This window comes from Sturnira hondurensis, unplaced genomic scaffold, assembly GCF_014824575.4.
Source record: "Sturnira hondurensis isolate 20B ecotype Veracruz unplaced genomic scaffold, ASM1482457v3 Scaffold0007578, whole genome shotgun sequence".
In the NCBI taxonomy this organism is placed as follows: domain Eukaryota; kingdom Metazoa; phylum Chordata; class Mammalia; order Chiroptera; family Phyllostomidae; genus Sturnira; species Sturnira hondurensis.
In genome coordinates this window covers 2,123,343-2,227,499 of record NW_028080209.1, presented here as the reverse complement: position 1 = coordinate 2,227,499, position 104,157 = coordinate 2,123,343, and the positions used below count along the sequence as shown (strand labels likewise).

At 54.3% G+C, this 104,157-nt stretch overlaps 2 protein-coding genes across 6 annotated transcripts; one reads left to right on the top strand and one right to left on the bottom strand.

Moving 5' to 3' along the window:
• The first annotated feature begins 27,516 nt into the window (after positions 1–27,516).
• Positions 27,517–44,679, top strand: SPDEF (SAM pointed domain containing ETS transcription factor). 4 transcript variants are annotated; one of them, XM_037052798.1, is made up of 7 exons: positions 27,552–27,642; positions 27,755–27,892; positions 37,670–38,134; positions 40,005–40,202; positions 41,517–41,564; positions 41,678–41,824; positions 44,017–44,679. In XM_037052798.1, exons 3-7 carry the CDS (start codon positions 37,699–37,701, stop codon positions 44,193–44,195), a joined length of 1,008 nt encoding a protein of 335 aa, XP_036908693.1. In that variant the 5' UTR covers positions 27,552–27,642; positions 27,755–27,892; positions 37,670–37,698; the 3' UTR covers positions 44,196–44,679. The 4 variants fall into 4 exon arrangements, with proteins under 4 accessions (XP_036908691.1, XP_036908692.1, XP_036908693.1 ...); XM_037052796.1 differs by having other exon boundaries at positions 27,517–27,892; XM_037052799.1 differs by lacking the exon at positions 27,755–27,892 and having other exon boundaries at positions 27,554–27,642.
• Positions 44,680–46,747: 2,068 nt separating this feature from the next.
• On the bottom strand, positions 46,748–102,741 carry PACSIN1 (protein kinase C and casein kinase substrate in neurons 1). 2 transcript variants are annotated; one of them, XM_037052800.1, is made up of 10 exons: positions 102,582–102,741; positions 54,765–54,890; positions 53,717–53,873; positions 52,328–52,563; positions 51,758–51,913; positions 51,485–51,660; positions 50,964–51,084; positions 50,739–50,866; positions 49,941–50,128; positions 46,748–49,426 (listed from the first exon to the last, which is right to left on the bottom strand). In XM_037052800.1, exons 2-10 carry the CDS (start codon positions 54,825–54,827, stop codon positions 49,317–49,319), a joined length of 1,335 nt encoding a protein of 444 aa, XP_036908695.1. In that variant the 5' UTR covers positions 54,828–54,890; positions 102,582–102,741; the 3' UTR covers positions 46,748–49,316. The 2 variants fall into 2 exon arrangements, with proteins under 2 accessions (XP_036908695.1, XP_036908696.1); XM_037052801.1 differs by lacking the exon at positions 102,582–102,741 and adding an exon at positions 63,047–63,230.
• Between the last annotated feature and the right edge of the window lie 1,416 nt (positions 102,742–104,157).

Sequence of the window (104,157 nt, the reverse complement as noted above, 5' to 3'; positions counted from 1 at the left end):
AAAAAATGTGTGTTATTTGTTCCTCCTCGTCCTCTTCTGAGACTGTTTTTTAAAAGCTCGATTGTGGGCAATAAGCTTGTATGAAATAAACCCTTGGCCTTCCCTCCTCTCCCCAAAATAAAAAGGGGGATATATTTTGGTCCACTGGAGAAGCCCTGGGGGAGAGTGGAGCCAGCCTGCTGAGCAGGGCAGTACAGCTAGGTCTGGGGCTGGACCAGGGCTCATACTGGGGTGCCCACACTTTATGCATATAAAGAGTACCCCATTTCTGAGCAGAGCAGAGGGGTGTCCCTGTCAGGTGCCCAAGCCAGGGGCTCATGATAGCTTTTTGGCTGAGGGCCCTGTTAGGCCCAGACTGCCACTTCTGTTGGTGCCAACCTCCTGGGACACTGCCACCCTGGAGCCCACCCATGCCCAGCATTCTCCTCGTTTGATAGTCCTCAGAATGGCATGTCTCCAGCTGCCCCTGGCAGGATCATGGGGGCTTTCTATAACCTGGTTTCCTGGCTTCCTTATCTGCCCCGTGCAAGGTACCCCCTCACCATTTCCCAGGAGGAGCTGCCTGCCACTGTTCAGCAGAGACAATGCTGCTGCTCTTTCTTGTAAGCACCCTGACCTGGCAAGGTGACTGTCCTAGTCATGCTGGCTTCCCTCCCGAGAACAAAATAATTTCTGTACACATCTTTGCAGAGGGCCAGAGCTAGCACAAGCTATGGCATAGGGGCGGGAGTCCATGGCTCTCCTGGACCAGGGGTTAGCTGTACCGTTCATTGCGCCTCCACTCACTGGTGTGAACCCTCCTCACTGCTAGTGGGGTTGGATAGGCTACCTTCTCAGCCCCAGTAGCCTCTGCTCTTCTTCACCGAACAACAGCTGTCTGTAGGCAGGACCACCAGTGTCAGACCCACAAGTGAGGTAGGCGCCATCCTTAGGGGCCTAAATCCAGTGTGGGAGGTGGAGGGGCTCCAGCTCGGGAACAGCCCATCTGTGTGCATGGGGTGAGGTGTGTGGATGTGTGTGCACACGTGCATGCCCTCCTTTTTTTTGTCATGAGGACAGTTGAATTCAGGGCATTTTTCTGCAAGAAACAGATTTCTCTCCCTCTATAAGGACTGGCTGTAACCCGAAACCCATCTAAGGCACTTCCAACCTAGAAAGAACCTAAGCAAGACAGCTGGTGTGGCCAGAGGGTGACCAGGGTGGGGAATGGGCATGAGAATAAACAGCTCTCCAAGTTCAATCTGAGCCCCCGCAGGAGAGGATGGTAGGGTTGCTGGGGCACAGAAAAGCACTCGATCCCTGCCCCCCCCCTCCACACACACACACACCCTGCCTTGTCTTTCCTTTGCGTCCTTGGGTGAATGCTGGAGCAGCAGTGGCTGCCCTCCCCGCAATGAGTGTGTAGTAAGCAAGCTGGGTGGGTGTTTCGTGGTAGGGCCTTGTGGTGCCTGGGAGGAGATGAAGATGAGGAGGTTTTTCCTTACTGTATAAATGAATATTTGTATGATTAAATTAACACACACCAAAAACAACTTTCATGCGTGTCAGTGAGTTTTATTGTTCCCTGAAGCCCCATGTACCTGTTTAGCCCTATAGCGCCTCTGCAGTGTACACTGTGTGCTCCCTGGGTTTCTCCCTTCTGCTTGCGGGAAAAGTGAGACCCCGAGGTTCATTATATGTTTGGGAAATAAGTCCTGGGTTACAGTGAGATCTGCCCTTCCTAGGTCTCCAGGGTCGCATGTGTCTGTTGAGTCCTCCTCTGTCCTGCCTTCGCATGGGCGAGGTGCGCGGCTCAGGGAGAGCACAGAGCATGGTGGACGTCTTTCGGACCGAGAGGCAGACAAGGCCGGGTTTGGAGGGAGTCCTCAGTCCCACCGGGGCTCCAGCATCCTAGAGGGAATAATACATCTTTGCTTTGTGTTTTTGGTGGTGCCCCAGGCTCTCCTTGCGGTATATGATGGATTAGGAAAGTTGTTGCAGACTGCCTGGGGTCCTAAGAGTCAGGTAGGGACCAGGCTCCAGGCAATTAGCAAGCAAACATGGAAGCTACTCCACATTCTTATGTGAGACAGTCCTGACCTTGGCCAAGAGTGAAAGAGGTGGATTACGCATTGTCAGCATAGCATGAAAAGCTTAATTGGCAAATATGATGCAAATGGTGGGTTCACTGGATCCATTCCTTCTGGTCTGTAGCACTCTTAAGGGCTCAGAGTTCAAGTTTTTCCTTAACATCACCCCTCTGCACTGACAAGAAAGTGAGATCAGAGGGGAGGAGGGAGTTGCTTGGGTCCTACATGCTTGAACCCATGCCCTCGGTTCCCAGGTGCTGGCATGGTTTTCACTGAAACTGCAGACCCCTAAATTGGGTCTTCACCTCGGCTGGCAAAGCTGTGTGTAGTGTTCTGAACTACAGTGGACTTGGATGTGAGCAGTATCTCTCGGGGGTGTGGGTCAAGGGTCAGGGACTCCCTGGCCAGTTGCCTGTAGGCAGCTCAGTGAAAGAACCTGTGGCCAGAGACCACATGAGGAAAATGGAGGCACCACAAATGAGCTGGTCCCTGCCCCAAGGGCCCGAATGCAAGACTCCTGTTTCTCTGGGTAACCTGAAGCGCAGCTGTGGTGAGGGAGTGGGAAGACTGGCTGGAGACCCCGGGGGAGCGCCCTCGTCCGAGCTCCTAGTACTGTGTCAGTGTACCCACATCCTGCTTCCTTCCAGGTGCCCACAGCTGTTTGTTCTCTGCAGGAGAGGGGCCCCCACCCTGTCTTCTGGCAACTCAAACCCACTCGCAGGCCTTCCCCAGCACCCTTGCCGCTGGACAGTTATTTGCTTGGTAGAATGTTTGTCTTTGGGGCTGTAACCTGTCGAGAAGTCACCAGGCCCTGGGAGAAGGGAGCAGGTTTGATGGTAGCTCCTCGCCTGAGCCATTCCCACGGGGGCTAGATGACAGGGAGGGGGCTCTCAGTTGAGCTTTCACCTGGGGGGTGGGGAGGCGGGGGAGGCAGTGGTCTGGGCCCAGCCCTCCTGGCAAAGCAAACAGGTCTTCTCAAGCCACCTCCCCGCCCCAGCTCAGGTTGTACCTGGCTGCCTCCCACCCTGTTCTCCAGAAGGCCCCTCCCTCAACTGCATGCTGTGATCCAGCCACTTTCCCAGACATGACGCCACCCCATGTCCGGTCCTGTCTGGCAACCAGGGGCACTCATGGCAGCCCTTTATTTCAAAATGGGAGTGAAGAGGAAGCACTCGAGGTTGCTTTGAGACTGGGAGAACGGGAGTTGGGGATCGGGGTCCAGAGAACAGACCATGACAGGCTAGCATGACCCATGGGTTTCAGGTGACTGAAATGGAGGTGTGGTAGCTTAGAAACCATGGATTTCCTTAGTGTCATTTTATTCTTAAAAAGAGATTTTTAATTTTAGAAGGGAAGAGAGGGAAAAAGAGAGGGTGAGAAACATCAGTGTGAGAGAGTAACATCGATTGACTCCCCCAGTCGGGGACCAAACCCACAAGCCAGGCTTCTGCCCTGATTGGGAATCGAACTGGCAATAGGACAATGCTCAACCAACAGAGTGACACTAGTCAGTCTTAATATCATTTTTAGCTTAGTTCTGATCTGGGGAAGTGCTTCTTAAACTTGGATGTCATCCACCATTAGATGAAATTTGAAGTCTCAGGATCAGATGAAATCATCAAAGGAATGTCTGTGAGTTTGGCCTCATCTGTCACACTTTCCTATAAAGCCTACTCATCCCAGCTTCCAAAAGACCCCTCCTCAGACTCGGAGCTCTGATGGCTGCAGTTGACCTCTCTCATCCTGTCTCTAGACCCTGCTGGACATTCCTGTAGATGGGTATGAAGACGGCAGGGCCTAGATGCTGTCCAAGCCAGCAGTGGCCCCGACCCAGGAGCCAGATACAAGGGCACAGAGTAAAGCCAGGACCCTGGCACGTTGCTGCCTGATTCCTGTGGTCCTATCCTCCTACTGAGCCATGGGGGTGGGGGGGGGGGAGGCAGAGAGGGCAGGGGGAGTGAGGCCATGCTTGCTTGCACCAAGCTCCCAACAACCAAGTTGCTGAGCCCTGGTCAGCAACCAAGACACCCAAGATGCCTGAAAGGCTGGGCTGCCGCTGCTCCAAGCCTCTCAGAAGCCCCCCCTCCCTGCCCAACACACACTGGACAGCAAGAGCCAGGAAGGGAGTGCAGCTGAGCTGTGAGGAATGCCGCCTTAGGGTACAGGCTGCCCTGAGGCATACCAGGTGGGAGCCGGAATGTGGACGGCCTGTGCCTGGAGTGTGGCAGCTGGTGCACCCTGGGCCCAGGGCCAGCAGAGGGCACCACATGGCGGGGCCTCTGGAAGGATGGACCCCAGCCTGGCCAGCCTCCCCGTGCAAGTATACTTCCCAACCCCATCCTCCAGGCTGTGCTGCCTCTGCTCTCCACTCCGCAGAGGCAAGCATGGGTTTGAATCTAGGCTCTGCTGCTTGCGCACTGCATGTATATTTAAACACTCAGTGTCCTATAATCTGTAAACGAGGACAGTTTTTTTCTATGATGTTATGAAACATCATAAAAATTTAGCATTATATACCTGGCACATGGTAAGTGTCCAATATATGGAGGCCATTGTCATGCTTTTGTGACCTGCTGGATATGAGGGGTCTGGGCTCTGGAGGGGACAAGACTGGGACATTGGGCATTTGGGAGGCGGAGTCCAAAAAATCTATACCCTGCACAGGAGTCTCGCCTGGACCACAGCCCTTATCTCCAGCAAATTCTTGCCATGTGGATGTCTCTCGGTGTGGGGCAGGAGCTGAGGTGACGGGAAAGGACCATGCTGGAAGAGTCTAGGAAATTTCCTCTAAGAGGTTCTGTGGGAGGGGGCTGTGCTCAGCAGTTGCATACTGGAAGGTCTTGATGTCTGTTTGTCAGATGAAGAAAGAACAAATGTGTGGGAGAGACTGGGAGAGAGACTGGAGGACACCGATTTCTGGAGGACACTGCCCAGCCCAGCTCAGGCCCCAGACAGTGGCAGGGCTCCTGGAGAGGCCGTGGGCGTCGGGGGAGTCACGGGTGTGCCGAGGTTGAGGACGACAGCCCAGTAACCTGTGCCTGGGAACTGGCTCGGCCACTCTGGTTTACCACTTCCGAGGGCAGAGCACTGGGGCTGACACGTTCGTTTCCGCAAGGACGCGTGACAGCAGCAGTGCCAGCCGTGAAGGCCGGGCCACAGGTAGGCACCCTCCTCACGGCATTTGGCTGGTGTCAGAGGGCACTCGGGTCCCCTGAGCATCTTCAGGTCTTCATGCAGTTTCCTTCGCTTACCTCTCCCACACATCCCAGCTTCCTGACCATGCTTTAACCAGGAGCCATGAGGTGAAGGCTTGGGGTTGGGGGTTCCCACAGAGAGCTGGTGGATTTGGAGCGTTGTTACCAAGATGAGTCAGGAGGGCATTTTGTGTGTATGTTGATGTGGGTCATCCAGGGCTGCGGATGTGGGTCATCCAGGGCTGGTGAAGACACGTGTCCCTGTTGGGAAGGTCGAACCTTGGAAGTGAAAAGTGAGCGCCAGTGGGGAATTGGGTTAGGCTTAGGGTCCCATGAGTGGGGCCCGCAGTGAACATACCAGGTAGGAGGGTCTGGGAGAACCAGGCCTCTCTCTAGGGTGAGGGACAGTAACTAGAGCATTCCCAAACATGAGACCGGGAAGGTCCTTAGAGCTCCACCAGGGAGGGCACAGCCTGCCAAGTCCCACAGCCAGTGTGGGCCGCTCCCAACCAGGCGCTCTCCAAGACAGGTGAGCCAGCCAGAAGAGCCAAGACCCCTGAGGGAAGTGAGAGAATCAGTCGTTGGGAAACAAGAACAGACTCCCAACTGGTTCCAGTGCCCAAGCCGGCTGCCAGGCTGGGGGGTCCAGGTGGTTGGGCCCAAGGGGAGGCAGCCTTGGCTCTTGGGTCTCGTTTGCATGGAGCAAAGAGGAATTTGCATCTTCAAGAAGTTACAGGTGTGGGAAGGGACTGGGCACTGAGAACGATTAGCCAGGTCTTCAATCTCCTGCCTGGCCCCAGGTGTCGGGGTGCGGGAGCGCAGGCCCTATGCCCACCAGCCTCCCTTACCTGGTGCAAAGAGGATAGTCGAGTCCCGGTACCATTTGCTCAGCGTTCAGGCTCTGTGCTGTGTAGAGCACACAGAGGAGCCAAGCCCACTACACACCTGCATGTGCACACACATTCACAGGCATGTGCATAACATACATGTGCTGTTCCGTGAACCACACACAGGTCCATATGTTCACACAACACATGCATCCATGTACTGACAGGTTCCCACTCATCACATTAGTTTATCCACAGACACAGCATCACACCTGAGGGTCATGCAGTCTCATACCAGCCCATGCCCAGACACGCACATGTGCATACTTAGTGAGTCAGGGTAGTGAGAAGCTAGGAATATTCCTTGGCAAGTGGAACAGGGAAACTGAGACAGCTGAGCACAATGGCCATGCGATTTACAGCCAGATACAGGTCACCTCCCTGGAGACAACATCTAGGCCTCAAGTGTTTCAGCTCGTCCCAGAAAAGCAGCAAAACCAGCTGGGTGACACCAGAACCAACTGCGACGACTAAAGACCCCGTGCCCTGGCACTGACCAGTCAGTGGAGACCATGGACTGAAGGGACACACCTGGAGAACCAATGAGCATTCTGCTGAAACCCTCCCGTGAGCCCTCCCTGAAGATTCCCACCTGCAGGCGAGAGAGAAAACCCTCAAGACAAAGGACCCAGTCCACACAGTTTCCTCCCCCCCCACCCCCCGACTTCTTTCTTCACAGGCACGTGTCACCTAAACTCTAAGGCAGTGGGCAGTGGCACCTTGTCCCAGGCTCATCCCCTGAACCTGTCCCCAAAGTCTCCCTTTGCTCTGACTTCCCAGTGAGCTAAGGCAGCCCAGCCCAGCCCAGCTCTCCTGTTGCTGCTTCTATGTTAAGCCCTTTCTTGTCCACTGTCCCCAGCTTTAAGAAATGGATCCTCATAGTCATCTGGACTCGTGCTGTGAAACCTTTCCTGCGCGAAGTCGAACACCCACCCCCAACACTGTCGCGGGCCCAGGCCCCTGTCCAATAATAATATTAGTTGGTGGTGTTGCCATCTTTCCCTCCAAGTCAGGAATATTTGAAATTCTTTCTATTCCTTCCTCACAACCACCTTCGGAAGTAAGTTACATTGTTTCTTTCTTATTAGTACACAAAACTTAGGGGTTCAACTTGATGCACACCCTTTGTAACCTTCACCTGGGGTCAAGACCCAGAACTGATTTCCAGCCGATTTTTTTTTTTAATTCTGTGTGCCACAGAATTTTTTTAAAATGCAATGCTTGACTATTTAGTCCAGGGCACTGACTTCTTTCTCCTCAGATTGTCAAGTTAAAAAAAAAGCCAACACAACAGTAGCCACCCAGTGTTAATGAATCAAAATTATACCTATTTTTTGTCAGGTCAGCCCAAAATACATTTTTTGGTGTGCTGCGGAATTTCGGTAATTTATGTATGCCATGACCAGGAACATGCCCAGCGCCCCAGCAGGCTCCCAGGTGAGCCTTCCTAATCCACAGCCCACACGAGAGGGCCCATTATCTGTTATTTCCATTGAAGAGGTGAGGAGACTGAGGATCAGATTAATTAATAGTCACACATGAACAAGTGGCCAGACTGGGAGCTCTGACTCCAGACCACCACAGTGGGTAAACAAACACCCATCGCGTGCACTGTGTGCCCTCACGTTAGCAGAGGGCCACGCTCACAAGGCGGGTGGAAGGGCCTATTTTATTTTGTGCAAGCAGAAAGCAGCAGAGACAATTTAAGCTTTGTTTTCAATCTGCTTGCTTTTTTAAAAATGTTGCAGCAGGTTTTTATTTATTTATTTTATTATTTTAAAAAAGATTTTAAATATATTTTATTGATTATGCCATTACTTGTCCCATTTCCCCCCTTCATTCCCCTTCACCCTGCACACGCCCCCACCTGCATCCCCCCCCTTAGTTCATATCCATATGTCACAAGTTCTTTATCTTCTACATTTCCCATAGTATTCTTGCCCTCTCCCCTATTTTCTACCTACCATCTATGTTACTTATTCTCTGTACCTTCTCCCCCCTTCTCCTCCTCCCACTCCCCTGTTGCTAACCTTCCATATGATCTCCATTTCTATGGTTCCGCTCCTGTTTTAGCTGTCTGCTTATTTGGCTTTTGTTTTAGGTGTAGTTGTTAATAACTGTGAGTTTGCTGTCCTTTCACTGTTCATATTTTTTATCTTCTTTTTCTTAGATGAATCCCTTTAATATTTCATTTAATAAGGGCTTGGTGATGATGAACTCCTTGAACTTGTCCTTATCTGCACTTTATCTGCCCTTCCATTCTAAATAAAAGCGTTGCTGAATAGAGCAATCTTGGATGTAGGTCTTTGGATTTCATGACTTGGAATACTTCTTTCCAGCCCCTTCTTGCCTCAAAGTTTCTTTTGAGAAATCAGCTGATAGCCTTATGGGAACTCCTTTGTAGGTAACTGTCTCCTTTTCTTTTGCTGCTTTTAGGATTCTCTCTTTATCTTTAATCTTGGGTAACTTAATGATGATGTGCCTTGGTGTGCTCCTCCATGGGTCCAGTTTCTTTGGGACTCTCTGAGCTTCCTGGATTTCCTGAAACTCTATTTCCTTTGCCAGACTGGGGAAGTTCTCCTTTATTATTTGTTCAAATATGTTTTCCACTTGTTACTCTTCCTCTTCCCCTTCTGGTACCCCTATAATTCAGATGTTGGAATGTTTAAAGATGTCCTGGAGGTTCCCAAGCCTCTCCTCATTTTTTTGAATTCTTGTTTCTTTGTTCTTTTCTGTTTGGTTGTTTCTTTCTTCCTTCTGGTCCACTCCCTTGATTTGAGTCCCAGTTTTCTTTCCATCACTATTGGTTCCCTGTGCATTTTGCTTCATTTCACTTAGTATAGCCTTCATTTGTTCCTCTAATTTGCGACCAAAATTAACCAGTTCTGTGAGCATCCTGATCACCAGTATTTTGAACTGTGCATCTGATAGGTTGGCTCTTTGTCACTTAGAAGTATTGGCTCTGGGACTTTGAGTTGTTCTTCTTGAGCCATAATGTTTTGGTCTGTTTGTGCCTGTTACTTATGAGGTGCGGAGCCTTAGGTGTTCACCAGGGCGGGGCGACCCAGTGGCTGCATTGTGATGCTGTATGTGGGGGTGGGGTCAGAGAGGGGCAATGGCGTTTGTTCCACTCTCTCTTGGATTTCAGTCTCCTCTGCCACTTCCCATAAGCCAGCACCTTTTCAACCAGTGCTTTTAGGCTTTATTTCCCGTTGCTGGGGCCCTGGGTTGCACGGTCAGTCGTGCTGCCCGTTTTCGCCTAGTTTATTTGCATGCAAATATGTAACCACGATCAGTCCCGCACCGCCTGCGCTCCCGGGTCTGGCAGCCAATGTCTTTTTCTGCCACAATCCCTCTCCACCCCTATTACAGGTCTGGTTGACTGGTTGTTGGACTTCTGTACAGTTCAGTTTCTGTCTGTTCTGGTTGTGTTTTTATTTCTAAATCTTTGTTGCCCTTAATTTTGGTTGTGCGAGGAGGCACAGTGTTTCCACCTACACCTCCATCTTGGCCGGAAGTCTCAATCTGCTTTTAACTGGATGTCTGTGCTCTAGGGCTGCAGCTCTGGGACATGATGTGTGTTGGGGAGGTGGGGACACTTGCTTTTGAGGACACTTCTGCACTAGAAAAAGCCATTCAAGCCTTTTCATCATGCCTTGCACCTGCAGAAGGCCTTTCGGCAGAGCTTGACATTCATTCATCCATTCAGTCATTCATTTTCTGTTCATAAATATGTATTTGAGCACTCACCTACTTTGCTCCCAGCCCTGTCTTAGGTGCTGAGGACGCAACAGTGAAACAGACAAAAACACCCTTGTGTCACGGAGCTGACATGCAGTGAGGTATGTGGTACACTAGGTGATCGACGGGTGTGGAGAAACAGGAGGGGGTAGGGAAGGCAGGGTGAAGTGGGACTTTAAATAGGAGGTCAGGGAGGTCCCACTGGGAAGATGACATTTGAGGCAGGCTGTGGGGCAGCTGAGGGAGTGATCATTGCGGGTATGTGGGAGAAGAGCATTCCGGGTGAGGAGAACCACCTAAACAAAGCAAAGAATAAAAGTAAAACATTAAACAGGTGCCCTTTGTATTTAGACGCTTATTGTGGATTTTTTAAAATGCAGATTTTGGCAGCTGCCCTGCCCCTAGTGCTGTGTGACTTTGATGGAGCCCTCCACTCCCCCTCTCTGAGCTCTGTCTTCCCACGTGCAGTAAGCTTAGATACTGGCTGGAAGTGCCTGGCCCACCTGAGCACTCTGTTTTTCCTTGAGTGCCTGCCCTTTCCAGTGGAGAAGCTTCTATGGTCACCTGCAGGTCTAGTGCCAGGGCCTGGCAGAGTCCCTCCCAATGCCTCGGGCCTGGCCACCCTCACTCCTGGGCTGGCCACAGCCTCAATTCAGGACCCCGATGCCTTAGGTGCAGTGGCTGGGGTTGGCACTAAGGGAGACCCTGGTACAGTTCCTAGATGTTAGAACATTGTCAAGTATTGGGAAAGTGGGGTAGCATTACTAAGAACTTGTATGTGCCTTGGGTGTCTGTGTATCTGCAAATGCATTGTGTTGAGGGAACAGTGGAGGAGAGCTGAGTCTAGGGTCCCTTTAGGCTTCATCCTCCCTGGCTGCTCCTGGGCAGGGTGTCTGTAGAGGACCTCATGGCCCCTGACCTCTCCCCAGGCTTGCCTCCACTACTAGGCCCTGTTCCTCTTCCCTTCATCCCTTTGCTTCTCAAAGGCCTCCTTAAAGGAATGGTTACCCAAGACTACCTAGACAAAGAAGGAGCTGGCAAAGGAGATACTGACAGACCCTCTTGAGTCGCTTAGACATCACATTCAGCTGCAAGTAACATAGTCCTGAAAGACAGTGGCTTAAACAAGACAAGGATTTATTTTTCTGACATTAAATGTAAAGTCTGAAGATAATTACAGTTCTGGCTTCCATCCTCAAGGCATCCTCACGATCACAATATAGTCACCACAGCCCCAGCTATCACATCCCAGTTCCAGGTAGATAGGAGGAAAGATTGAATTAGTTCCTCTTTTAAGGAACCCTCCTGGAATCCCTACCCAACAATTTTATGTATATCTCCAGTGGCCAGAACTTGGTTAACTGTTCCTTCTGTCTACAAGGAATGCTGGCATTATTTCATTCAAGAAGATTGGGATTCCATTAGCAAGAAATAAGGAGAGAATGGATATTTGGGGAGGCAACTAGCACTTTCTTTTCTGTACATGCTTTGCAGTCTTTCATCTGTTTCTTAAAAAACTTGTGTGGTTCCTTCCATCTGTGAAGCCCCTCTACCCCCATGCCCACCCATCTATTTGCTGGTAAGGAGCCCGCAGCACATTTTCTGAACCTGTTGGGGTTGCCAGTAACAGAAACCCTCAGGGTTGCTCAAGCGAGAGCGGGAGAGTGGAGTTAGCTGTCAGAAAAGAGGATACCAGCCTCTGGTGTGCAACAGAGGGTGGGGCAGGGACCAGGGCTGAATACACAGCCAGAACCTGCTTCCAAAGATGGATGCTCTGATGTGGAGAGACTGTCATCACACAGACGGAAACCTAACGCAGACCGTGTCAGGTCCTCTGAGTGCAGAGAAGGTAAGTCAGAGAAAGGCAGTTGATGGGGAATAACAGGGTGGTCAGGGAGCACGGTCAGCCTGAATAAATGTGTGGTGAATGTAGCCCTCAGGAAAGTGGCCTCAGGTCCAAAGGCAACAGACCCTTCAGGGGCAGGTGATGGGATACAGCCCCAGATGAGGCAGAGATCAGGTGCTGGGGTCTTCAACCCAGCAGTTGGCCCAAGAGGAGAGCCAGCCTAGAGAAGGGACAAAACAATCGCAGGGGGTGCGGATGGGGACCTGCAGATGGACCCCCCACCACTCAGAGGGCTTCTCAGAGGTACCACCTGGTCCAGATACCCAGCAAATGCTGAGGGTCCAAGACTGCAATCCCAGCTGATCCCCTGAATGGTCCTCCCTTGAGGGTTGGGTCCCAGGGGCGCAGGTGAAGGGTGGACTCCAGGAGTCTTGATGAAGGAGAGAGACCCCCACACTCCTAGGCAGACCCTCTTGGCAGTTCAGCGGGTTGGGAGGGGGGCCAGTCCTACCTCCAAGCTTATTGTGTGAGAAAAGGAATTTTCACCCCAAGGAGCAGAGTTGCTAAGCCCCGAGCTCCCTTCTCTGTGGAAAAAGCTGCCTCAGGGTGGTGGGGAAGGAAGGAGACCAGGCTGGCTCCCCAAGTTGTCCCTTTGTGCAAGCCCCGCTGCCCCAGACTTGGTTGCCCCATAACATCTCTGAGGCCCTTGGGAAGCTCACTGGGGAGCTAAGGACTCTCACTGCTTAAGGTGCCGGTGCCGTTGCTACGTAATAACGCCTTTCCTGTGCTCGGGTGCATTTCCTCACTCGGGGCTCCCTGGAGCCTCCCACAGATCCTCTTTAGAGAGTGTTATCTGCCTGCCACCTGGGCACACGAGAAGCCTGAGGGACAGAAAGGAGATAAACTGGCACAAACTCCCCCAGAGGGAGAGGGGCAGTGGTGGGGGCGGGGCAGAGGTGCTGTCTGCAGTGAGGGTCCTGGACGCCAGGCTGGCACTTCGTCCAGTGGCAGCAGCGAGTGCTGTGGGGCCCTCAGCTGAAAACCCACGGGATGAAAATGCACACCTCCCTGGGGCGGCTGGCTGTCCTCTTAGACCTCGGGCAGTGCTCACGATCTCAGCAATGCTCTGGTCGCTCCAGCTGGAAGCTAGCTACACGGGGGGTGGGGCACAGGGACCGAGCCCTGTGGAGGGGCAACCGCTACCCACGGTTTCAGGGTGTCTGGGCCAGGCCCTCCGGCTCTAGGTGTGCCCTTGGTGCCCAAGCACCCATGTGGCAGTGTTGGGAGGCAGTACAGCAGGATCACTCATACCTGGCCAGGTGTGACCTTGGGCAGTTTACTGAGCCAGGAGGCCTCAGTGTACCCATCCATGAAATGGAACTAGTTCCTGATCCCCAGGGTCTTTGTCAGGCTGCGGTGGCTCAGGCCCACCTGAGTCCCCCCCTCCTCTTCTCTTGGTCAGACAACAGCTGGGGGGCAGCTCCTCACTGTGCCCTGGCGCCCCCGTTCCTGCCCTGGCCCTGTGCCAGCCAGGTCCGCCTAAGCCACATCTTCCAGATGGCTCTATAAAGCCATCCTGAACCTGGGCCTCCTGGGAACAAACAGCCCCTCCCAGGAGGCCACACCCCACCGGAGCCCTCACGCGTGTTGCATGTTGCCCTCGCAGACCGCCTCCTGCCTGGGGCCAGGTGTGAGGGGCAGCGGTTCCGGACCGGGTGTGAGCTGTCCTTTCTGGGGAGGGGCTGGAGAAGCCGACCAGGAGATTGAGGCCAGGGCAGAGAGCTGTGAGAAGGGGCTCAGGGCAGCGACAATGTCCCCTCCCCTTTCCTTGCCTCACCCTCCTTCTCCTCTCCTCTCCTGTCTGTTCTCAGCTCTTCCTCCTCCTCTCAAGAGACGAAAATGAGCCCACTGCCAATCAGCTACATGACCTAGGGCAAGTCATGGAAACTCCGAGCTCTGGTTTCTCCCTGCAAGATGGCCTCCTTCCTAGGCTGGCTGTGTGAGCTGCTGAAGGGTGCTTTGAGAGGTCCCAGGGGCAGGGCAGCCCACTGGCCTCTCATCTGCCTTCTCTCCCCTGTGGTGGAAAGGGACAGAGAGGGAGGAGGTGGGGCGATCCTTCCCCAGGTGGGCATGGCAGAAAGCCCGGAGACCTGAGGCCCGAGGCCACACAAGCAGGAACAAGTCACCTCCTCTTGGCCCCCCAAGAACCCATCCCTTTGGCCTACCTCCCACCCTTCTTCTCTGAGGGCCCTGCTGGACAGAGCTCCGGCCTCAGTTTTCCCATCTGTGCAGTGAGAGAGGCAGGGTTGCGATGGGGCTGGGTAAAGCGCCCATGGGACACGCACCGGTATCTGAATGGGTCAAACACCGCTTCCTCTGGGAGACCTGTGCCTCAACTCTGACCCACTGCCTGCTTTCCACGCCTCGGCACCAGGCTTTGTTCTCTGAAACTGCGGTCTCCCTGCCACTCAGCTTCCCAGGGCACAGTCTGTCCTGCATAGTTGCATTCTCAGGTACAGATTGCCTGCCTGCTATTGTTTTCCTTTGCTTCATGTGCTTTGGGAGGGAGCAGAGGGCAGTGGTCCTTGGGCCAAGCTGCCAGGTTCAAGTTCTTGAGCTGTGCTTGCCCGCTGTGCTACCTGGGCGGCAGGTTTCTCCTCTGCCACAGTTTCCTCATCTCTAAAATGGGGTGGATCACAGTGGTGCCCACCTCGTGGGACAGACATGTCGCACACACAGTCAACGTGTAAGGCATTGAGAACTGTGAGGGTCTGTGCCTGGTCGCATTGCTACTCCTGTGCCTTCGAGGGAAGGGACTCCCAGAGGCCTGGCTCAGGCTCCGGGAGGTGCCCGGGGAAGCTGGCTGACAGCAGCACCGGGAGCCGAGGCTCACGCTGCCAGCCCCCGCGTGGGAAAAGACCCAACCAGGGAAGGGCAGTGCCCAGGACCCCAGCCCCAGGTGGTGTGCAGCCACCAGCCTTTCGAGTGGAGGCATTTGGTCCTGAAACAGGGTCTGTGGGGCTGGCGGACAAGCCAGTCCTGGTCTCCACTGGGCCAGGTGCCCGCCTACCCTGAGAGGAACCACAGGGGCATGGAGACTCTGGACCGCTCATGCTGCCCACTCGGCTTCTGCCTGCGGGGCCTTGGTTGCCCACTGACCCCTGCGCCCCGGCCTGTTTCCTCATCTGTAAACTGGAAATGAGAGTTTCCTCCCAGCCGTGTGAGGAGATGAAATGAGATAGCAAATGTAAACATCCCACCCAGCCACTGTGATAATATTGTTGGGGACAGCATTAGAGGGGCAGAGGGGATCCCTCCCCATAATAAGAGGACTTGTGGGCATGTCCTGGGCGGATCCAAAGGGGCCTAGTGACAGACTGTGTCATTCAACCTCTCAGCTTTCAGAAGAGCAGGCTGAGGCCTAGAGAGGGAAAGGAACTTGTGGAGGTTGCACAGCAAGTCGGAGGCAGAGCAGAGAATATAGGAGGATCTTGGGACCCCTAGTGCAGGCCCTGGCCCGCCCACCTTGAGGCTCTTAGCTCCTGGGGGCCACCTTGGGGAATATGAAAAGAGGGAGTCCAGCCTCCGCTCCCCTCCGAGCCCCAGACTTCCCACCCCTCCCTCCCTCAAAGCACTCTGCGGGGCCTGGCTAGGGAGGCCTCACCCTGACAATCTTTGCTGCTGCCCAGCTGTGTGCAGGTCGCCTCAGCCCTGCCCTGCCTCAGTTCATCTTTGACGTCAGAGATAAGAATAGAAGCCTACGCAGGGTTGTTGTGAGGACCCAGTGGGTAAGCGAAGGCCCCCTAGCAACACGGTCCGTTCTCTGCTTCACTCGGGTTAGGCCTGGAGGTCTGCACTGAGGCCCAGGGATTCCAGGAGACTCTCAAGGTCTGCCCACCCCGCCCCACTCCTGCACATGCTCCACATTTGAGATGCAAGCGTGGCACATCTCAGAGACCACAGCCCCTGTGTGTTCCCTCCCCGCCCTGCCGCCTGTCCATACTTCACCCCCTCAAGTGCTGGCTTCAGTTGCCTCTGCCTTGATGCTGCCCCAGCCTCTCAGACCCCCGAGACCACCCCCTCCTGCTCCTGGAGTTCTTCCAGCCAGACCCTAAGCTCCAAACGGGCAGGGTGCTCAGCTGGGCACACACTGGGGCAGCTGAACAAGTGGTGGCCGTGGGAGGGAGGCACTGCATGAGCCTGGACCACAGGGGAGCGGCTCGTGAAGGACGCCGGAGAGGCTGGGCAGGTCCTGTTCCCTGCAGCTGCCGCCAACTGCCCAACTGTGCCCAAGACTGGGCTTGGGGATCCTGGCTTTCCCGTGACATGATGCAGGAATGGTGTCAAATGGCAGATGGGACAAGGGTCATCAGCAGGGGTATGGCAGCTCCTGGGGGCCACCAGGCTGCTGGGCCCAGCAAAAGGCACACACAGCAAGAGTTCTGCCAAGGTGGGGGAGGGGCTGGACAGAACGGCCTTCCTGGGGCCACCTGACCCTGCGAACGCCCATCCAGCCTGGCCCATGTACGGGCAGCACAGTCAGGATCAGAGCTTGGGCTTGGCTGGCTTTGCATCCTGGCTGGCTTCTTTTTATACTTGCTGTCTGTCCCTGGACAAGTTAATAAACCTGTCTGGGCCTCAGTTTCCTCATCTGTAAATGGAAGTTATAATACCTACCCCATAGGGTTATTATGAGAATTGCGCTGTATTATACAGAAAAGACTTTACTTCATAGTGCCTATGTCATAGCAAGGGTTCAGTAACTGTAAACAGTAGTAGTAGTGGTGTAGTTATTAGTATGAGGGCACAGGGACCATGAGGGAAGCCAACATGAATTGAAGCCAACAGCAGGGAGAAGCCAAGGGAGGCCCCGACTCCTACTGGGTAACCATAGCAAGAGGCCACACAGCCTACTGTTCTGCATGAGACAGGAGCCGGGCTGCTGCCTGGGCTCACAGATCAGCTTGGCCACGGACAAGCTCTGTGACCTCAGTCAACTTCCTTCACTCCTCTGTGCCTCGGTCTCTCCACAGAGATTATAATAGTGCACCTACTTCGTGAGGTTGCTGGAAGGACTCGGGACTTAACCTGTGTAAAGCACAAGGAAAGTGCCTTGTACCACGGAAAACACTCCGTAAGCTCAGCAGTTACAGGAAACCTCGAGCCAGTCCCCTCCCTCTCTGGGCCCCACCGCATCCCTATAAATGAACCATTGGACAGTTTGCCCACTCACACCTGCCAGCTCTGAGCTCCCCAGCTCTGAGGAGTGGAGGTGAACTGGGCTGTCCAGCCCCCTGGCCCCGCCCCCGTCACAGGCCTTCACTCCCGAGGAGAGGGCCCCTGCCCAGCTGATATCCTCTCCTGGTCCTTCCCCCTCCTCCAGGACGGCATCCAGAGGATGGCACCAGGCCTTGGTGCTGAAGGGGGTGGACAGGCAGAAGCAGGGTGCAGATGATGGGGCAGGAGAGGGGCAGATCTCTCTGCCAGGCCAGGCTGCGGTTCGCCTCCGACAGGGGTGGGACCCTCCAAGGCAGGCCTGGCTTGTCCCCTCCTTGGGGAGGGAGGACCTTCGGAAAGTTGCCTCCCTGGCACAGAAGAGCCAGGCAGTCCCTGCCTGAGAATGAAGATAGCAGGGCCGGGGGTCCGGCCTGGGTGGCTGTGCGAGCTCAGGCAGCCCCCTGTTCTCTCTGAGGTGGTCCTGGGGTCTCAGCACAGAGCAGGCAACGTGGCAGCCCCTCCTGGAGCTGGTGACACAGAGGGCACACACCAGGAAGGTAGGAGCCTGATGTCCCCCACCCCAGGGACGGGAGACAGGTGGTCCTCAGTGCCTGCCTGTCCTGCAGCTCTTCCCACTTGGCAGGCCTCTAGTCACTTCAGGGGAAGGGGTGCCCCAGGGTGGGGTGGGAATGGCTGGAAACCCCAGACCAGGAAGCAAGTCCGATCCTCCGTCACCCCTCCCCTGGCCGTCCTTTTTCCCACACGCCTGTGACCTGGAGCTGGAGCTGGAGGCGAATCCTCCAGTTCTGCCCACATATTACCCACAATCCAAGACAGGGACTCTTTAAAAAAATATATTCATTTATTTATTTTTAGACAGAGGGGAAGCCCCAGTGCCAGGGGAAGGGAGGGAGAAACAGTGGGAGAGAAACATCAATGTGTGGTTGCCTCTTGCGCGTCCCCTACTGGGGACCTGGTCTGTAACCCAGGCACATGCCCAGGGCCAGGAACCAAACCAGTCACAGGCTGGTGTTCAATCCATTGAACCACACCAGCCAGGGCTAAGACAGGGACTCTTAATCTGAGGTTTGTGGGGCTGGGGAGTTTCAGGGGTGTGTGAGCCCTGCAACTGTGCGTGTGTGTGTTCTGAGGTGGGTGCTCCACGGCTTTCAGCAGATTGTGAAGAGTGACCAGCCCCCCATACAGCTCAAGACCCACATGCGTGGGAAATAAAGTTGCTTAGCCTGACATTGCATCTGGGTGCTGCTGAGAAAATTCAGGCACCAGGACCTCCCAATCTTAGCCTAACCCTGGCCTGCCCGGGACCCCAAACCCTCCCTACTCTGCGTCAGGAGCTGGCGTTCCTGACTGCAGGGGAGGCCACCAAGCACTTCCTGGCTGGTGCTGCTGCTGCCCGGCAGGGGTGCCCTGCCCACAGTCCCGTCCCTGCAGCAGCTTTATCTGTACCAGTCAGGATGGCTCTGGGAACGCTGTGGCTGCCACCGTGTCTGGGAAGTCCCTGTGGGGGAGGGGAAGGACTCAGGGTCCAGCAGGGGCAGTGGGGTCTGAGGCTCTGAGCCACACAACCAGAGGGGCCTGGGGCCCCCAAGTGCAGCAGCTGACAGAGGGACCTCTTAAATGCTGAGTCTCACCTTGCCCACCCCCAACCCTCCACCCTCAGCCCCCCAGAGCCACTTCCCTCTTCTAGCATCATCATCCGTTCATTGTGCAATTGCGACTTTCTTTTGTTTATTCTTGGGCACCGCCTGGAAGGAGGATGGACAGAGGGTGGTTCGGAGCACCTGGCTCTGGTGTGAAAGCTGGGCTGGGAGGAGGGGCCTGGCGGTCACTCCCAGTGCCCCCAGGTGTCACAGCTGTGGGGATGGGGCCCTGCAGGGGGAGGAGGGCGGAGCCTGTGGCTGTAATCCCCTCAGCAGAGCGACAGACACGTCTGAGCTCCGTGGCAGTCGGGCGAGGACATCGTGGCCCAGGGCTCTGGCGCCCACAGGGCCTCAACGGGGAGAATGTGCCCAGTGCATCTCTGCATCCTTCAGGGGAGAGGACGCCCTGAACTTACAACTGTACCTCGACTTCTTCATCTGTAAAACGGGGAGTATTTAGAGCTACAAGAGTGATGTGAGAAATAAGTGAGTTGACAGGTATAGTAATGCTGATAATAACCTTGATCCTGAGTGGCAGTGTTTGTGATACTATCAAAAATTAAGAGAGGGCCATGCCTGCACCCATGGCGAGTGAGTGCCATGAACCCAGGATCTGGTTAACCTAATAAACAGGGGCCCTAAAAATAAAAGCCTCTAGCCCTGGCTGGTGTGGCTCAGCGCACTGAATGCCAGCCTGAAAACCAAAGGGTCGCCAGTTCGATTCCCAGTCAGGGCACATGCCTGGCTTTCGAGCTGGGTTCCCATTGGGGGGCGCATGAGAGGCAGCCACACACTGATGTTCTCTAACTCTCTTTCTCCCTCTCTTACCCTCTCTCTGAAAATAAATGAATAATCTTTAAACAAAACAAAACAAAACAAAAAACCCCAAAGCCTCTGAAGTGCTTGGCACGTGCTCCGTGCCTGGTAAATTCAGCCACAGTCTAGATGAGGAGATCGGCACCCTGCTGTGGACCAGGCAGCCGTGCTGTCTCCCACCTGCTCCTCCTCTGGGAGGAGTTCTTGCTCCTCTCTCAATGAGAAGAGAAACTGAGGCTGAAAGCCCACAAGGGCCCGGGGTGAGAATGCCACAGAACTGGGATTCGACTGGGTCTCCAGACTCAGTGCTCTTCCACTGCCTCCACATTCTCTAGTGCAATACCTGGGGGCCTCTGGACAACAGACCCACAACCCAGGGCCCAGAGGGGCTGCCCAGCAGCAGCCTGCTAGCAGGATTCCCCTTAAAGCACCCCTTTCTCACCTGTCTCCTCAGAGCTCATCCAACCCGAGTCAAGCCCCAGAATCTGCCCATCCTCTTCTGCCCTCCACACTCCCAAAGCGGCCCCTCCTTTGCAGGCCACTCACCCGAGACTGTCCCCAAATGGCCAGACTGTCCTGCTCAGGGCCCTGGCAGTGCCCCAGGCTGGGGGCAGCAGGAATGGGGCGAAGAGTCCTGGCTGGGCTCTAATTCCTGCTCCGCTCTGCTGCCATTGTGCTGTGTGATCCTGGGCACGTCACTGACCTCTCCAAGCCTCAGTAAGAAGGGAGCTTGTGGACTGGCAGATCCCTAGCCTCCTCCTGGCTCTCCCCTTCTGTGTTTCAGATTCTAACTTCACAGAGGGAGAACTGTAGAACCCTTCAGGTGTTGATTCAAGCCCCTTTTCAGGTAGGCTTTCTTTGACCCTCACACACAGACTTAAAATTGCCCCAGCACTTTCTATCCTGCACCCCACTTCATTTTTGTTCCCTAGCTGCAGTAATCACTGTCTGACACACTCGATTCCCTGCTTATTTGAGTTTGTTTATTGTCCTGCCGAAGCTCCACAGGGGCCGTAGTTGGTCTGTCCTGCTCACTGCTGTGCCCCAGTGCCTGGCGTGTAGTAGCTGCTCAATAAACATTTGCTGAAGGTGTGACTGGGAGGTCAGGCATGGAGCAGGCCTGGGCTTCTGAGGAAAGTTGGTCGGGAACATGAGGAGGGGCTGGAGGCTGGCACTGAGTAGGAAATGGGCTGAGGGAAGTGCGTGTGAAAGGGTGAGAGAGCTGGGGTGCCGCGGGCTCAGTGAAGGGTGAGTGTGGCGTGCGGGTGTGGGGGGCACTTAGGTGGAGCATTCTCTCTGCCCTGGTCTGTGTGTGAGAGGAGGGGCCTCTTCGGTGTCACAGGGCCACACGTGTCTCCCCCATACCCTCTCCTCCAGGCAGAGGCCAGGCCAGGCGGAAGGCCTTCTTCCACAGCTGGACACAAAGGCACAACGGCCTCCCTCAGCGCTGGCCCCCTGATAAGGCAGGCACATTTCAAAGGGGCTAATGGGGTAGGGGGTGGGCAGGGCTGCTGATAGGGCCAGAGAGCTGCCAGCGACTTCCCCCCACTTCCCAGTGCCCCAGGTCCAGCCCCCCAGCAGGCCTGCAAGCAAAACAGGTTCCAATTGTGCTCTTATCTGGGACTGCGGTTTTGGAAGGCCCCGCTGGCTCCGCTAATGGGGGGAAGGCAGCGCCTGCTCTCCACTCTCCCTTGGGTGCGGGCAGTGACGCAGTCCCTCCACCTCCGCCCCCCACGACGACTGGCCCCGGGCTGAGGTGGTGGGGGGGCGTGCACCTGGCGCTCAGGATCGGGCAGGAGGGACAGCTGACTGACGCACTGGAGCAAGAGGAGGCCCTGCCAAGACTAAAGAGTGCCACTCTGCTTCAGATCCTGGCTCCACGGCTCACCATGCCTTCTCCATGCCTCAGTTTCCCCACTGAGTTAAACTAAAACCCTAACGATTGAGGTGCTGCTGCAAAGGGCTGTTAGGTCAGTCAGATGAGTTCACTTCGGTAAAGCAATGGGCATGGCACCTGGTTCCCAGCGAGCACCAGCTGAGTGAGGTGCCGGGCAGGGAGGACTCTGGAAATGAGGGGCACAGGCTTGGAAGCCCTGCAGTCTGGCTCCACATTGCCCCCCAGTCGTATCTCCCCTCACTCCCTTCTCTGCTCCAGCCATACCCGACTCCTCAAAGTTTCTCAACTACACTATGAGCCCACCTCAGGGCCTTTGCTCAAGCTTTCCCTCTACCTGGAGCGGACACAGCTAAATGCAGGACTCATGCCTTCCTCTCCCTCATGTCTTTGCTCCAGAGCAACTGGGCAGGGCCCACAGGTGCCCAGGGGCATGCTCCGGTTTATGGAAACGCCTAGCTGTACGGCCCCTGAGGACACGGCCACCACCCCAGCGGCTCCTTCCCATCCACCCTCTCAAGGAGATCTGCCCCGAGCCCTGCATTTGATGCAGCTCGCCGCGCCCACCCAGCACTCCTGACACCCCATTTTTATGGCACTCATCACCCTCTAGTGTACTCTGCAGTTGACTCATTTGTCACTTGGGCTGTTGACCGTTGGTGTTCCTCCTCTAAAAGGTAAACCCGGCGAGGTTCACTGGCATGTCCCGGTGACCCGTGCCTGGGTGGCCGTAGGCCACAGCGAGTATTTGTGGGGTGAGAGGGTTCGTGAGACAGAGACCAGGTCAGCTTGCTCCACCACTGCCGGGGCCTGGGGGAGGGGGGGCGGCGGAGGAGGTTCTGCGGGCGGGTCAGGGATTCTTTCTGCCCTCTAGACCAGCCGCAGGGTGCCTAGGCTTGGAGCCCACCTCCGGCAGGAGCCCTGCCTGGCTCAGCACACAGGGAAACTCTGGGGACCCTGACACCTGTGCTGGGCCCAGGGTGGGTAGATGAGGCTACAGATGAGGCCTGAACCCTACAGGCAAGGGTACAGGCCTCAGCCGCAGGGCAGACTGGCCCGGAGGCTCAGCCACCCTCTCAGGGTGTCTAGGGAGAGCAGGCGCTGACATCGGTGAGGAAGCCCAGAGCTGGGGGGCCAGGTCTCCCCTTGCTGTCAGTTCTTCCTCTTACTTGGACAACAGGTGTCTTTGAGACCAGTGAGCTCGTCAGTGCCCTGCCTCTGGAGGGGCTCTGGGAGTGGTCTGTGCCCTCTGAGGGCCACCAGGCCCTGAACTGGTCTGACAGAGTGTGCCTGGTTTCCTGCCCCCAGCGTTGGCAGAGGGCCTGGCACAGATTAGGTGCTCAGTCGGTGAGTGCTGGCCTGAGGGGAGCAACTGGGCAGGGCCCACAGCTGCCCAAGGGCATGCTCCAGTTTATGGAAATGCCTAGTCGTACAGCCTCTGAGGACATGGCCAGCACCCCAGCGGCTACTTCCGGTCCCCGTTCCCACGCTGTCCAGCTGCAGTGTCGTGTCCTGAAAAAGGGCTCCAACAGACCCAGCCTGGATCCTGCCTCTGTCACCATTTAGCCTTGACTTTGGGGAAGTTAAAGGAGCCTGTTTCTCACCTGTGCGTGAGAAGGCCGACAGACCCCTCAGGGGCTGGATTGATTAGGGCTAAGTGAACACAGGAGCCCGGGATGGGGTCTGGATTTGGACCGCAGCCCTGTTGTGTGGCCTTGGTCCTGCTCCCTAGCCTCTGTGGTCTCAGGGTCTCCCCCACAAGGGCCGGCGGGCTCTGGGCCTGGCAAACCAGGAGAGGACCATCCTGCCACACAGGCCCACCTGGGGACCAGCCCCAGGCTCATCACACCTCAGCAGGGGGCCCTCCCCCAGCTGTTCCCACCTCCTCCAAGCTGGAGCCTGGGACAGGGCAGTCCCATTCCTCTGGGCCTCAGATGTGTGTGGGTCCCAGCCTTGTCCCTGTGTCTGTCCCAGACTGCAGCTTCTAATGGGCAGGAGTTGAGGGCAGAAAAAAAGGTTAGGACCCGTGGAAAAGATAGTCTGCCCTTTCCAAAGTGTGTCTACTTCCTTTGTCAGTTAATGTTCACTCATCACAAGCCCCGCAAGGTCAGCAGAACAGTATTTCTGTTTCACAGGAGGTGAGGGAGGCCCAGGAGGGGCCTGAGACTGGCTGGTGGTGACGCCGCTAATAACTGGTGGCACCCAAGCCTGCGCCCCACACCCCGCCTCTCTGAGGGGCTGGTGGCTAGAGGACCCGGGTGGGGAGGGACGCTCAGGCCAGCTGTTCCAGAGTCAAAATCTGTGTGTTGAGTCTGGTGCTGCTAGCTGCTCCAGGATCTCTGCCCTCAAGGAGATAGAATCTTGGGAAGAAAAGAAAGGCTGGGAAAAATCAGAGCACAAAGTGAGGACATGGGTGGTCTGCAAGGGCTGGGGGCCGTGGGGAAGCTTTCCGCAGGAGAGGGCTCTAGAGATGGGCTGAAGGCTGCGAATTCTTTGCGCAGCAAGTAAAAGAGTCTCAGTTTAAAGCCATCTGGCCTGGATTGAGCGCGGGCCTGCGAACCACACAATCGCGGTTCGATTCCCAGTCAGGGCACATGCCTGGGTTGCAGGCCAGTTCCCAGCAGGGGACTCACGAGAGGCAACCATACATTGATATTTCTCTCCCTCTCTCCTTCCCTTCCCCTCTACAAGATAAATAAATGAAATCTTAAAAAAATAAATCCATCTGAACAGCAGTAAAAGGAAGAGACTGGTTCATCCAGGTGTGCACACAGTGGGTCAGGAAGGCCCTTCTCTGGCCTTTCGAAGCAAACTCTCCTTGGGGGTGGCAGCTACCAATTCACGTTTTTAAGGCTCAGAAACCCCAGTGGCAGAAGAGAATATGTTAGTAGGCGGAAGAGGGTTCCAGGATGGAGTCAGCTTGGACCAGCATGGGTGGTATGCCAGACCTCAGGCCTGGAGAGTGGAGATGGGGGCAGCCATTGCCCACAGCAGATGGGCGGGGTCTGACTGGGGACACATTTCACCCTGTGGACATTGGCCAGAAGAGGGTGGAGAGGAGATCAGCCTTTGGGAGCTGTGGGCAGAAGACAGGAGGTCTGGTGGACCCAGTGATCATGCCAGGGACCTGGGACCTGACCCTGAGGGGTAATATTAAGGTAACGTGATCAAGGAAACTGCAGACTTGAATTTGACTCTGCTTCCCCACTCTCACCCTTTAAACATTCAGGCCTCAGTGTCTTTACCTGCAAAATGGGCATAATAACACCTACCTGGAGGGGTTGCTGGGGGGTTAAGATGACACATGTCTGACACAGGGCAGTGCGTGGTGGTCAATAAGGCTCTTGTCCACGCCGGTGGGTGCACAGAGCACTTTCATTGACATCCTCCCACCCCTCCCAGCAGCCCTGAGAGTTCTTTGGGGGTGAGCAGAGGAGAGTTCAGCACGTTTCATGTACTTGACCCAAGTCGTGAAGCTGGAAGGTGACAGAACCAAGACACATATCTGGCTCAAATTCTGAGCTGGCACCACAGCACCATACTAGACGGATCAAGGTGTTGAGAGGGTGCACGTCACCAGGGTCCCCTCGTGGATTAAGATGCACCCTGCTTGGTTGTCCCTTCCACTGGAGTTCTCCAGAGTTGCCCCAGACAGACAGCAAACCGGCCTCGAGCCCACCCTGGACATCGACCCCGAGCAGCCTCTTAGCGCCTTAGTCCAAGTGAATCTCAGCTGAGCAAATGGTAAGTCCTCTCCTTGCTCTCTCTTATACATTTCTAGGTTCCAGAAACACACCCTCACTCTCTCTCTCTCTCTCTTTTTAAGATTCTATTTATTTTTATTTAGACAGAGGGGAAGGGAGGGAGAAAGAGAAGGGGAGAAACATCATTGTGTGGTTGCCTCTTGCATGCCCCCTACTGGGGACCTTGCCCACAACCCAGGCATGTGCCCTGACTGGAAATCGAACCAGTGAAACTTTGGTTTGCAGGACAGCACTGGATTCACTGAACCACACCAGCTAGGGCCAGAAACACTCTTTTTTTCCCCCCAGTTCCAGACTTGGTCAGGAAGAATCACTGTCCACATTCAGCACACCTTAGCCCTGTCAGGCCCGTCCTTCCCTGGAAACACCCATAATATATCCCCTTGGGCCCGGGATAGAGCTGTACCCAGCATCCAAAAGGAAGATTTCCCAAGGTCCAAGTTTACCATGGTATGAACAGGCCCCTTCTCATTACCACCCAGAAGTGAGATATTCTCTCTGGCTGCAGGAGTGTTCTAGCTTCATCTATCTGTTCATCTTCCAGGCTATCTCAGCTAGCATCAGGCTTGGCTTTGAATAAAAGATTCCACTTAACAAAATCAAAAGGTGTGTCATTCTCAAAAGTCCTGAGCAGGCAGTCCAGGGCTGGTTTGAAGGTTTTATGCAGTCATCAGAGACCTAGGCTCCTTCAAACTCATTGCTCCACTAACTTGTCCTCATGGTCCAACATGGCAGCCAGAGTTCCAACCATCACAGTTGCATTCCAGGTAGTAAGATGGAGGAAGAGTAAAGAAAAGGGGTCAAATGATACATACCAACTTACTTTTAATAAAGATTCCTAGAAATTGGCACATGACACTTTTGCTTGATTATATCTAGCTGCAAGAAAGACTGGGATAGTATTAATTCCAGGTAGCCAAGTTCCCAGATAAAAATTAGGGGCTTGTGATAGAAGAAAGGGGATGATGGACATTGGGGGTAACTATCTCTGACACCCGATCTATGCAATAAATACTTATTGGGTATTCCAGTCCTTGCCCATGTTATCTTATTTACAATATGATTAATATCACAGCACCTCATGAGCACAAAAGGCACCCGGCACACAGTAGGTGTGTGCTGAGCGGTGGCCATCCCTTTTACTGACTGTGTCAGCGCACTGATATAAGCACAAGCTTCTGCGGGAATGGAGCGGAGGACTGCATGCCCCCCCCCCCTCCCAGGGCACAGAGCAGGGAGAAACACCCTGGAAGAAGTCCTGCCTTTTCATTGACCCTGGAGAGCTAGGGTGGCCGACTGTAGCCATTTTAGGTCTTTGTATTACCTCCTCCATCCCATCCTACCCAGCCTTCTTGGGAACTCTGATACCTCATCCTCACCAAGGTGCTGGTGGTAAGAACAGCCAAGCATAGGCTTCCCCAGGGCGAAAAGTGCAACCATGTGTCGGAGAATTATGGCATCAGTTAAGTGCGGGTGGGGGTGGGGGTGGGCTAATTCTGAAGGCCTTGGAATCTTCCTGAAGCCCTAGAATACTCACACTCTTGGCAGTCACACAATTTCTTTTGAAATTAGAAAATAACAATGAACAGTATGTAAAATGGTCTCGGGTGACAGAGTGGAGGTAGTCGGTGGCCTTCCAAAGTGCTCCAGAGACAGGAGCCTAGACCCGCTCTCCAAGGACGTCCCTCAACCCACTGGGCGGGATGAGGAGGCAGGTGAGAGCTTGACTGTGTGGCCCTCCTTGGACTCGTGGAGGTGGAGGGCCTAGGCATGGGTGTCTGGACGTGGGTGTGCACGTAATGTCCCCTCCCGTCCTCCACCCTTCAGGGACTGTGGGAGAGCAAGCTGTTGCTGGTTGACCCCAAGCTGGGCCTGGGAAAACGAGCTACCAGTCAGTCCTTCCTGAGCACCCTGGGTGCCGGGCATGTGTCCGTGGGGCACAAGGACCACAGTTCCCGCACAGGGTAGGTGGGCCCATGAGCCTCAGGTCTCTTTACTCAGGGTTCTCTGAAATTCCCTCCAACCCTGGACTGGGGAGCCAGGTAGCACTTCCTCCAGGAAGCCCTCTCTGATTTCTCTTGTCTCAGGGCTCCCACAGCCCTCCTCCACTGGGTCTCTGAATTCCACTGCTGCTTGCTTATCTTTCCCCCACCCTCGACTGATCCCTTTTAGTGCCCAACCCAGTTCCTTCTTGATATATATCTTGTGCCTCGCACATAACACAAGCTCAGTAGCTATGCATCAAATAATGAAAGGAAGTGAGAGAGTGAATGAATGAATGAGTGACTGAGTTCCCCGGGCCGCCAGGGTATAGATTCCCCAGTGAGAAGGGAAAGGCCCTCAAGGGTTAACCAAGAGCCCGCCTGTGGTCTGAGGTAAGCAGGGAGCGTATTTGTTCAGGTAAATAAGGAAGGATTACTTATAATGGGAAATCAGGCCCAGCCAACTCTTCATCCCTGCCTGACTTCCTCCCAGCACATTCCTGTACTCCACCTGCGTCCACACTGCCCTGAAGACCCAGACCTGGTGCCCAGAGCCCACCGTGGCCCCACTGTAAGCCCCTGGGGCTGGGTGTTGTCACCCCCTGGTCTGGGGGCTGGGGGCTCCCTACAGGGCAGGAGGCCTGAGACCTCAGAGACCACCCGAGTGTCGCCTCTGTCCCCAGCCTTGCTGGTCCGTGGTCCCACTGGCTCCCCAGATGCCTGGCTGAGACACAGCAGTGGCCCAAGCTGTCTCTGCCACCTCCTGGCCCTCGAGGTTGCCACTGCAGCAGGCAACAACTTGGGCACCAGGCAGCTAACAGGTAAGCCCAGTGGGAGGTACTGAGGACCCTGACAGCTGTGGGGAGGTAGGCGACTGGGAGGACTTGGAGGTGCACTTTGTAAGCTCAGAACAGATCTTCCAGGCACTAGTGACCTTACAATCTTGGTCTTGCACCCTCAGAAGCCCCTGCGTCTCCGCATGCTACCCAGGCTCCCTCCCTGTGTTGACCCCAAAGCCTGGGTGAGTCCCTTGGCCTGGCGAGGCCCAGGCACCTCGCATCTGTGATGTTCCCATCTGGGCTTGCCCTTGAGCCCACCTGCCCACCTGAGGGTGACAGCTCTGTACAGGCAGAGACTCGGCCCAAGAGCTGGCCTTTCTGCTCGGCTAGCAAAACACAGCAGCCTTTCTGCTGCCGCTGGCTGGGGCTGCTCGGCCAAGAGCAGGATCTCCCCGGGGCCAGGCCACAAGTGGGCAGGGGCTTGCTGAGGCTGGAGGGAGGCTCAGGGACAGGGTCCAGGCTGGAGCTGTAGGGAGAGGTCCAGAGCCCAGGGGCCCGGCAGGGCAGTGGTGGGCACAGGGACCAGGTGGCTGGGGAGCTGTGGGCAAACAGCTGGCTGCGCGGGTTCTCAGGGGAGCAGAGGGCCTGTGGGCCCAGTCCGGGCACATCAGGAAGGAAGGAAGAGTCCTTGAAGGTGCTCATTTCTAAGATTTGCCGGCTGTCTTCCAGGGAAAGGAAAGTAGGTGGTGGGGATGACAGGGTGGAAAGCTGAGGGGTCTGGATGGCGGGGGCCCCACTGAGGCCTGATGAGGTGCGTGCATGTGTGTATGTATGTGTGCGACTGTGTGTGCATGTATGTGTGTATGTGTGTCTGTGCACACATGTGTGTGTTCATGTGTCCGCCTGTGCCTGTTAGGGAGCAGGCAGGCCCACCAAACTAGCTCCAGATTCCCTCACCTCACATGCCAGCTGGGCCCACCCAGCAGTCCATACCCAGGCCATAAGCCTCAAGGGCCTGTCCCCTCTATGGAGGTCATGGCCTTTCTTTTCCTCCTTGTTCAGGGCTGGGACTTGGCCTCATTTCCTGCCCCCACCCCCCCCCAGTAAACAGCTTCACAGCACCCCCAATAAAGCAGCATCTCCCCAACACCAGCTGCTCAGCTGAGTAACAAAGCAAACAGGCACCCGGCTCTGAGGTGGCAGGCAGGGACAGGCAGGAGATGCCCCACAAGACAGGCAGACCCAGACGATGGCCAAGCCCAGCAGGGACAGTCTTCCCTGTCCCCTGACCACCTGGGGGCAGGACCAGAGCCAGGGACTCCCCATGTGGAGTCTCCCCACACTAAATACACAGAAATTTGGGGAGTGGGTACATCCTCAGGGCTCCCGGGGAGGCTGGGATGTGGAGGAGGTGGTGTCTCACTGGACAGGGGACCGTCCTCCCTTTTGAGAGCTTGAAAGTAATTGAACAAGTGATTCCTCTGCTCCAGGCAGATGGGGACCCAGAGCTGACATGCTTACTGTGTTCCCAGTTAGAACACACTTCAGCAGTTATGATGCCACTGGTTTTCACAAGGACCCTCTGAAGCAGATAGAGCTGCTCTGTCGACCAAGCCTGAGGGAATAGGCAGCACGCAGTAGGTACTCAATCAATGCTTGGAAATTGCGACCCAGGCAGCAAAGAGAAGAACCTAGGAGAACCCACTTTTTACCACTGAGGTCATTGCAGATATAAAATTAATAGCTCTGAAGCAACTAGCGCAGTTTCATGCTGAACGACTTGGCGCAGCTTGACCTGGGAGGCCAGTTCAGGCTGACCTGAGGACACAGACCCTCTGGGCGGAGGGCAAGAAGGGGTTAGGCCCATGGCATGTGACTCTGAGCAAGCCCTGAACTTGCCTTTTGGTGAGCAAGTTAGGCAGGTGGCTTCGTCTGTTACAGGAGGCTTCGTGGAGGCAACAACTGGGAGCTGGGTTTTGAAGGCTGTGTAGGAGTTGGTGGAGGCTGGCTGGATCTGCCATCTTTGCAAGACTTGTGTGCCTTCCCAAGCTTGTCTCCCAGGCTGAGGTCAGGGGAGGCTGGAGTCTCTGGCTCTGGCTCCTCCCAGAGGTCAGGGATGGGTGGCTGAAGCCAACAGCTGCCCCGGGCTGGGCCGGAGAGCAAGATGACCTCAGGGCAAGGCTCAGGCTTCCCTCGCTGCCATCCATCCTCAACTCCCTCGCAGACTCCACCCTTAAGCCCTGCCCCCCCACCCATGTTACCATCTGGTTTTCCCGTTCTCCTCATTCTGCACCCCATCCCCTTTCCTTCTTCTCCAGCCCCATCCCCTCACCGCCCCCCCCCAGGTGCCATCTCCACGCACGCATCAAACTCACAAGGGATTTTCACACTGCTTCTCCCTCAGCCTTCCGCAACCCTTTAAGCCACCGTCTTGATGCGCATTTGACAGGACAACTGAGTCTCCAAGAAAGCTGAGCCACTTTCCCGAGTCCCAGAGCTAAGGAGTCGGGGCTCGAACCTGGTCCGGGACCTCCTCCCACCCCGTCCCATCCCATGCCCCCAGCCAGGCAAGTGGTCTGTCAGGTGGAGCAACTCTTCCCAAAGCAAACTTTGCACAAGTTGAGTTGCCCTGGGCTCTTCCTGACATTTAATGCCTGGCTCCTTCCCCTGCCTGGTTTGCATGCTCCCAGCCCAGGAGGTGCCCCTGCCAGATTCTCCTCTCCCCTCCCAGTGGTGGAGTGGGGCCTCCAGACGAGGGGAGAATGAATGTCCTCTTCCCTCCAATCACTCCTCCCATCTGGAGCCTAGTGTGACCCTGCTGGTGGACAGAGGACCAGTGACCACCCAGGACCATAGAAAGGGCACCCCTAGAATGGAGGAGCCCTTCCTTCTCCCTCCAGCCCCCAGACGGAGGCTAGAGGTCTGGGGGTAGCTGCCCAGGGTCCCAATAAACCATTGGTAATTCACCGCCACCCCCCCCCACCCCCACCATGTAAACCTTTTCTGGAACCAATTTCTGGTCTTAGTCTCTCAAGACTGTCCTTCTGGACTTTTTATCATTTTCTCAATGTTGGAGCACCGGTCATGTTGTCCTAAACCCCCTTTCTAAGCCCCAGGCTGTGCTCCCAGGCCCTCAGACTGGGGTTCAGGGTGCATTCCCCCAGCCCCACCAGCGTGGCATGCATTCACCGGGGGTTCACAGAGCGCCCTCCCCATCCAGCAGGGCGCTGGGCCTGGAGGAGGCTGCGGAGACATGAGAGCAGAGACGAGGGGAGTCTCCTGGGAGGCTGACATGCCTGCTCACATCACTGTTCTGCCTTGCCTTGCCAACCCCAGAGGCACACTGTCTTCACGAGTCTCTATTTTACCGCCTGGGGCCCAGAGGATCGATTAAGGGCCCACAGACAGAAGCAGGTAAAACCCTGTGTCCTCACATGGCAGGGCCCAGCTGCCCATGGGGCAGGAGCGTGGGGAAGTAGATGCCCATGAAACTTCAAAGCCCTGTTGGGCACCAGGTGTCAGGGGTACAGATGAGGTGCTGGAGGGGCAGGGTAGAGAAGGGGCCGCAGAAGAGTGTTTGTGGAGACTACGCTGGAGAGAGCAGGGCCGCCCCGTCAGCCACTGCGCAATGGTCAAGGGTGGGACAGGCAGATGGCTGGGGGCCATGGACCAGGTGAGGCAAAGGAACTTGACCGAGCACTGAAACATGAAATACACTCACACACAGTACGTGCTCAGCCAGAGCTGAAAGAAGAAGTAATTTGCAGTTTCTGGAAACTGGAAGTCTGGCAGGATTTGTATCTGACATGACAGGATGTTGGGGTTCTGGTCGGACCTGAGCCTCACTTGGTCCTGGACCGGGCTTGTCTGGGCTGGGAGCTGGACCTGACGGGCCACACGTGAGGGAGGCACAGCTGTCTGGGCCACCCTCCTTGCTCAGGGTGGGCCAAGTCTTCCACAGGCTCTGGATGCCAAGTCCAGAGGATGGGTGCAGGGAGGAGGCACAGCCACCCAAACAGGGTGGAGCTCAGCTGTGAGTTCCAATCCCTGCTCAGTCCCCATGGCCAGGCAACCCACAGCAGCCACGGCACCCTTGTCTGTCCGGCGGGAATAACACTGGGGAGAGCTGGCAGAGCCGAGTGAAAGTTTATCAAGCTGGCCCTCACCTGGACCCAGAGGGGTTAGAAGTGACGTCAGTGAGGCAGCTGGAGTGAACGGGACACAGAGCTGGTCTGACTGTGCCTGCAGGCTCCTGGCCGCCTACGGGAACTGTGGGAACAGCGGTTGAGACCAGATACCATTGATATTTCCCTGATCCTTTTGTTTCCTGTGTCCCGTCCTCCTGCTACATAGCCCTGCCCCCCAACTCCCTACCCACCCTCTGGTTCCTCCATGGCCTCACCCCAGCCCCTGAGGCTCCCACACACCCCAGCTTTGGGCCCCCTGGCTGGCTCCTCAAGTTGAGCCTTCCAGAGAACAGGGCTCCTGAGTAAGTTAAGCCAGTGGCCTGGCTGATTCTGGAATCTGAGGAGGCAGGGATAGCCACTGGGCCAAGAAGAAACCTACCTCCTTGAGTCTCAAGCTGAGCCCAAGGCAGGCAAGCCCTCCCAGGACCCCACCTCCCTTCTCTTGCCCACGGGGACCCCAGTGGCAGCAGGTGTTTCGGGACAACCACAGCTGGGGCTTCAGAGAGGCCAGAGCTGCCTGAGGGGGTGGGGCAGGGGGGGGCAGCAGGGACCCCTTCCTAGGTAAGAGGGTGAAGTCCTCTGGAGAAAAGCCAGCACTCTGGGTCGCGAAGGGTGGTCAGTAAGGAGAAGGCTGGGCAATTCTCTCGAGTCAAGCTAGTTTGAAGAGCAGTTTCAAAGGGCGAGGAAGCTGGAGTTCCATGGAAGGGCCAGTGCCGTCCACGGGGAACTGAAGGGCAGGGAAGAGTAGCAGGGCGAGCAGGGAATGTCTGCAGGAGGGGAGTCTGGGCCCAGGTGGGGGTGTTCCGTTGGTCATCAGCACTGGCCCCAGACTTCTGTGACCTGGTCAGGCTTCTCTCCAAGGTGCTGACCAGCAGGCTGGGGGGTGGGCCCATCGGCCCCTGCTCACTCTGCGTGGCTCCCTGCCAGGCCCTAGTCACACCTAGGCAGCCCCTGGACTCTGACCCACTAGAGGGGGCACTCTGGGTGGAGAGAGGGAGGGGCTCCAGTGGGAAAGCCTAGGAGGTCTGCTCCAGTTGACGGGAGGTGGATGCAGGGCTGAGTGGTGGCTCTGTGACCCCCACCCCGCCCCACCCACAGTCCCTCAGGGCTCTTCTCACGGGGGTCTGCAACCAGGGTCCTGGGCTCTGGGCAGACTGAGGTTGGGTCTCAGGGCTGAAGTGGGGACTTGGGCACGTTAACTCCACCTACAACCCCCCGGGGTAAAGATCTGGGAGCCTGGGCAGCGCAGAATGTGGGAGACAGGCTCCAACCCCATGACTGCCCAGGGTTCTGGGGCTACAGTTTCCGGAGCTATCAGGGGGTCTTTTTCAGATGCCAGGTGGGGATGGGAGTGAGAACTCTGGAGGCAGGGGAGTTGCAGGGGCACATTCCTGTCCCCAAGGGTGAGAGAGGCCCAGGCAGTGGCAGGGAACAGCTGCTACAAATCTGTGACTTTGGGTCCCTCTGCCTTCCCTCCTTGATCTGTCTTCCTGGGGGGTAGGAGGTGCTGAGAGAAGGGGCTGGAAGTGGCTAATCCCTCTGGCCACTGCCCCAGGGTCTGGCCTTGTCTTTGAGCCTTGACTTCTACCAGCTGTTACCAAAGTTCCTTTGTCTGGAGTCAGAGCCAAAGCTACTGGGGCAGAAGGAGCCAGACACCCTGAGCCTTAATCCAGACAAGATCAGCTCAAGGTTGGGAGCTGGAGGCATCGCTCAGGAGACCAGCAGCCCCTCAGGCCCAGCAGAGGCTGTTGGGAGGGTGGGGTCTGCCGATAGAGGAACCTGGACCTGGCAAACACCGGGCTTGTCCCAGGAACCTAGGCCTACGGAGCAGCAGCTTGAGAGTCAGCAGGACTCTATTCTGGGCCTAGCCCTGCTGTGTGCCTATGGGCCGGGCCCTGCCGCTCTGAGCATCACTTTTCTCGGTACACATGCATCCTCAGGGGTGAACAGTCACTTGCGAATGTAATTAGGGTTGAATTGGGTAGCATAGATAGGGAGAGCTGGGAAATCAGACAAGGGAGCTGTTGGGGAGGGCTTCCTGGGGGAGGAGGGCTTTGGGCTGAACTGTGATGAGAAGGAAGTGGCATCTCAGGCAGAGGGACAGCAACACAAGAGAAAATAGCCACATCTTGCCGACAGCACAGGGGATAGGGCGAAATGTTCTCGTAAGAAGCTGGCTATGACTGTTGACCCCTGGTTCTAATCCAGACCCTGCCACTAACCAGCAAATGAGTCCCTCCCCACTCTAGGCTTTGCTGTTCCCTTCTATAATACAGTCGCATAATGCGTGGGTCCTTCTAGCTCTGATTATCTGGGCCGGGTCAGAGGTGGGCTCGGAGGTGAGCTCAGAGGCGCGTGCCAGCCGTTGGGATCAGGTGGGGAGGCAGTGGGGAGCCACGGAGGTTTTTGAGTACAGTGGTCCTGGTGAAAGGGTGACGGAGAGACCTGAGCTTGCTGGTGGGGTGGAATGAGAACTCAGGAGGTGGGAAGGGGCTGCGGAGGATCAAGTTGCCTGGTGAGGAGGTGGGCAGGAGCCTGGGAAGATGGAACTGACCGGAGCAGAGGCCTCAGAGGGAAGGCGGTGCAATTAGCAGAACCCGCACATGGTCAGCTGGGGGCCTTGGGCCCGCTGCCGACAACACTGTGGGCATCGGAGGCACTCACTGCAGTTCTCTCTCACCAGTGAGTCTGGCCCCAGAGCCTGGAGGACAGGCCAGAACTGTGGGCTGCGCACACCAGCTCCCGCCCCCCTGACCAGTAAACCAAGGTGCCCCCAGACCTGGGTGCTGGGGTCAGACATTCCCCACCACCCCTCACCTGAGAATGACCAGGTCTTCTTCCGGCCACAGTTAATCACGAAAAGACACACCTGTGCTTTGTGTGTCTCCTGCTTTCAAAGTTTCTTAATAGTGAGCACGTTTCTCCAGGAAGGGGCCGAGCTGGGACAAAGCCTTGATTGAAAGCAGGCTCCTGGGTATTTAGGAGTAAGGTGATGGGGAGCTGGAGTGTAGGGTGTGCAGGGGAAGGTGGGAACTCTCTGCTGGTGAAGGATCCCTGGGCTAGGGGCCCAAAGACCTGGATCCACGGCCTTCGCTGCACTTTTCCTGCCCCACCCAGGAAAGGGGGCCAAGAAGAAGGCCCGTGCTGCCTCGGGGGGTGGGGGGGGTGAGGATGTGAGAGCTATGCAGCTCATTGCCCAACATGTCAGGGATGTGTCATCGCGTCCCCGCCTAGCAAACACTGCTACCTGCCCTGCCCATTCATCCTCACTGACCCCTCACGCCACTGGGCCCCGAAACACAGCAGCTCCCTTCCATCCCCCCTGCAGCCAAGGCCAAGCGAACAGGAGGCCATGAGGGAGGCCAGTGCTCCTGCTTCTTGGACAAGCTTCCGTCTCCCTGGCATACGGCCTGGGGTGTTGGCAGTAACTGTCCTAACGTGGCAGACATGAGAGTTCTGGGGATGAGGATGGGGCGGGCAGCAGGCCAGGGGTGATGTGGGAGGGGTGGGGGCGGAGAGGGGCTCTACGGGGGTGGGGTCACTGAGGGGCAGGGTGCGGGTGTAGGCCGGGTGGGGACCCGGGGGCAGAGCCGGCTGTTGGCGCTGCCTGGGTAAATAATGAGGGCCCACAGCACACACATGTGTTTGCACAGAAGGGCTTGAAAAGGTTCCAGGCCTGCCCTCTGTCCCCCGCCCCCCGCCCCCTTGTCCCTGCCCACCCCATCCCACCCCACCCTGACCTTTCCTTCCTTGTCACCTAAAGGAGCTCTTGAAAGAGAGAGTCGAAGTCAAAGGGAACACCCTTCTCTCTTGCTGGCGCTCTCTCCGCCGGGTGAACTGCAGGGCTGCCAAGTGCAGTTGGGAAGGTGGGCAGCATGCAAGGCGGGCCAGAGGGGGCTCTCTCCCGGGGCGCCATGCACCAGGCTCTGCTCTCCAGAGAGAAAGGGCATCGTTTCCTGAGTTGAACAAAGTTGTGGAACGGGCTAGCTGCAGCCCGGGAGAAGCCAGAGGTATTTTCCAAGTTGGGTTCTTTTGCTGTCACATAGGCAGGGCGAGGCAGTCCCCTGGGGAAACTGGAGCTGGCCCTGGCAGCTCCCTCACTGTCCCAGGGGGCACGACGAACTCCACCGCCAGGGAATCCGCAGTCCTGTGACCACAGCCCCCCCCTCTTACTGACCAGACACGCCTTTAGCACAGTGAGTCTGAGTCTCCACCGGGAACACGGGCCAGGACCACCCCCAGTGCCTGCGCCCCGGCACTGCTGGGCCTCCCCCAGCCCCACTGGGTCCAGGGCCCTGGGGCTGGCCTGAGAATTCACATTGCTAACCAGTTTCCAGCCAAGCTGACGCTGCCGGTCCAGCACCACATTCTGAGAACCTCTGCTTTCGGTGTAAATGACCCCGAGGGAGGGCACATCAGCTTGCCCTGGACAGGTTTCCACGCTCCTCGCCTCCCTTCTGAACGGCTCCCTGTGCTACTGGGGACGCGTATTTGTCCGTAATCTTCTGCCTCTGCTCTGATTCACTCTTGAGATCGGGCCTGCACAACATCATGGAAATATCCCAGATACCCTGCTGCTTGGTGTACGCCCCTCTCTCCGGTGCCCCCGTCACCCAAACAACATACTCCGAGGGCTCAGAGAAAAGGCCCTGGGCACAGCACAGCCTGGGTGACCGATGGGGAGGGAAGCCTCTAGTTGCCACCCCTGGGGGGCCCTGGGGCCTCAGAGAGGAGTGGGTGTTCAGGTGGCTGAGGGCCTCAGTTGTTCCGGCCCCTGGGCCTCCTCACCAGCCCCTGCTGCCCTGGAAAAGGGGGCCTGCGGGTCAGCACTTGAGCACTGCCTCCAGGGCCTGGGCGTGGGGAGGGCCCCAGGGCAGCGCCTCTCAGGAGAAGCCGAGGTAGGATGGGTTCCTCCGTGAGTGGGAGCAAAGCCAAGCTACTTGTGCTTTGTTGCTTATTGACTACTTCATTAGTCTTATGCTGGGAATTATTCACACAGCCCCCAAATGGCCCTGTGGGAGAGAGTGGGGGCCCCTGCCCAACTTGTGGGGTGCTTAACCCCCCACCATACCCCTCACTTACTTCTCTCCTTCCTTCACCTGGTTGATCGAGGTGATGGTGACTCTGTCCCTCCCCCACTTCCTTTAGGGGCAGAATAAATAAAACTTCGCTACAGGAGGAAAGATTTAGGATAGCTCTCAGCAGGAACTTCCTCTGCAGGACAGTGGACTGGGATCTGGGTATAGGCCAGCTAAGGAACAGAGGACTAGACACAAAAGGCGCCTTTTCTAGGCCTCAGTTTGCTCATCTGTCAAATGGGACTAATCATGCCTTCCACTGTGAGGACCGATGGAGGTCAAGAACTGCAGGAAGTTGTTTTAAGCACACTACCCATGCAAAAATTTGCTGCTGCCAGCCAACTGGCTTCCCTGAGAATGAGAAGATGTTCCTTCACAATCCTACCCCACCTCCCACCCCCACGTCTTTCCCAGCTGCCCAGTGACCTGGACCCCCAGCTCTCTCCCAGGCCCAGCCACTGCCCACTGGGCCCTCATCCCTGTAACCAGCTTAGCGGACACCATGGGGATGGGGAAGCAGCCGGACCTGACTCCTTCCTCTCTTGTTTCTGCAGACGCGGCCGCTGGACTAAGCAGCAGCGGCATGGGCAGTGCCAGCCCCAGCCTGAGCAGCCTGCCCCCCAGCCGCCTCCCGCTATCCCCCAACACTGTGTTTCGGACAGGCCCAGAGAAGGTGGCAGCCAGTGTGGTCAGGCCTGAGAGACAGGACTGGAGCCCCAGCCCGCCTGCTACACCCGAACAGGGTCTGTCTGCCTTCTACCTCTCCTACTTGGACATGCTGTACCCCGAGGACAGCAACTGGGTTGCCAAGGGTCCCGGGGTCACCACTCAGGATAAGCCACCTGAGGAGCCCGAGCAGTGCCCAGTCATCGACAGCCAAGCCGCGGGGGGCAGCCTGGACTTGGTTCCCGGCGGGCTGGTCCTGGAGGAGCACTCACTGGAGCAGGTGCAGTCCATGGTGGTGGGCGAGGTGCTCAAGGATATTGAGACAGCCTGCAAGTTGCTCAACATCACTGCAGGTGAGTCCCTCCACACGTGCACCTCTGTAAGGTGGGGACAGGCCGGGCTGAGGTCGCTGTGGGGCACGAGGACATGGCCTGCTGGGCTCTGGCCAGCCCTGCCCAGCCTGCCCAGGCAGCCCCGGGAATGCTGGTGCTTCTCCACACATGGGCACACAGCTGGGAGCCGAGGCTGGGAAGTTCTGACCCTCTGTGCGCCCCGCCTGCACCGTCCAAGTCCCTGCTGGACGAAATGAATTCGAGCTTGACACCATGGGGCCACCACCTCCTCTCAGACTCCTCTCCCTTCCCCCGCAGCTGCACCTGCCTCCTTGCTGCATATTTTACTTATTTATCTTGTTCATTTTCTGTCTCCCCCCACTAAAATACTACATGCAGAGGACACCATTTTCATTTGTTTTGTTCACAGTTATATTCCCAGCTCCTAGGATGGCACCTTGTACTCAACAAACAGTAACTTAATATGCCTGGGCCTGTTCTGGCACTGGGGAGTTGGGCGGTGAACACAATGCAAAAGCTTCTTCATTTATGAAGGCGACATTAGAGTGAGGGAAACAGATCATACGTAAAGTGAAGGGACATCAGGAGGCTGGGCGTGAAGGTGTGTGCCAGGGCCTGTGGTTATGGAGCCGATGCTGTGAGCCGAGGGGCTGCTGGGTCTTCAGCCCTGTCCCTCCACTGTCTCTGCAGCTCTGAGCAGGCCTGACCCGTCTCCTGCATCCCTGAGCCCTGGCATGCGAGCATTTCACTCTGCTGCTCTCACACAGGTCTTCAGGCATCCCTCAGGCCCAGCCCCTTCTCCTAGCAGACACCTTGGCCACGCCCCCGACCCCCACTGGTGCTGCCTTAAGGTAGCTCCCGCCAATGCCCCAGCTCTCCAGTTGCCCAATGCTCAGGCCAGCCCCGCCCCCCCGCCCCCCCCCCCCCCCGCCCCTCAACCCAGGGTTAGGTCTCCCATGGTACCTTCACTCCCACACTGGGTTGGGGAGGGAGGGGCCTGTCCTGTGGACAATGGGGACAGAAACAAATCGATTTGACCCTAGAGAAGAAAATGGGTTTATTAAGTGGGGCAGCCCAGTCTTCAGGTCACAGTGCTGTGGAACCAGTTTAGACCAGTGTTCACTTGGAACCCCATTGTGACTGCACCCCCCATCCTTGTCTCCACCCATGAGCTCTGCCAGGCCCCAAAGCAGCTCCCCAGGGAGACATCTAAGACGTGGCCAGTGATTCCCCTCCCGCTTTGAGGCCTGTGGTCGCCCCTGACCACCCTGAGACAGGCGATTCGTTTATCTATTCATTCAACGCATGCGTAGTGAGCAGCTGCTATTCACCCAGCCCTCGGTTAGGTGCTGGACAAGAAAGAGGTGGAACTCTCATTGCCTCAGTTTCCTCATCTGTAAAATATGGTAGGGGGAGAGGGGGCTTGGGTTATAGGGTTAATTCTTGGCTGGATTTTTCTGTGTTTCCTTGAAGGGCTTTGGGAAGGCAAGAGGCAGCTGGAAGAGAAGTTCACGAGTTTCTGGTCTAATGTCACTTTCCCCTCCAGGGCTATAGCTCCCCAAAGGGTCCTTTGGAGGCGCTAGAAGTGTCAACTCAAGGTCTGGATGAGGTGGGGGAGATGGAGGACCCAGGCTATCCTGCCCTGAGCCAAGTGTGTTTACAGGGCCCTGGTTCCTCCCTCTCACCCCAGTCTCTTCTTGCGGAACCCCTCCACAGGGCCCTCAAGAGGGCCTGGCCCAGCCCGACCTGGGAGTTCACGGTCCTGGGCCACAAGTCCCCAGGCCCCACAGTGTGCCGCTGGAGCGCAGTGGCCGCATTCTGGGCAAGGCCCTCACGCAACCCCGGAGCTGAGGGAGTGTCTCTTGCCCAGACCCCATGGACTGGAGTCCTGGCAACGTGCAGAAGTGGCTCTTGTGGACGGAGCACCAGTACCGGCTGCCCCCCGTGGGCAAGGCCTTCCAGGAACTGGGGGGCAGGGAGCTGTGCGCCATGTCAGAGGAGCAGTTTCGCCAGCGCTCACCCCTGGGCGGGGACGTGCTGCACGCCCACCTGGACATCTGGAAATCAGGTTGGACACGGCGTGGGCGGGAGCAGCCCCTTCCCAGCTCCAAGCCAGGGACACGAGGGGAGCTGAGGCCAAGGTGTCTGCCCGGGGTTACTCTCCACTGTGGACCCAGGGAGGCAGCCGCCAGCCCCCGCCAAGCCCAGAGGACGCAGGACAGAGCACGTGGGAAGTTAGGAGGTAGAAGTTAGACACTGAGTACATGGGAGGTCACAGCTGACGGGACCGTGGATGCTACGAAGTCCTTCTTTGTCCCTTTAAAATGTCATTTGTTTTTTTCAGCTGTTTTTCATTGGGGAAGTAATGGGGTAATAAATGTGTACATTTTTTTTAACTTAGTGAAATTAGTATATTGTAAAAAGTAATTCTTCCCCTCACTCCAGATCCCCAGCTTTCCAATCCCCCTCCCTTGGGTCAACCGCTGTTATCTGTTTCTTGGGAAGGTTTATGCATATACAAGAAACTATACATATGTGGGGTTTTCTCCCTTTTTTGAAAAACACGGACAGTATCAGAGTATACTGTGTTCCGAACGTAGCGGTGACCCTGATCTCATTCCCCACCAGGATGCAGACAGCGGCCTCGTTCTTTTGAAAGGCCGCATGCTCACCCCATCTCCATCCCACTGGTGCCCTGCACCAAGCAGTGTGCTTTGGAGGAAGTGCTTGCTCAGTGGGTCAAGGCCCCTGACCTTAGGGGCCCTGGCGAACAAGGGGCAGGACCTACTCATATGACCCAGTCAGAGACCGGTGCCCTGCCCCACCAGGCTCCTTAGCAGTGACTGCGGTGGGCAGTGGTTAGTACCAGCCTGAGTGCTGGGTGTCGACGAGGCTGGAAACTGGTGCCTTCACCCCCACCCCGCCACCACCCCCACCACTGCTTGGTCTGGGACAGGGGGGACAGGGGAGACAGGGAGGGGGCTGGGCAGAGAGCAGTGGGGTTGGAAGTGCTGGGCAAACTCGGCAGCTGGAGGGCAGTGGGTGTTTATTATGCGGGACACTGAACAAGGTGCTGTGCAGACTTCCTAGGACCCTTGCAAGTTCTGTGAGGACATGTCCTGGCCCCATTTCGTAGGTGAGCAAGGCTCACTTCAGCTCTTCCCTCTGAGCAACAAGGGGCTGCTTCCAGGCCTGTTAAGGCCCCTCCCAGCTCTGAAATCCCAAATTTCCTTCAAGGAAGCCACTGCAGACTGGCAGGGGGGGGAGCCACTGGGAAATCTGTGCCATAGGGCAGCCTCTACGGCCCCACAGTCCCACCAAAATGTCCTCCACCCCCTTGGGGTCTCTCCTGGGTCCCCAACCTCCTTTCCTTGTCCTGCAGCAGCCTGGATGAAAGAGAGGACTTCCCCTGGGACGGTCCACTTCTGCGGTGAGCAGGGCAGGACACTGAGGGGGCCGGGCTCTGAGGTAGAGGGGTGGCGGCCAGGGAAGCAGGGGGTGGCTGCGGTTCCCCACTCACCGCCACCCTCCCTGGCTGCCCAGCCTCGGCCAGCGAGGAGAGCTGGACGGACAGCGAAGTGGACTCATCCTGCTCTGGGCAGCCCATCCACCTGTGGCAGTTCCTCAGGGAGCTGCTGCTCAAGCCCCACAGCTACGGCCGCTTCATCCGGTGGCTCAACAAGGACAAGGGTGAGTTGGGCGCCTGGCGGTTGCGCCGTGGGGCGTGGGGCCAGGACCGGGGACGAGAGGGTGCTGAGGACGGTGGGGGCCGCCTGGGCTCCTGCCAGGCACTAGGCCCTGCGAGGGCTTGGGGCTGGCCCTCCCCTTTGCCCTGAATAACAGACGTGCTGCAGTCACCGGACCCACTCAGGGTGTGTGCAGTTCGTGCCCATGTCTGTCCGTCTGTCAGTCTGCTGGCCAGGCTCTGTCTTGTTCGGGATCCCCAGGGCCACACAGTGCCTGGGACATCGTAGGTGCTTGACATTCCGCTGAGAATGCGGCACAGTCTTTGCCCTCAGAATATCATAGCTTCACCTTGGCGGGTGTGGCTCAGTGGGCTGAGTGCCGGCCTGTGAATGGAAGGGTCACCAGTTCGATTCCTGGGTTGCGGGCCAGGTGCCCAGTAGGGGGTGTTTCTCTTGCACATCATGATGTTTCTCTCCCTGTCTCCCCTCCCATCCCCTCTCTAAAAAATAAAGTCTTTAAAAAGAAAAAAAAATAGCTTCACGGGGAGAATGATGCCACCCAGTGAGAAGTGCAGCGCGAGCCACATGCATGGCATCAGGTTTTCAAGCACCACATTAAAAACATTTTAAACAGGTGACATCAACTTTATTAATAATTGTACTTAACTCTCTATCATCATGTATTATAATTTCAACATGCAACAAATATACAATTTCTAAGTGAGATATTTTACTAAGTATTTGAGATTTGATGTGCACTTTACACTTACGACACAATTCCTTGCGGACTTGCTACATTTCAAGTGCTTGAGAGCTCCCTGTGGCCAGTGGCTGCTTCACTGGGCAGCACAGGGCTGTGTGTGTGTGTGTGTGTGTGTGTGTGTCTGTGTGTGTGTGTGTCTGTGTGTGTGTGTGTGTGTGTGTGTGTTCGCAAAGGCTCAGAGCCAAGAAATCTGGGTTCTAAGCCCCCTTTCGTCATTAGTAGCTGTGGGTGCCTGGACCTCAGCCTTCAGATCCATTCCCCTGACAGCTGAGCACCTCCTTGCACACCACACTGGCTCGGGGGACATTTACAAAGAATTACAGTGCCCTGGGGGTTCAGGGACAATTCGGCTGTACCCAGTCCTCAAGGGACCCACTGTCTTGTATGGGAACTAGCAGTAAAATGGGCTGGTATACAGAGCATGTCGGGGCTGCGAAAGCACCGTGGGGGCAGCTGTGCCAGGTCAAGGAGGACTTCATGGAGGAGGTGATTCTGAGGCTGAAGGTGGAGGATGAGGGTGGCTAGAAGGGGTGGGAGAGAAGCTGCTGCACAAGGTGTGATGACTGTGTGTGGAGGTAAGACTGAGAGTGAAGTAGCTGCCCCTCTGGCCCTCCGGTGCCCTGGGGAGAAGGCCCCCTGGTAGAGTTCCGGGGAAGGGAGGACAGGGAGAGCGAGGTGGCCTGGGAACGCTGCCTGAAGAGGCTGCACTGACCTGGGCCTTGCCAGGAGGGGTTAATACTGGGGGCATTAACAATGCAGCAGTCCTTCCCAAGGGGCACTTCCTTCAGACTCCACGCTAAGCACTTCCTGTAACCACTCAGCCCCCACTTATCCACAGGAAAAAGGGGCCTCAGATGGCTCCTAGAGGTAGAAAACAGCAGGGCCAGGATGCAAACCCAGGTTGGCCCAGCTCCAAACCCACTCTTTCCACCACCTCCCCCGAATTAAGTCTGCCGGCAAGGGCTGTGTGAGCGGAAGTATCTGAGAATGGCAAAGAGGTCTTTCAGGCTTGGGAACTGCGGGGTGGTGAGGTGGGGGTGACCGTGCCAAGTGAGCTGAGGGCACAGCCGGAGCCCCGCTAGGCTTCTGTGTGAGATGTGCAAACCCCACAGCAGGAGCAGGGCTGGTAAGGGCCAGGCCCTCAGGGCCCCAAGTAACCCACTGAGGTACTCAGGCTCACTCAGCACCCCGGAGGTTCAAGCCTCTGTACTGTTATTTACCACTTACCAGGCCCTGTGGCACACTCCTTGCATGTATTTCTTTGGCCCTCACACTGAACTTGGGAGTAGGCATTACGGCCCCCACGGCCTGCCCCTGCCCCCAGGACACTGGCTGACTTGGCTTTCAGAGAAACTGACTTAGTCTCGGTCTTTCTTCCTCTGGCTGCTCCCTACCTGCACGCTGGTTATCTCTGGGACCTCGTGCTCCCCCAGGCATCTTCAAAATCGAGGACTCCGCCCAGGTGGCCCGGCTGTGGGGCATCCGAAAGAATCGCCCCGCCATGAACTACGACAAGCTGAGCCGCTCCATCCGCCAGTATTACAAGAAGGGCATCATCCGGAAGCCGGACATCTCCCAGCGCCTCGTCTACCAATTCGTGCACCCCATCTGAGGGCTGCGGGCCAGGCCCGGGGCTGAAACTCACCCTTCCCCGACCTCCCTCCTGCCTGCCCCTGTCTGGGCCAGACCCTGAGCTGAGGGAGAGACAGTGTGCCAGCATTCAGTGTCCAAGGTCAGGGGGCATGGCCCAGTGCTCCCAGGAGTGTAGTGAGCTCTCTGGGGCCCAGGGACCCTGGGTGGGGGTGCTTCCTCCTCAGGCCAGACTGTTCCCGCCCACCCACTGCGGGAGGAAGGGAGACAGGGCTGTCCTCAGTGTTCACAGCTCCCCAGGAAGGGCACTCCCTCCACGCCAGCCTCTGATCTCAAGCATTTCTAGAGCAGAATGGCAGTGACTCGTCCAGGGCCACTCGCAGTCCAGCGCGCTCCTCCACTCAGTCTGCACCATGCCTGGCACGGTGCTAGGAGGTGTCTGCATTCCCGAGTTGGGGAGACAGGGGCATCCCTGGGAACGGGTAATAAAGATACTAGAGAACTGACATGGCCCCAGTGTTTGTGCAGTGAGTGAGTGGCACAGCACAGAGCCAGCAGTGCTCACAGGGGTTCCAGTCACAGGGGCATGGGGGTGGTCAAGGGAGGCTTCCTGGGGGAGGTGGCATTGAATTGAGCCTAAAGGGAAAGGAACAATTGATTGGTAGCTGTTCTGGGAAAGTGACAGTGAGTCTTCAAGTCCAAAAAGGGGCTGGAACGGCCCTTGTCTCCCCCAACTCTGGTGTAGGCTGGAAGGAGGGAGGGGCTGGGCCTGATAAGAGTCTATATTTACGAGTGCAGAGAAGGCAGGTTCTTGGTCATCCTCTTGTTCTGCCTAGAGTGGGCAGGGTCTGGCCAAGAGCCCTTGACTCTGGCCAACCTCGGGGGCTCTGTGCTGGGGCAGCAGGGGTGTGGTCGAAGGCGGGTGCTTCAGTGCTCCTTGCGGGACACTGGCCCTGCTTGTTCGAAGAGGGAGGTCACAGACCTCAGTAGTGCCCTCTTTGAAACTGTGAGCCCTGTGAATGGGGTGTGAGGGTGTGATGGGGAAGGGGTGTGGTCAGAGTGTGTGTGTGTGTGTGTATGTTGGAGGAGATGGGGCCCACTGCCCACTCTCCTGGGTAAACCAGCCCGCTCAGCTTCCTCCTGCTTCCCTCGTACCTGTTCACCGAGCTCTGGAGCCCTGAGGACTGACTGTGTGCTTCCACTCCAAAATTAGGGGTTACCCCCCCATTTTTCAGATGATGAAATGGAGTCTCAGGGCAGTCAACTTGCTCGCACACAGCCAGGCAGTAGCAGAACCAAGAACCAAACCCACCAGGACAGGGCTCTCTCCACTTCCGGACTGGTCAGCGCCCTGAGCCTCCGTAACCCTCACCTTCTGAGGACAGGCTTCCAGGAAATGAGATGGGAGCCAGCCAGTGCTGCCCAGACCACTGAGGGTTAAATGCTGCTCAGTACTGCTGCCTTCTGCCCTCCTCAATTTTATTGTCTTCGGAAGAAAGTTTAGTCCTGGCAGTGAGCAAACAGCACCTTGGCACCTGTCAGCTGGAATTGGGCCCGGAGGAGGAGGGGGCCCTGACCTAAGCCTGTGCCTACCTGGGCCCTGCTGTCTGCCCACCCCCTGAGAGGGGACAGGTGGGGACCCTGGCCAGAACCCAGCTTGGCGCTGCTGAACTGGTTTTGTTTCCCCACTGGCCATCCTGCCCCATCCTGCCCCCAACTTGGTCACTGGAGCCACCTGCTTCCACATCCCCAGGTGAGCCTGGGTCTGGAGAGGCCTCGGATCTCAGGTGGGGGCTGGGAGTGGGGAGGGGAATGAATGCCTAGAAGTGGGGAACTCCAGAAAGGGGAGCTGGGGGAACAGGGTGGGGCATTTTCCTGCTCTGAGGATCTGCCCCAAGGCACACATCCCCTCTGGGGCATACACCCATCCAGTGACACCTGTGCTCGGGCAGCAAACTCTGGGTTCCTCTTCTCCCCACATCCGGATGAACCCGCCCGGCCTAGGTGTTCCTTGACCCTCCTCGTGGACCCGCAGCCGAGTCCCCCCATCACGGCATGGAACATCAAGGCAACACTTTGGGCTCATTTGAAGAGTCCTCCATTTGGCTAAAATCAGGCTCTTGTCATTGGAGCCCTGGATTTGAAGGAGAAAGGCTATGTGGTGGAGAACAGATTCAACCTCTACTTGACTTTTTCTCCCTGCTCTGCCTGGGACTACGGACAACCAGGAACCCCTGGCCTTAGCAACTCCTAGAATTTTGCTTTAAAAACTGAAGCCTGTTCAGGAGTCGAATTCACCCTGCACCGTGAGTGTGGGACCCCAAATGCCCCAGCTTTCCTGGTCAGTGCTCATCGCCAGGTACCCGGGACCTTGACGGCCACTCGGGAACCTCCGAGAGCACCCAGAGTGACCCTCCATGCACGGACAGGACCCGGGCCCTGGGAGGGAAGGGCCAGCCCTTAGTGCCCAGCCCACTGGTGACCATCCAGGACAGGTGTCTGGGCATCCTTCCCCACCCGACATCCCGCCCACAGGTAACTCTCAGGGGCCTCAGAAGACACACAACTCAAGACGACAACGCCCAGCCGGGTTGACAGTTCCGGGTTTTATCCACAGTCATACAGTCACAACCTATATATATATATATTTGTATTTATATACCTTTAAATTACACAATCATGTACAAAACAGGTGCATTGCTGAGACCACAGCACTTCTCGGAGTTTCACAAGTGTTGGACTAATGGAGTCAGGAAGCCGAGGGCGGCAGAGGGCGGCCGCAGAATGGTGGTTAACTTAGGAAGAAACACATCACTCACTGAGCCCTGCAGAGCAGCCCGTGCAGCATCGAGGGTGTGGGCAGGGGGCTCGGCGAGGGGCGCGGGGCCCCGCACTTGATGCTGAATGCCCTGACACCAGCACTGACAGGTGGGCCTGGGCCCCGGGAGCTCAGGGGGTCTTCCAGGTGAGACCCTCCACTCTGGGGCCCGAGGAGCCCAGGGACCCACTGCTCAGAAGGAATTGGGTTTGAAGTCCCTGCCCCAGAGTGGGCAGCTAGAGTGCTGGGTGGGGGTGGGGGGGACAGCCAGTCACTGCCCCTCCCCAGGTGCTGGGAAACTGGAGGCACAGACAGAGGGAGCCCAGGCTCCAAAGTGCAGACGGGACAGCTGTCTGACTTCCAGCAGTAGGTGGTAAAGGGCCCTCAACTCCACCTCCCGCTTGGAGGAGAGGCAGAAGGGGCTTTTGTTCTGGCATGGGAAGGGCTGAAGTTCTCCAAAATCTTGCTCCAGGCCCCGAGGGGTCCACAGAGTAGTGATAAGGGGGAGTGTGCTGTGGAGGAGAGTCTGCCCGTCCCTAGAGGTGCCCTTGTCCCCACCCCCCAACTTTCCTGGCCTTGAGTGAGGCCTGTCCCAGCTCCAGTCCCTGCCCAAGTATGCCAGGGTTCTCTGTGCCACACGAACAGGGTCAGGGCTTTGAGGCTGGGGCCTGTGACCTAACAGGAGACTGTGGGAAGAAAAAGCAAGGAGCAAGAGGCTGATGGGTGACAGAGGGTCTGGGGTAGACACTGTCTTCACCTAGAGGCCCAGGGCCAGGTGACAGGGGAGGGAGCAGGGCGTCTGAAGCCATGAAGCAGCACCACTGTCAAGCTCACCTGGTGCCAGGCTCACCTGGTGCCACAGGAAGTCTCAGGGTGTCACCGCAGAGGTTCCAGGAGATTCCTCTTCTAGCCAGTCCCTCACTTGTTGGGACCCAGCCACCCTGCCCCCACTGCCATGGGAGAAGCTGGTCCTTGGAGTAATCCAGCGCTACTTTCTTCCACCGGCCAAACACCGCTGCTCTGGGCAGGCCACCCTAGTCTCCTCCCACCCCAAAGTCCTTTAACTGAGACAGGGGGTTCTGCAGAGATGGGTGAGGGGAGGTGCTGCCAGTAGGGGGAATGTTGCTGCAGGGCCAGGGCCCTGGTGATGGAAGGGAGAAGGCAGACAGGCGTGGTGACTGCCCTGCTCCTGAGGGCCAGGGCTCCTCCCTCCTGCCATTCCCACGCCTCTCCTATTGGCTGCAGGCTTTCCCTGGTGCTCCCAGACTGGAAGCTCCCAAGGGTGTAGCCCCAGGCAGGCCAGAGAATGGGAGAGATGAATGGGAGACCCCAAAGCTCGATCTCCTGAGGGCGATTCTCTAGTGTCAGATGGAAGTGGAGGGAAGGAGGATGGGGGAGTGGGGAGGGAAGACGGGTTGAGTGAGTGAGCAAGATGCCCCCCTCCTCAGGAAACAGGAGGAGGGCGCTACTGTTGCTGGCTTTGCCCTGTGCTCTGGGGCCCCTTCCCCTGCCCGAAGACTTGTTAGGGGTGGGTGGGTGGTGACTCTATAAGTACTGAAGGGTATGTCTCTGAGAAAGAGCCCAGGCCTGAAGAAGGGCCCCAGCAGGGTCCTGGTCCCTCAGCTGAGCCTGGCCTTGGGAGGTCTGAGGGCCAGCTCTCCCTTCACGCCCCCTCCGACACCACCACGACTCTGTCAGCCACTCCAGCTCAACCCTGTTCATGTCTAAGGGAGTCGAGGGCACCTGGAAACCGCTACGGGAGAAGAGGGCGCCTATTCCTCTCCCAGAGGGTGAGGCCAGGGAAGAAGGACACTCCCCCGGCACAGTGGAAGACTTAGCACTGGGAGGCCCCTTGTCCGGGGTTGGAGGGGAGGCCTCTGAGAGTAAGTGGAGGTGAACAGGGGAGAAGGGGGGGGCAGGAAGAGGTCAGAAATTGGGGTGGGGCAAGGGGGTGGGGCAGGTGCTGACAGCCAGGGGTGGAGAGGAAAGGGGTGGGATGGGGGCACAGAGGCAGAATAAAAGGGTCAGGGAGGTGTCTCTCGGGGCTCAGGAGACTTCTCTGTGGGATCTAAAAAGCGGACGTCATGATGTCTTCGTTGGGCTAAGTCCTAAGACCCTCGCCTACCCAGGGACCATTGCCGCAAGTGCCGCTAGCCTGGCCTCCGGGGGCCCTGCAAGTGCTCCGTCTCTTTGTATTTTTTTGTTCTGTTTTGACTTTTAAAAAAATAAAAGCTTGATCGGAAAATATGTCTGGAACTCTATGGCCAGGGAAGGTGACGAGAGTGGGAAGGGAGGGCAAGGAGTGAGGGGTGCTGTGGAGGGCAGCTAGATGGCCTCCACGTAATTGGCGGGATAGAGGCCAAACTGCCCGCTGTCTAGCCGCCCGCGGCACCAACCCTGCTCGTCCTCCTCTCCCAGCTTGGTGAGCTCATCTCCTGGGAAGGGGACACAGAGAAGATCCTTGACAGGGGCTCAGAGAGGTCTCTCCCTCTACTCCCACACTGCTAGGTAAGCCCTCCAATACCATTGTGTTAGGCTGACTCCTAAACCCTCCCCCTTTACTGCCCCAATGCCTGCCCCGGAGACCAGCCCCAGCCACATACCCAAGTGTTGCCCCCAGTCACCCACCTAATGGGGGTCTCGTCCTGCCTCCAGCTTCATTTCCCAGGTCAGGTCTCCCTGTTCTAGCACCCTGGGGCCTTAGGACCGCCCCCAATCCTTCCAGGTCCAGAACTCCCAACCCTATTCTCAGGTCCTGACTGGGCCCCTGGCTCCCAGTTACCCACTCTCAGGCCCTGCACTTGCCCTCCAAGTCAAGTCTTGGCCAGGTGGCCCAGGTTTTACTTGTTTCAGCTGAGCCCTGTACCTGGGCCCTCCCAGGGCTGCACTCCCTGCCCACCCCGCATCCCCTGCCCTCAGGCCCCGCCCCACGAGCTCCACCCACCGTACCAGCCTTGAAGCTGAGCTCATCCTGCTCCTGGCCGTCGTAGTCATAGAGTGCTCGCACACGTACTCCCTTGGCGTCATCCTCAAAGGGGTTAGAGCCCCCGTTGGCCTCATTGCCCCCAAAGGGGTTCCCGCTCTCATCGTCTGACCACTCAGTGGCATATGGCTGGCCCCTGTCATAGCTGCTAACGCTGAGAGGCAGAGAGAGGACCCAGCATCAATGGCCTCTCGCCTCAACGCTAGGGCTGCCCCTATCCCCGGTCAGAGCCCTGGCCCCATATTTCATCAAGGCTGGAGCAGGGCCTCCTAAGAGGGGTCCTGAGTCAGACAGCTCTTTAAACAGATGTGAAGCAAGACTATTAGCATAATTACTCAGGCTTGGAGGAGGGGGGTGCTGAACAGGACCCTGAGAGATCCTGACCCTTCACCTGAGAGGACCAGTATGATCTAGTGGTTACAAGTGGTAATTCTGGAGCCAGACTCTTGGGCATCACATCCTGGCTCGGAGGCTTACTAACTAGCCGTGTGACCTTCTGCAATCACTTGACCTCTCTGGGTATCAGCCTCTCCATCTGTAAAATGGGAACTTTCACACTTCTCACAATGTTTAAGCTTCAATGAGTTAAAATATGGAAAATACTTAGAACAGAGTCTGGCACAAGTGGAAGCTCTCAAAAAACTAGCTAGCTAGCACTATCTTTGAAAGGAGCATGAGGTTGCTGGGGTTTAGACCATTTCTTGTCCTTGAGGTGAAACTCAAGAGACTTCTGGCCTCCAGGAAGCTCCAGAGGAGGCACTCACCTGCCACGGTCTCCTGCCTGCGACGTGGACTCCACCACCCCAGTGGCATTGGTCAGCGCTACCCCCTCTGCCTTCTTGGGCTGCTTCTCCTTCTTGGCGGCTGTGTGAGGGAGGTCCGGGTTCCACTCCTGGTGGGCACCAGGGGGGCAGTCAGGCTGGAGACTGCTCCCCGAGGCCCCTTCCAGGCTTTTCATGCTCTGCTTCCCCAACCCCACACAGCCTTACCTCAAACTGGGGCCAATTCATGGGCATGCCAGGACCGCTGGTGCTGCGGAACCATCTGAGGTCGTCCTGTGCGTCAGCCCCCCTGATGGCCTGCTCCAGCTCCCGGTACACGTGGACATAGCTGTGCACAGCGGAGATGGGAAGGTGGAGGGGCAAGATGCCTCACGGCCCCTTCTTATCCTTGGTGAGGGTAGGAGCCCTTTCAGGGGCCAGGGTGCTGGCATGGTCCCAGCTAGGAACCAGGCAGGCTTCCCAAGGAACAGTCTTCACGTGGGCATGCCCAGTGGGCACCCTTTGCTGTCCCCACCTTAGCTACTCGCCCACCCATCCGTGCATGTTTCTCGAGTACCCAGTGTGCACTGGCTGGCACCCGGGCAGTCGCTGTGTTTGGAGCCTCTTCGTTCTTAGGCCCTACAGCTCAGCCCTCCCCTTCCTATCACTATAATGAGGGGCCTGGGATGCCTTGCACACTAGTCCTACCCTCTGCTGCCTGTGCCCGCCATACTGCCATGCCCAGCTACCTGCTATTCTCAGCTAGGTTGAGGTGACGTTTGATGTCCAGCAGCACCTCCTTGAGGAAGACCAGTCGCTTTTCCTCAAATTGCTGGCACTGTTCAAACACCTGCTCCATGCCCTCCATGTACTGGGGAGTGGTCTTGCCCACCTCTTCCAGCACTTTCTCATACTTCTCCTGCGTCTGTAGGCACCAGGGTGAAGGGAGGGTGAGACCCAGGCCCACGGCTGCCAGCCGCCACCCACTCCCAGGGGCCCTGAGTGCCCAGCCTGGCCGGCACCTTCTGCACGTCTTGTTTGCACTTGTCCACTTTGTCCTGCAGCTTCTTCTGCTGCTCAGGTGTGACTGACTGCTCCGTCTTGCTATTCATCTCTCGTGTCACAGCCAGCTTCTCCTCTTTGCAGGCCAGATGGTAGGCCTTCTTGGCTGCCTCTAGCTGTGGGGAGGGGGAACAGGGGGCAGGCCTCCTACGTGTGAACAGGAGCCAGTGTGGTCACTGATCAAGCCCTCCCACCTGCCCACCCTGCCAGGAACTGTGACTACAGTCTTAAGAGGCAGAAGGGATGCAGGCCCTGGCTCCAGGTATTTGGAGCAGTGTCCGCCCACCTGCGGATGTTTCCCTGCACGGCACTGGCTGCTGCACCTACGACACGCTCCTGGTGAGCACTGCAGTGCCTGCCCACATGTGGTTATGTCTCCCTGGAAGGCAGTCCTGCCCCTCAGGGACGCAATCCCAGAGGGCAGTCAGTGCACTGCCACCCGCCTGTAGACACCCTCCCTCTGATGAGACTGGCCCTCTGAGCTCGCCCGCCCACCCTTGCCCCGTTTGCGGCAGCCACCCTCTGGGCACCTCCTTCATCTTCTTGGCCCAGGGTTTCTGGGCCTTGCGGAAGCCATCCTCAGCCTCCTTGGTCTCCTTGAAGCCGCCCATGATCTGCTTGTGATAGGCGTCCTTCTGCCAGTTCTTGACCTTCTCCAGGTCCTCGTTCAGCAGGTTGTTCTTCACCTCCTGGTGCAGTTCGCTCACCTTGTCTGCCTCCGTCATCATGGCGCCCCAGGCCCGCTCCAGGCTGCCATACTGCGGGCCTGAGGACACGGCCGTGGGTCACAAGGCCTTCGTGACCCCCTGCCCAGAGCCCTTCCCACACCCCCTCCTTTCTCTGAGGCTTTCCCCATACTTTGAAGGGCAGCAGAAATGCCCTCCTCTGCTCTCCTTATAGTTTTCTTCACCTTCCAGGGCCCAAGTACAGCCACCTTCTCCAGGAAGCCTTCTCTGACTGCTCTACCACGCACCTCAGCCTGCAGCCCTCACGGAATTCTTCTGCATCTGTCTCTGTGTCTACTCCCTATCTTCCTCATCAGCCTGTGAGCCCATGGTGAGGGGTGGCAGCCTTGACCCTGTGGGTTCTCAGAAGCCCAGCACAATGCCAGGCACAGTGGGGACTCCAGAATGTTGGCTGAATGCGAAACTGAAGAACCACCTGGTGACAGATACCAGGAGGCCCTTGGGATTAGACATTTGTTTCTCTGTACACAGGCATCGAGTCTGTGCCAGGCATATGCAGGGCACTATGGGCCCAGGTCGTGCCTTCTTGGGGTTCAGAGTCTATGGGAAGAGAAAAACATTAACAAATGCATGTCAACTTCAACGTGAAACGGCTCTAGATTAAAGGAATCTAGAGACAGACAACTAAACGCAGTGTTCTGGATCGGACCCTGGGCCAGCACACAATGGCTGTGATAGAGTTTGCATACAGGCCATGTTAGATGTCCTGAATTTGATGGCTGAACTATGGTTACATAAGTAAATATTCTATTCTTAGGAGATACATGAAGAATATAGGGTAAAGGTGTATGTCTCCAACTTAAATGTTTCCAAAAACATGCATATAAATAAGAATAAAACAAATGTGGTAAAATGTTAATTGGTGCATCTGGGTGAAGGGTATGTAGTTCTCTGTACTACTCTAGAAACTTTTCTCTGACTTAAAATTATTTCAAAATAAAATGTTTGTGTTTTTGTTTGTTTGTTTTTAATCCAAACTGAAATTGTACAAAGTGGAGTTGAAATGCAGGGAGGCCTGGCTTGGTGAGGGAGGGGAGGAGCGCAGGCGTGGGGACAGTGCCTGCAAGGCCCTGTGGCTGGGGGCGCAGGTGCAACCCGGTGGCCCGTGCTCCCACGACTCAGGGAATAGGTTTAGGACCTGGGGTCTGCACACGAGATGGGCATGGGGGTCACCTTTCTCGATGAGCTGGCGCCAGCGTTTGGCCCAGTCGGTGAGCTGCTGTGCGTAGGCCTTCTCGATTTTGGCACGCTCCTGCACGCAGTTCATCAGGTCGTTGCACAGGCGGTGCCCGTCATCGATGCGCTTCACTGTCCGCTTGTAGTTCCCCACCTGGTGGCCAAGCAGTGAGCGTGACTCGCGCGGGCTCCCAGCCTCCCCAGGGCCGGCTTCCCACCTCAGTCCGTCCTGCAGGGGGCGCCCGCCACCGCTTCCCTGGTGTGGCTCGGTACCCTCTGACTTTCTGAGGACTTGGCACCCTGCGCCACACCCGTCTAAACACTCTCTGATTCCACTTTAAACATAATTTTGTCGCTGCCACAAAATATAGAACGTTTTTTATAATTTGGACTTGGGCCAAATGAATTATTCATTTCGTTCTTCCGAGTTAAATCTATTATATTTATATAGTCTCATAAGTGTTGAGTTGAGCTGCAACTTCTTGACATAATATTATGCTTTGTAGACATCTCATTAAACACTTATTAATTTAGGTTTGGCAGTTTTCACTTTGGGTTTCATAAGCCAATACAAAAAAATTCTGGGTTTCAAGGCTTATGAAAAATTCTGAGGCTCTGAAACACTGCCCTGTCTCCACCTCAGAGTCGCTCTAGGCTCCCAGAACTCACTCCCTGCTACCATTGCTCTGCCCTCTGCCCACTGCACAGGGTAGGGGCAGGGAGCAGCAGAGAAAGGCTGTGTGAACTGTAAAACGCTTCACCTGCCTGTGCAAAGTGCCAGGACTCTGTGCTGCGGCCCTGAGAGCAAAGAGCTGGAGGGGGGGTGGCGCTCTACATCATGAAATACATGGGGTGTCTCCAGGGGCAGCTGTGGGGCCCAGGGCTCTAAGCTCAGGGTACAGCAGTAGACTGTAGGACACGTAGGGTTTTAGAGGGGCCTGAGGGGCTGGGGAGCAAGGCCTGAGATGGTGGGGTGGGGGTGGGGGCTGGGCCTCCATACAGCCAGGCTGTCTTTCCCCAGGAACTGGGAGCAGCAAAGCCTCACCTCCCAGAAGCTGTCAGTGGTCTCCTCAGGGGCGAGCGAGGCTTCATCGTAGGAGCCAGACATGATGTGGTCGCGGGGGGATGGACAGGTGTGGAGCGATGGTCAGCAGGCTAGGCTGCTCATATGCTGGAGGGCAGGAGAGAGATTCCTGAGGATGAGGGACATGTCCGATATGCACCACTCCAAGCCTAGGCCCTGGCATGCTGTGGGGATGAGGGCTTCACAGGCATAAGCCTTGCACCAGGGTAGGGACTCCCTGCCCAGGGACTGGCTCACCCCAACAGTCACCTTGCAGCACCCCTTCTGCCCACCTCCCACCTCTCCTCCACAAGCCCTTCACCCCATCTCCTTTCCACTTCATCTCCTCTCTTCCTACTGCCCTTCAAATCCACGCTCCAGCTCCAGTGTCAGCATCTCTTCTCAGAAGCCTGTCCCAACCACCAGAACTGTGGTGCCCACTACTGTTCTGTGTTCCTGGACTGAGGGCTAAATTAGAGCCACATGACTGCATGTTTGCTTTACATAAATCTGTGGTTTGCTTCACAGACACACAGGTCTTCAAAGCCAGCAATCAGGCTTATCTTTGCGCATGTCCTGTACCGCCCGCCCCTGCCCTGCCCAGGGCCCACTATAGCTCAAAAAACCCCAGCTCACTTCTCAATCCATCCCCCTCAGCACCACCCACTCTAACCCAGACAGGTCCTTGCACCAGGCCCAAAACACCCACGGAAGCTCCCTGCCATCACTGCCCCAGCCAATGCAGAGCCCTTGGTCTCAGCCCCTAAGTCCTCCCCAAAGCACCTACCTACAGCCTGGACCCAAGCACCCTGGGAAATTGGCTGTGGGCCCCCTCCTACCTCCCAACCAGGTTGAGCCCCTCCTCAGTTCCCTGAGCCGCTGGGCCCTGCAAATGCCCTTCAGGCTGCCCCATGCCCAGCCTCAAACCAAAGGCCTCCATCAGCTGCTTCCAGGTCCCTAAGAGTCTCAGACATGCAGCTTCCAGCCCACAGGTCAGATAACTGTGATCTGTGTGAGCGTCATGCTGCTGTACATGGCCTGGGACTGTCAGCAGCATCATGACTGTCTGATCTAGGCTGCACACTGCCCCATTCCTGTCCCCCTCCCAAGCCTTGCTGCCAGCCTGGGCAAGAATGGCTCAGGCATCAGGAGACTGGACCCTGAGGGCCAGGGTCCTGTTCTTCAAAGGGCCAGGGAGACCAACTCAGGCCTGACCCCACTGCAAGCTGACAGCCTGCAGCTGAGGTCACATCCCTGACTCTGCACCCTAACCTCGGGGAATGAGAACACTGACGAGGAGGACACTTGGCCTCTGCAAGAATCAGCTCAACCCAGAGCTCCAAGGGACCATAGGGCCTTATCAGCAGCTGGTCATGAGGCTCAGGGCAGGAGCCCCACGCCTGAAGCTCCTGGGTCAGGGATGGCCCTGCCCCCTCTGGCCTCAGTCTTCCTATCTGCCCAGGACCAGTGCTCTCTTCCCAGTAAGAACCCAGTGTTGCCTCCTGCATCTCTCAGGCGCCAGACACACTTTGCTTCTTTCCCCTTAGCAAAGACTCAACTCTCCCACAAACTCATGCACAGTGGAGCAGCTGGAGTTCATCAAGGGACAAAGAAATGAGTCCGGATTTCTTTCTCCTTAATTTTGCACCTTTCACTTATAAAGCAACACTTGCTTCACGAAGAAAATATCGAATTTGTGCCCTGACTGGTGTGGCTCAGTGAGTCGGGCATTGTCCCACAAAGTGAGGTTCACCAGCTTGATTCTGGTGACAGGCCAGGCCCTTGGTGGGGGCGCATACAAGAGGCAACCAACTGATGCTTCTCACACTGATGTTTCTCTCCCTCTTTCTCCCTTCCTTCCCTTCTCTCTAAACATAAATAAAATCTTTTTAAAAAGAAAGAAAATTTGAATTTTGATACGGTGAAGTAAAAGGCAAGGATAGCTAATGAAGGGCTTTAAGCCAGGTTAGGTAAGTGTCCCTGGGGCCACAGCCATCGAGGACTCTTGAAGTCACACAGAACCAGTGGATCCCACAATGCTGACTCTCTCCTGGAGTGAAGGTCAAACCCACCTCTGGTAGTGGGGAAGCGACTTCACACGAGCTTGGTGGGGGCAACGTGGTGCCCTTTCTCACGGTCACGGGCACACACATCCCTCACCCAGCAGCACCTTGTAGTCCTAGGAATTCACCTCCTGGCCACTCGGGCAAACTGCTGCTGCCCAGTCCAACTGACTGCAGCACTGCCCCGAAAAGCCGAAGGCGGGGAAACAGCCGGAGGTGCGCCCAGGGGGCAGGGGGAGTGGTGGTGCAGGCCTGCAGCAGAAGGCTCTCGTCCTCAATGCACCCCCCACCCCCACAAGCCATGTCACTGAAGCCAAAGGAGCGAGGTGCAGAACAGGGTGGCTGCAGATGCTCCTGTTTGTATGGGGGGTGGAAATACATAAGCACAGATATTTTTGGAAAGCTGGTAACAGTGGCCGTGTTGGGGGAACTGGGTGGCTGGGGGATGGGGTAGGAGAATTTTCACTGGGGCTCTTTTATGCCTTTTAATTTTTGCCTTGTGTGCATAAATTGCGTATATATTTTTTAAAAAAAAAAAACAACCCTCCAGCCTGTGTTGGAAGAGAGCAGAGGGAGCTGGAAGCCAGGACCAAGGGCGCACTTGAAGCACGGAGGTGGGGACAGTGCAGCTAAGCCCTGCATGTCAGGTGAGAAGTGCACAATGGCAGAGATGAGGGCCTGCTGTGGTCCCTCCCTTGGTGCAGGCAGGCGATGGCTCTCCCGAGCTCCCAGCTGAGGTAGCATGTGTGGTAGAAACAGCTTTAGCCTCTAGAGTCCCTGCTCTGCCACCAAACTGTTGTGTGACCTTGAGCAATGCAATTCACGTGGCCTTGCTGGGCCTTTCCAGGAAACGAGGATGACCCAGCCCCACATAAGGATCAGAAGAGATGGGGCAGTCCGGGCACTGCAGCCCCAAGCTGGGCCTGCGTGGAGGTGGCTCAGGAAGACCGGCAGGCGGGGTTGAGGAGGGGACGCGGGAAGGGCGTGTGAGCCCGCAGCACCATTTAGCTGGACACACCATCCTGCCTTCACCCTGCCTCACACCCCCACCTGGGGGCAGGTGGGAGGCTTAGCTCTTACCAAACGCCATCCTCCCAAGAGGCAAGCAGTAGCTGCCATCACTGAACAGCTGTGTCTCTGAGTCAGGAAGCAGGAGGGGCCAGCATCCGCCACTCACCCTGGGCAAGCCCAATACACCGATAACTTTCTTCCATCCACCAAATGGACACAATGCCCAACCCGACTCTGTGTGGCTCTGAAAGCACTTTATGGTTAGCAATAACAGCTGACATGTATGGAGCACGTATTTGGTGCTGAGGACAGTTCACAGGTCTTAATGGATCTAACCCTCACGACGCCCTCACGACACAGGTGCGATTCTCACCCCCACGCTGCAGACAAGAGCCCAGGGCTCTGAGACTTGACTGGAAAACAGGTTGGCAGCTCTTGCTGCTGGTCTGCCACCACTTGCGCTGTGGTGGGGTGGTGGTCTCATTTCAGTCAGGCCCCCTCTTCTTGTGGAACAAGGGAAGGAGCCAGGCCTTCTTTGGCACTCAGCACGGGCAGGGGCGGGGGCTCCAGCTCTGCCACCTGCCAGTGAGAGCTCGGCCAAGTCCCTCCGGGGGGTCTCGGCTTTCTAACTCGTAGGATGGAAAATGATACTGGAGTCTATTCTGAAGATCAAAGGATAAAAGGGTAGTAAGCTCTTGTTGAAAAACATAGAACACTGTGCAGATGTAAAGTTTTCGTGCTGGTCTGGACCTTTCATCCAGGGAGAAGTCACAGAGTGTCTCTCTCAGGTCTGAGGCCTACTGCCAGCTGCCTATGAAAGACCTGGAGGGCAGGGGCCTCGGTCATGTTCCCTGTACCAAGAAGGGACCGAGGCATTAGAGCGTGAGCCCACAGAAGGCAGGCGTGGATGAACTTTGTGGATTCCCGCATCATTAGTCACGGACAACCACAGGCCTCAGAGAAACGGCAGCCCTTCTTTCTCCTCCCACCGCACACCCAGCCCGTCAGCAGGTCCTGAGCAGGCCCTTCACCTCCTTGCAGCTGCTTATCCATGGGCTTTCCTGCCTCTGACTTTGTCTCTCAACGCCCCCTCCCCAGCCCCCCACATTGCAGCCAGAGGAAAACTGGCAAGCCCTTCAGGTCTCCTTTTCTCCAGAGACATCCTGTTTCCCCTGAGTAAAAGTCGAATTGCTTGCCAGGAGGTCCTGCATAACCTGTAGCCCTACCTCTCCTCCATCTGCCCTCCTCTCCTACTCTCACTCTCCTCCAGCTCTGCTGAGTCCTTTGCTGTTCCAACCCCAGGGCCTTTGCACCTGCTTGAAATAGTCCCGCCCACCCAGACTCCCAGGTGCACTCAAATGTCTTGACCTCCCCCAACTTAAACTTGCAGTTCTGTTGTTTCCATCCCCATGACCACCCCCACCCTCCCTTTCCTCATTCATTATTCTCCACAGCACCTGTCACATCCGCCAGGCTGTCCACCTTGGAGCACTCATATGTTTAGTGTCTTCCTTCCTCACTAGAATGTCAACTCTACAAGGTCAGTAGTTTAGCCTGTCTGGTTCTCTGCTGTATTTTTAGCATCCAGAGCAGTGCCTGGCACATGGTAGTAAATGCGCCATCACTTTTGTTCAATGAATGAATAAATGCCAAGGACCTTCAGGAACATTCATTCATTAAATAGCAGAAGCACTGAATTCTGTACCCCAGAACCAAACCCAGCCACCTGCACACAGTAGGCATTTAATAAACATTGGTAATGATGGTGATACAACCAAGAGCCAGAACCCCACAAGACTGGAGGGGTCTCAAATCCCACTTGTTTCCAGGCCCCCTTCTTCACCTGACATTCCCTTCCCCACCTCTTGATCAGCTGCCAGGGTCCAGTTCCAAGGTGTCTTTCTCTCTGATCTGTTCTGGTCAGGTCCCTGTCTTGGGCTTGGCTGCTGGGGGTGCCCAAACCGAGACACCATAGATGGGGAGGGGAAGTGGGAGCTGTGGGAAGACAGGCCCATCCTCTCCGCTCCAGGTGCATCTCTCAAGACCAGTCATCTCTCACTCGGGCGCAGCCAGCTCAGCGTGTAGCCGCTTCCCAGACAGCACAGGTTCCAACCCGGACAGCGCCCTCCACCCTCAGCAGCACTGGGGGGTGGGACTTGGGCAGCTCACGTGCTCTTGCTCCTGGCCAGGTGGAACTGTCCTGGCAAAGCTAGAGCAGAAAAAGGCAAGAAGCTGGACCCAGGCCAAGCAGGACATCCTGCCCAACTCAATGCCCTGGGGCACCTGCCAGCCAGAGGAGCTGTGGCTCCCACCCCTGTGAGGGCTGAGCCACAGGCCACCATGACAGCATGGATGCAGAGACCAGCCAAGGGGCAGACTCCTGGTGTCAAACTGCAGCCTTGATCTGCGCGGGGCAGCTCTGGGCCACAGCAGTGAGCAAGACAGAAAACTCCCTGACCTTGTGAAGCTGACATTCCACAGAGGCCAGACAGACAAGGAACTAGAGGAATAAGTAAATGATCAAGTGTGTTAGAAGGTGATGAGGGCTGTGGAGAATAAAGCAAGGAACAGGACAAGGAGGAACAGTGGGAGCTGGGAGTGAGGCTATTTAATATAGGAGAAGGCATTTTGGCAAAGACCAGGCGGAGGTGAGGGAGGGAGCCATGCAGCTATCTGGGGGAAGAGCATGTAGGCAGAGGGAACAGTCAGTGCAAAGGCCCTGAAGCGGAAGCATGGCTGCCATGGTTGAGGAATGAGGGTCCCTATGGCTGGTGCAGAGTGAGGAGAGAGGGAGGGGTGAGGTTGGAGGTTGGGTGAGGATGCTGATCACGTGAGGCCTTACAGGTCAGAGTAAGAGCCTTGATCCCTCCCCCACCCCCAGGGAGATGGGAGCCACTGCAGCAGTGAGAAGAGGTGGGGTGTAATAGGCTTAGGTTTTAAAGGATCCCCACGGGGAGGAAGAGCGGGCTGCAGGGAGCTAGGACAGGGAACCTGCTAGCAGGTGACTACAGTCCTCCAGGTGAGGGAAGATGGGTGTTTGACCAAGGTGATAATGCTGTGAGCAGTGAGAAGTGGTTCACCTGTGGCAACACTGTGTCATTTGAGCCAATAGGATTTGCTGACGGTTTGGGTGTGGGAGAAGAGGTCAGGGATGGCTGTGGGGTGTGGGCCTGGGCAGCTAGCAGGCTGGGAGGACACTGGGAGGAACACTTTGGAGGAGATGGAAGCTCAGTTTCAGAGCCCTGAGTTGCCATGAAGAGTTGAGTAGGTATGTCCCCTTACTCTCTCCAGAGCTCCTGCATTAGGGGCCATGTAAGGAGGGGCCAGCCTGGGGTTATTCCTGGCCCAGGGCCCCAGCTCCTGGCTGAGTGCCCGAGCTCCGCGTGCCCCTGGGCCTCCCTTCAGCTCTGACTCAGGGAAGGTTACTGGAGGGAGGCCAGGTCCCCAACCTGGGTGGCAGGAAGGTGCTGTAGGAGGTGGGCCCACTGGGTATGAAGGGTGGGGTGAGGAAATGAACCCCAGGAGGCTAATCTGGGGGTAACAGAGTGTAGAAAAGATACAGAACAAGCAAAGATGGACCCTGGGGACCTGTGGGACAGAAAAAAATTAAAGAGTGGGGGATGTGGCCTAGAGAAGGCAGGTCAGAAATGGGGGAGGTCAGGGCCAGGCCTAGAGGGTCTGGGAAAAGGACAGCTCCTTCCAGCTCTTGCCAAAAGAGCCAGTCCTCTAGGCTTCACCAGCCCCCTGTCCTGGCTGGGTTGGAGGCCATCCCCGCTACACGGGTGAGGCAGGGCAGATGCCAGCCCACACAGGCCCTGGTGGGGAGGAGGGTAACAGGGTTCAGAGAAGCAGGGGGCAGGTGAGGGCAGTGTACCTGGGTTATGTGGCTGCCAGCCCCTAGGCACCCCCCACCCTGCTCCTGCCACCTGAGACCTGCCCTCTTACTCCCCAGGTTCCTAACCCTAAGGAGGGAGACCCGGTGCCTAATACTCGGCAGGTGCAATGAATGCTTGCAGAAACGAATGGGACCACTTCAGCTTCTCGGTGTGTATTCCTCTACCCTATCAAAGGCCCAGGGACCCCTCCTCAGCCCTTGCACCTCTTCCTCTGACCTAAAGGGTCCCAGGAGAAAAGCTCCACAATGTGGTCCCAGGGCTCAGCAAAGGACCCAGCCAAGTTCCCAGTGGGTGCTGGGCAGAGAAGGCAGGCAGGAAAAGCAGCCAGAGCCTTTGCCTCCTAGCACCCCAAGTATGCCCAAGGTTGCACACACCAACCCCCCACACCCTCAGACTAGGATCACCTCCTTGCACAGGCCAAGGGACTTCAGCTCTGCCCCAGGGCAAAGCCGGACCAGGTGCACCCACCCACTGCACCACTGCAGGCCCATCCTGCCCCTCTGTGCCCAGAGCTCAGGCCCCAGCCCCACCCCCGTGTGAGAAGCAGCCGGGGCTCCTCCGCAGTGCCCCAGCTCCCTGGGCAGCAGCAGACACTGTCCCCAGGAGCAATGCAGCAGAGGGAAGGAAGCTGGGGGAGGGAGGGCGACAGGCATCCCCATCCAAGACCTGCTCTCCTATCCCCAACATGGAGAACCTGGGCTTACTGAGGACGGGACAGGACTCCTCTGGGAGATCTAGGGATCTGGTTCTGCAGGAAGAACAAGGAGGGGAAGGACCTGAGTTTGAGGGGAAAGGAGAAATAAGCCTCCTCGCTGACCAGGGGCCTCTAAGCCCCATGCCTGAGACCACTGGGGCCAGCAGGGAGGCTGCCGGTGGGCTGGTGGGTGTGGAGTGGGGAGGAGGACTAGCTGGTTCCAAATGGCCAAGGCTTAGCAGTGCCTCAGTGCCCGTGGGGGACAACCTCGCTTCTCCCTGCCCCCACCCTCTCTAGCCTCAGCCTGGGGAAGTGAGTTTCTGTAAGCTGCAGCCCCCCTCAGCCCACTTCCCTCAGGGAGAGGGGCATGACTTTAGGCAGGACCTGTGGCAGTGGTGAGGGCAGAGTACAGAAGAAAGGCAACAGGGGACCCAGGTTCTGAAGAGCACCTCCGGGATGCTGGCTGCTCCTCACCTATCCACAGGCCCGGGACTCGCTGGCCCCTCTGCTTGCTACCAGGGGCTGCTGGTAGGAAGGTGGGGGAGCCCTGGGGCCCCACTCTCCATGCAGCCTCTTCCAGCTGTCCCCACGGATGCCTACCTGGGCCCGTGTTGGTACCAAGTCAGGGGCAGGTAGGAGCGCACTGCCCCCGCTGGGCCAGGCGAGGGCTGAGGAGCTAGCGGTCCTCCTCCTTCTCCGTGGTGGCGGGCAGGGAGGGGCCTGGCGCCTTGGCTGGGGGCTCTGTCCCCTTGGGTCCCCTTCACCGAGCTTGCTCAGGAAGGCAGCGCCAGAACTGCAGAAGCCAACTCCCCGCCCTGCCACGGCTGCCTCTTCTCCCTCCCTCCTCCCGACAGACCCGCCTCCTTCTCCAGCCACCCACCTCTTTCAGCTCATTTCTATGGCAACCAGGCAATGCTCGCACAGACAGCCTCCTTCCCACGCACACCAGGGGACGCCCGCCCTCTATAAGGCGCCTGCATCAACACCGGGGGCACGCACACTTCACCTTCACAGAAGCTGGTGGACACGCAGGCTCACGTGACTACCTTGGATTGGGCGGGGGAGAGGGGATACCCTGCTCCCGCCTCTTTCTTCTCTTTCCTCTCAAGACCCCGCCTCCCCCTCCTGACATCCTATCAGACGCCATAAACTGCACCTCCCTCAGGCCCTTAAAATCTGACTGCACAGCAGTTCTGTAAACATTTCTATTTGCTTACTCATTCATTTGCCTTCAGTCTCCTCTCAACATTCTCTTTTGAGTCTTTTCTGGGTCAGGCTGCGTGTGAGATGCTCGTCCACAATCTCATTCCGTGAGGTCCCACGCCCATTTTGCAGGCTGGAGACTGAGGCCCACGGCGCTGAAACAACTTGTCTGAGCATCCACGGCTCCCTGCCTCCCCAGCTCCTTGGCTCCCGGGCTCACGGCTGGCAGTGAGGCCTGTGAGGCCAACTCGGGTGCTTCCCCACAGGCCAAGACTGCCACACATGCTGAGAGCCTACATCTATGTAGGCTTGCACTTCACACATCCATGTGCACCAACACGCATCCATGTACATGTGCATCCCAACAACATGCATGCAAACACCCATTACACATATCTGTGCCCATGCATGTTCCACAAGCCTGTGTATGGGTGTCAAACTGTACGTGCACAAGCAACACATGTATGCATGTACTTAGCTGTAACACTAACATCAATGTACACACATCCACACCGATCCAGAACATACAACACACAGACCCTTCCTACACCAAGTCACAGCTGCACACTCACGCCCCCAACCCTCACCTCATTAGAAGGGACCAGTGACAGTGACACAGTAAAAGTGTCCCAACCAGGGGACTGAATAATGAGCCACTTCCCTGGAGAGGATCTGGCTCTGCCCCCCTAGGGACCAGACACTAATCTGCTGGTCTCCTCTCAGCTTTGCTGCTGAAGGGGGATGGGGTGGGCATGGAGGCAGGGCCTGCTCTCCTCGGCCCCCTCCCTCATTCGGAAAACCCTCTGCCTGGTCCCGACTAGATCCTACTTCAAGCCCTTTGGCCTAGGAGGCTCACAGATATTCCCACCCATCTTCCTGGTTGCTGTCCAGTTCTGGGACTTGGAGCTATGCCAGAACAGAGTAAAACAGGACCAACCTCCTCAGAGGGAATTCCGTGCCTCAGGCAGCCCTATTACCCCACAGTGGGGGAGGCCAAGTGGGGACTGGCGCTCAGGACGCACACCCTGCCTCACGGATGCACTGTCTCCAGCCCACACCGCCTCAGAGGACCTCAGGCAGGGGTCACAGCAGCCCCTGTACCCCAGGGTAACTCCTAGGGACCCTGCACAGCCCAGAGAGGGCAGATACAATGGGAAAGAATGAAAGAACCAGAAGCCCACAGAAGTTGCTGCTGGCTCATGATGGCCTCTTCCATGTTTCATCCCTTCTATAGTCCCTCTCAATCACCAGACCGATGCCAATAAACCAGACCTGCTATAAGCTGTATGAAATACCCTAGTGTCAGAGAAGTTCAATGCAAGGGGGGAATCGTCTGGAAAGATGAAATAGGGCCTTCTATGTCATTCAATAGACATTTACTAGACACCCGCCAGGCACCAGAGACTGCTCTCAGTGCTGGACACAACCGTGGGCCAGGGTCCCCACCCTGGAGGTGAAAAGCCAGTGGATGCTGAACTCCTGCTCTGCAGGGTCAGTGGTTGTCACAGCAGCCTTGCAGATGAGGTCACAGGACTGATAAGGAAACAGGGACCCTGAGAGACTGAGAGGTTTGCCCAAGGGGACAATGTTCCACATCGGTCCCGTTAAGAAAGATCCCAGTTCTAGGAGTTTCAGAGTCGAGTGTGCTCCTTAGCCCTGCTCACAGGCAGGACAGGTGGTACATGCTTGAAATGCCAGCCAAACTGTGGGCATGAGTGAGGATCCGAATGACAAGTGACTTCCAGCCTGGACTTCCTTGAGCTAGGGGCTGCAGCTGGGGGCCCCTAGGCCTGCACATCCTCAGCAGAGGGTTAAGTTAAGGCCCACGCCAGGAGGGTGGGGATGCCTGGCGCCTGAGATCAGAGGCTCCTTGGAAAACGAGGAGACCTCAGCTAGGAGACAGGGAGAGATTGAGTTCCAGGCACTGTAAGCAGCGGCCCCTGCTTGCCTGCCAGCCCCCAGCCCAGGATCATCTTTCTCCTAAAGAGCTGGTTCCATCCAGGGTTGCTAGAGTCAGTAGCCCCCACGCCCACCCCTCTGCTCCCTGGCAGACCCTGAGTTCTGCCCTCCCACACTCAGGCTCTGTGCAGATGCTGACCCCTCTGTTGTGTCCTCCTTCCCCAGCCCAGGTAGCACCCCGCCCCTCCATCAGCCTGACCTGGCCCCCTCTGCTGTTGGGAGGGGCCTCCAAGTCACCTGTCTGCAGTCCTCTATTCCCTCACTTGCAGGCTCCAGACAGGTCCAGGGACCCCTCCCCTCAAAACACACCCCATTCCCAACCTCACCCCTAGTCCTGGACCTTAACCATGCTCCAGTCCACAGGTGGGGTTAGACTACAAATGTGGCCTCACCCAGGCCACAGAGCACCTGCCCTGGTGTCCCCAGGAGGAGCCGACACCTTCTGTCAATGCCTTCTCACCCCACCCAAAAAGCATTTACTGCCCCCACACCCCAGCCAGGCAGCTATTCCATACACTCGCTCCCAGGGCAAATGCAATCAGAGCTCATTATCTGCTGCTTTGCATTTCATTTGCATAATGCCCCCATGACTGCCAAAATGCCAGAGCCCTCCCTGAAACCCTTCTCATGACAGGCAAGGCTGGTCAGCAATGAAGAAATAAAATAGACAAGGCTCCCCTGAGGGTCTGTCTGGGGCTAAGTACATGAGGACAAGGCTAGAGAGAGGAAACCTGAGGCGGCTTCAAGTTTCAAACCCTGAAAAGTGCTCGAAGGGAGGGCCAGTAGATAGTTACTGAGCACCTAAGTCCCAGCATGGCGCACGACATGCACTTCACCCCTGGTTTTCCCAATGAACCACTTCACAGGTGTGGGAACAGGCTCAGAGTGGTCAGGACCCTGCTCCTCAAAGCTTGGGTCCCACCCAGGAGCTGAGAAGATATGGGGCATCCCAAGTCCCACTCAAAGCTCTGAGTGTGCAAATGCACGGCCACAAGATCCTGGGTGTCGGGAGTGTGCAGAGTGCTAGGTTATGGGATGTGCCCTGTGATACACAGCTAGCAGATGGCACTGGTGTCCGAACTGAGGCAGGTCTGACCAAAGTTTGAGCTGTGCCTTTAATACATTTAACAAATATTTCCTGAACACCTGCTGTGCCCGGCACTGCTCTAGGCAGTGGATCACAGCAGATAACCTCCTGAGAGGATCATGAGATAACCTCACGAGCGCTTCACATCAAAAGAGGAAGACACACAACAAACTCGCAATGGGAATCCACACAGTGACTAGCGCCATCAAGAAAAGTAACGTGGGACAAGAAGATGGGGGTGGGGGTGGGGCCATTTTAGAGCCCTCTTCAGAGATGACATCTGCACAAAGACCTTAGTGACAGGGGAAAGAGGTATGTGATGATTTGGGGGAAAGAGTGTTTCTGGTAGAAGGGACAGCAAGGGCCAGTGTCCTGAGGTGAGAGTAAGCTAGGCACACCGAAGGCACCCCGAAATTGAATGGATGGACAGATGGATGGATAGGCAGATTGGGGGGTGGATGAAAGGATGGCAGGGAGAGGTAGCTTGTCTTGCAGGAGTCAAGAAAAGGCACACAGGGGCCAGAGCCCGTAGGGCCTTGCAGCCCACAGTGAGGACTTTGAATTTTATTACCAGCATAAGGGGAGCCATTGGTATTTTTGAGCAAGGGTGGGGGGAGAATCCAATTTATGTTGTGGAAAGATCACTGTGGCTTTTATGTGGCAACAAGTAGAAAGGGGGAAAGGCTGAAGCAAGAAGAACATTTCAGAGGCTTTTGCAATACCTATTCCCAGCAGGAATGTGTGCATGTGGCCGCTAAGACACACGCCCCAGAACGTTTGGAGCAGCTTTGTTCTGAAGAGTACCGAACTGGAAGCGACCCAAACACCCATCCGCACCAGGACCAATAAACAGCTTGCGTGACCAGTGCATGCAGTAGGGGCAGTTTGCTTTTTCCCTGTGCAACTTCTACCATGTGAGCTGTTCACGCAGTTGAATACTATACAGCAGCGATTCTCACCCAGCAAGGATTTTTACAACGTGCGGCACCTAATTATTTGGATGGGGTCACTGACCTCTTTTCCCTTATGATGTCAAATTAAAAAATGGCAACAGCCAACACAACAATAGTCATCTGATGTGAATGAATAAAAATATACCTATTTTTTGTCAGATCACCAAAAAGTATAATACATTTTTGATGTGCCACAGAATTTTAGTAATTAGTTGATGCATGCCGTGAGATGAAAAATGTTGAAAATCGCTGCTATACAGCAATGAAAAACAACCACGTGAGAAAAGGCATCTTCCTGAGCAAGAAAAGCCAAACTTAAAAGAACACACAGGGAGGATCTATTTAAACGAAGTTCAAAAACAGGTAAATCTGGATTTCTGGTTCTTGGGCACAGTGGGGTAAAGGTTCTCGTCCCTATCCCCGCCGTGGAGTTCAGCTAGACACCCTGGACATTAATGCACTAAAGCAGCCTCTGCAGACCTGAAAGGGGAGAGGAGAAGGCCGACTGACTAGGCGCCTCGGGCCCTCAGGAACAACACCGGCGATGAGTTCTCTGGGTTTTCCTTCCGCTGAATGTATCCCAGATTTGTTACTAGAGAAATCAGCAACCCAGAAACACCAACGAGTGTGGCAAAAACAGCTCCTAGAAAAGCCTGCTCTCTCTTGCCAAAGGATTGAGAAGGTGCAGTCTAGCACGACAGACACCTTGAAAACGCCAAGTGCCCCACTCCAGCAACACACCCTGGGAACACTGCAGCCCTAGCCCCACCCGGCTCCATGAGCAGGGGTCACGTGGGGAGCCTGTACTGAGTGTCCCATGCCCCACCCCCACCCCCAGGGTGGTAATGGAGAAGAACAAGTGGGGAGCCGGGGCTTTCATTCCCAGCGAGTGATAACGAGGCAACTCCCCCTCCATGCTAGGCAGGGAAGTGTCAGTGGAGGCCTAGTGGGCAGCTGGAACTCCTGCCGGGTCCAGCAGTGAGGAGGCACCCCTGTCTCCCACCAGGGTGTCACCTAAGGTAAAGTGGGGAACTGGGACTGCCGCCCCACCTGGCACCAGTACAGAGCAGTGTTGGGGGAGGGCTGCTAAGACAGAAGGTTTAAATAAGACCTGTGTCTCATAATAAAATCCCAAAGTCCAGGACACAAGAAAAAATTACCTGCCACACCGAGAACCAGGAAAATCTCGATTAGAATGAGGAAAGGCAAGAGATGCCAACACCAAGATGATACAATAACCAGAATCATCCAACAAGGGTGTTAAAGCTGCAATCTTGAAAAGGTGTCAACGAGCAATGACAAACACACCTGACACACCCAAAACCAGAAAGCTTTAGCAAAGAAATAGAAGATCTAAAGAAGGCTACCTGACGTCTTACTACTGGAAACTTAGAAGAACTCAACACCAGAATAAAACAGGACAGGAAAGATCAGTGAACTTAAAGACAGAGAAATAGAAATCGGCCAATCTGAACACAGAGAAAGTGAACTGAAAAAAGAAATGAACAGCCCCAGGGACCTGTGGTCCTGTAACGGAGGCTCCGGCATTCTGTTAGGGTCCCAGACGGAATGGAGAAAGGGTGGGGCTGACAGAGCATTCAAACAAACACTCGTACTGACTGAAGAACCCTCACCCAAATGGGCAAAAGACATATATCTACAGATTTAAGAACCTTGGTAAACTCCAAACCAGTCAACTGAAAGAAGTCCACGCAAGACACATCAGAATCAAACTCCTGAAAAGTAAAGACAAAGAAAACGTCTCAAAAGCAGAGAGAGAGAAGTGACATCTTACCCAAAAGGGAAAAAATAATTTGAATGACAGTGAACTTCTCACTAGAAACGAAGGAGGCCAGAGAGGGCAGGGTGTGTTTCAGTCCTGAGGGGAAAGGACCGTCAGCTCAGAACACAGTACGCAGTGAAAATACCCTTCAGGGTGTGAGGAGAAACGAAGGCTTCTCAGAGGAAGGAGAGTGGAGAGAATCTGTTGTTATCAGGCCTGCCCTAAAACAATGGCTGAAGGAAGTTCTTGAAACAGAAAGGAAAAGAAAGAAGGAATCTTGGAGCATCAGGGGAGAGAGTGACCAGTAGAAAAAGTAAAAATATGAGTAAATAGGTTAGACTTTCCTTACCCTCCTGAATTTTCTAAATTCTGTTGGAGGGTCAAAGAAAAAACTGTAACACTGACAGATGTCGTTCTCAAAGTAAATAAAGGAAATGCTAATTAAAATTACATCACAAGTGGGGGAGGGTAAAAGGACCTAAAGAGAGACGTTTTCTACACTTTGCCATAGCTGGTAAATACTGACTATGTATTTAGTCCACACCAGTGGACTATGATAAGTGGTGTATAAAAAAGGAAATACCTCGGGGGACCCCTACAAAATCTGTACAAAGAGATACGGTCAAAAACACCATGTGTAAATCAGGAATGGGCACATCTCATCTGTAGAGAGAGAAGTCAGAGCAGCAGCTGCGACATCTGGCCAAGATGGAGGCGTAGGTAGACACACTGTGCCTCCTCGCACAACCAAAAGGAGGACGACAACAATTTAAAAACAAAAAGCAACCAGAACTGCCAGAAAATCAAACTGTATGGAAGTCCAACCACCAAGGAGTTAAAGAATAAAGATTCATTCAGGCCAGTAGAAGGGGTGGAGAGAGGCAGATGGGCGGAGAGGAATCGTAGCAAGGCAGCAGCTAAGGACCCAGCAGTCTCTCATTTGCAGATAACCGGGAGGGTCAGCTTGGGAGCAAGACAGACCACACAGCCCAGGGTTCCAGTGTGGGAAATAAAGCCTCAAAACCCCTGATTGAAAACACCTGTTGAGGTTGAGGTGGCGGAAGAAATTCCCAGCCTCACAGGAGACCTCATTGGACAGACCCACAGGGTCCTAGAATGTACACAAACCCACCCACCAGGAATCAGCACCAGAAGGGCCCAATTTGCTTGTGGGTAGTGGGGGAAGTGACAAAACTGGCAGAGAGCGGAGCAAGCAGCACTGTTCCCTCTCTGATCCTCCCCCACATACAGCGCCATAACACTGCGTCACCAACGCAGGTTGCCCCACCATGGTGAACACCTAACGCTATGCCCCTCACTATGTAACAGGCACATCAAGACAAAAAAAATGGCCCAAACGAAAGAACAGATCAAAGCTCCAGACACTAAGCGATGAAGAGATAGCCAACCTATCAGATGCACAGTTCACAACACTGGTAATCAGGATGCTCACAGAATTGATTGATTATGGTGGCAACTTAGAGGAAAAAGTGAAGGCTATGCTAAGTGAAGTAAAAGAAAATATACAGGGAAACAACAGTGAAGGGAAAGAAACCGGGAGTCAAATCAACAGTGTGAACCAGAAGGAAGAAAGAAACATTCAACCAAAACAGAATGAAGAAATAAGAATTCAAAAAAAAATGAGGAGGCTTAGGAACCTCTGGGACAACTTTAAAAGTTCCAACATCCGAATCATAGGGGTGCCAGAAGGAGAAGAGGAAGAGCAAGAAACTGAAAATTTACTTGAAAACATAATGAAGGAGAACGTCCCCAATCTGGCAAAGGCAATAGACTTCCAGGAAGATCAGAAAGCTCAGAGAGTCCCCAGGAAGTTGGACCCAAGGAGGAACACACCAAGGCACATCATCATTACATTAGCCAAGATTTAAGAGAAGGAGAAAATCTTAAAAGTAGCAAGAGAAAAGGAAATGGTTATCTACAAAGGAGTGCCCATAAGACTGTCAGCTGATTTCTCAAAAGAAACCTTACAGGCAAGAAGGGGCTGGAAAGAAGTATTTCAAGTCTTGAAAGGCAAGTTTGTACACCCAAGATTGCTCTATCCAGAAAAGCTTTCATTTAGAATGGAACGGCAGATGAAGTGCTTCCCACATAAGGTCAAGTTCAAGGACTTCATCATCACCAAGCCCTTATTATATGAAATGTTTAAAAGGACTTACCTAAGAAAAAGAAGATAAAAAATATGAACAGTAAAATGACAACAAACTCACTGTTATTAACAAATAAACCTAAAACAAAAACAAAAACAAAAAAGAACTAAGCAAACAACTATAACAGGAACAGAATCACAGAAATGGAGATCACATGGAGGGTTATCAGCAGGGGAGTCAGAGGGGGAGAGAGGAGGAAAAGGTACAGAGGATAAGTAGCATAAATGGTAGGTAGAAAATAGACAGGGGGAGGTTAAAAATAGTATAGGAAGCGTAGAAGACAAAGAACTTACATGTACGACCCATCGACATGAACTGAAGGAGGGGAATGCAGGTGGGAGGGGGTGTGCAAGACAGAGGAGAATAAAGGGGGGGATGGGACAACTGTAATAGCATAATCAGTAAAATATATTTAAAAAAAGAAGAGCAGCTGCTTCTGGAAACATCAACAGGAGGGAGCGTGCAGTGCCTCACGGGAGCCGGAGACGCTCTCTGACTGACCCGAGGAGGAGTTCTGCGGGTGTGTACTTATGTGCAAATACGTTGCATTGCATACCTAAGATTTGTGAACCTGTGCAACTGTATATGTTATACTTCAACAAAAAATAAAAGGAACCTATTCCAACATCCAGGTGAACGATGATGGTGCAATGGTGAGGTCTGATTCAGGGCACCCTCTGAGGGGGAGTGACAGGTCTGGCTGTTATTGGGACAGACTGTGCCCCATGCCACCGCCCCCATAAACACAAGCAGCCACTCTCTTACCTCTGGTATCTCAGGGAAATTAAATTGAACAAAGATGTCCACAGCCATAGTCTGGCATAGTGGCTCACACCAGGTTTAGCACTGGGCATACAGCTGGTGCTCAGCACATGGTTCTGTGTGTCCAACTGTGCTGACAATACTCATAAGCCCTCACGTCCATCTGGTGGTTCGGATTCACAGAGCACCCTAGGCCCCATTCGTCTCTGGAGTCTGTACTCACCTCTGTTTGACGCACAAGGGGATGGGGAGTGAGAGGAATTTGCCCCAAGTCACACAGCTTGTGGTGACTTAAATTAGGCCTTCTCCCCTTCCTGGGATTCTCAGGCTCTAGCAAGCATCAGAACCATCTGGAAGTTTGTATAAAATGGAAATCCTGGCCACAGCCACAGAGATTCTGATTCGGCAGGAGTTTCGGCTCTCTACTGCAGCAAAACAAAGCTCCCCAAGATTCAGTGACTTAAAACAACAGTTTATTATATTTTTGTGATTCTGTGGGATGGCTGGGTCTAGCTGGGTGGTTCTTCTCTTCCACGTGGCCTCAGCTGGAGCCAAAATGTCCAAGACAGCTTCTTCATTCAAACGCCTGACCGTCAGCTGAGATGGCGGGAGTAGCTGGCAGCCGGGCCTGTCCCGCCCCCTCCCCATCTCCTGCCCTCTTCCTCACCCTTCCCACCATGTGGTCTCTCCAGCAGGGTAGCTGGACTGGCTTATATGGTAGCTCAGGACTCCAAGAGCAAAGCCCCAAAAGGATGAGTTCCAACGTGTGAGCACTCATCTGTCAAGCCCCTCCCTCGGTCATGCTGGTCAAAGCGAGTCGCATGGCCAAGCCCCAAGTCAATGCAGGTGTAAGTGTGGAGGGCTACACCAGCCTAACTAGTAGGAGGTGGGGTTCCTGGGTGGGGTAGGAAGCACCAATGTACCAGACCACCTCAGTAGGTCTTGTAATGAGGCCCCCACATTTGCACTGTTGTCACCTTATTTCTAGGTAGTCCCTCACTGTGATTGATACAGGAATTCCAGGGGCCATGCTTTAAGAACTGGTCCCAGCCCTGGCTGGTGTAGCTCAGTGGACTGAGTGTGGGCTTGCAAACCACACGATTGAGGTTTGATTCCCAGTCAGGGCACACGCCTGGGTTGCAGGCCAGTTCCCAGCAGGGGACTCACGAGAGGCAACCATACATTGGTATTTCTCTCCTTCCCTTTCCCTCTAAGGATAAATAAATAAAATCTTAAAAAAATAAAAGAACTGGTCCCAGCCTATAACACCTACTCTATAACACCCCCATCAGAGAGACTTTTAAATCTCCCCACCTGTTCTTGTCACTGTTCAATGGGAGTGCCACACACAGCTGCTGTGCTGGGGGCCGACAGCCATGCGCAGGGACCCCAGAATGCTAGTCAACCACAGAGAATATAGTCATTAACATAAGTGTGGAGGGTGTCAGATGGGTGCTAGGCTTAGCAGGATGACCATTTTGTAGTTATATGAATGTCTAATCACTGTATATACCTGAAACTAATACGTCAAATGTAATTGAGAAAGCTCTTTCCAGCAGCACCAAGCCACGGGCATCTCTCAGGATGACTGGCAGAAGTGCGGCCCACTGAGGAACAAAAGAAAGACCTACTGCAAGGAGCGAGAACCTGAGCTGGGACGCCTTGCTGCCAACAGTGGGACCGGCTGGCCCCAAGCACAAAGTCTGCCTAGGTACCAAAAAGTACCATCACCTTGAGGCTGGTCACGGACAGCCTGTCCTGGGACTCTGGGTATTGTATGCACAAAACAATTATCAGTGTCTACAATGCACTGATGATGAGCTGGTCCACACCGAGACCCTGGTAAGAACTACCTCAGGCTTGCTGACAGCACACCAAACTGGCAGCTGCAAAGAGTCCTGCTAGGCACTGCCCGTGGACCACCATGCCGGGTCCTGAGGGCAAAGGGACTTCAAACAAAAAAACGATCAAAGAAAAGTCAGAAGATATACGATAAAAGGACAAAGAACGCCACAATCAGCAGGCTTCTGGAGGAGCAGTCCCAGCAGGGCAAGCCTCTCGCGTGCAGCGCACCGCCGCCAGGCCCTTGGGGCGAGCAGGTGGCCAGGTGGCGGAGGACAAGGAGCTGCAGTTCCAGCTGAGGCAAACCAAGGCCGGGAAAGGCAAATACGTCCTCCTCCCGCCTATCTTGGCTCATGTAAAATAAATGTTTACTATTCTTAAAAGAAAAAGAAAGAAAAGAAAAGGATGCTATTCAGACACTGGCTTCTTCAGGAAGCCTGGGTTCTACTCCTGACTCGGACCCATTCCAGCCAGGTGGCCTTGACAGGTCACTCCCCTCAAGGGAGGACCTTGTGCCAAATTAGCAAGTCTACCTCTGCCCTGCTCAAGGACCCTTGATGTATTTCTTCACCCAAGGAGCCTGATTTGAAAAAATTTTCTCTCCCAAACAAACTACACGTGCTAAGTAATTTTTTAAATTGAAGAACAAATGCTGTTTTACTGAATTATCAGGTGGAATTTCTGATCGGCATGGGGAAACCAACATTTCTCTGTAGAACTGAGAAGATTCTCGCCCGAAGCAAAGGGCTCTGAGGTTTTGGGTGGACTGAGTTGCCTCTGCTGGGGAAACGCTCGACTGGGGGATGGTCTCTACAGTGTTCGAAATAGCCAAGCCGCCTGCAGTTACAGAGGCTTTCCCTGAGGGCACCCAGGCAGGGCGCCCTCTAAGGCCGCTCCAGCTCTCAGCGGCCTGTGTGTTGCATGCCTCTCGGGGAGCACCCCCTGCCAAGAGCCATGGGAAGCTCAGGGTGTCCAAGGTGGCGCTGTCCATCAACTGTTTACGTATAAGTTAAATACAACAAAATGAAATAGAAAATCCAATTCCTACCAAAAAAAAAGAAACCAATTCCTCAGTTGTAGTAGCCACATTTCAAGCGCTCAGCAGCTATGGGCGGCTAGTGGCCACGGCACAAGAAGGTGCACACAGTTCAGATGACGGCACTGGAAGGTACAGTCAAAAACACAAATGTGGGCTCGGCCAGCGCTGAACACCTGCCGGGACCCAAAGGAGAGTCCCTGCACATCAAGTGCCAGCTGCTCCACTGCTCACCTGATATGACAGGGCCGCATTTCTTGGGAAAACATAGTTGGCTCCAAAACAGTGCAAAAATCACATTAGAGGATGCAACCCACCTTTAAAATCACACACTGAATTGAAAGAGAAGGTGATTAAGCTCCTGACAAAACTGCATTTTCAATCACGGTAATCACGGGAGTAAGCCACCAAATACGACCCCTGCCATAACCAACCCTCCCACAGGGCCCCCCAGTCCTCCCAGAGAAGATGGTGAGGGGCTTTGTGTCTGTTCATCCCGACAAGCAGACCCTCTTTGACATGGCAGGCCCCACAGTTTGTATTCTGTAGTATTTCTGTGTCATTTCTAAAGCAAGGACTGCTCTGCAAGGGGACAGTGTGGGAGTGATGGGGGGGATGCCCGATTTATTGTGAGAAGAATCTTTAGTAGCAGATGCTATTGCTCGTCTAACCAACAGCCATTCCTTTGCCCTTGCTGACCCGAGAGCCCTGACTGCAGTGACTCAGAGGGAATGCTGACTGGCCTAATCCCACCTTGGACAGGACTGACATTTTGGGCTGGATCATTCTTTGCTGGGGGCTGGCCTATGCAATGTAGGAAACTTGGCAGCATCTCTGGCCTCCACCCACTAGATGGCAATAGCACCCATCCCTGAGTGATAACGGGCAAAAATGTCTGCAGATTTGCCAAATGTCTCCTGAGGGGTAAAATCAACCCAGTTGAAAACCATTGGCTTATGTGGCTCTCAAACTTGAACACACAGCAGAGTCATCTGAAGGACTTACCAAAACACAGGCCGCACACCCAAAGTTTCTCATTCAGTAGGCAGGGCTCTTGTATCTCTATCTAGTGCCTAGGTGATGCTGGTACTCCTGATTCAGGGACCCCACTTTGGGAACCACTGGTCTCAGTCATTCCTGACACTCCTGTTACCCTAGACAGTCAGAACAGAGGGAAAGGGCTTCCAGGAAATGTTTCCTTATGGATGATAAGAGGCTTGGGGGAAAATTAGTCCCTTATGTTCTTAGACATTGTGGAGTCTGCGTTGAGGTCTGGAGCTGAGGCAGCCATTTTGTGACCTCAGTGGGAGCTAGCCTGAGGGCCAAACCCACCCACTGAGGATGGAAAGAAGCTGGTTCCTGAAAGTGGAGTCATAGAACTAACCAATGCTGAAGCTGCCCTCAGGAGATCCTGGTGAGTGACATAAGAAGTCTTCTCAATTGTTTAAGCAAGTAGTTCCCAAAGTTTGCTGCCCATCAGAATACCTAGGAGGCTTTAAAAACTTGCCCCACATGAGTTAAATCAGACTCTGAGTGTAGGACCGAAGATCCAGCATTTTTTCAAAGGTCCCCTGGGCTTTTTCAATGTGCAGCCAAGTTTGAGAACCCTTGCTTCTGAGTGTGTGGTTGGTGGACCATCAACATGAGCATTACCTGGAAGCTTGCTAGAAATGGAGAATTCCAGGCCCTGCCCACACACTGAGAATTTGTATTTCAAAGTCTGCATTTTGGCCACGTCTCATAAAGCTGACCAGGCCCACAACTACAACATAGGAATTTCACCTCTTATAAAGCACTCTTGAGAAAAATCTTACATGTGTGCTCAGGAAAACAAAAAAGAAATGTCCTTTGCATTTTGTTATATCAGAAAAAGAAGAAAACCAGCCAGCCCTGGCTGGTGTGGCTCAGTTGGTTGGAGTGTCATCCTGTATACGAAAAAGTTGCAGGTTTGATTCCTGGTCGAGGCACATATGGGAGGCCACCTATCGAGGTTTCTCCCTTGTATCGATGCTTCTCTCTCTTTCCCCCTTCCTCTCTCTCTAAAATCAATAAACACATTTAATTTTTTATTATTTTAATTTTACTTATTTATTTTTAGAGAGGGAAAGTGAGACAGAAATAGAGGGAGAAAAACATCAATGTGTGGTTGCCTCTCACATGCCCCCAACTGGGGACCTGGCCTGCAACCCAGGCCTGTGCCTTGACTGGGAATCGAACCAGTGACCCTTTGGTTCACAGGCTAGCACTCAATCCACTGAGCCACACCATCCAGGGCTCAATAAACATATTAAAAAAAATTTTTAATGAAAAAGAAATAGCCCTGGATGGTGTGTCTCAGCGGGTGGAATACCAGCCTGTGAACAGAGAGGTTGCCATTTTGAACTTGGTGGGAATTGAAACCAAGCAGTGTGGCTCTAGAACTGACCTAATCAACATAGTAGCCTGCCTCCTAGAGGAAAAAATCGCCCGACCCTTGACCTTCCCATATTCACACCCCAGTCTATCAGAGACCTGTAACACTTACATGTAACTACTCTCATGTTGACTCTCCAGCCCATCTTAGAGTACTTCTCAACCCAGATGCACATGAGAATCACTTGCAACACTTAGATTGTGGTAAAATATATGTAAAATTTACCATTCTAACCATTTTTTAAAAGACTTTGTTTATTTATTTTTTAGAGAGAGGAATGGAGGGAGAAAGAGAGAGAAACATCAATGCATGGTTGCCTTCCACGCGCCTCCCAATGGGGACCTGGCCTACAACCCAGGCATGTGCCCTAGACAGGGAAGCAAACCAGTGACCCCTTGATTCGCAGGCCGGTCCTCGATCCATGGAGCCAAACCAGCCAGGGCCCATTCTAACCATTTCTAAGTGTACAATCCAGTACGTTAAGTAATAGTCACATTGTTATCCAACCATCACCACTATCCATCTCTAGAACATTTTCATCATCCCAAATTGAAATTCTGTACCCACAAAACAACCACTCCCCCTACCTCCTCCCCTCGGCCCCAGGCAACCACCACGCTACCTTCTGTGTCTATGAATTTGCATGCTCTAGGCACCTCATATTAAATGGAACCACACAATATTTTTCTTTTTGTGTCTAGCTTCTTTCACTTAGCATAATATTTTCAAGGTTCATCCATGTAGCATGTATCAGTACTCCATTCCTTTTTATAGCTGAATAATATTCCATTCTACAGACACTACATTGTGTTTATCCACTCACCCCCCAATGGACATTTGGCCTGCTTTCACCTTTTGTCCATTGCAAACAGTACTGCTGTAAACATTGGTGTTCCAGTATCAGTTTGAACCTGTGCCTTTTTACTGATTATGCTATTACAGTTGTTCCATTTCCCCCCTTTACTCCCTTCTGCCCTGCACACCACCTCCCATCCACATTCCCCCCCTTTAGTTCATGTCCATGGGTCAAACATGTATGTTCTTTGGCTTCTACATTTTCTGTGTTATTCTTACCCTCCCCCTATTTTCTACCTACCATTTATGCTACTTATTCTCTGTACCTTTTCCCCCTCCCCATACCCCACTGATAACCCTCCATGTGATCTCCATTTCTGTGGTCCTGTTCCTGTTCTAGTTGTTTGCTTAGTTTGTTTTTGTTTTTGTTTTTGTTTTAGGTGTAGTTGTTAATAACTGTGAGTTTGTTGTCCTTTCACTGTTTGTATTTTTTTAGCTTCTTTTTCTTAGGCAAATCCCCTTAAACATTCCATATAATAAGGGCTTGGTGATGATGAACTCTTTTAACTTGACCTTATGTGGGAAGCACTTTATCTGCCCTTCCATTCTAAATGACAGCTTTGATGGATATAGTAATCTTGGGTGTAGGTCCTTGCCTTTCATGACTTGGAATACTTCTTTCCAGACCCTTCTTGCCTGCAAGGTCTCTTTTGAGAAGTCAGCTGACAGTCTTATGGGTACTTCTTTGTAGGTAACCGTCTCCTTTTCTCTTGCTGCTTTTAAGATTCTCTTCTCATCTTTAATCTTGGCTAATGTAATGATGGTATGTTCCTTCTTGAGTCCAAATTCTTGGGGACTCTCTGAGCTTCCTGATCTCCCTGGAAGTCTATTTCCTTTGCCAGATTGGGGAAGTTCTCCTTCACTATGTTTTCAAATAAGTTTCCAATTTCTTGCTCTTCCTCTTCTCCTTCTGGTACCCCTATGATTTGGATGTTGGAACGTTTAAAGATGTCCTGGAGGTTGTCAGCCTCTCATTTTTTTGAATTCTTGTTTCTTCATTCTGTTCTGGTTGAATGTTTCTTTCTTCCTTCTGGTCCACATCATTGATTTTAAGTCCCGGTTTCCTGCCCATCACTGTTATTTCCCTGTACATTTTCCTTTTACTTCACTTAGCATAGCCTTCATTTTTGTGACCATATTCAACCAATTCTGTGAGCATCTTGATTATCAGTGTTTTTAACTATGTATCTGATCCAGTTACACAGTAAGGGGAGGAACCTTAGGTGTTCACCAGAGCAGGGCAACCCACATCTCTGCATTGTGCTGCTGTATGTGGGGAAGGGGTCCAAGAGGCAACAGTGCTGCTTACTCCGGTCTCTGCTGGTTTTCAGTCACTTCCTCCACTACCCACAAGCAAATTGGGCCCTTCTGGTGCTGATTCCCATGGTTCCCATGTGGGTGAGCTTGTGTAAATTCTAGGACCCTGTGGGTCTCTCCAACAAACTCTCCTGTGAGGCTGGGAGTTTCTCCTGACACCACAACCCCCACAGATTTTTGTAGTCAGAGGCTTTGAGGCTTTATTTTCCCATATTGGAACCCTGGGCTGCACAGTATGTCTTGCTCTCCAGTTGTTCCTCCTGGTTTATCTGCACTTGAATGTGGGACCAGCCAGTCTGCCAGCCACTGCCTTGCTGCAGTCCTCTCAGCTTGGCTGCCTGTCTCCGCTCCTCCTACTGGTCTGGATGAATGTTTCTTCTTTAACTTCTTGGTTGTTGGACTTCTATACCGTTCAATTTTCTGTCAGTTCTGGTTGTTTTTTATTTTTAAATTTGTTGTTGTCCTTTTGGTTGTGTGAGGAGGCACAGTGTGTATGCCTATGCCTCTATCTTGGCTGGAAGTCCAATTCAATTATTTTTTAATAAAGATTCTATTTGTTTGTTTGTTTGTTTATAGAAAGGGGAAGGCGAAGAGAAAGAGAGGGAGAGAAACATCAATGTGTGGTTGCCTCTCTAGTTCCCCCTACTGGGGACCTGACTCACAACCCAGGAATGCGCCCTGACTAAGAATTGAACCAGAAACCTTTTGGTTCACAGGCTGGCACTCAATCCATTGAGCCACACCAGCCAGGACATGCTTTCAATTCTTTTGAGTAGATATCTAGAAGTAGAATTTTCAATCCTATGCTATGTTTATGTTTAACATTTTGATGACCTACCGAACTGTTTTCCCAAGTAGCTGTACCATTTTACATTCCTATCAGCAATACAGAAGAGTTCCAATTTCTCCGCATCTTCACCAGTGCTTCTTATTTTCTGTGTTTTAAATAATGGCCATCCTAATGAGTGTGAGGTGATATCTCATTGTAGTGTTGATTTGCATTTCCCTAATGATTAATGCCATTGAAAAGCTTTTCATGTGCCTATTAGCCATCTGTGTATCTTCTTTGGAGAAATGCCTATTTAAGTCCTTTGCTCATTTTTTAACCGGCTTATATTTTTTTTATTGTTTAGAGTTCTTTATAGAGTCTGACTATTAATCCTTTATCAGATATATAATTTACAAATATTTTTCCCATTCTCTTCAGTTTCTTAATAGTGTCCTTTAATGCACTAAAGTTTTAAATTTTGTCAAAACAATTTTTTTCTTTTGTTGCCTGTTTTTGGTGTCATATCCAAGAAATCATTGCCAAATCCAATGTCATGAAGATTCCCCCTATGTTTTAAGAGTTTTGTAGTTTTATTCCTTAGGACATTTAGGTCTTTGGTTCACTTTGAGGTACGTGTAAGGTAAGGGTCCAACTTCACCTCAGTGGTGGGGTCCAGGCACCAGTATCTCAAAGCTCTGCAGCTGGTTCCCAAGGACCCCTCGGGCTGAGAATCAGTGTCCTACAGCACTGCAGTCTTCTTAGTCCCGGGTCACCTCGCACTGGTCTCTGTGTTCCCACTTTCTAACACAGGCATGATCCACGGAGGCAGCCAGCAGGGGTTATGCTGGGCCTGGGGTGACTGTGGGAGATTCTAGCCCTGGAACTTCTCAAACACATGGGTTCTCCAGCACATTCCATGCCCATCCAGTGCTGCGCCAGGTGCACCCAAGGTGACAAACAAGAACCAGCCAAGGGTTCAGCCCCAGGAGGGCAAGGATGGACTCAGGGGAGGCCACAGAGTCAGATGGTAACGGAATGCAGGACGTGGGGACAGGCTGGCTGTGCCATGGAATCAGAGAGGCCTGCCTGGCTGCTGAGGAGGGGGCCTGGAGGCAGGCTGCGGAACAGCGTTGGAGGGCCAGACAGAAAGGTCGGGGAGCTCCCGCAGAGGGGTGAAGCGAACAGGAAGTCCCGCTGGAGGAGCCCTGCTGGAGAAGCTCCCCAGGGGGATAGAAGGGGTCATGGAAATAGCAGCGGACATCTATCGGAAGCCTGCATGGCCATGCTTCCACTGTTACATTTCCTCATCCCTAAATGGAGGACCACAGCAGTACTCACCGCACAGGGCAGCTGGGACACTTACATGAGTTAGGGTAGGAGAAGGTCCAGGAACTGTGCCTGACACAGGAAGCACTCAATAATGCCAGCTATATATCCTACCCTTATCATCTTTAATCTTAACAGCAACCTGAATAGATGCATACCATCATCTCTCTTTTTAAAAAGGGGAAACTGGGGATCAGAGAGGTAAAGTCAGTAGTCCACTATCACCCAGCAAGAATGGACTAGTGTTCAAACTCTGTTCTGTCAGACTTCAAAGCCCACACACAATCTTCCATGAAACTTTGGGACCAAAGGCTGGAATTCTGGAATCTAGACCTAGAAGGGGCTTCTCAAAGCCATTGTGTCTGGTCCAGCTCCTCCGTTTTGAAAGAAAGACAATCTGAGAAAAGAGGTGACAGCCTGAGCCCCATGGCCCAGGTCCAGCTGAGGGGGACCTGGGGCTGAGGCTTCCAGGTAGACCACTGGGCAGGACTGGTCTCCAGCAGGCTCAGCTGGGAGTCACTGGGGGCCAGGGCACCATCCTGAGGAGGAGGCAGAGCAGACTCTGTGCTGTGAGCTCACTCACCTGCACCGCCCCCCACCACCACCGCTCAGACTGGCAGAGACCCCTGGCAGGCCCCCACCCCAGCCTCCCACCCACCCTGGGGAGGAAGTCAGGCAATTATAGATGACCTGTGCAGGGAAGTGGAATGTTAACGAGACTCATTTGCTAGACAATCTTCATAATTCCACAGCAATTATTCCCCATGAGCCATTGTGACCAAGGCTTCAGCACAGGTGCCAAGCTCCCAACATGCCTTAGTCCACCCCACCCCCCAAGGCTGCCCTTTGTCCCTATGACAGTTAGCATAACCTCCAGCATCTGCACAACCTGCTGCTTCTCTACTCTCCAGCTACTACTGCAGGGGTGGCTTCAGGAGCTGGCTTCATCCCCATTGCAGAGACGAGGAAACAGAGGCTTGTCCTCACTGAGGACAAGTGGCCTGCAAACAGGTGAGTTCCGGCAGGAGCTGACTCTTACTTAACACCTCATCCGGGCCCATTCCTTCCACTGTGCAGTTTCCAGGGCGAGACAGGGTAACTGTGTAACTGTCTCTCCTTTGGAAACACAGGGGAGACAGATTCACACGCAGCCCCACAGTATGGTTTAGGAAAGTAATTCCCAAACTTGGATGTGCAACAAAGTCTCCTTTATAAAAGAATGCATATTCCTGGACTTCAACCTGGAGATTCTGATTCTGTTGATCTGGCATAAAACACAATCATTCCTGGTTTTTTTCCTCTTAAATTTCCTCATATAATTTCAATCATCTACCCAGCTTTGGGAAATGTTAGGGAATATAGGAAAGGATTCCTGGTAATTTCTGTTTTTTTTCCCCTCACTGTTAACTTTTCCAACAACTGAAAGCTCCTTCTTTTTCACATCTAAATAACCACTGTAAGAGTTAAGAGGTGAGATATGAGTCATTCACACTTTAGTATAAATAAATTTACTCAGCCAGCTTTCTGCCTAATGCCAAGCTGAGATTCTGCCTGCTGTGGTAGGAGAGGAGGGTGAGAATTAGGAGTAGTGTAGAGGAGGAAAGAGAAGACAGCAAGAAGGAGGAGGAAAGAGAGGTGCTTGTAAGAGAAGTAGTAAGAGTAAAGGACTTTGAACTGAGTCCTTTCCATTCCTATGACTTGAATGGTATGTCTCATAATGGAAAAACTGAAGAGGCTTGAACCTATAGTAACTAACACGCATGCCAGACAGTAACTAACCAGTGTTTGCCTGAGCTCCATGGCGGGTACCAAGCACAGTGTAAAGACCTGCCTATACAGCCCACAGCTGGAGAGTGGTCTCTTGGCTGCTCAAAGGGAGGTTTGTGGATCAACAGCACTGGTATCCCCGGCAATTTGTGGGAAATGCAGAATCACAGCCACACCAGACCTGTTGACTCAGAATCTTTTAGCAAGGTCCCTCAGAAGATTCTCGAGCACATCAAGGTTGGAGATGCTCTCGTCTAACTAGCACTTAGCCCCAGAGAGCCATGGGGATTTACTGCTTCTAGGAGAACATTGATGGGCAAGAGGCAGGGCTACACCATGGCACATGTCAGTGGGGGGTGTTCTAGGGAACTGGGCAGAGGGGCTTAATCCCCACCAAGGAGCCAAGCTGAGCAGCTCTTAAAGGAAGGGAGGGGGCACAGGCCAATTAAACTAAGAACCAAACTTAGGACCGCCTAGACTTAGAATGTGCCACTGGGCTCACAGCCTCACTTTGCCACTAACTTGCTGTGTGACTTTGCATAAGCAATTAGCCTCAGTTTCCTCTTGTGTCAAATAGAGCAGCCTTTAGAGCTTTTGTGAAGGCCGAAGGAGACAGGATGAAAAAAAACATTTTGGAAGCCTTGAAACATTGCACAGGGTGAATCACCATGGCTGCTCCCTGGTGTCCTCATGAGACCCCACAGAAGCCTGGCCTTACAGGCAGCAAAAGGTACCTGTTTCCTCTCCACAGCCCTTCTGAGCTGGAATCTCAGGTGGAAAGAAGCCGGAAAAACCAAGTCACATGAGGGTTTTACTCTCTTATAACATTTTAATATACTGGCCAGAATCTGGTTTTGAAGAAGACTCTTGGAAATGAATATCAAGTAAGTTAGGTGGAGGTGGCCCCAGGGCCCCCAAATCTCACAGTCAACCACCTGCCAGGAAGCTGTGCTCCCCCACCCTGATTGCACATAAGAATCATTGATACCCAAACTACCAGAATGGCTAAAATAAAAGGACAGACAATAGCAAGTGTAGACACGGTACAGAGCACACAGAACATTCAAACACTGCTGGTGGGAATGTAAAATGATACAGTCACTTTGGGAAACTATTCAGCAATAGCTACATGTACACCTTAGACCCACATTTCCACTCTTGGGTATATGCCCAACAGTAATGAGTACACACGGCCACCAAAGCCAACACATGTTCACATGTTCACAGCAGGGTATTCATATTAACCCAAACAACTCATATGTCCATCATAGTTGTAAAACTAAATTCTGTGCTGTGCTGTGTGCAGCATCGCCCAGAAGCCCTGCTTCAGGACAAAAGGTACTCCTTCCCCCAGCTGTGGGGAGTGTTTACTGCTGAAAGTTCTCCAAGTCCCTGTTCCAAGAATTACCCTCTACCTTACAGCCCCCTTCCAAGGGCAGCTTGCATCCCATAACTGGTTCACAGGGGCCTGGATCCTTTGCCTTAATTCAGGACACCTCTGAAAGACCAAATGAGCCTGTGTTCAATGCCCTGCCTCAGGCTCACCTCTTGTGGGTTGTTCCAGAGAGCACAACCTAATGACTCCCCCACAAACCTTTGTTTCAGAGTCCGTTTCCTTGGGAGTCCAGCCTAGCCAGATGGTGTCAGGAGTGACTCTAGGAGGCTCCAGTCCTGAACACTGGGATGGAAGCTAGTACCCCAGCAGTGGCCGGCAGCGAGGACCATGGCTGCGCAGGGGGACTGGGCCTGCAAGCAGCAGCAGCAGCAGCAGCAGGGAGGGAACTAACCCTCCTGGGAGGGCAGTGGTGGGCACGCACTTCAGGGGCCATATCTCCAAAGTCTGAGAGGTTGGAGGAGGAGTAATTAATCAGAAGGCCCAGGAGCTGTCGCTGCAGCTCTCACACATTGGAGAAAGACTATGAAGGGCTGAGAGTGATTAATCACTAATTTAAGGCCAAGTGTGAAAGCCAAGGGCCTCCTTAGCTGCATATAAATTTTCTCCTGCAGCTGGAGGGGAGGGGAAAGCTGAGAAGCAGGCACAGGGCTTAATTATAAGTGGAGCAGAACGTCAGAGAAAGCTGAATTCTCGGTCCACAATGCATCTGCAGCACCAAGGTCAGGCCCTGCATGGGAAAGAGTGGGACATGGAAGTGACCCCTTGGAGTGCAGCACGCCCCCCTGCTTGAGGACAGTGCTGAAGATCCTCCCTCAGATGTGCCCCCTCCTCTCCTGGCCACCATCCAATAACCAGGGTAAGTCACACCTCAGCAGTCTGCAGGAGCCATGGGGCCTGGCATGCTGTGGGGCCACCTGCAGGGCTCTCAGCCACCTGCAGGGCTGGGTCAAGGGGCGTCAGGAGAGGGGGCAGATAAGGGAGTCACTCCCCAATGCAAGAATTAACACCCCAGCAAAGACCCTGGTATTAACATGCTGCTGGGAGAAAGTGGTGGCCGAAACACAAGAAGTAGAAGCCTCAAGGCTGCAGGTCAGGCTATGCAAGCGGCATGAAAAGTAAGAGGAATAGCACCATGTTTCTATCGACGGGAAAGATTCCGTGTGGAGAGAAATGGACCTGTGTGTGAGCGGCGGGGCATGCTGTTGGGTGCGCCGTGTGGCCGAAGGACCCAGGGCAGGGCCAGCGCCCCGTGGGAGGAAGGCCGAGCCTACAGCATGCTGAGGTCGGTAGGCCGCACTGAGCCAGCAGGCCACACATGCTCCAGGTGTCTGTCTTCCCTCTGCCAAAGTCACAGGAAGGCACCAGTGCGAGGCGCACAGCTGACCTACAAGCTCAGGGCTGAGCGTCCTCTGAAGACCTGAGGGTAGATGCTGCTGTCACAGAACTGGGCGCCCTGACAGCAATGAGGATGACAGATAGGGTCCCAAAATAAGAGGCCGGATGGCAGCACTTACTTAGCAAAAGCAAGGTGGCTGCAATTATTACAATTATTGGCAGGGTCACAGCAGCAGTTGAAAGGGCCTGACCCACACAGCTATGGAGACAGTTAATAGAACCTGCATTCCGCCATGGCCTGGTAGCTCAGTTGGCTTGAGCACTGTCCCAGTACACCAAGGTTGTGGGTTCGATCTCCAGTCACAGCACATATAGGAGGCAACCAGTGAATGCATAAATAAATAGAACAACAAATCGATCTTTCTCTCTCCCACACCTCCCATTCCTCTCTCAAATTATCCTTACCCCCAGGGGCAGCCAGAGCGGCATCCAACAGGACACTGCCTATAACAAAAGGAGCCAAGGCCTGAGGGCTGCACCACATGGAAAGGTCATGAGCCCCCACCCAGCCTCCAGACCTGAGCAAGGTTTCAGATCCAACCGACTGAAGGACAGCCAAGGAGTAGTGGCCCTGCAACCCCAGGACAAGCATATGTAGTGATGATTCCACCGACCCTCCCCAGGGGACTCACACAGCCATTTACCTGGGTGACCAGCACTGGGGAGAGAGAGATACCCAGGCATTTCAAGGACCATTAGACACAGGGTCCACATGTGTGTCGGTACCCAGACGCCACCGGTCATTATGGCCCCCGTCTGGGTGGGAGTGTGTGGGTACAGCTGATGCATGGATTCCTAGCCCAGGTTTGGCCACGTCCCATGTCTGGACCCTGGGATGACAGACAGGAGGTGCAGCCTCATCCTGATCCCCATTCTCTTGCAGGATCACCCAGAGGAGTGTCCTCATTCAAGTCCCAGTCCTGTCCTTTCCCGACAAGCTACCCTTGGGCCCATTTTCTTCTCTGCAAAGTGGCAATGACGGCATCTGCTTCACACCACAGCTGTGAGACCACTACGAGGGCCAGAGTTTCACACCTTCTCCCTCCTTGTTCTCACTGACGCTTGTGACGCTTGTTCTGAGAAAATGGGAGTGGACCACAGAGACTGCCCTGCATGCACCCCACCCTCTGCCCCCGGCCCTGGGCTCAGCCTGCCTCCCACGGGGTGCTGGCCCTGCCCTGGGCCCTCCAAGCAAGCAGCGCATCCAACAGCGTCCCCCACCACCTGCACACAGATCTGTTTTCCTCCACACGGAATCTTTCCTGTTGATAGAAACGTGGTGCTGTTTCTCTCACTGAAAAAGAACCCACAGAAGCCACCCTCCCTAGACTGCACTCTGCCCTCAGCTCCTGCCCGGTGGGCCCGGGGAGGACACTCCTGGGAAGGCTGTCCAGGAGCCATTTCCCCTCCCTCCCGAAGTCCCTCCAATCAGGCTCTGGCTCTCACTGGCCACCTCCGACCCTCGCAGTACCAAAGCCCCTGGTCCCCCTTTACCCTCCCGCTAAGGCTGCTCTGTCACCACATAGGCCCGACACACATGACCCCCCAGCCTCTCAGACACCACCTCCCACTTCCATCACTGCTTGGCCCCCACGCTCAGGCCTGGGGCCTCACCTCTTCCCCACCTGTTCTCAAAAGATTCTCATCCAGGCCCAACTCTGCCACTGAGCACCAGCCTTGTAAATCAGCCACCTCCTCACATCCCATCTGGATACCGAACTGGTCGACATGCCCCAAACAGACCTCTTGCTTGCTCCCGAGCCTGCGCCAACCCTGGTCTTCTCCACTCAGAGAATAACACCACCGTTCCACCAAAGGCTCAAACCAAAGACCTAGGTTCCTCTCCCTCCCTCATCCCACACCCCAGCCTGCACCATCCCTGCGCTATAGCCCTGTGGGTCTGTCTCATCACCTCTTGCTTGGAGGGCTGTGCATCTCCTAAGAAGGACCCCTGCTTCCACCTTTGCCCCCTATTGTCTGTTTGTCAGACTGTCATCTTTTTAAAACATAAATACAACTTTGAAATGTCATAGCCTGGCCAAAACCCTGCAGTGACTCACCGTCTCGCTGAGAACGAGGTCCTGGGCTTGCTGGGCCTACAGGCGGAACACGGAGGCTGCAACCTGTGTGCGTGCCCTCGCCCCAAACACCCCCACTCCCCACGCCCCTCCAGCCACTTGTTCCTGTGTGTGGCCTGCACACACACCAGGCTCCGCCCTGCCACCGGGCCTTCGCACCTGCTGCTCCCAGAGCTGGATGCTCTTCCCCCAGGCCCCGGTGCCCACAGGGCTCATTTCCTCTCCTGTTTAGGTCTCTAATCAATATCCCTGACCCCCCACCCCCTCTAAAACAGCCAGCCTATCCCTAGCCCCTTCACCCTGTTTTATTTTTCCTTTGCAACGCTTTTCACTCCCTGACTTTTAATTAATAGACTTTATTTTTCAGAGCAATTTTAGGTTTGCAGCAAAATGGAGCAGAAAATACAGAGGATTCCCACATCTTCCCTCCTTACCACTCTCCAGTCTCCCCTACCATCGACATCCCACAGTGGAGCCATGCGTCAGTATAACTGTGAACTAGCATGGACACGTGGCCATCACCCAAAGTCCGTGGGTTACATCAGGGCTTCCCCTTGGCGTCACTCACACTGTGGATTCAACAACTGCATGTGCCATGTACCTACAGCTACAGTATCACTCACGGGAATTTCGTTGCCCCAAATTCCTTATATTCCACCTTTGGTTCCCCCTCCCTCCTACCCTCCCTAAACCCTGCACACAGGATCTTTTTATTGTCTCTTCAGTTTTGCCCAGAATGTTCTGTGGTTGGCACCGTACAGTATGTACCTATGTCAGACTGACTTCTTTCACTTAGTCATATATCTTTAAGGTTCCTCCTTATCTTTCAAGGCTTGATAGCTCCTTTCTCTTTAAGTGCTGATTAATATTCATTGTCTGCATGTACCAGTTTATCCATTCACCTATTAGAGGACATCATGGTTACTCCTAAGTTTTGTAAATTAAATTCTTTGACATTCACAATACACAACTGTAGGTTAAAAGCACTGATGAGTCCTGCATAAAGAGAATTCTTGACTTCTGGTCAAGGTAGCAGCATAGGTAAACATGGCTCTCCTTGTCACAAAACCACATCAAAATTGCAACTAAACTATAGAACCACCATCATTCAGAACCATCAGAAATCAATCTGAATGGAAGTCCTATAACAGCAGAATTAAAGAAGAAACCACATCAAAATTGGTAGGAGGGGCAAAGATGCAGAATAGTCTGGTCCCACACCCACATGTGGCAGATAAATATCAGGAGGGATATTTCAGGAGTGAGGGGTCCTCGCCCCACACCAGGTCCCCAGCCCAGGGTTTCAGTGTCAGGAAGATACTTCTCCATAACTTCTGGCTAAAAACCAGCGGGGATTGAGGCTGTGGAATACATAAGCAGCTGGACTCCCAGGCAGTTCCTCTGAAGGGGCCTATGCGCAGACTCATTCAGACTCACTGCCTCTGAGCTCCAGCATGCAGGGTAGAGGATTGAAAGGCATCAGAGATATATGGGAGGAACTGTGTTGTTCAGCATCAGGGTGAGAGCTGGGGGACAGCTTTCTCCCAGACAGAAGTGCTGGCAAAGGCCATTGTTTCTTCGCTGAGCCCTCCTCCCACAGAATCACACAGCTGGTAGGAAGGCACCATATCTGAGACTCCATCAACCTGGCTCACACTGTTTGCCCCACCCTGGTGATTCCCTGAGGCCTACCCCACCCCACTTTTGGCCCCATCCAAGCTGTTTCCAGTGGCTTTTCCATATGAATGGCTTGTCTTGGCCCATGCTTCACACTTTCCTAAATTCTCTCCAACAAGCAGTATCTGGCTTCAGTGAGCCCTGTGCCTCTTGCTAAGTTGCCCCAGGAGTGGCACTAGCAGCAGCTGGCCTTGGTTCACAGCTTGGGTTCATCTGGGTACCTCCAAGCCCGGCACAAGTAGCAGCCATCTGTAGATCACTTTGTAGCTTATGCTGTGTGACCCCAGACAGAACATGGGCGTTTGCTGACCTTGGACGTACCAACAGCAATCAAGGCTCAACTACTACAGGAGGTTGTACACAGCCCACACAGTGGGCACACCTTGAATACCCAGCTTGGGTATAAGGGAGACTGTGCCCCTGCACGCTATAGGACTCCTACTACATTAGGCCACTCTGCCAAGCCTGGGAAACATAGCAGCTCCACCTAATACATAGTAACAAACACAGGGAGGCTGCCAAAATGAGGAGACAAAGAAACATGGCCCAAATGAAAGAACAGAACAAAACCCCAGAAAAAGAACTAAACAAAATGGAGACAAGCAATCTATCAGATGCAGAGTTCAAAATACAGGTTATAAGGATGCTCAATGAACTTAGAACCTCAGCAGCATAAAAAAGATCCAGTCTTTTTTATACTAAAAATAAAGGATACACTAATTGAAATAAAGAACATTTTACAGGAATCAGGCCCTGGCTGGTGTAGCTCAGTGGATTGAGCGCAGGCCTGCGAACCAGACGATCATGGTTCAATTCCCAGTCAGGGCACATGTCTAGGTTGCAGGCCAGTTCCCAGCAGGGGCCAGTTCCCAGCAGGGGATGCATGAGAAGCAACCATACATTGATGTTTCTCTTCCTCTCTCCTTCCCTTCCCCTCTAAAGATAAATAAATAAAATATATATTTTTAAAAAGAACATTTTACAGGAATCAACAGTAAAGTGGATGAAGCCAAGAATCAAATCAATGACTTGGAATATAAGGAAACAAAAAAAATCAGAACAGCCAGAAGAAAAAAATAATTTTTTAAAAATGAGGCTTGTTTAAGGAGCCTCTGGGACAACTTCAAGCATACCAACACTCCCATAATGGGGGTGTCAGAAAGAGAAGAAAGAGAGCAAAAAAAATGGACACCTATTTGAAAAAACAATGAAAGAAAACTTCCCTAACTTGGTGAAGAAAATAGACATGCAAGTCCAGTAAGAGCAGAGAATCCCAAACAAGATGAACCTAAAGAGGCTCACACCAAGACTCATCATAATTAAAATGCCAAAGGTTAAAGACAAAGAGAGAATCTTAAAAGCAGCAAGAGAAAAGCTGTTAGTTGCATACAACGTAGTTCCCATGAGACTGTCAAATGATTTCTCAAAAGAAACTCTGCAGGCAAGAATGGATTAGCAAGGAATATTCAAAGTGATGAAAAGCAAGGGCCTATGACCAAGATGACTCTACCCAGGAAAGCTATCATTTAGAATGGAAGGGCAGATAAAGTGCTTCCCAGACAAGGTAAAGCTAAAGGAGTTCATCATCACCAAACCAGTATTATATGAAATGTCACAGGGTCTTCTTTAAGAAGATCAAAAATATGAACAATAAAATGCAATGAATACATATGTATCAATAATTGGACCTTAGAAAATTGGAGACTGTCATGCCCTTCCACAGTTCCTGCTGGCAGGGTGTGTGCATCACCAGACTCGCCAGGTAACGCCAAACCATTTTCCAAGGCAGCGGTACCAGTGCACGCACCACGAGCAGTGTGTACGGGACCTGTACTCTAGGTTCCTGCAGATGTTTGGTTACTGTGGGTGTCGTGGGTTTTTTAATTTGATTTTCATTGTCATTACGAATGTTTGTCTGGGGGTCCCCCTGGGGTCCTGCTTTGGTGGAGTGTCCCAGGTAGTCCTTTAAAGCTGTGGCAATTCTCTATTTTTTACCTAAATGGTGACAACTTGGGTGTTGGCTTTTTATTATTTTATTAAGATGCATAAACTACTGCCCAGGCCAGTGTGGCTCAGTTGATTGGTGTCAGTCCTGCAAACTGAAAGGTCGTGGGTTCAGTCCCAGTGAGGGCACATACTTCGGTTTGTGGGTTCGGTCCCCAGTCAGGGCATGCATAGAAGACAATCGACTGATGTTCTTCTCTCACATCGATGTTTGCCTCTCTCTCTTTCTCCCTCATATTCCCTCTCAGAAAAAAAATAAGACAAAATGCATAACTTATTTTATATACTTTTATATTTTTAAAAATGTAAAAAACACTTACTGATCACCTCTAGGGGTTGCTAGAGCACAAACTCATTTCTCTTAAAATTGATAAAAGGAAAAAATGGAGCCTTTGTCTTAGCGTATGTAGCATATTTTGGAATAATAAAATAGGCATAAAATGTTTCTTTATAAAAATATAACTAAGCAAATAGGCCCTGGCTGGTGTGGCTCAGTGGATTGAGAGCGCCAGCCTGCAAACCACAGGGCTGCTGGTTTGACTCCCAGTCAGGGCACATGCCTGGGTCGTAGGCCAGGTCCCAGTAGGGGGCGCAAGAGAAGCAACCACACATTGATGTTTCTCTCCCTCTCTTCCTACCTTCTCCTCTCTAAAAATAAATAAGTAAAATCTTAAAAAAATGTATAACTAAGCAAACAAAATGATCAAGTTAGAAAAACCAGACCACCATCTGGTAAGAAGAAAAATATGACAATGATCAGATGTTAACCTGCAGTAAAGGCGGCATGACCACAGCCCTCAGGGCCCCCCACTTCCCCGGCCCTGCCTTCCCCCCATGCCCCGCCACTGTGCGGGCACCTGATTCCCTACAGACCACCGCACTCCAGCCCTTGCGGCCAGGGTGTGAGCAGAGTAAAAGTTTCTCTAGCCAGGCCAACAGGAGATGGGCTTATTTGCATATGCTTTGCATGCTGTTTTGTGTCCAAACTTTGAACAAATATTCCAGGAGTTCTACCAAGGGGGGCACAGACCCTTCCTCAGTGCAGCCCCTGGAATGAGTCTCCAGGCCTGAGGCTGAGGACAGAGCCCAGGCCTCCAGGGCCCGGCCCAGCTCAGCTGAACAACGGTCCAGAGCAGCCCAGAGTGGGATAGTAAAGGGGTCCTGGTGGGAGCAGGGGTCTCAGGAGCTGAAGCTGACACAGGCTGGGGCACCACCCCCATCTTCCTGCCTCACAGATCCCCATCACCATGGCAGTCGGGGGTCTCCCCACCTGTCCATCCCTTGAGTTCTCCCTGTGGGGTTTGCCTTGGCCCTGTCTGGGGAGAGGTGAGGTGGGAAGGAAGCCTGCTGTGATTTGCCACCCTGCCCCTGGCCTTGCCTAGGGCACCAGAGCCAAGCCAGCTTTGCAGCTTACCAGGCCAGCTGGTGCGGGGTGGGAGGGGCCACCAATGCCCAGGCTTAGCTCGGGGTGGCAGAAGGGCTCACTCAACCAGTCAAGACCAGTGACAAAGGGGCTGGGGAGGGGAGCAGAGGTGGGCATCCCGGGCTCTGTGAAGTGGAGGAACCCTGCATCTGAGGTGCCCCATCTGGGGCTGGGCCAAGTGGGGCAGGTGAGATGGCAGCTGGTCATCCAACACTCAGTGAGCAGGCGGTGGTGGCAGCCTGGTGTCCGATGGAGCTGCTGATAGAGGTGACACCCGATATCCTGCTGTGGGTGGGGCCGGGGGAGGGGAGGCGGGATGGGGAAAGCCAAGTTCAGAACAAGGCTGAATCCCAGCTCTATCACACACTCAATGAGGGACCCTGGCTAGAAGCCTTAAACCCTCTGCAGCCTCAGCTTACCCATCTGAAAATGGGGTGTTATGAAGGTGAACTGAGCTAATCAACACAAGGAGCCCAGTACAATGCACACAGTAAGTGCTTCACAAGCTTCATAGGTTGTCCTTATGGAGCTGGGCATAGCAGGGGTGAGTAGGGTGGTGGACAGCTAAATTCTGGACAGATCCATAGATTGGAAGCCCCCAGGGGCAAGGACAAAGCCATTCATTGACCACTGAATGGCCAGTGCCCAGCACTCAATACCTGTTTGTTGATTGAATGCATGAGAGTAAAACTACAAATCATAGCCACTAAGACAATTTATCGACCAGTCAGTGGATCCCCAGTAAGAATCTGAGCTCAGATCCCAGGTCTGCCTCTTCTTGGCCGAGCAACTCCGGCCAAGTCATTTCACCCCAAGGACCTCTGCTTCTTCATCTAGCAAATGGAAATAACAGTGATCAATGGCTACCTTTCTCACAGGTTTATTGCAGGGTGCAAAACAGAAAATGGATACAGAAATGTAGGAGGTACTGTCGGTGTCCCTTTATCAGAGGGGCACCCCTCCCCAGCCGCTGTGGGTGCTGGCTGCTAGTGGCTCACGGCTGCCCCCTTGTCCTGAGAGGTGATGCTGGCTTCTGTGTGAGCTGCTCACCCACAGATGCCTGGGAGGTTATGCCCTTCCCCAGAGGCAGCCAACGACAACCTGATGAGGGGGTACAAAGGCCTGGCCCCTGGCCTCAAGGAAGAACAAGACTGTGGTGCTTGCTGCTCCCACCAAACAGCTCCCTGCAGGGTGAGGCTAGAGCTAGGCTTCTGCTGAAAACAGCCCCTCCCAGGCCCCTTCTCACCCCATAGGTGCCCTGGCTCCCTTCTCCAGAGTGTACTCCCTGGCAATAAACCTCCTGCCCTGGAATCCCTGTGTTGGGCTCTGGTTCTAGGGCATCCAACCTAAGACAGGAAATATTTTGTAAACTATAAAGAGAATGCGCAAATGTGGTGTTATTTCATTTAACCCAAGGAAATGCTCCCAAAAGAAGAGGAGCTGACAGGCAGAGCCATGAGAGGAGGAGGAAGTCCACTCTGTGGGCAGGTTACATCGCCCTCATGGAACTCATGGGCCGGCAGAGGAACCTGAGAGAAACCAACAAGACTAACATCAGGGATGTGTGAGTGCTCTAAAGGGAAATAAAGCAGGGTCAGGGGAGAGAGGACACTGGGGCTATTGCAGGTGAGACTCGTGGGGAAGGCCTACTTGGAAAGGCCTCTCTGAAAATGTGACGTGGGCAGAGATGTGAACATCAGGATCCAGTCGGCCTCCGAGGCCAGGCACAGGGAGCAGCAGTGCAAAGGCCCTGGGGCCAGACACAGGGAGCAGCAGTGTAAAGGCCCTGAAGCAGAAGGATATTGGATACATTCAAGAAATCACCAGAGCCCAGGGAGGATGGAGTGGTGTGAGATGAGGTCAGAGGTACGGGGCCACCGGACCACTCAGGGCCTTGCAGGCTGTTAGAGGGCCATCTACGGGACTTCGAGCTTTATTCTGAATAAGAGAAGTCATTGAAGTTTTGAGCAGAGAGATGTAACGTGATTTAGGTTTTAAAAGGATCTTTTTGGCCCTGGCTGGTGTAGCTCAGTGGATTGAGCGCGGTCCTGTGAACCACATGATCACGGTTCGATTCCCTGTCAGGGCACATGCCTGGGTTGCAGGCCAGGTCCTGGCAGGGGACTCACGAGAGGCAACCATACATTGGTATTTCTCTCCCTCTCTCCTTCCCTTTCCCTCTAAAGATAAATAAACAAAATCTTTAAAAAATAAAATAAAAATAAAAGGATCTTTTTGGCTGCTGCAGCGAAGAGGAGGGCAGGGAGACCAGGCAGAGGCTGCTTCAAAAATCCAGGAGAGCAACAGGAGAGGACCTAAGCGGCCAAACCTGGGAGAATCAGGAGGACTTGCCGAGGACTGCTCCAGGGGTCAGGAGGCAGGTGAACCCAGTTACCCATTTACAGAGGGGCCCAGAGAACATGCTAAACTACTCCACAAGGATGCAATCAGCAAAATCCAGACCTGGGGGGTTCTACAGGACAAGTATCCTGGCTTCTCCAAGAGATAAATTGCCAAGACAAAAGAAAAACACAGAGGGGAAACGGAGATTAAAAGAGACTAAGACATATCAGCTAATACAATGTAGGGAGCTTATGTGGATAGTGATTTGAACAAACTTAAAGAAAAAGGCACGTCTGATGACTGGGAATGTGAGACCGGGGTGGTTGTCTGACGATATGAAGCAAAGGTCACTTCTTAAGCACAGGGATGGCGTTGTCATTGTGGTAAGAAACATCTTTATCTTGATGTATTCGTGATGAAAAGATGACTGGGATTTGGTTTGAATTATCATGGGAGGGGGAGGGTAGGAATGAAACAAGACTCACTGTGAGCTGATAACAGTTGAAGTTGACTGATGGGTACATTCTACTATGGGGTTCATTCTACCATTCTCTCTACTTTCATAAAGGTTTACACTTTTCCACAATAAAAAGTTTAAAAATAAAGGAAAAAAGAAGAAGCCAAGTCCAAGAGAAGGCAATAAATAGCCCAGGGCCCCTCGTGAGTCAGCGGCAAGACCTCACGCTGGGCCTCCCGACCCCCAGCCCCTGCTCCTGCCCAGCCTCAGCTGTCTCTTCTCTGGTGGCTGGTCAAGGCTGGACCCAGGCAGGCCAGGGACAGTGTGTGTGGCCCTGGGGAAAGCCCAGGTGGGGCAGAGTGGGGCTGAAGGATGCTGGGCTTCTGCCAGGCCCTTCGAGGAGCAGGGAGACCCCTGGGCCACCCGCACCACCAGCAAGCCCGATGAGTCTAGTCACCTAAAACATCCAGCTTCTGCCCTGCCAGGCTCATTCTCTACGTCCTCGGATTTCCTCCTCAGCTTCTATGCCCACCTCTCCATTCCAGCCACTGCATTTTTGTTCCTGCCGTTACTCTGCCTGGAAGGCACCTTCCACCTCTAAATGCACCATCCTCTCCTTCCGGGTCTACCTCCTGCAGAGGGCGACCAGCAGGGTCTCTGGGAGCACGCCTGCCTGCACCCTGAGACGGGACCCCCTCCACTCCTGAGCAGCGGTGCTGGCATGCAGAGGGTGAGAGCACAGCCTCTGGGTCCAGCCTGCACGGCTGTGAATCCAGCCTCAGCCACTCACTTGCAGTGCGAGTCACTTAACCTGAGTTCCCACACCTATAAAATAAGGTAACCTCCTAAGTTCCCAAGAAGCCTGAAGGAGGTGACAGGTATGGACACATGGGACAGTTGTCCATGTGTCAGTGGATCTCAGGCCCCAAAGCTCCTGGCACTGCCTCCAGGGCCTGTCTCCCTCCCTCATGGCCCCCACAAGACACCCTGATGTCACACACACTGTGGGTGCTTGGTTACTACTTTCCCAGACACTGCCCTCCTGATACCCAGACTTACCGTCCCTTCCCCATCCCTGCAGGTTTTGTCCACCCCAGGATTGGGAATGGGAAGAGAGGAGAAACGAGAAAACAGCCACAAATAAACACTTTTCAAACCCAAGTGGCAGCATCTGATGCAAATGCCACCAAATTAAGGGGGATGCTCATTTTGGTTTTTTTAGATTTCTAACAAAAATCTCAGGTATTATCAAGTATCATTTTAATTATGTTTTTATGAGGAATGATGCTTGCTGTATAAAACGCAAACAGCATGGGATGCTGAAATACAGAGGAAACACCCCTGGAAACACGTGGCTTCCCAGTGTGACCCCGAGGTCAGCTCTGACGGCCCGAGGTCTGCTCTGAGACCGCCGGGCCTTCCAGACACTTCTGTGAGACGCAGACAGGGCAGAACGCCTGCGTCGTGAGTGCTGTCACACCACATCAGGGTCTACAAAATCACTTGCTTTAACTAGATGGCATGTTCTGCCTCTCCACGCTGGTATTAAGCTCTGTCCCATCCTTTTCTCTCCTCGTCCCCAGCACCTAAAACTGTGCCTGGAGCACAGAAGATTCACATTGAGATTCCCTGACCACGTGAAAGAATGAGCCGCTGCCTAAAGTCACATGGCCCAGAGAGGTCCTGGTTATGTCACACACCTCCCGGCGGACACTGAGCGTGGCCGCAGGACCATCCCCACCCAGGTCCCTTTGCGCCCTACTGAGAGGGTGCCTACGGGAAACATCCCTGGTGAGGCATTGCCAGGTCAGACCTTTAACGACCGTTGCCAGAAAGGTGGGGCAGACCTGCTCTCCCAGGCTGAGGGGGGTTCCAGTCTCCCCATTTCTCAGGTGGACTGGCCGTACTTAATGACCCCACCCGCGGTCACCCAGTCTCCTTCCGTACCCCTGATAAAGAAGAGGATGTATCACTACTATTCTGAGCAGCACTGGGGAACCAAAAGTCACAAATGGGGAGCCACACTCTAGACAGTAAACAGAAACAGTTACAGATGCAAAATTGGAAACATTTCATTAATTTCTAAAAATGGACATGTTTTTTTTAACTGCCAAATTCTAACATGCATCCACTGACCCCTCCCCGAACACAAAAGAAGAGAAAATTAGGGCCCCCATGCACTCCCTCCCTCTCTCTCTACTCCTTCCCATCCCAATCCAGGGGCCAGATTTAGCAAATAAAAATACAGGGCATCTAGTAATATTTGGCTTTCAGATAAGCAAAAAGTGAAAGTTTTAGTACAATTATGTCCCCTTTTGGGGGGTGAACACTATCTGTTGGCCCAGCTGCTGGGGGTGCTGTGAGCACAGGACCCTCAGGGGACAGCCCTCTGGGGGTGGGGGCTGCTGATGCCCTAGTCAGCGGCCATGTGCTCACCCTGTGCGGTGCCGGATGGGTGCTGGGGTCTTAGGGCCTCACCATCCCAAGCATATTCTGCTCTAAAGGGCCCTTCCAGTACCAGAGCACCCTGAGGGTCCCTAAGGGTCCCTGAGGGTTCCTGTGGGGCCAGCATCTGAGGTCTACTTGTCCCTCTGGCCATCCTGCTTCCTCCCCCTGCTGTCCACAGGCGAGGCTCAGGGACCTCCCCCGCCCCCCCACACATTAATGCCCCCATCTGCTTTCTGGGACTCTGGCCTGCGCCACTGGTCCCTAGTCCCCACCTTCCCCCCAAGTCCATTGGGCTAGACACCAGCCACAAAGTGCCCCCAGCAGGTGGGTCTGGCGCTGGCTAATGCGTTTCCTTTATTTGGCTTCCCAGCACATTCTAAAATTTCCACAACAAACATGTATCACTTGGGTAATAAGAGAAAATAATAAATGCTTTTTTTCCTTACAGAAAAATTTAAAACCAAAGCAAGCGCCCCTCGTCCACCTGGCACCCCCTCCCCTCCCACATTGCTTCCACCTGCTTCCCCAGGGAGGGCTCCTCCAAATTAGAGAATTCCCCCACCCCAAATGTTCTTCCCTGTCCTGCTAAGCCCACAGGCACTTTCACTTCTCCACTGAAGGCTTCTACCACCAGCTTGTTCCTGCTAGGGGGTTATATGCAAATTTTTAATTGTTTCCTCATCTCCTAACAGGAGAAGAAAAATGCTGTATGAGCCCTAAGACTGGTGAGGAGAGGAAGGAACAACGGGACCATCGCGCACAGGCTCACTGTGCAGGTGCGAGCTGGGACTACTCAGTGCCAGGCACTGAGTCAAGAACAGGACACTGGACACAACCCCTGCCCCTATAGACTTCACAGCCTGGGGAGGGGGACGATAACCAAAAGCCCCAGAAGAAACTGTGTGAGGGGAGGTGAGCTGGGCATCAGGCAGGGAGCTCCCAGACCAAGCCCAAGCTTCTGGGAGGAAAAGCAGCGACTCGAGGCTGAGTGTGGGGGGAGGAGGGAGAGCACTCTGGCAGGCGGAACAGCCAGCGCAAAGGCCTGCAGGTGAGAGAAGAATGACTTATTTGAGGAACTGAAAAGTTAGAGCAGCTGGAAGGCAGAAGGAGGGTGAGAAGGGAGAGGAAGCCCAGGCAGAGCTACATCAGGGAAACTGCGCTTTGTCCTCAGGGCACTGGGGAGCCATTGAAGGATGCAGAGCAGGAGCGTGACAGACGCAGATGTGCATCTTATAAAGACTGCTCTCCTGCTCAGTGAGGCTCATCGATGTGATGTTATTATTCACCCACAACTATCACAGTCACACTTAATCGTGCACATACTACCTACCATGCAGGAACTGTAGCCATGGAGTACCTGAAGCCTGTGTCTCCACAGATAGAGCCCACCCCCAGCAGCTAGGTGCATAGCCCTCCGGATCTTGCAATGGAGAGTATAGGTTAAGAGCATGGACTCTGGGGCCTAGGTTCGAATCCTTGCTCCTCCACTTTCAAAGTGTGACCCTGAACAGACAGATACTTCGCTGTGCCTCAGTCTCATTTGTAACGTGGGATTAATAATATCACTGCACCCTATCACGCTATATCACTGCGCCACTGTGAAGATTGAACAAGTTAAAAATACTTGGGACAGGCCCTGGCGCATGGCAAGTGCCGTATGCTGTGAGTGTGTACTGTGACCCCTACACCCTCCCCTCAAGGTCCCCAGGGCCAACCACTTGCAGGCACTAACTAAAACAGCCTTCACCTGCCTCCTTCTACCCCTGCAGCAACCTTGTCTTACTCTCCCCATTGCTAGTGGCCAGGACAGGGCCAGAGAGGAGGAGCCTCTGGGCTCTAGGACAACCAGACACTCTGACCTGGCTCTGCGGCCTCACCTAGCTCCCTCCAGCCAGGAACTGAGTGTCGCCTCTGCTCTGCTGCTGACCTTCTCTGGGCCTCGGTCTCCCCCTCTGTCGGACAAGGACAAGAACAACTCACAGCTGTCTTTATCAGCATGGCTGTTAAAGGAGCAGCGAGGGCTGGGACAGAGCTCTGCAAATGTCCACGCCCGTCACAGACACGAGGGCTCACCCCTTCACACAGTGGAGGCAGGAGATTTGCTTGGAGCCCACTATGAGGACCCCAGAGGTCGAGAATGGCCTGGTTTGAGGCTTCCAAGACCCCCTACCGCTGACTAGGACTTTCCCAAGGGTAGGGGGAGAGAGATAGAGACCCCTGGTCTGAGCTGAGCACCCCAGGAAGAAAGTGCCAAATCAGGGGCCTGAGGAAAGCCAAGCCTTCACCCAGGGTCTTCCACTAAAGCCTGGACTAGGCCAGGGCACTCAAACCAGGGTCCCAGAAAGACCTTCCGGAGACCGCAGTGTTTATCTTCAAATGCCATAGCTGCCCACAAGTTCGAGATCCAGGAAGGGCCTAAATGGGATTGTCTGTTTTGGGTGCCTCTTTGGTCCTGGGGGACGGGAGGAAAACACAAGAGGGGGGCTCACCCCCCCTCAAGTTGCCAGCTATTCCCCAGAGTTCAAGTTCATTCATTCACTTATTTCACAAACATTTACTTGGTGCCAAACCTTGGTCAGGTGCAGGGTTGATGACACAGAAGAATGAGACAGGTTCCTACCCAGAAGGTCTAGAGAGCAATAGATGAGACATAAGTAGCCAAACCACAAGGCAGACTAGGTCAGAGGCAGGAGGCCAGGCTCTCACCTGTCTGGGAAGGAAGCTACCTGGAGGGGGTGGCTTTTAAATGGTGATTCAGACATGTGATGAGAAGGCCAGGTAGGTGAAGGATAGAACCCCCAAATCACTGGCGGTTCGTTTGCACCCCGCTGTGCCAGAGCCAGGGCAGTGCAGGCTATTTACAGTTATACCCAGAGAAAGGCGGCCACATGTGTCACTGCACGTGGGGTGCAGAGCGGGTGATGGGGGTGGGGGGCAGCTGGGACTTTAAACTGGTTCTGGCCAAGCCCTGGGGTTTGCCACTGTGTCCCTCACACCCTGATGATCCTTTAATGTTCTCATGGCCTCCTGTACGGCAAAAATTAGGAGGGGGGGCAGAGTAGGGGGAGTTCCAACAGGCAGCAAGTGGCCTGGGGAGGAGGGGCAGTGACAGACTGACCATGGCTTCTGCTGTATCTGCCAGCCATCTAGCGTCACCTCCTTCCCTGTCCGCCCCCATCACAGCTGCGGAGGGAAAAGCAGAGGGACTGAAGAAAATACCTTTAATTGTAAACCAGACAGGGCACAAGGCGCATCAGCTGCTGTGCTTCTCCCCAGCCCACTCTGATCCATAAATGGCCTCTGCGCCAAGCTGGCATCAGCCCACCCACCGCGCGGGTACCCCAGGGGCCTGGGTCCCAGCTTCCCAAGGAACATGTTTCCTGCGTTTTCCCGTGGGTAAGGGCCTTCGCCGCCAGCTTCTTCTCCCGAGGGGCCCACGGCTGGGGCATCCTGTCACTGCGGGAGGCGGGGGAGGGGGAGGGGGTGATGCCACTGAACCCGAGCGCTTGCAAAGCACCCCCGGCCGACCCCGCGCTCACCTCTCCCCAGGTAACAGCCCAATCCTCCCCCGCGCTCTCCTGGGAAGACGCCAGTCTCTGCGCCCGCTGCCAACACGAGCTCCCTAACTGGACCCCCTCCCTCCCCACTTTCTATCCAAGGACCAGACCCCCTACCTGGGGGCAGGAGTGCCCAGCACCAACGGCGGCGCCACGGCGCCCAGCAAGGCGTCAGGGGCCCGGCCTCAAGCCCGGACGGCTTCCCGGGGGAAGAGGAGGATGCGTTGCAGCCGCCGCGTCTCGGGGATCTGCGGGGAGGAGGAAGGTCAGAGCCGAGGAGCGGGTGGGGGTTGAGGGAGGAGGCGTGCACAGATGCGCTCAGATTAGAGAGGCATTTTTAGCGAGCCAATGGCAGGCGGCGCAGGGCGGTGCGGTGCCTGCGCAGGTGGAAGAGCCGCGGCTGCTGAGGAGGCAGCAACCGGCTTAGCCGCGGAGGGCAGAACACCCTCGCTCCCCCGGCTGCGGGGCGGTGCCCTCCCCCGGGAGGTGCTCCCAGCCCGGGCAGAGGGGCTCTGTGGCGGCGGGTGCGGGGCGCAGCTCCCCTGAACGCTCCTCTGCGACCCTCTTGTGGGTGCGCACTGCACACAGGGATGTCGCTCCCTAACCCTCTCTGCCCTTTCCCCGCCTCCTTGTACTTGCCTCCGGCCCTGTCTGTCTGTCGGTCGGTCTCTGGCCTCTCCTAATCCCTCGCGTGTTGGTACGTGCTGGTGCGTGTAGGGCTAATGTGTGTTTGTGTGTTCTGGAGCAACGGCCCCTTCTCCCCCACTGTCCCACCGAAAACACCCTTCCCCCCATCAGCTCCTCCCAGAAGGGCCCCTGTTGACCCTGTGGGGCACTCAATAACCCTCCTGTCCTAGTTCCAGATGGACCTGCTGTCTCCAAGACAGACTCCCGGCCATCTCTTTGAGGCTGTCTGTGATCACCAGCGGCCTTCACTCCTGCCTTGAACCTAAATGCTCCCGGGAGCCTCGTACTGCAGAGATGTACAGGGGCTGATCTTCACTCAACATCTCTCTTCGAGCCCCGGCCGGTGGTTCAGTTGGTTGGAGCGTCCTCCGGACACCACAAGGTTGCGGTTGGATCCCAGGTCAGAGCACACACATAGGTTGTGGGTTCTTTCCCCTGGTTGTAGCGACCATCCATGTTTCGCTCTCCCTTCCTGTCTCTAGCCCTAAAAATCTAAAAATCAATAAACCTATCCTCAGGTGAAGAGGATTTTTTAAGATCTGTTTATTGAGGGCCAACTTTGTGTCAGACGCTGGGCTACCGCAGAGTAAAAACAGACCAAATCTCTGCTCTCAGGGAGTTCACCTTTGTGACAGAAGGCAGACAAATAGAATCAGTAGTATTCAGACTATGTTTTAAAGTGGAATGAACAAAGTAGGAAAATAAAGCCAGGGAAAGGGAGGGTGTTCAGGGAGAAATTCAGTCCCAGCTATCGTGGGGAGTGGTGGGGGCTGAATTTGATCAGACGCCCCTCAGGTGGGAGCTTCTGGTTTGCCACACCTTGTCACCCCCTCTTGTTCGAACCTGGGCTGGTCAGGCATTTCTATTTCTTGCCTTCCTCTCCATCTCTCCCCACCAGAGGCAATGGGATCCATGACCTCAATGACCCAGGGGAATGCCCAAGTGCAGTATCTATTCATTCAACAAGGATTCTCTAGGCACTCACTGCATGTTACGTATTAGATCC

Coding starts and splice junctions, on each gene's coding strand:
- SPDEF (XM_037052796.1), top strand. CDS start 37,699: ATGGGCAGTGCCAGCCCCAGCCTGAGCAGCCTGCCCCCCAGCCGCCTC. Junction 41,565..41,677: donor TGGGACGGTCCACTTCTGCG/GTGAGCAGGGCA, acceptor CTGGCTGCCCAG/CCTCGGCCAGCGAGGAGAGC. Junction 41,825..44,016: donor GTGGCTCAACAAGGACAAGG/GTGAGTTGGGCG, acceptor GTGCTCCCCCAG/GCATCTTCAAAATCGAGGAC.
- PACSIN1 (XM_037052800.1), bottom strand. CDS start 54,827: ATGTCTGGCTCCTACGATGAAGCCTCGCTCGCCCCTGAGGAGACCACT. Junction 51,661..51,757: donor GCAAACAAGACGTGCAGAAG/GTGCCGGCCAGG, acceptor TGGTGCCTACAG/ACGCAGGAGAAGTATGAGAA. Junction 49,427..49,940: donor TGAGCTCAGCTTCAAGGCTG/GTACGGTGGGTG, acceptor TCCCCTTCCCAG/GAGATGAGCTCACCAAGCTG.